The sequence below is a fragment of the Myotis myotis genome, unplaced genomic scaffold (genome assembly GCF_014108235.1).
Source record: "Myotis myotis isolate mMyoMyo1 unplaced genomic scaffold, mMyoMyo1.p scaffold_m19_p_2, whole genome shotgun sequence".
Taxonomy (NCBI): domain Eukaryota; kingdom Metazoa; phylum Chordata; class Mammalia; order Chiroptera; family Vespertilionidae; genus Myotis; species Myotis myotis.
Window position 1 is genome coordinate 199,848,341 of NW_023416324.1, and position 144,179 is coordinate 199,992,519.

General features: G+C 36.0%; 1 long non-coding RNA gene across 1 annotated transcript; it reads left to right on the forward strand.

Annotated features, from left to right (window-relative positions):
• Window positions 1-7,226: 7,226 nt before the first annotated feature.
• LOC118676054 lies at window positions 7,227-118,754 on the forward strand. Its single transcript, XR_004974023.1, has 3 exons — window positions 7,227-7,923; window positions 57,945-57,989; window positions 109,155-118,754. It is a non-coding gene; the product is annotated as an uncharacterized LOC118676054 (long non-coding RNA).
• Window positions 118,755-144,179: the final 25,425 nt, after the last annotated feature.

The window sequence follows — 144,179 nt, forward strand, 5'->3', positions numbered from 1 at the left end:
CTTGTATGAATGCATATAAGTATAAGTGATGGATGTGGACAACAGGGGGTGAGGGTGAGGGCAGGATTGGGGGGATGAGGGGACATTGGGGGTATAAGGACACATTTGTAATATCTTATTCAATAAAAGAAAAATAAAATAAAATAAATCTGTGTTTTAAAAATCTCAACAAGGTGCTAGTTAACTTCTTTCTCTTCTTTGTCTTCTGTGATACAGTTTCATAGCCAAAGTTTTGTTCTGTCATAGTTACAGAAAGGTGTCCACCATTTATACATGCCTCATTTATAAATGGACGACTAGATCAATTAAGGTCATGTGGTCCAAACTATTCTAAACCAATATCTGTGGTTTAAGCAATGAAGTGCATTGATTAGCTTATGCCCGATTTTCACCTAATTCTATTGGTTTAAGGCAATCATATTTCATCTGGGATCTCTATGATTGGACCTAAATCTTTTTATTTAAAAACTAATTTACCCCAGTGTTATATAGATATTTTTATTGTTTCATATTGTAAGAAATAATGTGACTGCTCATTTTTATTCCTATGTGGATAAACTCTCTCTCCTTTTAATAGTCCTATGAATTGATTTGTTCTTTAAAATTGTAATTATAACTTTTTCTTTGCTGGAGTGATCTAGGTCTGCATTTTCCCCCATCAATTTTTCCAAGCACATGGTAAATAATTTAATTTGGCATTAATCTTGAGAAATTTCTCTTCTGTTATATCTTTGTTATCCTTGATTTTTTGTTATGTCAGGAACTTTGTGAATTATCTTTTCACTTATATGTTTTTCTATTGATCAATTTCTCTTTCATGGTTTTTTCTTTGTCTTTTCTGTACCAATATAAATCTATTTTATCTGCCCACTAAAGTCTTACTTTTTTTTTTTTTTTGCTGTTGTTGACAACATTTTTCTTCAATTACGTCTTTGTATTTCATGTTTTTCTACTTGTACCAGTGTTTTACTTGGAAATCACTGGAATATCTTGAGATCTCTTCTGACTCCAGTGATCTGGCACGCAAGATTGGTTGGTCAGTGGCTAAACACAGTAGGGGCAGGTTAGAGGAAAAGTAATACATTTAAGTTTAGGAATGAAGATGGGGTGACTATGGGCATTTAAAAAGTGGGATCTTGAACACTCTAGAGGTATCTGTGCTGAAGATTTAGAAGTTATCAACTTTTTTACAAAACTCAATTACATTTCTGATTAGAGTGCAAAAGGAAAGGAAAGAAGCTAAGGAGGAAATCTTGAGTATCACCTACATTTAAAGATTGAAAAAAATATTAGATATAATTTTAGAATAAAAATTAAAAGAAAACAATCTAGGGGTATTAGTGTCATGGAAACCAAGGAGTAGTTTTATTACTTCAATACATATTTTTTCAGGAAGTGCTTTCAGAACATTACTTCTACACTTAAGAAAATATTGAGTAACATACCCATGAAATGTTTGATCCTTTTTTTATTTAAAATATTTTTGTAGTGCTTATTTTCATAAACTAATTTTATAACAAGTTTATATTTACAGAATTATTGCAAAAATGGTACAAAGATTTTTCTGTGTGCCTTATACCCAGTTCCTCATTAGTATGATATATAGGTTGGGTAAGAAGTGGGTTTACAGTTGTGGGTATGAGTTTTTGTAGTATTATTTATTTATTTCATTATTTTTCATACAAACAATTGTAAATCTACTTTTGCCCCACCCTGTATTTGTCACAATTAGTCAAACACATTCAATACATCATTACAAAATAAAATCCATACTTTACTCAGATTTTCTTAGTGTTTCCCTCTAATATCTTTTGTTGTTGTTCCATGAAACCACCCAGGATTCAACATTTTATTAATAGTCATGTCTCCTTAGGATATTCTTGATTGTGACAGTTTCTTGGACTTACTTTTTTTCTTCTAATGACCTTGACAATTTTGAGGTTTCCTGGTCAATCTTTTTGTTAGAATATTTCTCAATAGGAATTTGTCTGATGTTTTTACTATGCTTAGATTTGGAATAATGCATTTTTAGGAAGAAGGCCACACAAGTAAATTGCCATTTCTACCACATAGTATCAAAGTTGAACACCACCGAAACAACTTATCAATGCTGATGTTAACCTTGATCACCTGTCTTGTGAAAATGTTTGTGAGCTCTCTCCACTCTAAATTTATTCTGTTTTTAATGTCTTAAAATTGTGCTCTTTGGAAGGAAGTCACTATGCTCAGCCCACACCTAGGGAGTGAACAGACATGCTTTACTTCCTTCAGAATGGAATATATAGATTTGGAAAAATGTTGAATTGTTCTGCATGGAATATTTGTCTATTCTCACTACGTTGCTTAAATCATTAATTCATATCAGTATATACTATTAAATATTTGTTTTGTACTTTGAGTTATAGTCCAATATGACTTGGTTCATTTTGCTGTTCTAATTGTTCCAGCTTTGGCCATAAGTTATTTTGGTGGTTTTCAACTTTGATATTATTATTCTATATATTTTGTTAAATTTATACCTAAGTATTTGATCTCTGGATACTATTATGTGATATTTTCAAATTTCAAATTCTAATTTTATAATTTCTGGTAGACAGGAAAGCAATTGGATTTTTTAAAAAAATGCTTTAATATTAGTGCTACTGTGATATGTTGATATAACATTGTGTAAATTTGATGTGTCCAATAGGTTAGTTTGATATACTTATATATTGCAATATAATTACCACTGTAGTGTTAGCTAACACCTCCATCACATCACATCATTATCATTTTTGTGTGGGGAGAAGAGTTAAAATATACTCTGCTTGCAATTTTCATGTGTACAATACAGCAGCGTTTCCTATAATCACAATGCAGTTCACTAGGACCCCAGAACATATACATATCCTAACTGGGAATTGGCATTCATAAAACCTTGCTGTAGTTGCTTTAAAAAAAATTCTTTGGGATTTTTTTGTATAGATGATCCTATCATCTATGAAAAGAAATAGTTTTACATTTTCTTTTTCTAAAATTTATACTTTTATATTCATTTCTTGTCATGCGGTACTAGCTAGGACTCTCTGTCTGATGTTGAATAGGAGTGGTAATTAGAAACATCCTTGCCTTGTTTGGTTTCCTTGGGGGAAAGCATCTCATTATTCATCACTGAATATGATAACTGTAGGTTTGAATAGACATTCTTCATCAACTTGGAAAAGTTCTCCACCCTTCCTAGTTTCCTTACTTTAAGTACTGGGATAGGTGATGACTCTCAATATTGTCATAACATTCTATTACATTTACAAAACCACCAGAAGCACCACTCAGCTCTCCGAAGCGTTCAGCAAACACAGTGCCAATTCTCTAGAATTGGCTAGTTGGCTTTTAGTGTGCTTACTGGACTCTCAGAAACATGAAATCAGGGGCTCTATTTTCATTTCTGTTTGTTTTATCCCACACAACACATAATCCAGGCCCCTACATAAAATCCACATTGCATATAATTTTTGAGAGGATGGGTGAATAAAAGATGAATGAATTCTTACATCCGCATGTCAGTTGGTGGGAGTTGTTGCTAGGTAAAACAATATCTCATTGCAGTGGTAATTTCAATACCTTTTGCTTACCTCTTTTGTTCAGGTGTATCACCATACTTTACTATTGGCTTCTTCCTCTTCCCTCTAGTAAATTTATATGGAGAGCTCACCAACTCTTACATATAGATTGATAATTTAATCAACAGAACTACCTTTTCATATTCACAGCATCCTCCCAATTTCTTCTTGAAGTATGTATTCAAGTGTACACCAGAGTGGGAGTCTTGGGGCCCATCTTTGCTGCTGTGGTACCACCCCAACAGCAAAGGCATTCCGACTTTAATCTATTTCCTTCCATTATCTTGCTGCCTCCAACTTCATGTAACTGAAGTGTCCATCCCTTAATTATCTGGGTAAATATGGTTTATCTTAGGGATATTCTAATTAATACTTTGACTTGCTTTATCTTTGATTACCTTCAGTCTCATTTTACTTACATTAGACTTTCTTGAAAGATACATTTTTTCCTTCTTCTTTTAGAGTCCCTTCCTTTTGTAAATATTATTTGATCTCTCCCCTTATAACTATTTAACTTTTTGTTTCCAACTTTTGATATAAAATTTTATCTAGTGCCAGAACTTGATTGTAAATTGTCCATGCATCAAACTATCTTGCAAAATCAAGAATTTACATTCCATTTTTAAATGAATTTTATTTTTTATTGACTTTTGAAAGAGAGAGGAAGGGAGAGAGAAACATCAACTTGTTATTCTACTTATTTATGCGTTCATTTGGTTGTACCCTAACCAGGGATCAAACCACATCCTTAGTGCATCAGGATGACTCTCTAACCAACCAAGCAACCTGGCCAGGACCATACCATTTTTTTTTTGTCCTAAAGGAAAAGCTAGACACCTATTTATTTCATAATTTTTTTCAAATATATGCACATTAATTGTGCACATACAATTTTATTATATGTTATACGATGATGTAAATACAGTATTCCTGCTCACAGTATGAAAATAAGTAGTACCATGGCAGAGTGGCAACTGTGTTATATTTTCCCTCATTTTTAACACCTTGTATGATTTTTATGTAAAAATCTGTCATACATACAGTTTTTCTTTTTTCTGGAAAATGTGAATAACATATATTTCATCAATTACATGCTTTCTTAGAGAAAATAAAAACCTGAGTGTAGAAACAAATTGTATTCCAAAATAAGATAATTATTCACTCTTTTGTACTTAGACATTGTATTAATTTGCTTAGGCTGCCATGACATACCACAAACTGGATGGCTTAAAAATCAGAAATGTCTGGCAGTTAAATGTTCAAGAACAAGGTGGGGGCAGGGTTGGTTTCTTCTGAACGTCTCTCCCTGGCCATTTATGGTCTTCTTCTCCCCTGTGTCCTCTTATGATCTTCGGTCTGTGTGTATCTCTAGCCTGATCTCTTTGTAAGGGCACTAGCCAGACTGGATTAGGCCCTGCGCTCACCACCTCATTTAACAAACTTATCTCTTTAAGGTTTCTGTCTCCATTTACTGACGTAATCTGAGATACTTGGAGTTAGAGACTCAAAATATGGATTTGAGGGAAGAAAAACACAAGTCAGCACATAAACACTCATGATGTGAACTAACTGCTTTGCACATGCTGTCTAAGGAGAAGGGAGGGATGCAGAATGCAGTGGGAGAGATGGAATTACTGAGATGAAGCTATGGGACTATGGGACCGCCATTTTGTAGCTACTGCAGGTGTAGAAGTAGTAGTGTGACCATGGGTGATGCTTTGATTGTTAGATTGTAATAGGCCATTCAGAGAAATGTGCTGAATATTTTCTTGGGTTGAAAGTGAAGGGCTCAGCCCTGACTGGTTTGGCTCAGTGGATAGAGTGTCGGCCTGCGGACTGAAGGGTCCCGGGTTCGATTCCAGTCAGGGGCATGTACTTTGGTTGTGGGCACATCCCCAGTAGGGGGTGTGCAGGAGGCAGCTGATCGATGTTTCTCTCTCATCGATGTTTCTAACTTTCTATCCCTCTCCCTTCTTTTCTGTAAAAAAATCAATAAAATATATTTTAAAAAAAAAGAAAGTGAAGGTCTCAAAAGAAACCATTTCCCAGCATTTGGCTTCCTTAAAGTTTTGAACATGTAACCCTACTCTATCTACTAGGTAGGAAGCCAGATCCAATGAGAAGCCTTTGGGTTTATACAAGTATTACTTTCAGAATAAGGGTAATAACTCACCTGTCAAACAATATTATCTTGGCATGATTTTTTTTTTTTCATGAATTGTGTCTTTCAGTTTATGGGCACCCATTAAACCTAATGGTCAACCTCTCTATAACCATCTTTGTCACTACCTATTTAAGGAAATAAAATTTTATTATAAAATTACAACTTTTCTAATTTAGGTCCCTAGTTTCTGAGATAAGAAAACAGACATATTATTGTTGGAGGGTGGGGTGAACAGGAATAGAAAAAAGTAAACTCTCTCCTTAAAGCAGAAGAAACAACTTTTTGAAAAAAATTCTTGGATATACTTTTCTAGTATTTCAGAAACTTTTTTTCCTCATCTTCTAACTATAGGGTGAACCAAATTAGTTATGTTAAAAAAAAAAAAAAAGTCTTACTGGCCATTTGCACTAAATGAAGAAGCTTCTTTCTTTTTTTAAAAAAAAAAAATATTTTATTGATTTTTTTACAGAGAGGAAGGGAGAGGGATAGAGAGTTAGAAACATCAATGAGAGAGAAACATCGATCAGCTGCCACCTGCACCCCTCCCACTAGGGATGTGCCTGCAGCCAAGGTACATGCCCTTGACCAGACTTGAACCTGGGACCCTTCAGTCTGCAGGCCAATGCTCTATCCACTGAGCCAAACCGGTCAGGGCAAGAAGCATCTTTCTACCCGAGTGGAACAACAGGAACTAAAACCTGTAAATGAAAAGATGCCGTCTCCTCTCACCATCACCCTCGCTGTCCATAAGTAGGACTTCGGTCAGAAGTAAGAATAACTTGTTTGTAGTTATAGTTATTCCATGTTATCATAGTTCTCTGGAATTCTTTCTTTCATCCACATGTTGAATGACTGACTGATGTATTTTCTCCACATGTGCGGTATTTGGCTCTGATCTGGTGTGCAGTGGGTCTTAGTTACCGGATCCTTCTCTCTGCTACATCAGATAAATTTGATTATTATTTAAATTGTACTACTTCCCCTGACTAATTTCTCTTTGGTTTCCTTTCTACTTGAGACTATCAATGGGCAAAATTTAATGTTTTACAATTCAGAGTATGATTTTTATACTCAGCTTAGTGGCTTAATGAGCCAAACATTTAAGAAAGGTAAATTGGGCCACTTGGTATGTTTTCATATAAGCAAAACAAACTACTTGTGTGCTTAGGTGTGGCTTCTGGAGGAACTTTCTAGAGCATTAAGTAGCCGGTTCTACCTTTTACAATGACATGAGTCTCTCTAGTCCTGTGATGCCAACTTTCCATCTTGCTAGGGTTGAAGGAGCTTGGGTTGGGGTGAAGTTGAGGTACCAACTTTGTTCTTCCAAGTGTATGGTAGGGGCTTTGCAGTTGCTACATACAAGGGTTAATTTAGTGTTCATTTGAACACATCAGAAGAGTTCAGGTTAGAATTTCAAAGGATATATACATCCTTGTTACCTTCCAATCTCAATTCTCCTCCCATGACATAAAACATCACTCTTCTTTAAAAGGATCATAAATGTATCCCAAATTAGCAGAACTAAATGCAGAACAACAAACAGCCCATATTTACCACAAGGAATAGGGTTAAAATCTATTCTCCAGTGACAAATCCCAACCCCGAGCAGATTTCAGCCAGGCAGCTAGCAGAGCGCGCGGGGTGAACTGCGCAGGCCATGGTGGGTGCAGAGCTCAGAGCCGGAAAGCAAACAGCTGCTGTAGCCTGATTTGAGTTAAAATAGTGTGAGTGTTTAGTCTGGCGCAGGCTTCAGGGGAGATTGGCAGCTGGGTCAAACAAAGTCCTTCCATTGGCTCTCTTCCCAGGCAGCTTCTGCTAGTATTTAGGTACTAGTGCAGTGTAAGGGCCCTTTTCTCAGGCAAAAACCTAACATCTGACCACACCCTCTTTTGCTTGCTTTTTCCAAAAAAGAAAGAAAGAAAGAAACCTTTTCTTCTTCTTCTTTCCTTACGATATTCTCCAATAGACAACCTCTCCCACTGGTTGTGTGTCAGCAATGTATTTTATCTCGAGAGCTGACGCACCGGGCTCTCAACGTGGTGTGGAAAGCTGCCTGTTACAGTGTTGGATTCATAAAAGGGCCTTTATGGTTCGTGAAAGAATATCTGTGTGCTTAGGCAGGAAACTTTTTGATCTGCAGAAAAGCCAGAAGACTTCTAGGTAAGGCTACCTATCAAATCTACTTTTTGGGGGGAGAAAGTGGGGAGCGAGCATGATTCCTCACAACCTACATGAGTTTGGAGCGTGCGTCTTCACTTTTGTAGAAGTTTAAAAGGTACTGACTGTTGTTTGCGTATTTTGTGTTTGTTTGTTTGTTTAAATCTGAAGAGAATCCTGTAGTCTGCATTTTTGCAATTTTCTTTTCTGCTGTTGAATGCATTGCAGTAGATATAGAGTTTTATTATATAGCAAAATCTTTGTAAACTGCCACAGAAGGAAAGTGTATTTAGAAGGGAAATTGACAAGTTTTAAAGAGTAATTGTACAATCATTTGAGGAGAGAGGAACACTGCATTAGACTAACAAGGGTTTAATTACCAAAAAAAGTTTAATGTTGCTTTGGAAGGAATATTAAGTAAGTTGTCTTTGTCTCTTACTTTTTAATTTTAGTCACTGATTTAGCCTGTTGGGTCACATTTTTTGTTAGTGCTGAAGGCTGCCATGAATCCCTAATGAGGCCCCTTTGCACATGATTTTGGCACTTGGCCAAAATCAACTTCCCAGCGGCAAGCTTTCTTTAAAGAACCTGGAGCAATTTTTTTTTTTTTTTATTAGAAATCATGTCTGAAAACTGCCACAACCAGTTGTGTAGGCATGTCAAAATGACTTTATACAGTAAATATGAAACAAGAATTTTTTTAAAAATGTTCCTGGTACTGTAGCTTTTGTTATTATGAATTCCTGCTTGTGGTCACCTAAAGTACGTCAGAGCAAGAACAACCTTAAAGAAGAAGATTTACTGATTTTTTTGTTTTTCTCAGCAGAACAGAGTAGGGATGGTTATCTCATTGAGATATATACAGTACGAAAGGGTTATTTAAAAACACTTCAGGATAAATAACAGATGAATTCTTAAAACTGTTAATCTCTGTAAGTAATACCCTCTGAACAGTAAGTAATGAAGTTTTCTAGAACTTTTGTTGTGCGAACAATCAAACTTAACATTTTTCATTTGGGATTTTTGTATATTTCAAATATGGTGTTTGGGATTCTAAAAATGTTAATATTTACTATGTAATTATAAAAATGTATTAACACTTTGATGTTATTTCTAACAAATGTTTTAATAGACATGTTTGCTATATTGACGTTTAAATAGTTGTATGTAATTGCTGTTTTGCCAAGAAAAGATGATTTTTCATGAAAGAAATTCTGAAGCTCAAAGGCACTTACGTGTAATTTTAAAGCTCTTAATTTGACTCTAACTGAATTTTGTCATGCAAGCCGATATGTTATTTTATACTTCGGTTTTTTAAGAGTTAAATTCACATGTTGCCATGAAATGCTATAGTAATCAGATATTAACAACCTCAGATTTTATATACCATTTTCAGTAGTACCTTTAGACATTAAAAAATAGAGTGCGGTATATTTAAAAGCAGAAAAATAGGATCTCGGTTACTCTGTTGTTATTTTAAGAAATCTTATTACCACTATTCTAAACACTACCTTGCTTTATATTTTTGTCAATGTTAATCTAGATTGAAACTTTATTTTTTACTTTAAAATAATCATATTTCTCTTTAAAATATTGATGAACACCTGATTTATTCTCTTTTAAGGAAGGATGAATTAAAGCTGTCTTCGTAGGTATATTTACATATATTTCTCACTATGTTTATCTTCCCTCTACTATTATACAAAGTAAAATGTTGCTAACTTGGGTCATAAAGAAATGTGAAAATTAACTTTAAGCAAATTTTAGCATTAGAGAATACATCTTGATTTCCTTCAGATCAATTTAGGTATATATATAATTTATGTGTATACAAAATATTTTTGGTATTGCTGTGAACTGAATTGATACTGTCTATACCTTGCTTGAGTTTGAAATTATCTTATCAGTCAACATTAAAATACATAGATGTTATAAAATGGGAAAAAGCAAATAAATATATATCTGCTCCTTACCAAAATGCACCTGGATAAGTTTTATACATACATCTATGTGAGTGCACAGTTGAATTCTCTTTTAATATACTACTTGGTATTTTTTTAAAAATGAGTTAACGTATAAGGTAGATATTTCAAAATTTGGATAAAAATGGAAACATTTTATCATTTGTTGTTATCAAACAGGTGCAGGAAAAATAAGATAGAGTGTCTTATTCTTGCTTATGAAATTATTTTTGCATTCTATTTTTATTTTAATCTTAGTTTCCATGTGCATATTTTCATCTGTTTTCACTTTTTAAATTATTTTTATCAAATATTTTACTTATTTTAAGGCCGGCTATCTCCCTAAAATACACTAAGAGATGAAATTTTCAACTGAAATTTTTCTTTTTTGGTCAATTAGAGACTATAGCAAAGTAAATGTCAGGACATTTAGAACTTTCAGAGTAAACAGACATGTTAGTTTGTGAGTTCAGAAGAAGCTTAATTGTTCACAATTCCTGACAAATAGTTTTGAGTTGAGGTAGAAACAAGTAAGTATTGAGGATAATGTACATTATACTCTTTACTGAAAAAGGTAAGAAATTTACTTTCTTTTGTTACAGCTATGAATTATAATTGAGTATTTCAATAGTGTAGGCTTTTGGAAGAATTATTAGCTAATTTTCCCTGGGACCATAAATGTAAAGCACTGAAAACATTTTCTTCATTGAGTTGGCATTTTAAAAACAATATTCTGAATAAAATTACTTAAAAAAATCAATATGTTTGTTAAATGTATTCCATTTGTGAGGAATAGCTTGAAGAATTTACTTCATTCATCATATTCCCACCCTTCTGTAAATATTAAAACCTATTCCATTTTACAGTGTGGAAACTTTTTCACTCTTCAGAAAAAGTGGAATTCCTTTGTAGTTGTCAATTTAGATTATGGGCCTTTACCATTTTAAATGTGACAGGGTTTTTGTTTGTTTCAATTATGCAACAGGCACATAAAATGCTTTCTTTTCCCTAATTAAAAGAGACTTTAAATAATTAAGTATCTACTTTAATTTTGTATTGAAAAGAAAGCTTTATAACTGTAGTATTTTATTCACAATTTTAGAAATGTGAGAAATGTTTACAATGGGGCATTTTTGATGAGCGTTTAATCACTGAAATGAAATGCTTTGTTGGAAAGGGTTTAAATTCCAGCAATGAGATAAATGTATGGCCACATTAGATTGAACATAATTATTGAATTTTGGCACAACTTCAGTGACCTCTGCCATAAAAGATTAGCCTGTGTGGGATGATCGTGGATTTGAAGTAACAGAAGTAGATAAGACAAGCATGTGGGACACCAACCTTTGTTGTTGGGAGAAAGTATGTGCTAAAATAAAAGGAGATGCGTTTCATGTAAACTGCTGATAATAGTAATTTTTCATTTCATTAATACAACAAATCTTGAACATTAAAAATTAATTACAATTTGTAATGCATTTGTAAGATGTTTCCCATGGAATTAACTGCAGTGCTTTGTTCTTTTATGAGATAACTGTCATATTTCCAAGCAGCTAACATGTAGCTATAAATTAAATACCGAGTAATTTTTAAGTGTTGTGCTTTGATTTAAATACAATTATTATTGAATAAATGATTAATGTCCTCTGATTTTAAGTCTTTTTCATATTTGATTTGCACTTGTTGCATTCTTTTACTTAATATTGGTTTAATTTTCAAATTATCGTAAAGCAAATATTGCTATTTGATATAGTTTTTAAACATAGTAGGGTTTATTTTATAAGCAATCTGACCTATTGTATATTTAAACAATGGTGATTTATGTCTAGCTGTATATGCTCTCAAAATCAAGATCAGCAAAAGGTCTTCTTTTTCAGTGTCCAAAATTTTTCTAAAAAAAAATTGAGTTATCTCTTGTTTATGTATGTGTTCAGGTATCTGCCTACCTCCTGAGATATCTGGCTTGTGAGCTATAGGCTGGAAAGCATAGTAGCAGGATCTAAGTTTATTTTTATTCTGTATTATTCTAAATAAATAAAAATTTTGAGTTTCCCATTGAAAGCTAGTCTATGTATGAATCAATATAGATGATTATATCAAATTTGATGATTTGGATAATTTAAAGCACTAAATATTCAGCATAAGTTAGTGGTCATTTACATGCTTGTGTAGTTATTATAAATATTTAATTATTATTGGTTTTAAAGATATGCTAGTTTATAGAAAATCTGGAATGCCATTATTTTACTTTAAAAACTATTAATATTTACCAAGTTCATAATTGCCTCCACTTTGCTATCATTGAAATGTTACATAATAGCTCTCTTTAAAAATACCATGAGCCTTACTTTCCTTTTCTCCCATTAACATAAGAGATCAACATGTGTTGGGGAGGAAGTGCTTTAAAATATTTCAAAATTTTGTTCTCCCGTGATGAACAGCTACTTTACTATTTTCTAAGATTCCTGAAGGAGCAAATGCATTTCTTGAAAGTTTATATAAAAGTGAGGCATAGATGGGCTTGCTCTGGACTTCAGTGAAAAAACTAAAATAGAAAATAAGATTGAGATTAATGACATGGTGCATTTTTATAGCAATTAATTGCAACTGGCTATTCATACATAAACAACAGTCTGGAAAGATAGACAACAGCTCTGAGAGGAGCCTTCATTTATTCTTCACTTAAGAACTGCTGAGAAAGTGGTGGCAAAAGATGGTTTGGGACCAGTCTGTATGGTCTATGGTGTTTTAGGCCAATGCTCTCATTTCCATATTTAAACCTTCTAGGCATACTTCAGAGCGCCATACCTAACCTCAGAAAATTTTACAGCTTGCAGCAGAACATACCCATTCTTGTTGCTCACTGGAGGGTATGAGATTGGGGTTTCTTTGGTGAGGAAGTGTTCTCTGTTTAGTGATTTTTTTTAAATCACTCTTTGGGTAGGTCAGCTCAATCAGTTGGCCAAATCATTTTAGTAACCAAGCTTACTCAGCCTTAGCAAGGATAATGAGTTTTCACTCTTCCCTAAACCTGGGAAGAGTTTCCATGAAGAAAGCAGGCAGTTGGGCATGAAAGGTTGAGTTGTTAAAAACTGTAGAACATGAATATTCTACTTGGATTCAAAATAGTATATATCAATATACATGTGTATCCTAAATATTTAAACGATGATAGAATCAAATAGTCCTGGAATTAAACTTGTGGGATTAATTTTATCATCATTCTATTTGAGATGTTATCTGCAAATTACTTTTTAAAAGCATTTCTTTTACAATTTTTGTATTATATTCCTCATGAGGCATAGTGATTTAGATGTCAATTTTCTGCTAGTGGAGCAATTTTTGAAAAATATATGTATATTGCCATTGCTGTTCTGTAGGATTTTAACCTGATCACATGTTCTATACTCTCCATTCCCAGAGTCCATTCATAAATATTCTCTGAAGACTCTTTTTTTTTTTTTTTTTTTTTTTTTTTTTTTTTGTCTAAAGCCAATTTTAGGTACATTTACGTAGCTTGGCATTAGAGAAAATTGATGCACAGAACTTTCCTACTCAAGTGTGACTTAGCTATTTCTAAAACTTTTTCAATTCTCAGGAAATAAAACAATAAGGATATAGAAACAGAGAATGACTTGTAATTTTGGCAGCTGAAACAGAACAATAATTCATTCAGAATATTTGTAGGATGATAACATTTTTCTACTGACATATTTGATGGCAACAAATTTAATTTGGAAATTGCTTTTGTTACTAGATGGTAGTAATTGACTCTAGTAATCTGTACTTCAAAATGCCTGATGTAAGACAAAGACCTGATTTATTGAATGAATAAGTCTTAAATCAAATATAAGCTGTTAGACTTCCTCAAATTTGGAATTTGTTTTCATTTACAATACCCAAATTATTAAATATGATTGTAATAATATTTGCATATTTTTCAGAATTATCCATGTCTACCTATGAAATTTGTTCTATTTTCCAATTTAATAATAGAGGAATATGCAAATTTGCCTGTTACAGCATCACATCATGACCTTATCAGCAGGCTGCATCCCCACCCTCTGCTCAGGCAGTGGCAAGGCCCAGGGTAGGATAGGATACAATAGGAGGGGAAGGAAACTGCACATGGAAGGGGGTGGTGACGGTGGGGAGGGGGCAGAGCAGGTGTGCCCGGCGAGGGGCAGGGTGCAGGAGGTGCAGAGCGAGGAGCCCTGCCCAGAAGTGGGAGGAGGGCAGTGGTGCCATTGGCTGGAAGGACCCCCCGGTCCAGGAAGGAGTGGAGGACGGTCGGAGGCCTTCTGGGAGGAGGCGCTCCTGCTTTGAGGCAGCAGTGCCCAGGCCACATGGGCCTCGGCCACCCTTGATGGGCTGGGCATCCCAGGCAGGGAATGGGAGCAGGATAACAGTGGGGAGTCTGGGAAAGGGGGTGAGCGGCAAACACCGGGCCGAGGCTGAGCCCTGGGCTGGGGGTTAACATCTCCCCACCCCCAATGGAAGCTTTAAGAAGGGAAGGAGGGAAGAACTTTATACAGGAGTCAGTAGAAAGCAGAGTTAAAGAAGGAAAGAGGATGTGTGAGTGAACTGTAGGAGCTATCATGAAAATCAAGTATAATTGTGTACTGGGGACAGATTTTAAATGTAGGAGTCAGAATAGAAAAAAAGATAAATGATAGTGAATAATTAGGCAGGTAGATAGATAGGTATTAAAACAGTGGAAGTAGAGAAGAATGAGAGAGAAAGAGGGAGGGAAGAAAAGTTTTCAAGGGAGCCGGTAGGTAGAGCTTAAAAGGAGAATGGGAAGAAGGAAGAATAGGGGCAGGGAGCAAAGCAGGTCCGAGGGAGGAAGTGAAGAAAAGAATTAAGGTGGGAAGGAAGGAAAAGGGGAGGGAGGGAAGGGGTAAAGATAAAGGAAAGAAGAAATGTGGGGAGGGATGGAGGGTAGGAGAAAGATGGGAAGAAGGATGATGGAACAGAAGTAGGAAATAAGGAGGAAAGGAAAGTTTATAAATGATGAGTCAGTAGGAAAAAGTGTTACATAAAGGAGAGAGAAAATTGTGTGACAGGGAGAAGCCAATAAGGAAGTCAAATACAATTGTGTGTGAAGGGGATAAGATTTTTTAAAAAAAAGTTAATAGGGGCAACTAGGTCAGCACGGGAGGGCAGTTAGGGGTGACCAGAACAGCAGGGAAGGGCAGTTAGGGGGATCAGATTGGCAGGGTAGGGCAGTCAGGGGGATCAGGCAGTCAGGCAGAGTGGTTAGGGCAGGCAGGCAGGTGAGTGGTTAGGAGCCAGAGGTTCCAGATTGCGAGAGGGATGGAGGGATGTTCAACTGCCAGTTTAGGCCCGATCCCTGTTGGACATCCCCCGAGGGCTCCCAGATTGGAGAGGGTGCAGGTCAGGCTGAGGGACCCCCCCCCCGGGGTGCACAAATTTCATGCACAGCGCCTCTAGTTTATATATATAAAAGCCTAAGTGACCAGCCAACCGGCCGACTGTTCGACTGGCTGACCAATAGCTATGATGCACACTGACCACCAGGGGCAGATGCTTAACATAGGGATGGAAACCACAGGCATGGAAACGTGGAACAGACTGATGAATCTCAGAGGGAAACAGGGAGGGGAAAGGGCGGGAAGAGATTAACCAAAGATCTTATATGAATACTAGAGGCCCAGTGCACGGATTTGTGCACTGGTGGGGTCCCTTGTCCTGGCCTGCACCCTCTTGCAACACAGGACCCCTCAGGGGATGTCAGAGAGCCAGTTTCGGCCCATTCCCCACAGGCCAGGCCAAGGGACCCCACCAATGCACGAATCCATGCACCAGGCCTCTAGTCTTATATAAGTATATAACTTATTAGTAATCAAATGTCTTACGGTATCCGTTTCATCTTAAAGCCCACTCAAGATAAAAACTTACAGTAGTCAGTTGCTCAAAATTCTGGATTAATAGCAAGGTAAAATTATGTAACCCAAAATGAAATTATATCTTAAGCACAGGTGTTTATTAGCATTTGTGTGGTCAGATATACAAATTGCATTGCAGATAGAGTTTCTCCTTTCTCACTTGAGAAAAGTGCAATTAAATGTAATTTACAGATGTGCAAATGAACAGCTGCTTTCTTCCAACTAAATATAACAGAAATGAGCTAAATTATAATGTGTTTAAAAGCCACTACCTTTTAATGGTTTTAAAATTGGATTGGAAGCATCATCACTAGGTGTACTAGATAAAGGGAGTTAATAGTTATGCGTACCTGGGACAATTTCTGTTTAGGTGACAGCAGGACCATTAAGGTATTAGAAATTACAACCACACCAAAATTGATAGCAGGTTTGTAAAAGTGGATTTTTAATTGTATAGCTACTCTATGCACTTGTATATGTATATACACACTCACAAGATGGGGTGTGTATGTGTTGTTCCTGTGTTTGTGTGTAAGAGATTTTCATGTTGTCTTTTCCTAATGGTAAGGTAAATATTAAGTGTAAGATATAGATACATTATTATATTGGTAAAAAAATAGGGAATACTGGTACACTACTTCTGTGTATTTGATTATAAGAAATTACCATGAACCTATACTTCTAAAAAATCAGCTTTTTTAAAAAAAATCCATGCATTTTACTTAGAGATACTTATGTATTCAATAATGATAAGTTATAATCATTAATATTTTCCCATTACGTAAAGACCTGTTTTTGACCAAGTTTTCTTGAATATACTTTTCTTTGCAGCTAATAATAGCCAAGTTTTTTGTTGTTTTTTTTAAAAAACTCCTTCAGAAAGGTGTGTTGATGGTTAAAGGAAGAAGTTGAAGATGATGGATTGCATTGGCCAAGGAATTAAAGAGCTTTTACCCTGTGTAAGCTCAGAGATTTATTATAATCAATCCATTAGTATTTCAACAAGAATTTGCTTTTCCAAGAGTATTACTAAAAAATTCCAAAAATTTGACCCTGGAAGTAATTTAAAAAATGACTCATTGGTTATGAGTATGTTGCTAGAACCCTTCATTTATCCTACCTACAACATATTTTCAAGGGATTGACTCCTTCCCTTGAGTGTTATACATGACCAGTCATTGGCACAATGGTTCGGAGCCTGTGAAGAGTGCTTCATATATCTCATCTCAATCCTTTAAATTACCATCAAAGGTGGTGATAATTATCCCCATTGTACATATGGAAGGCTCAGTGTGCTTAAGTAATTTTCCCAGAGTTCTAGGGCTAAGCGTGTTGATGTCATTAGCCCATGTTGTTATCTGTTATGCTACATATTTAATAGTCTTGAACTTGAGAGTACAAAGAATGTTAAATACAACCCTCTGACTTAAATGCTCTTTTGTTTTACTAACAATTGAAGAAACAGAATGCTAAAAATATTAAAGTCAGCCACCAATGCATAGCAGTGGGAGATACAACTCTTTTTTATAATAGGTACTTTTAATATTTGAGATGCGTACTTTTAATAAGCTCTAAGTTGAGCAATAGCCAGTGACTAATAAAACAGTTTTGGTCGTAAGTAAGCAGTTTCCCCCAGAAAAAAAATGATAACATATGAACAATTGCATTTCTAACGTGAGAGCTGAGGAATAACATGTAGGGGAAAAAACATCTGTCAGTCAGGAAATTTCACAAGCTTTTTTGTGAATACATACATTATTATAACCAAAAAGGTGCAAGAATTAGAGAAGCACGGTGATTTTTCACTGTGGCCACTGATAACCATTCAGTGCTCCCAAACAGTCCTATGTTGTGGCATTCGACAGAAGCAAGTAACTCAGAATCCTCCTCAAAGTGCTTCCCTGTTCAGAAGTAGGTGCTTCACACTAGATGAGGGTGTCTCTTTACTTTAAAATTCACAATTTGGCCCTAACTGGTTTGGCTCAGTTAACAGAGCATTTGCCTGCGGACTGAAGCGTCCTAGGTTTGATTCCGGTCAAGGGCATGTACCGTGTTTGTAGACACATCCCCAGTAGGAAGTGTGCAGGAGACAGCTGAATTGATGTTTCTAACTCTCTATCCCTCTCCCTCTCTCTCCTCCCTGTAAAGAATAAATAAAATATATTTTTTTAAAAATTCAAAATTAGTTAATAGCATATGCTTATGTAAGAAAAAGTTAAAATATATTATAGACCAATTGTTGGTAACTATTTTAAAATTTAGATTTTGAACATCTGTTGGTAGCACTAAGACTTTAAATAAATGAGGATCTATGCATAAAAATATATTTTATAATTTTTTAAATTTCAATTAAGTTGTATGTAATGCTGAATATTATGATTCAAAATATCTTAAACACTGAAAAACCTTATTCAAAATCCTTTTCAACACTCAGATATTTGATTAATTGGCTTTTAGAGCTATGATCATTGAATGTTATTTCTTTAACTCTTATATTTATGCATAATAAAATGATGACGTGGGGAAATGACCTTTTTGCTCATGGTAGTAACACTAGTGCCTGGAGAGATGGCTTTGAATACAGATTTTCCTTCCAATCTTGTATCCCTTTATTTGCTTGATTCTTATGCATACAGCTGTGTGAACATTTGTCCATATGAGTGCATGTATGTAACCATATGCATACACACATGTAATAATATAACAGTATAGAATATAGAAATTCCCAGTACCCCAGAAGACTGTCTAATACCCTATTGATATCTATCACCAACAATTGTGTTACCAGATTTTTATTTCATAAAAGTAGAATCATACAACATGTTTGCACTTTTGTCTTGCTTATGATACTCAACATTTTCTGCACATGATTTCCCCAAGTTGCATATATCAGTAAGTTGTTCTTTTCTATTGCTATGTGATATATGTGGTATGTCTTTATATTAAGATAGCACAATTTATTTACCCATTCTATATTTTTAGGTTGTTTCCAGGTCTCTTTTTTATATATTTTAAAAATGTAAATCTGATGCCAAAAGGGATAGTAGAACAAAACAACATTAAATTATTTAAATATGACTAACCACCTCACCTATTGAGTTATTTGTGGAGTTGAGTGCATCCCCCAAGTGCTAATGAATGTATTTATTACATGGTGTATATTGATAGTCTTGGATTATCATCTGGGTATTACTTATACTTGCTAATAAGCAACTGCTTTATTTTTTTTTCATCACAAAACTTTTAAATTTTCATTAAACTCCTCCAGCAAGATAACATTATTTTTAATTTCTTTATTGATTAAGGTATTACATATGTGTCCTCATTCCCCCTTTACCACCGCCCCCCCGACCTCCCCACTCATGCCCTTACAACCCTGTTGCCTGTGTGCATTGGTTAGGCTTATATGCATGCATACAAGTCCTTTGGTTGATCTCTCCCCTTTACCCACACTCTCCCCTACCTTCCCTCTGAAGTTTGATGGTCTGATTGATGCTTCTCTTTCTCTGGATCTGTTTTTGTTCATCGGTTTATGTTGTTCATTATATTCCACAAATGAGTGAGATCATGTGATATTTATCTTTCTCTGACTGACTTATTTCACTTAGAATAATGATCTCCAGTTCCATCCATGCTGTTGCAAATGGTAAGAATTCCTTCTTTTTACCACAGCGAAGTATTCCATTGTGTAGATGTACCACAGGTTTTTAATCCACTCATCTGCCGATGGGCACTTAGGCTGTTTCCAAATCTTAACTATGGTGAATTGTGCTGATATGAACATAGGGGTGCATATATCCTTTCTAATTGGTGTTTCTAGATCCTTGGGATATATTCCTAGAAGTGGCAACTGCTTTAAATAAAATAAATACTGTTAATATGCTAAGTAGTTTAAGTGCTCTGTCACATATACACATATTAATTCTGGAAGGAAGAGTACAGCACACTCTTCCACCCCAAAAACTGAAATAATTAATACCCTATAGCTAGTAAAGACTGAGCTATGACCTGTACTGGGATTTATTTTCTGCTTTAAATCTGTCTTTTATTACAACAAACTACATCTCTAGAAAGGATGAAAGCCCATATAAGAGTTCTTGGGTGAAAAGTGACTTAGTACCATTTTCTAAAATATTTTTTAAAGAAAACAGATCATTTTATATTTATTGCACTAGGAAATTCCCTTATAATCTGGACATGTATCAATAATAAATAATAAGGAATTTGTTTTTAAAGGTTTCCTTGGGTTTATCATTTGAAACCATTGTAGACCCTAAACACAGTAATACCCCTTCCTATTATTATTTGTGTTTGAATAACTCGTTCAAATTTGGTCAAGGTCAATGATGCTTGTTATTATTTTTGACAGCTGTACAATGCCCGATAATGATTCCATTTCTGACACCAGCTGGCAATAAGGTTCCCTCTCAGATGAATTCATACATGGCCTGTTCACAATTCAAACATGTAATGGACACTACAAATTCCCACTGCTGTGCTTCTGCTTAATTAGATGTATTTGCATCTAACAGGAAGAGCAAGACAAGTTTCTACGATGCTTCACAACCCCCCCCCCCATAATTTAATCCTAGGTATTAAATACATTTTTAAAGATGTGCAATGCCTGAAGGCCTCCAGGCATAAGTGAACTCATATGGATGTTTGAAAAATACCAGTTTGTCATTCTGGCATGCTGTATGTCTTTGTGAAAAATATGGTTGACATCCAAGGGCTGTCCTCTTTAACTCAGGATGCCACCTTGCAGCAATTGGCCTTTACTTGACCCGTGAAAATGGATGGAGTTATTTTGATCTCACTATGGAGAAGGTCAGGTTCACACTTGGAGTTGAGAGCAGCAGAAGGAATCATCTTAGAGGAAGAAGCTGATTTTAAATAGCAAATGTTTATTTACATTGAGTTCATCAGAAATAGGTAGAGGCCAGGAAGGAAACAAAGGCAGAATTACTTCAGGATATTTTTAAAGTGCCTCCACTTAGGTATCTTTGTCTAAATATGTTAACTTTACAGTCATTTCCTCATGAAGGATGCACTGAAATTTTCACTAGAATCACTTTTTTTTTTTACTTCTCAGTTAACACCTATTTTCTTGCTGTAATATTTAAGCAGTTTTATCTTAAAGATCTCAAAGTACTTAGTTTCTATCGGTCCTTATTTCTCTTTTTTTTTTTTTTTTGCAATTCTGTTTGTTTTCTTTAATAAAGCTGCTATTAATTGTGAAGGGATAAAGTACAACATTTCTAACCAATGATAGCATGTACTAAATGCACACAATGTACTGTCAATAATAGCGGTTTCTCTGTAATCATAGTTATAAGTATAATTTATCAATAATTTTTCTTTTGAAGGCAGGGGATAGAGCTATTAGTTCCTTAATGTTTCCTTGTCTTGTTTAGAATATATGTTAGCTTATACAAAACTAAATGGCAATTCTGGCCAATATGAGCCACAGTGACTCCCAACCCCACTAAGAAAAGTGCCATGTGTGGAAGTTTGTTCTTCTGCCCTGTCAGAACTATTTATTCCTTACTCATTGTAGGTCCTAGTGCCCCCTGATAGAAAATTATAGTCTGTCCTGATGCATGACTAATTTGTCATTTGAGTTGTGTTAAAACATTAAATAAAATTCAAGCCATAAGAGATTAAAGGAATATAGCTTATACCATTCTCTATTCTTTTGATTACAAAATAATATTTTTAAAAATGTTTCAAAATTAGCTGATATACCTTTTTCTTTTAAAAAATATATTCTTATTGATTTCAGAGAGGAAAGGAGAGCCTAGATAGAAACATCGATGATGAGAGAGAATCACTGATCAGCTGCCTCCTGCACGCCCCACACTGAGGATGGAGCCTGCAACCCCAGTATGTGCCCCTGATGTGGAATGAAACCTTGACTTCCTGGTTCATAGGTTGATGCACAACCACTGAGCCATGCTGGCAGGGCCTAACAAATATACCTTTTATCCTATGTTGTTCTTCTAGTCTCTGATGGGAGTTAGCTATTAGATAAGTGATTCAAGAAAGGAAAAGATGCAGAAAGGTCATGGTATATCTATAAACCTACCTATAGTAATACCTACCTTCTTTCTGGAATAATAAAAATCAGTCTGCAATTAGTCAGCTAACTACCTTCCATTAATGAATTCACATTTTGTACCCTTATTAAGAGCACATTTGTGAGTATTTCTGTCCTAATGAAAAGTAGGTTAACCAGCTGGGAGTGTGTTTGTTTGTTTGTTTGTTTAGTGTGAGTTTATTTTGTGTCTTATTTAAATGGAAAAAAAAATCACATTCAAGCTAGCAAAAATATCTTTGAACAACTTTTTATGATAAAGACACTTCTTAAATCCCATATGAGCCTGTTGGAAAGGTAACTGAATTCAGTATACCACTAATTGATATTCTGTGTGAAAGCTACCCTCAGAATACATCTGGTACGTATTCCTATTTCTGTTGGAGAATAAGAACTGACATAATAATAGATGCTCAACAAATATATGTTGAATGAATAAATGAATTAATGATCCTAATAAGTTAAATATTTATATCACTAACTGGGTTTTTCCTTCTCAACATGGCTCATTTTCTTAAATACTGAAAGACACTTTGGCACTCTTATCTTTCAAAGATTTAGTTATTTTGCAAAGGAATAGATTTGGTTAAAACTAAAGTATTTGGAGAAATCACTTCGACTCTCATTTTGTAATATTATCTGCCAAAGAAATTGACAATTTCTGAGGATCGATGTGTGTGGGAACTTGTAATGACTATGTCTATATCTAGTCCAGGAAAGAGTGGGGTTTGTACCAAGGATTTAATAATTTAGTTTATACTGCAATTTAAAAACCAATTAGTAACTGAGATATAAAAAACACACCCAGTCTACTTTAGGCTCCTTGTATCAGATCATAGTTAATGCAAATTATTTTGTTTTTCAAAGGTAATTTTGTAGTATAAATGTAGTTATTTCTTGGGGCATTTTTGGACATTGTACATGCAAATTATATATTCCTAAAAAGGAGAACTTGTATTTTTGTCATTTATGAAGTTGAATGAATATACATGTGAATCTTTTACATTCAATTACTAGAGGCCCAGTGCATAAAATTCATGCACAGGTAGGGTCCCTAGCAGCTGCTGGCTGCTGGCTGCTGGCCTCCCTTCCCCCAGCTGCCATGTTCTGCACTGCCCCCTGGTGGTTAGAGCATGTCTAACTCCTGGTCGGTGGAACTCCCACCTGTGTGGACAATTTGCATTATCACTTTTTATTATATAGGATTAAGAAATGTTGTTTAAACGGGATGCATACAAAAATATGATAATTCATAATGAACTGGTATATCACCTATGTTGTAACACCTTTTAATTAGTGTAGTAAATTGAGCAAATTTCAATCCCTAGAAATATTTTTCCTCTTGATTTAATAACTTCTAAATCCTTCAGTTCATAAGTATCATGATTTCCATTCATGGATGCTGCCTGTGGCTCTCCATATGCCAACTTATCACCAGGAAATTTCTTAACTAATCACCAGGAAGATTTAATCAAAATCAATTAGTTCAGTTACCAGCAAATATACACTTATGGGTATGGGAGAAGCCGAGTGTATATTAATTGAATTATTTCACTTTATAGTACTAATACAGACTTAAAATTCATGACCTTTCCACTCTCCAAAAAAAGAAATAAATTGACAATAGTTGGAGCAAACAGATCTTAAAAACAAAAATCTTTTAAAAAGTAATATTAGCAGCTACTGCTCCTATACTTCTCTAAGGCTACTGGGCTTTTCCTCCATTATTAGAGTGTTGCTGAAAGAAAAGGGACTGAGTCAGATTGCCCTAATTCAATCCCACCTCTGCCACTTACTAGTTATCAAATTCTGGAATAATTACTTTGCTTGCCTTTCTTTTTTCATCAGTAAATCGGTGGTAATAACAGAACTGATTTAATAATAGTTGTTAAATTAAAAAGTTAGTAACACCTCTTCCAATTAAATGAAGATGCATTGAAGTTCATCTGGACGTGGGAGTGAATGTGAATAAAATGGCAAAGGAAGCATTTTTTGAGGATGTTACTCTTAATTTAAAGTCATTAGAACATGCTTCCAAGTTTCCAATGTCTTGCCACAATGGAGGTCAAAACAGAGAACAAAGTGGCAAGTTTCTGAGAATATTTGAAAATAGAGAATGTGTTCTGCTTCATTTTTTAATCAATATTAACTGGATGGTATGCGAGTCTTATCTTTCACTTATATTTTCTTTTGAAACATTTCTTCAAGGAACCATAAGCACATTAATTAAACCAGGGTAAAACTTCAAAGGGCACACTTCACTTTTCATGCTGTAAATTCGTATAAGAAAGAGCAATTAATTTAAAATCCAAGTTTCAAATATTCCCAGCTTTTCATTGGGAGATGATGAAATAAACAATCTCAACTCTCCCATTTCTTTCTGTCATCAATGGTGGCTTTCTCTTGGCTTTCTTCTCTGAAGTGGTTATTTTGATTACCATCAAAAGGCTGAATGGTGTTCATAATTATCTTATATCTCCTTGTGATGCTAATTCTATTGTCTAGTAAATTAAGGGAGAACACCAGATGAAACCTGGCACGATTGTTAAAGTTTGGAGAGGAAATCAGTGTTTAGCTTAATTATTGTCTTTTTGTACAGGTCTGAATATTTACATTTCAAACAACCGTTGAGCTTAATTCAGATGTTTAGACATGAGTTCCAAGAGAAGTTTACAGATTTTTTTATTAAGATATATTAGTGTCAGTGTATCTTGCCCTGCTTAAAATACCTTTTTATACTTATGTTTTGGTCTATTTAACTTTTTCAAATTTAATAAGTTTCCAGTGTGGAAAATCTTACTGCTTCTAACATAATTTCTTTTTACCAGGTCCAACAAGCCCGTTTAAAGAGCAGAAGAGATGTTCTTTAGATGAGGAGCTGTAATGAGGAGCACAGTAGTTTATCTATGCTCATTCTAAACCTCCGAATTTTTTCCATTGTGGGATCTCTTGCATTGCAGATATGCAAAGCATCAATTAGTCTATTCTCAGTTTTCACAAAAATATTAGCCCCGATGGTGTGATATTGTTTTTTTTTTTTTTTTTTTTTTTTTTCATTCAAGATCTAACTGGAGACATAAATCAGAAACAAATTAACTGAGAGGAAAGTTTAAAGGCAAAGAAAAATAATGATGCTTTGGGAAAGGAAATGATTTGGTGGTGGAGGGATAGATTAGATTAATGCAGCCAGGTTTCAGAGACTAGAGGTTCGAAGTACAACAAAGGATGCCCAGAATTCTTGAGGGCAGTAAAACTAACAAACATATAGCGGAGGGCCTTGCACCGAGTCTGGGTGTTGCTTGATTTTTAAAATAAATGGATGATGTAATATAGTCTTTTGATCCAGTGGTTTCTCAGGACATCTGTATGCTATCTTTCCATCGAATGTAATAAGGAATCAAAATAATCTGTCACAACCTACTGCCACTTCATTCTTATAACAGCTCTCTAACTATGTCTCATCAGGAAATTAACGTTCTATTCACACAGGTTTAAGGTTATTCCCCAAACAGACTTCCACTGTGCTAGTTCATCCTGCGTGCTGCAGCAGTTTTCCAACTGATCTTTAAATTTTTATCCCCTCAGTTGGGTTATATACTCTTTCCTTCTTGCCTGAACTTTCTTTCAAACATTAAGATCAGAGCCTGGCCGGCATGGCTCAGTGGTTGAACATCGACCTAGGAGGAACTCGGTATCCACTGAGCCAAACCGGCTAGGGCTGGCCTTTCGCTTCTGGTTCCCTGCAAGGTTAAGGCTTCTCTTATGGGATAAATCTGGGGTTTGTGGTTTGTGTTGTAGTTGTTTGTTTTGGGGTTTGGTTTTGTTTTCTTGGTATCACGGACAAAGAACAAGCAAGCAAGAAAGAGAGCAATGATAAGTTGAAGTCCTCAAACTTTTTAAACAGAAGGCCAGTTCACTGTCCCTCAGACCATTGGAGGGCCAGACTATAGTTTAAAAAAAAACTATGAACAAATTCCTATGCACACTGCACATATCTTATTTTGAAGTAAAAAAACAAAACGGGAACAGATACAATATTTGTATTTGCATGTGGCCCGCGGGCCGTAGTTTGAGGACCCCTGAGTTAGATAATCGACACATTCTTCAGCCCTTTCCATTGGAGCTTAGTGTTGAAGGCCTTTGTCACTGTTCTTTAGCATATGATTCAGTTGGCATGAAACTCTCACTGGATTTTCATAGTTCTATATATTTGCACATACTATTCTACATCATGAAAAATCATTCCCTCTGTGCTACTGAAAAATGTCTGCTGGGTCTCCATTACTCTGACATGTCCTTTGAAAAATCTTCCCTTACTCCCCAAGGCAAAGTTGATTGTTCCTCTCTGGAATGGTACATCTCTCTCTCACAATGCTTTTCACATTGACTTACAAATATTCATTTACATACATGTCTGCTCTCAGGCTAAAGTGTCAGCTCCTTACAGTGAGTGGAGACTATTTCTTATTCATTTCTGTATTCCCACCACCTTCTATTATGCCTTTCATAGTTGGCATTCTCTGAAAGGCCGATTGATATTTTGAAGCTTTAGTCCAGTCTTTTTGAACAATAATATATTTACAATAAAATGATATATGATCCCAAATAGTAGTTTAGACTCTTTGTTGTCTAGTTTTCCCCAAAAAGTAAATAGTAAAGAAAAAAGGACACCAAATTTAAGAATAATATAAGATTTCTTTGAAAATTTTTAATTTTAATATTGAATAAAATATCAAGAATAATATGAATATAATTTTAAAAATTATAAGATTATGCATAATTTTCCCACACTGTTTCTCAGTTTTTCCTAGACAATAGAATTTTAAAGTAAAAAAAAACATTAGTGTGGTTTTAGATTAATAACATAACTAGGTTTATTTGTTACTTTTATAAGTAACCTTATAGTTGGGTTATTTTGATTTTTAATTTTTATTTTTATTAATCTTAGGGGGATTGTGAAAATCTGTATCATTCTACTAAGGGAAACTATTTTTTAAAAAGTTGCCCTACCCGATTGGCTCAGTGGATAGAGCTTTAGCCTGCGGACCAAGGGGTCCTGGGTTCAATTCCAGTCAAGGGCACCAGGCCCTGGTCAGGGCTCATGCAGGAAGCAACAAATCAATGTGTTTCTCTCACATTGATGTTTCTCTCTGTCTTTCCCTCTATCTTCCAGTCTCCCTAAAAATCAATGGAAAAAATATCCTTGAGCAAGGATTAACAAAAAATAAACAAAAAAAGTTATTGCTCCCTCTACATCCTTAATACCGGATTCATATTTCCCCCTCATTCTCTCTTGTCTCTCCCAGCCCCTGTATGTAGCCACTTTCATTAGCTTCTGGTTTACCCTTTCTGTATTTTTTTTTTCCGCTAATGAGCAGATACATTTTTACTTCCTCATATCCCCTTGTTTTTGACAAGAAAGGTAACTACTATAGATATTCTTAACAGTTTGCCTTCTTCATTTAACAAAATTTCCTGGAATCCACACTAACTCAGTCTTCATAGTGAAATTCCTTATTCTTTTTTCACACCTATATGTAGTAGTAGTCTGTTTTGTTGCTATAAGACTAGGGTTACTGTTAAAGTGTAGGATTACGGTTAAATGTAGGCCTTTGAGCTAAGGCTAGAGCTAGGGACAGCTTAGACTTAGGGTTAACGTTTGTGTAGGGTGAGGGCTAGGACTAGTATTATGTTTAGGATTAGGGTACAGCTTAGTGTTATGATGTATCAATAGCTTTCCTATATGAACATTAGGTTACTTCCAATATTTTACCACTAAAATCACTACTGTGACGGATAACCATGTGCATATGTATTTTTTAATTGTTTAGGATATTTTTTGTTTTGTTTTGCTTTAAATTAATCATTATTGTTGAAAGTATTACAGATGCCCCCTTTGTTTTTGTTTTTTCCCATTGACCCCTCCCCGCCACCCCATATCCAGCCCTCCTAAGCCTTCACCACACCACTGTCTGTGTCCATGGGCTATGCATATATTCATATAAATTCTCTGGTTAATCTCTCCCCCTGACCCTCCCACCCCCGCCTTCCCTCTGAAATTCATCAGTGTGTTCCCTGGTTCTATGTCTCTGGATCTATTTTGTTCATCAGTTTATTTTGTTCATTAGATTCCACATATGAGTGAGATCATGTGATACAGATTCTCTGACTGGCTTATTGTGCTTAGCATAATACTCAAGGTACTATCAGGGTGGAGTTCTAGAAGTTGGATTGCTGCATTTAGAGGTAATTGAATATGTAGTTTTAGTAAGCATTGCCCAAGTTATTTCCAGAAGAGTTGAACCAATCTTTATTCCAACCAGTAGTAAATGGGAGGACCTATTTCCCTATAGCCCCATAAACAAAATATGATATTAATATTTGCCAGTGTGAAAGTTAAATGGTTTCTTGGTGTTTTATTTTGCATTTCACTGATTATGACGGGATTAGAATATTTTCATATATTTGGAGAGTTACTTTTATATTTTTTTGTGAAAATTGTCAGTGCAAGTATTTTTCAAATCTTTGTTTTAGGAAGTATATTTTTTCCCCCTCAATCTTTAAGAGTTATTGATGTATTGTGGCTATTAGTCCTTTTTTGGTATCTGTTGTGAATATTTTCTCCCAGTTTTTCAGTAGTCTCCTGCAGAGTTTTAGATGTTTTGAAACGTACTCAAGTATATCAATCTTCTCTTTTATTGCTTTTGGATTTGGATTCATATTTAGAAAGCCTTTTTCTAATACACAAAGTGGTATTCATGCGTTCTTCTAGGTACTTATGATGTGATTTCATTTTAACCTTTAGATTCTGAATTCATTTGGAGTTTATTTTGTTGAATATGATGAAATATGCACCTATTTTTTTTTTCAAATAGCTACTTAGTTTTTCCAGCACCATTTATTAAGAGGCGATCTTTACTGCAATTATTTGAGATGGTACTTTTAACATGTGCCAAATTTCAGACTATTTTGGACAAGTACTCCATTTTCTGGATTATTTGTATGCTTATGTGACAGTACTACACATTTTAACTGTAGAGGCTTTATGGTATATTTTAATGTCTGATAGAGCTAGCCTCAATTGTAGATTTTCTTTTTTCGTGTTTTTCTGGCTATTCTTTTATGTTTTGTTTTAAAATGAACTTTAGTATCAAAATGCCTAACCCCATAAAATAGCTTGCTGGTATTTCTATTGGGATCTCATTAGGTTGACAAATTAACTTAGGGAGAGCCCACATCTTTATAATGTTCAGTTGTCTTAGTCAAGAATATAATGTGTTTCTTTTTATTCAAGCCTACTTTTATGACTTGGAGAATTTTTAAATATTTTAAATGTACTATATTTCTCATTTAATTAATTCCTAAGTATTTAATCTTCCTTATTGTAATTGTTAATAGGTTTTCGGCATCATTGTCTTAATTTATTGGTATATTAAGACTCTTCGTTTTTTCATATTAATGTTACATAACGCTACTTGCCGAATTATTTATTTGTTTGAGTTAGCTTTATTATTGACTCTCTCAGGTTCTTTTCTGCTATACTATCATATCATCTGCAAAAGAGATAGTTTCACTTCTTTTACTGTTCTTATACCACTAATTAATTGTATTGGCTAATATCTCAAGTTCATTGTTAAATATGGTATAAATAGTGGGTATAATTAACTTTTCCCCAATTTTAGTGGAGATGCTTTTAATGTTTTCTCATTAAATAAGATATTTAATATTGGCTTCTGGAATATATATATATATATATATATATATATATATATGAAATCATAATTTTTCTCCTAAGATCTATGATAGTATGATAGTAATATATTTCTAAATATTGAAGTGATTTCCCAATCCTGGAATAAAGCCTATTTGGTTATGTCCCAGTGTTTTCTTATCATGATAATGGATTCTGTTTGTTACTATTTTGTTTAGTGATCTTGAATTAATTATGAGTGATATTCATCTTTTGTTCTTTTTCTTTGTATTATGTTAGATATCATTGTTATGCTTAGTTCATAAAAGGCATTATGAATGTTTGTATCCTTTACAATGTACTGGAATAATTTCTAGAATCTTTACACTATATTATCATTGAAAGTAGGTAAAGGTCCCCTATGAAATCATAAGGGCCTGTTGCTCTTTGTGGTCTGTTTTAAGATTTACAATTTAGCCCTAACCGGTTTGGCTCAGTGGATGGAGCGTCGGCCTGTGGACTGAAAGGTCCCAGGTTCGATTCCAGTCAAGGGCATGTACCTTGGTTGCAGGCACATCCCCAGTGGGAGGTGTGTAGGAGGAAGCTGATCGATGTTTCTCTGTCATTGATGTTTCTAACTCTCTATCCCTCTCCCTTCCTCTCTGTAAAAAAATCAATAAAATATATTTAAAAAAAGATTTACAATTCGCATGGAGTCAATTTCGTAATATGTACCTCCCCAGAAAAACTATCTAGTTCTTCAAAGTTATTTTAACAGAGCACTTCAAAACAGATCTATCTGTGTGTGTCTGTGTGTGCATGCATGACTATACATGCTTTTTCATGATCAGATAGCTAGTGCTTTTCCTTTCATTAATTTTCTCTAAAACAAGATTTTAAGTTATTAATTAGATCTATTATTTTTTATTATTTTATTATCTGAAAAATTTCTTCTTTTATTTCTATTATTTCCATTTTTGTTTTATAAATACATATAATTTCTTATTTTATTGCCTTATAATTATGAAGTATTGTATGTCATGTTCTTACTTATGAAACTTATTAATATTTTCTTTTAATTTAATATGGAATCAATTTTTGTGAGCATATCATGAGTACCTGAGAAGAATGTGTATTCTCTATTCTTAGGGGATAGAGTTCAATATATGTCCATAAGATCTACCCTGCTGGTTATGTTGGTTGCATCATCTATCTCCTTTCTTACTTTTTGTCTACTTGTTCTGACTTGTACTGAGAGTGGCATATTAAAGTGTGTAGTATTAGTGTTTTCTCTTCTTGCATCTCTTGTAGATATTGTTTCGTAGATGCAGGATGTCATTTCATTAGAACTTTTCTATCTCCATGGATGATTTATAAATGTTTCTCATTTAAAGAATAGCAGAATGCATTGGAATTAACTTCCTGCTGTACATAAAAATAAGGTTCTACGGATTCTTCAAAATAAAATTCCCTGGAGAGACTTCAAAACAGATCTATCCTACCTCAAAAAAAAAATTCTGTACAATTTTATACCAGGAAATACTATGATAATTGTGCATATTATTATGAAACATTTTGTTTTAAAACTAGATTATTATTTTAATATTGAACGTTGAATACTTTAGCCCAATAAAATACTGACTTTTCATAAAATTTAGCTCAGTGCATCATCTTAAAAGCTCATATTGAAAATGCATAGGCTCTACCATCTGAATGTGTCCTGAAACTCAGAAGCAGATAATGTGGAACTGCACTGAAAACCATTGCTGTAGTCCACTGATTTTGCAAGTATTCCTCTTAAACAAGTTTTTATTCCTCACACAATCTACAATTCAGATTCATTCAAACCTATTATGGTACTTTGCTGATAAATGTTCCCCTTCTGGACCTTTTGAATTTTGACTTGATTATGATATATATTCAACAATTTAAAACATACTTAGGTTGAAAATAGGCAATATTATGGCTTTATTCTGAATAAAATATGATTTCCCTAAGTACATCATGCTTATCATCCCAGACAAAATAAGTCAGATGAGCTGTACTAGCATCTTAACTAACACCTATAAATAAAACTGAATGATGTGATTACTCAACAAATTCATTCATCATTATCATCATCATCATAAAACTTTGTATACCATAAGTATCTTGGCACTGAGTAAAGACTGTGAGTGATAAATAAAGTACAAAGAACAACCATGAACGGAGATTATTTGAAAATCATGCAATAAAACTATAACCACTTAACTCATTCAAACAACAGAAATATTAGTTTGAAGCCCAGCCTTATTCGTTTGGGATTTCTGTAGACTCCAGAACTAAAATCACCTCATGTCAGGTAGGGCTATATTCCAAAAAGTCTTTGTTCTCAGTTTTCGTTGTTTTGCTAAACTTTAGCAGCTAAAGCCTCAGGCACAGTTTCAACCGAGCCTGGGTTACAAAATCGTTAGATTGAAGTCTCATTCCAAATGACAAATGAAAGCATCCCATCCCTGTAATTCTCCACAAAATACAAAGGAAAATAACAGGTAATATTACTGTCTGTATGGCATTTGTCTGGTAGTTTCTCTGGGAAGCTGGTAGGTGAATTACTCATCATTTCCTGTAGTTGCAAAATAGATGCAGCGGTATGGTTGATACCGTGTGTTTGCACATTGCACACTGACAGTAATTTTCACAGAATAATTCTGGTATAACTCTGGCAGATGCCTGAAAATGCTGGCCTTATTTTCTCAGTGGTGACATAGAGGCAAGGGAGTTGGGGAATGCTCTGCCTCGGGCTATCAGTGTGAATCCCTGAGATGACTAAAGGCTGGGGAAGAAGTTCAAATCTGTCTTCATTTACCAGGCAAAGATGTCTCTAAAAAACTAATTTTCAATTTAGATATAAATGTCACCTTTGATTTCCCTCCATAATGTGTATAAACATAGAGCCTCCTTTGTCCTTATTTCAGAGTTCCTCACCTCATGCTATTGGAGGTGAAGCAAAAGTCAGGAGAATTACACTCATTTGAAAAATGACCAAATTACTATTGCCCTGGAGCAGGGCACAGTGGGAGTTTATCAGTGAGTCATTTTATGGTCTTTGATAATGTTTCTATCTCCTGAATCCATCCTCTGCTAATATTCCTATAATTTCTAAAGCAACTCTATGGAAAAATTATCAGTAAAATTGTTCTTCTCCAACAGAAATAGCTTACTTCACAAAAGGTAAAGTAAATTTTGTTTGTTTTTATCTCAGTTCAGAAGATAAATGTATGAAAGTCATATATAACAGATGTCACTATTAGACAAAGGAAAAACTCAAGGTATTTCCGTTTTTGAAATAAAATGAAAAGTCCAACCACTATTTTATTCCAGTTCTTTCTTATAAATAAGACTAAAGGAGAATTAATAAAACCATTTCATTTACAGGGTAATCATGCATCTTCATAAATATTTAAATATTAATTTAAATACAGATGTTTTGCTATTCAACAGATGCCTTACAGTGACATATGCAAACCAAAAAGTTGCATTTATTTCAGTTTTGAATGTGTCAAAAATGCCCTGGTATATTACTCAAGAGCTACCACTAGTAAATAATTCATTGCACAAATACTGATTTGAGATAATGTCATTCATCAGATCCTGCTTCTAAGAAAGAAGATACAGTAGTTATAATAATATTACACATATTATTAACTGTATTTAGGGAGCAATTATTTAAAACAGTATACTTGGTGCAAAGACCCATGAGATAGTAACTTTTCTACCCCATCAGTTCTTTTTGAAACAAACAACGTGGGCAGGAAGATATTAAATATGCTTTTATGCAACTTGAAACTAAAATTTGTCATGCAGTAATTATTTTTGAAGCATGAGTTTGGTTAATAAATGTTTCACATTTATAATAAATAGTGACTATTAGAGGGATAGTTTCAGGGGTTTTTATTTTACCAGAAGGGGAAAGTAAAATTCTTGTGAGTCTACGATCTACTGTGATCACACTTAAGTTGTGTGATTGTAATAATAAAGCTAGGAATAGGAATGTAGCAGTTATGCATTTAGTACATATATACTTTGAACAAGACATGATATATACACTTCACATTAATCTGACAGTTAAAAATCATAGCTAGTATTTTGCATTTTACATGAACAGAAGCAGGTCTCAGAAAAATTAGATGACTTATCCAAGGTTAATCCTCTGCATAACTTACATTCTTTTCTACAAATGCCTTCTCCCCTTGGTTAAGCTAAATCTTTGAAAATCATGATATAATGAGAAAAGAGTAGTGCCAACTGTTTGGGGTTCTTTGGGTAATAGCAAGGAAATTATACTTTCTTACAGGATATCATTTGGCCCTGAGTATAATGGTCCAGTGTAATTGTCAGCCACTTTGTAATGGGCTTTCATTGTATCTGGTTTTCTACTTTACTGCAATAAATAGGACTGCGCATTTAATGAGAATCACAGCTATAAATGTGGTATTATGGATGATGTCATATGCAACACATGAGACAATTATCTAATGAACAGTGCCTATGAGCATTCTACATTGCTTTTTATTTACATGTTTACAAGAAAAACTCTTTTGTAACCCATGAGGTGATGATGGAGGAATTATACAGTATTTTTTAATGGAAAAATTATGAAATAGTCACACTATCTGAAACCTAAAACGATGACAATATACAAATCAGTAGAGATGACACCTACTCCACATTTCCATACATACAACTATTCTCTCCAATATTATCTTTTTTGTCTGATTAAACTACAGGTAAGTCTGAACATTTAGTGAGTTAAGTAAATGTTAATGTGGTTCCTTGTTTCTAATTTTTATTTTAACTCAAGCTATTCTGAACAAATTATGATTTTAAAGACCTTCTCTCAAAACTTTAATTTTAAAACAACTTTAAGAAACATTTATATGCCCCAAATTTATTGAGTACCAACTCTGGGCCAATACCTTATTTGAGACTTGAGGATAGAAATAAATGATTTAGACTATTGGTTGAAATATGCAGGTTAGCCCTGACCAGTTTGTCTCAGTTGATAGTCGGCCTGGGGACTGAAGGGTCCCAGGTTTGATTCTAGTCAAGGGCATGTACCTTGGTTGCAGGCACATCGCCAGTAAGGGGTGTGCAGGAGGCAGCTGATCGATGTTTCTCTCTCATCAATGTTTCTAACTCTCTGTCCCTCTCCATTCCTCTCTGTAAAAAATCAATAAAATATATTAAAAAAAAAGAAACATGCAGGTCAATAAATGATTATCCAGGGTTCTTTTATGAAGTTCATGGTTTCCATATTAGTCTATGCATTAGTCTCAGGGAGTCCTGAAATTCTAAAATTATATGTAAATCTCTGTGGATTTATAGATATGAACATTTTGCTATGGAAGCTATTCATGGATTTCATCAGATTCTCCAAAGATTGACAATTAGTAGTACAAAGTTAGTAATTAGTAGCCCTCTTCTTACTTAGCAATAGAAATAAACTAGTTTTAGTGGTACATTTTTTAATATTTAAATAATTTTGGGCAGAAACCGGTTTGGCTCAGTGGATAGAGTGTCAGCCTGCAGACTGAAAGGTCCCAGGTTCGATTCCGGTCAAGGGCATGTACCTGGGTTGCAGGCACATTCCCAGTGGAAAATGTGCAGGAGGCAGCTGATCGATGTTTCTCTCTCATCGATGTTTCTAACTCTCTATCTCTCTCCCTTCCTCTCTGTAAAAAATCAATAAAATATATTTAAAAAAAAAATTTTGGGTTAAAAGTACTGTGACTTGCCCTGGTAGCTCAATCAGATAGAACATTACTTTAATATGCCCAGGTTGCAAGTTTGATCCCTGGTCAGGGCACATACAAAAATCAACCAATAATTGCATAAATAAATGGAGCAACAAATCTCTCTCTCTCTAATTTATAAATAAAATTTAAAATAAAAGTATCATGACTTGCCTAATGTCAACTAACTTTATAATAATAATAAGTTGTCTTTTGACATTGGCCAGAGTTGTTTCCCACCATATATTTATCTCATTGATATTATTTCAGTTTTTGTTCATACTCTAAGATGTTGGCTAACTATTTAGCCTGAAGCATTTTTCCTACATTCTCTTCATCTGTTAAGTGGAAACAAGGGCTTTCATATGCCTCCATGTTTAATAGGGAAAAATTCCAACCCAGCATTAGACATCCAAACTCTAATTTGGTTTTTATTTCAGAGAGGAAGAGAAAGAGGGAGAGAGAGAGAAACATCAATGATGAGAGAGAATCTTTGATTGGCTGCCTCCTGAACATCCCCCACTGGGGATCATGCCTGTAACCCGGGCATGTACCCTGACTGGGAATTGAATCATGACTTCCTAGTTCGTAGGTCAATGCCCCACCATTGAGCCACACTGGCCAGGCTCTGCTAAGTTTTTTAAAGAAGCACGTGACAACCAGAATTTTAAAATTTCAGTTTCCTGTGGGAGACCTAATCTCAGAACATTCTTCATCTAAGTCACCATATCTTTGCGGTCTAATGATCTTCAATCATCATAAATATAAGTTACAAAATAGAGATTCCATTGTATTTCCTCTATTCTCTGCCAACTAGGACAAAGGCATAAACAAACATAAATTTAGGTATTTCGACAAGCTTGGGCAAGATGTTCTTGTTAGGCCCGTAAACCAGATAAGGTAGTCAATCTGAGGAGGCCCATCTCCATGCATTCTAGTACAAGTCATAAATGGTTTGGTTGCCTATTTTCTTGTTTGTTTCCTTAACATTGAGGTTTGGTTTCTCGGTCAGGAAAATGAAGTTTTTCATTTATCAGTTTAAATGATAGCAACTTAGTGCTTTCTCATATGACCTCAGAAATTGTCACGTATCAGTGCATGTATATACACCTCTAAGAAGAATGGTTAGCTTATTTATAATCCTTACCAGAGGCCCAGTGCACGATTAAATCGTGTGCATGTAGGGTCCCCTAGGCCTAGCCTGCCATGAGGACCACGTCCACCGCCCTGCAACACTTCGCGGACGCTGCTGGTGCCGGGTTGGAGGTGAGGGTTGGGGGGAGGGCTCGAGAGGTGCTTCATGCACCTCCTGGTGACTGGTCATTTGGTTGGTCAAGCCTTATGGTGTTACGACTACTGGCCTTTTATAATAAAGATATGAGAACTGTATTAAAGATTGTATTTATTTTTAATTGAAAATTGGAAGGCATGAACTTTCCCCAAAAGGTAATGTGCCTTTCCTATTTTATTATAAAGAGTAAAGTTCATGTTACATTTCACATATTTGTCTAACATTTTACTGCTGTAAGGCTAAAAAATAGGAGGAAATTAAGTCAGTGTTAGCCTTTATAAAAGGCATTTTTACTCTGGCACACCACTGGGTGGAGTACATTGCTAGCCCAGAATCTAATATTACTGTATTCGAAGGTGTTTCTGTACTAGAAGAGAGAAACTCCTAATCAATTTTGAGGTTGGGTGTATTGTTTTAAAAAGCTGGACATGTTTAATAGAGGCCAAATGACTAAAATAGAATACCAACATCGAATATGCTCTGGCATTATAACTTTCAAGAATGGATCCCTTTCCTAGACCCATGGGAGATAAGGGTTGACACCCTGCCTAGAAAACTCGGAGAGATTTATTTGGAAGAAAGCCATTTTTATGTTCTGGTCAAAAGAGCAGCTGCAATTTGGGCTGGATTAGTGTTTTAACTCTACGTGGAAAAGCATAAAGCTTATTTTTTTTTTTATAATGGAATCAAACTCTACCCAGATATTGAATTTGACTTTTCATTTGATGTTGCTTCAATACAGCTTATATTGGAGCTGAGTCTTAATATTACAATAAAATGAACCCTGTCAGATGCTCTCTGGGACTATTGTTGTTGCTAGCATGTATCTGAATTTGGCCTTCAGAATATTATGACTGAGGATAATTTTTTATATGCATTAGTGCTCTGTAGTTTTCAATTTTCCCCGTTCCTTTCTTGTCTCTTTGTTTCTCTTTAAATTCTGGGGAAATGAAATTTACCTATCAAGTCTAAAAATTTGCAATCTTACAAATTTATTAGACCTCAAAATGCTGCAGTTTAATAAAATTGTGGCATTTTATAAAACTATTTAGAATCTATGATTCTAAATGTATACTTTCTATATCTCAAGTAAAGATATTTGTGTTCTTTGAAAGACAGGATTCTCAGTTTGACAATACCCTTCTCTTTGTTTCCTCTCTTCCTTTAATTCACTTTCCTACTCACAGTATACCTCTTGGCTTCTCTAAGCTTGCAGCTCTCAAACCTCGCCCTATAGCTTTCATGTTTCTAAACCACCCCTCCTGCTCCATTTCTATTCCAAAATGAATTCTCTTTCATCTGTGTATTCTTAACAGCCTCATATTTTCACTTCAGTAATTTTTTTTTCTAATGCTATTACGGATTCTTTATTTCTCTCCCCTACCCCTGCCCCCCACCTACTCATCCTCTCTCCCCCACCCCCAGGTATAATATCTCATCTATTTCTCTATATTGAACCCGTGGTTTACCCATGGGAGGGACTTTCTCATACACACAGCTCAATGCTATGATGATTTCAATGGTGCCAGCATATTTTAACCACATCATTATCATGTAGTCCCAAAGCCTTGCTCACTGAAAACACCATCTTTAAAAGGATTTTGTTTCCATTAATCAATTTTAGAACTTGAGATTCAAGCACATAAGGCATTTATTAGAACGCTGCCTACTTGTTCCCACATTCATGTCATTCTCTTGACTATCTAAGGAAAAGGAATTGTGCAAGAGTCTTTTCTCCTTCCATGCTTACCTCTCCTTTCTATATCCCATGGAGCCCCCCCCCCCCCCCCTGCAACGTCTATTCTTCCATACAGTAGTTAAATCAGAGCATGCGGCAGGACGGCATTGTGTGAACTGGTGGCCACACAAGTACTTTGTATTCACTGGAGGTTTAGAAGTACAGCAGCTGCATATAAATATGCATAGTTGAGAGATTCATGATGGTGCCACCTCATTCGAGTGCTGGTTGGCTGCAGTGCAGGCACTACAAATCAATGAACATTTTCCCCATCCATCAGCTGCTCGCTTGCAAGCAGACAAAACACTTACAATGCCAGAAACCCACAGAGAGCTCCTTAGTGAACGAAACCTCACTGTCACAAGATTTAAAATAGCCTTCTTCCTCCCACTCTGAACCTCCACAGCTCTCGACCTCAAATGTCTTTTTCTTATCCAATGTGGATCGCAAGCACTTAACAAATAACACCGGGAGAGAAAGAGGAGGAAAAAGGAGCAGTAATAAATCAGGGTTTTGAGGGTCCTCACATTACACTTGTCAAAAACAAAAGATTCTTTGAGCATTAACCCTTTTGGAGAATAAAAACCCACCATAAAGATGAATTCGTTTATGTTGACTATACTGCTTTATTCTTGTAGGGTTAAAGTTTTGAGCCATTTAAGTATGCAAAGTATTGTGCCATGCTGTTGCAGATACTTGTAATTTATTGGTAGTTATTCAATGGGTTTGAGCTTAAAGAAGTTATGATATTCTGATCCAAGAAAAAGAAATTATAGACATATTGAATAGCAGAAATCATGTTGTCTTCCATTGATTAATTTTTGTAGAGTGCTCAGATAAATGTATATTGCAAATCATTCACTCCATGTAGAAATTTTAATAAAAGTTTAATTTTATTTAATGAAATTCTATATGCAATATATTAATGAATCCAATATATATTTCTTGGAAAAAATATAAATTAATTACTTCTAGAGAACAAGTCTTTTTTTGTTTTTAGATAGATTATCATTAAGAATAAAAATAGTTCATTCTTATATAGAATGAGTACTTAGTCATTTAACAGCTTTTAACCTTCTCTGACAACTTGCCAATCAAATTTCTAGTAAAGGTAATAATTAGTTCAATCTCATTTATTTATTTATTTATTCCTCTTTTTCATCTGTCAAATACCTACTGTAGCATCATGGGACATAAAATATGTGATAACATCTATAGCCCCTGTTTTAAAAATGTGAATATTCTGGTTGGGGAGTTAGAAAATATAGATAGAAATTATCATGTGACTTTCAAATGTTGAAAAAGTCTAGTTCAGGTTTTGGCATGTTGAAGATACTTAGTAAATATTTAACAAATGTATGTGACATATTGATTTAAAACTGATCTAACTGATTAATATGCTTGGTTACCATATTGCAGGAAGAGTAATACCAAATATAGTGAAAGTAGTTATAATGAGCCATAACTACAGCTCAGAGAAGCTGACTGACATGCATACTGTTTATTTGCTTATGAGCCACAAAACCATACTCTGAACCCTTATCTGCTGAACTGCAGAGTCTATCCATTCACTTTCACAAAGCCATGTTGAATTACAAGGCCGAATGTGATAATTACTCGAGTGGATCAGAGGACTTAAAGATCACTTCCAGCTGGGATGGCCACAGAAGACATCATTATGAAGGAGTGGCATTTGAGCAAGCCTTTGAAGAATGGGTGCAGGAACAAAGCAAACACTACAGACAGGGGTGAGCAATGGTGAAACCTTATGACTCTAGAAAACAAGTTGCCAGGAAGATGAAGCCCATTGCTTTCAGGGAAATGGATGCTGCAAATAACACCACTATTTAAAGAATTGCCAAACAGGCTCCTCGCTTATTAGAAATGGAATCCACAAATGGATTTATATTTCAGGTTTAAAATGAAAGTCAGTTAAGCTGTCTGGATCCCAGTTTCTTCATTTCCAAAGTAAGGGCTTGAGCCAAACAACCAATTGAAGACACCTCTAAGGAGGTCCCTTTTGCAATGCTTTCATTTTCTTCCCGCCCCCCCCCCCCAGAAAATGCTAGAAGTAACTGATTCAATGTATAACAGTTATGTAAACTATTTACATGTAATTGTTCTCAGAACATGAAGCATATCTAGATATTTATATATCTATATCCATATCTATCTATCTATCTGTATATTTATATCTATATATCTGTGTATAAACCACTTATTTGCATTTAACTGGCTAATCTAAGCTATAAATTTAATTTCAAGAGAGCTTTTGCCCCATATGTTTTACCACTTTGCTTTCCATTAGTGTTTTAATACTAATTCTTATACCAATTTATTCAACATATAAGGAGAAAGTAAATATATATTAAACATATGATAAATACAAGTCTTGAGGATTATGCACTCTTGTATCTGATTCCATATTTCAACTATTGAAGAAGATCTAGAGATTGGAATATTAGATATTAAGTCAACAATAAAATGGCATTTTGGGGTATTTGAATGCTTTTGATTAAATTTACATATTTTCCACCTTTCTAGCCTTACTATAACTCAGATAGTTTTAAAAGCAAGATTTTGGAAATACATATCAAATATAAATAGATTTATATATAAGTATAATATGTATAATGAATGTATAGTGTGTGTGTGTGTGCACATGCTTGTATGCGGGTAAACAAGTTAATGGAACATGAGAACCTAAAAGAATAGCACAATACTTATTTTTTCCTGATTTCAAAGCTTTTTTATTTCTGTTAACATTTCTCCCCTAATTTTCCTCCCAAACAAGAAAAGAGAACAAAGGGAGTGAAGTGTTTTGTTTGAATTTAGGGTGAGAAGAAAATCAAACATGATTTTTCTCATAATTTTTGCAAAGGCTACAGAAGGAATATGAGCGGGCACTCTTCCTTGAATAGAATTGCCCTGGATGGAATTCCATCCTGCCATTGTTGCTGCCAGGCACGTTCAGGGGGAAATGGATGTCGTGGGAGTTCCAGACTCTTTCATTTTCCATCTCACACTCTCTCTTATGTCCTAAAATAATATGTTTTGGTAAACACTTATTTAGAGTCCAGTCTATTTGGAACTGAGCTGAATTTATTTAGTTTTAATGATTTGAATGAAACTGAACCTCATTTCTAGCAAACAGTATAATGCTTTGATCATTTCAATTCTGATATTAGGTGGAGATATTTTAAAGCTTATTTTGGTTAATCAATTTATGATCAAATTAGCTAACCTTCTTACCAAATATGTATTGAGCACCAACTACATTCATTAGTGCTGAGTCTACTTAAGATGAAATATTAACAAGGTTTCTGATATTGATAGGGCTTATATTTTCTGTTGAAAAATAAGATTCAATCCTTAAAAAGTTAACCAATATAAGGTCTTAGATAGTAAATGCTAAATGAGTAAAAGGTGTACAAAGGCCTTTGGAAGTTCAGAGACCAGGAATTGACACAAATTCTGCCTTTGTAACTAGATAGTATCAGCACCACTTCGTAATGGGAGAAATGTCTCAAGATGAATTTGCTTTTGGGTACAATCTCAGCAGATGCAATTTGAAAACCACTACTCCAGGCAATGAAAAGAAATGAAAAATTTGAGCTGATAATTACTTAACAAAAAGAAGATGAACTGGAGCAATGGGTAGATTGCAGCAAATTTTACTATCATAACAGGAAAAAAATTCTTTCCTGTAGAATATCCACGTACTATTTTGTAAGTATGATCTTGAATTAAAAGAATTTTAGTTTTTTAAAGGCATTTCTGATGAGAGGTCTGAGTTACTTTTAAGGTCATTTATTTTTGTGAAAATTACCAAACATATACCATGTAAAAATTAAGAATAAATGTTCTTTAGTAATTTCAAAAAAGGAGGGATTCTTAATTTGCTGTTGCCTAACTCACTCCCTGATTCTCATAGACAAAGCCAGGAAATGTCCATCTCTTTAGTCAAACTTCAAAAGTTCAGATTCTAACTGCACCATGTCATGCCTGGGGCATGCTGCTTAATATCAAAATTTCAGGCTTCTGCTCCACAAATTTCTTGTAAAGATGACATGTGTTATGTATAACACTAATGAACTAGCCTGGTGCCTGCCCTGTGTTGAAAGCTTAGTAATTATTAGTGTTGCTATCCATTCATTTATTCATTAGGTATTTATCTGTCAGGTACTGTGCTGGGAAGTGAGAAGATGAGGATGGATCAGACACATTCTCTGCCCTTAAGGAATGTTCAGTATGGTAGATGACAGAGAGATGAGACAGACCAAAGAGCAGGCACTTATACTACAATATAATGAGTATGCCAAGGAAAAGTAGAAAGAATAAATGGAGGACATAAAAATATATAACTGGTTTGGGAACAGAAAGAAGTTTGCCCATTGGTTTAATCTTTTAGTCACTTAATAAGTATTTATTTAGTGCCTGTTATATACCAGTTATGGTCCTGGAGGCTGCAAATATTATGATGAGAATAAAAATAGATACTGTGGGGGTTTTTTCTAGGTGGATGGGTATTATCTTATGGGAGAAGATAGTATTCAAATAACTACTACAATCAATATAAAACTTACAACTATAGTAGTTGCTACTAAGTAACCCAGTGCCTCTCAACTGGGGATGATTTTGCTCCTCTCAGGGGACAATTGACAATGTCTAGAGATATTTTGTGTGGTTACATCTCGATGAGTGTTATTGGAATCTAATTGGTAGAGGCTAGGGTACGGCTTTACAACCTGCATGCACAGAATAGGTCCCCTGACAGAATTACATGGGCCCAAATGCCCACAGGGCCTGAGTTGAGAAATCTTGAAGTCATCTCATCACTCCTTCGTGAATATAAAACCATGATGGCAGGGGTACCCTTCTTTTCTCCATAACATATTCTCAATGTATAGAAATGTGCTTGTCACATAATAGATACTCTGTAAATATCTGTAGGGTGAATGAATTGGTTGTGATTACAAAAAAAAAAAATACGTAAAGGTCTGGTCTTAGAGGAAGTAAGTTGTTAAGGAACTGAAAGACGGCTAGTGAGTCTGGAATCAAAGCAAGCACAAGAGGATGTGTCTATTGAGAAAACCAATGAAAATGGGCTTGTAGATATTCTGAATCTATTTGCAAGTCTCAACCACTTTATAGGTAAAACCTAAATTGTTCCTCCTGAAATTTTGTGCAGCATCTTTTTTAAATTTAATCACATTGGAGAACCCATTATACATGTTTAAGTAAATTCAATTATTTTCCTTTTTTGGTCAAAGAAGTCTAAAATGAACTCAGCCTATATTTTTGCCTTGGCTGATTTCTTTTTTCCAAGTTCTCTGAATCATGGTCTAGATCAAGAGCACCCATGGAGAATCATTTTAATAACTTAAGCAAATTTATATGTACGAACAGACACTCCTGGGAGGGACTGGATTCCTTAGAGCAGCGGTTCTTGAGGGAGTGTTTGTCGAGTGGGTGGGGTGCTGGAGCAGAAACAGATGGCTATTCAAAAAAGCTGCATAGACATCTATTTCTGCCATTTGAATCCAACAGAAAAGTAGAACATTACTTTCCAAGACAACCTGCTCTGACTCTCTAGACTCAGCCATTTTTCCCTTTACCCTCTCAGCTCCCTGTCTATCATTTCTCAGTGATGCCTACATTATAAATATCTTCTATTCTCCTTTACCAATGGGGAAAGGATTCAACAGCATGATAAAAAATGGTAAAAACGATTATGATGATTACATTTGTGAAAATTTTAATATATATTATGGATGAGCAAATTCAGCAATACATTAGAAGTTCTATCTATCATCCATCTATCATCTATCTATCTATCTATCTATCATCTATCTATCTATCTATCATCTATCTGTTAAATAGTTATACTCTAAGCAGTTCACCTTATCTGTGATTACTGGAAATGCAATTCTCTTCATCAGGAAGGATTTATGCCCCATTGCATACATATATGCGTGGGCGCGCGCACGCACACACACACACATACACACACACACACACACACACACACACACACACACAGATATTTTGGCAATAGCTTCTCCCAGGAGTACTGTAGTAACTGGCAACATTTAACAGCAAAAAGTAGGAGGGTGAGGGCATGTGCTGTGGGGTGGGAGCAGCTGGGGAGAGGTCAATGGGGGGGAAAAGAGACATATGTAATACTTTAAACAATAAAGAATTTAAATTAAAAAATTAATCTTAGAAAAAATACAAGCAAAGAGAAGTCTGACATTACATGGGGAATGTGGAAGTGAGGAAGTAGGGGAGGGAAGAGAGGGCATGCAGCCCAATGTTTATATCTATTCATCTCAGGAGCCATTCTATTATTAGAAAAAGGAAGCGTTTGGCTAAGAAACAAGCATAACTAATACACCATTTAAGTATTTTGGCCATTTTAAATCAAGACATTTGTATGTTATTCAATATTCTTATTTTTGAAATGTTATAATATATTTGTATAGTATGCATAATTGTATTAAAAATTGGATATCATTTATCTAGATCTAATTTAAGTTCAGTTTCTAAAACTGTGTGATTTGTTTGTGCTTTTTGTCTTGTTTTTCTGAGTACTACCACCCTTCTTTCTAAACCTGGTTTAACTGGAAAACCTAAATGTTACAAACTGAAATTTTAGCAAAAGTAGCTGAAACCGCCCTGCTGGCATGGCTCAGTGGTTGTGCACCAACCTATGAACCAGGGGATCACAGTTCAATTCCCAGTCAGGGCACATGCCTGGGTTGCAGGCTTGATCCCAGGGTAGGGTGTGCAGGAGGCAGCTAATCAGTGATTCTCTTTTATCATTGATTCTCTCTCTCTCTCTCTCTCTCTCTCTCATCAATGAAAATATATATATTTTTTTGGAAAGCAACTGAAGCCTAGCAAAGGCACTCCTAGAATCATAATCCATTTTCTAATGCAGAAGTAGAAATCTATTTCAATCTCTTGTCTACCTTGTAACTTCTCTGGTTCAGGTGAAAAGTGTTATCCTGCTGGTTGGTGAAGGGACCTCATGAGTAATTCTGTCTGCATCACACCTTTTTATTAAAGTAGACTATGTCAAGAATGGGCTCCCTGATCTGTAGTTTGAATAATCCTCACTCCCATGTAGGACCATGATTCTTATCTCCATAAGAACATCAGAGTCACTTCAGGAGCCTTTTCATAATGCACATGCATTGGCCCATCCCTGGATATGCTGCTTTAATGGGTCCAGAGGGGGGCTTGTCATGTGTATTTTGAAAAGACCTCTGGGTAAACCCCGTGTGCTGTTGGCTTAGAAATTGCTGATCCAAGGTTTCCTTCTTATAGTCATGCTATAAAAACCCCTAACCTTTGGAGAGTTCACTATTTGACAGAATGTAGAGACTACATTCTTTAAAACAATGACCTGCCACCCTATGAATTTTGGATGGAGACAAACTTAACATGACCTGCTTTTTTTCCCCCCACTTTTTTTTTCAATCCTCACCTGAGGATATTTTGCCATTGGTTTTTTTTTTGTGTGTTTTGTTTGTTTGTTTGTTTTTCTGGTTTTTTTTTGTGGGGGGGGGGGTGTTAGAGAGAGTAGAAGTGAGAAGGAAAGACAGAGAGAAATATCGATGTGAGAGAATCACATCGGTTGGTTGCCTCCTGTTCACGCCCTGACCAGGGCCAGGACTGGAAGGAGCCTGTAACCTAAATACAAACCCTTGATCAGAATTGACCCAGAACCCTTCCATCCACAGGCCGATGTTCTATTTACTAAGCCAAACTGGCTAGGGCTCTTCCCACAGTTTTTACCTCTGATTCATACCTTATTCAAAATCAAAGTCCTAAATTTTATCCCATGTTTAAATAATATTTTAAAGATAGCTTTTATAGTATAAAATATGGCCAACTACTAACTGACCTTAAAGACTCTTTTTTTATGGAGGTATAATTGACATGTAACATTATATTAGTTGCAGGTGTACAACATAATGGTCAATATTTTTATACAGTATGAAACAATCACAGTAAGTCTAGTTGCCATCCATCACCAGACATAGTTACAAAAGTTATTTTCTTACTATGAGAATTTTAAAGATTTATTCTCTTAGCAATTTTCAAATATGCCACACAACATTATTAACAATAATCACTGTGCTGTAAATTACCTCCCCATGATTTAATTATTTTATAACTTGGAGTTTGAATCTATTGGTCATCTTCAACTATTTCTCCTTCCCCACAACCACCCTCCTTTGGAAACCACCAATCTGTAATCTATATTTATGAGCCTTTTTTTGTTTGTTTTATTTGTCCATTGATGAAGAATACTTTGTGTATATATATATTATACAAATACTATACAAATGGCCAATTTTAAAATTAATATTTTTGTGCTTTATATGTACAAGGAAGAAAGTTTAGCCTTGCTTTTATTTATTCAACAGATAGAAGAAAAACTTTATCAGTAATGTTGAAATATAATTTCTGCTCTTCTTATGCTAGTGAAAGTACCCTATTACCTTTTGACCACTTAATCAACTCTTCATTGCCAAGTTCAAGGGGTATGTGTGGTCCTTACTTTATTGGAGTTTCCTGATGCATTTGACTTGGTCAACCATCCTGTTTGAAATTTTGTTGACTTTTGTGATTGTCTCCACTGTTATCATTCTAAACTTTCATTATTCCTCTTCCTTGTTTACTTAGGGATTCCTTTTTTTCTGGGAAAAATACTATTTATCAGTTTGGGATTTCTTCTTCTTGTATTGCAAACACTGTTTCTGGGTGAACAGATTGATTCTCATAATTTCAACTTGCACTAGTATGCTGGTAGTTCCCTCAATTTTTATCTCCAACGAAATGACTTCTTACCTGAGCTACCAGTATGTGTTCACTGCCTCCTACGTGGCTCTGCCAGTGCCTTATATTTCAAAGCCATATCTCAGTATTTGCCTCTTCAAATTATTCATGTTCTTATACCTTCTGCCCTAAGTGGTGGTATTAGAATGAACCAGTTTTTCAACCTGAAGTTTGAGAGTCATCTGTGACTCCTCCTTCAACATCATCACCTGTATCTGACTCCTTCCCCTATACCTTCAAAATATTTCTTGAAACTTTCCTTCCTCATTCTGTGTATTCCCCTTGCCCTGGTTGAGGACTGTCATCAAATCTCTTCTGAACTACTGCAAAACCCTCTTCATTTATTTCTCCATTCCAAATCTTGCCTGGTTAGTCTGCAATTAAGGAAAAATCTTAAAATATTACCCCACACATATACTTGAAAGACATCAACTATATATAACAGGAATTGCGATTATAACATCAAAGCCATCCAGAGACAGAGAAGCATGAATCAGACCATCAAACCTCAGAGGGAAGGTAGTAGGGGTGGGTGGGTAAGGGGAGAGATCAGCCAAAGGACTTGTATGCATGCATATAAACCTAACCAGTGGACACAGACACCAGGGGGTGAGGGTATGAGTGGGGTGGGGGGCAATGGGAGGATAAGGACACATATATAATACCTTAATCAATAAAGAAAAAAGGCATAATTCCCTATTCTTGCATCTGTGTAAAATTTAGTAATCAAGTAAAATATGCTATTTAAATAAGTCCAAATATTCCCTCAGAATCCTTCTCAAAACAGAAACCTAATCACCAGTTACCATATAAGATTTGGCAAACAAGAGTAAATTCATTTGTTATAGTCATTATGATAAACCCCTTAGGAAAACATAGGATTGTCCATAATCTGACTTTTTGTCAATGTCTCCAGCTTCATTCCCAGCCATTCCCCTGCCTCCTGTTCTCTGTAACACTTCAGGGATCATTTCCTTCTCACATTATGCTATTTCTTGTCTCTGGGTGTTGATTACACTGTTTCCTTTGTCTGGAGGCTTTCGCTTCACACTCCCAAATTTTTTCCAGTTCTAATTCCAGTTCATTCTTATCTGACCTTGTAGAGTCAACTGAGTTCTCACCCTCTTCCCAATTCCAGTCAGATGATGACTCAAATCCATGTTCCTGTAACCCCCTGCACATTTCTCCATCAATGTCTATCACTACTCTTACTACAGTCAGCTATTTTTTTCCAATTATGTGTTTCTCTAACCCACTAGATGAGCTATTTTCAAGCGGTGTGCCACGGCAGGCACTCTGGTTGGCTCAAGAATGTTTAAAACATGCAATACCTCACTATTTAGTCATTGGCACTGACCTCTTTTCCCTTAGATTTTCCAATTAAAAAAAAAATGACAACAGTCAACACAATACCTATCCAGTGTGAATGAGTCAAAATTATACCTACGGTTTTTTATCAGATCGGCAGAAAATATGATATATATTTTAGGTATGCTGCAGAATTTTAGTAATTATTTTATGTGTGCCATCAGATGAAAATGATTGAAAATCACTGCACTAGCTGGATGATAGGCACCTTGAAACAGAAACATGGTTTTATTATTCTTGGCAATTTGAGGACAACTTAAACACATAACAAAGTAACCTGTATGTTAAATTTATTAATTTTAAAAGTATTTCTGCATGTAGGAAAACATAGGTACATGTAGGAGAGGTTTTTAATCTTTCTTTAAAGCAAAAGTCACAAACTCTTGATATGTACTCTCCAACCCAATGCAGTTTACCTTGGTCCATGTCCTTAATTGACAGTGTCGGTTTGCTATAGGAATTTGAATTTTAGACATCTGTGTAAAACACAAAGCACTAAATATGTTTGGTGAAAAACAATTTTTTTTAAATAATGAGTGCAGAGAAAAACTTATTTTTGGAAATTGCTCCTAAATATCTAAATTCTGTTTCTTTTGTCATGAATTATTATTATGCATCATACATAAAAGTTTTATATATATATTATATTTATTCGTCCTTGCTCATGTTTAAAAGAAGACACATTGACTTGATTATTTGTGCAATATAAATTCTATTTATTCACCCCAGAGACATGCTTTGCTTTTATGTGGTTATGGAATATCTAATAAAAGTGTTTCAAGATATTTTATTACCTAATTTATCCTGCTTTTCTGGTTTCTTAGTCATAAACTGAAGACATAACTTTGCAGATGGAAACGTAGATACATGAGCTCTCTATGGCCTTGAGAAACATTCTATTAAAGTCCATTCTTATATATCAATATATTTATTAGAGCTTTCAGTTAAAAAAATTTAAGTTTCCTTGAACTTTTACTTGTCTAGTTTTTTTAAAAAACTAAACAGAAATGATTATATGGTTATGCAGGTATTTTCACATTGTCTAAATCTCAATTCTTGATCAAGGTGTGTGTGCGTGCGTGATTGTGTTTGCGTGCATTGTTTGAGAAAAAAATGTGAGAGAGAGGACAGAGGAAAAAGGGCTCATTTTCAAAATACAGATGCTGTGTAACTTGATCCAATAATACATGAGCTTTTGAGAAGGAACTTAGGTGAACTGGATCTCATATTTTACATGGAATGTTTTTGAGAATCATGAGACAACAATTTGAAATATTTCTACTTGACTCACTGAAACAGTAAATAGCAAGGAATAGTTTTCTCTTTGGTGCCTGAATGCAATTTGGTGACTCCTAGGATTGGAATGTGTTGAAATAGAATTGTTTGTCTTAAAATGTGAAACAGTATGTGCACCAGATCCATAGAGATAGATGAAAGGCTCTCTGGGTATAATATAAAAAATTGTGGGGAGGGAATCTCTGTGTGAAAAATAGAAATAATACCCTGTTATCCTTGTTTCATGTTAGCTGGACAAGCTAACACCATTTAAAGGGAAAGCTGACCAAGGCAATGATTGATTCCTGGCCTTAGTAAGCCTGCACCTTCATGTGTGAGAGTACAGATTGGAATCCTTTCCTCTAAATTAAGGTGCAGCTCAACTCATTCATTCCCTAGTGTTTCCTGAGCACTGACAGCGTGTCAGGAATGATAAGCAAACAGAATTGACCCTGCCGTCATGGAGCTTACAGTCTGATGGACAAGAGAGACAGATTATTCAATACTCGCACACCAGAGTAAATATTGGCGGTCGCAACTGCCAAAGAGAAGGAGCGGAGAGGAATGAGCACGGTAGTTAGGGACGGTCTGTCTGAGAAAGTGAAACATTAGTTGAAGTTTAGAGAATGTGTAGACATTAACCAAGCACAAAGAAAGGGATGAGAGCTGTGCAGTGTCTTTGTTATGAAGACCCATTCTTAGGAAAGGTAAAAACCACACACAGAAAGCACACATGCAGACTTCAGACAGTTATTGGTGTCTGGGTGGGTGAAGGGGAAATGGATTGGGTTGGGTGGAACTTTGGATAATAAAGAATGAGAATGCAGCCCTAGCTGGTTTGGCTCAGTGGATAGAGCGTTGGCCTGCGGACCGAAGGGTCCCAGGTTCAATTCCAGTCAAGGGCACATACCTTTGTTGCAGGCTCCTTCCTAGCCTGGGCCCTGGTCAGGGCTCCTGCAGGAGGCAACCAATAGATGTGTTTGTCCCATATCAATGTTTCTCTCTGTCTTTCCCTCTCTCTTCCACTCTCCCTAAAAAAAATTAATGGAACTGATCGTTTAACCATACTGCCTTCACTTTCCTGAATAAAACCTTCTTCAGAACTTTTGTAAGTGTCAGTAAGTAGAGACAATTCTAAGAAGAATTTTAAGATATGGCAGGAACATATATTATTACAGTTACAGTCATGCACCTTATAATGATGGGGATGTATTCTGAGAAATGTGTCATTAGGCAAGTTTTTCGTGCAAACATCGTAGAGCGTATTTCCACAATCCTAGGAGATGTAATCTACAACTATAATTTTATGTTCTATATGTTAATGGGCATAGCAGCAGGCTTGTTTGTACCAGCAGCACATCAGACACATGAGTGTAGTGTTGTACTCTGACATACCTACAGCTACAATAGAAGTTTTTCAGCTCCAGTATAACCTTATGGAGCCACTATGGTAAACATGGTCGATCCTTGGCTGCAATGTTGTTGTGCAGCGCATGACTCTATTATACTAGATATTAAGCATTGAAAGAATGGACATGATGATGGACTAAACCTTCTATTTTAGTTTTCAGAGAGTCAGTAAGGCGGGGCTTCAGGAACTGGGCTTTGGAGTGACAGGGACCCAGACCAAATCTCTGCCTTTGTCCCTTATAGTCTATGTGATGTTAGAAAGTTACTCAATCTTCTTAAATGTCAGTTTCCTTATCTATAAAATGGAAATAATCATTATGAGTTTTAATTAATATATATAAGTGTCCTAGGACAGTGGTCGACAAACTGCGGCTCGCGAGCCACATGCGGCTCTTTGGCCCCTTGAGTGTGGCCTTAGGAGTACCCTAATTAAGTTAATAACAATGTACCTACCTATATAGTTTAAGTTTAAAAAATTTGGCTCTCAAAAGAAATTTCAGTCATTGTACTGTTGATATTTGGCTCTGTTGACTAATGAGTTTGCCGACCACTGTCCTAGGATGAGTCCAAAACTAACTGTTCTTCCTTTCAGATACTTGCTTGCAGTACTTTTGCAGTCGATTATGCGTTACAAAAATTTGCAAAGTGTGTGTTGTTATCCCATTTTACAGAAAGATCACATGGTGACATGAAGGGGAACCTCAGTCTCAAAGTTCTACATTAGCAGAACCAAGGTGATAGCTAATCGCCTCCAGATGCAGGGTGACTGTTTCTTTTCCCTCCTGATTCGTCTAACCTTCCCCCCTTAGCTGACAACGTAACACTGACTCATGTCCCTTTTGCCCTGCTTTATTTCTCTTGGTAAGACTTCCCACCATATGTCATATTACATATTCACTTATAAATTAGTTTCTTACTTTTGGAAGTATACTGGGCCTCTACTTCCAAAGTCATCCCAATGGGCATGCTCCAACTGTCACTTGGATAAAAAGGATCACTTGACATGAATTTCTACGCTAGATCTTTTGGCCGAAAACCAGTCATAGCATATTCAATAGAGGCTTTGTGAGCGAAAAGGCCTTATCAAATTCTTTGGATATGAAGCTACTGTTGGAACTATAGTAGTCCCCTGTTATCTACAGGGGATAAGTTCCAAGACCCCCAGTGGATGCCTGGAATGCAGATGTACTGCTAAAACTTAGTCAACTTCTTCAACTCTGCTGGAAATTGTGGCAGCAGCTTCATCAGCAGACTCAACTTCTCCATAATTTTATGTTTTTCAGTCTAAAATCTATTCTTAAATTTGTGTAACCATCTCCTACTGGCAGCGAATGTCTTGTTGTCACTCATTTCAGCATATCCCTTGCTGGTTTCTTCATAGAGACTCACTGCTCTCTGGTGCAACATGTTGAGGTCAATGGGAACTCATTTTCTGTTCAGGTCTGCCACCCCCACATTTAGTACCTTTTCCATCTTAAATAAGCACTTACCACACATTGTGGCGATAGCTTTTGCAGTTTGAGGTGCAACAGTGAAACTAACACAAATTTCATATCCCTTCTTTATAATTTCATGGATAGAAGATACATTCTTACTATAGATCTTAGCAACCTCAGCTTATTATTTTTCCTTTCTTTATTAAGTCAAGAACTTTTATATTTTTTTACTTAAAGAAGGTACGTTAGGTCTTCTCCTTGGCACATTCTAATTTCCAGCATCACTACTCTTGCACTTTGGGGCCATTGTTAATTAAAAGAAGAGTTACTTGAACACAAGCACTATATGCCATGATAGTCGATCTGATAACCAAGACAGCTACTGAGTGACTAATGGGTGGACAGTGTATGCAGTGTGGAAACGCTGGACAAAGGGGATGATTCACGTTCTGAGTGGGATGGAGAGGAAGGGTCTGAGATTTCATCACACAACTCAAAACGGCATGCAATTTAAATGTTATGAATTATCTATTTCTGTACTTTATCATTTAATATTTTTGGATCATAGTTGACTGCAGAAAGTGAAAGCAGGAATAAATGGGGTGGGGGGGGGTGGATTACTATATTCTCAAGTCATAATATTCTGAGTTCAGGAATATGAAGCTTTGGAAAGGTCAGGAGTGGCCTTATATTAACTCATACCATCCTATGGTTGTTAGTTAAGAAGTGAAGATGGTTATCCTATATAATAAAAGGCAAATATGCAAATTGACCAAACAGCGGAACAACCACAACAACCGAACAACCAAACAACCAGTCACTGTGACATGCACTGACCACCAGGGGGCATGTGCAAAACATGCTGGGCATTGGCCGTAGCAGGATGGTGGAGCAGGTGAGCAGGGGTGCCAGACCAAGGCAGGGCACTGATCACTGTCATCGGGGTGAGCCTCTGATGGTTAATGAAAATTCTTTGCTCCCATGTGCCGCGGTGCCGCCTCACACTCACACCTGCTGTCAGCGCCAGCCCCGCTCACACCCATTGCCGGTGCTGGAGCCGCTCGCACCCGCAGCTGCCGCTGGAGCCGCCGCTTGCACCTGCTGCCAGTACCCGGCACCAGTCCTGATTACCCGGCGCCAGTCCCGATCACTCGGCTGCAGGCCTGATTGCCCCTGAGGGCTTTTCCACCTCCCCCTGCTCCTGAGGAGTGATCAGGGCAGCAGCTGCTGCTCACACCCACTGACAGCCCTGTCCCTGCTCACACCTGCTGCTGGCGCCAGCCCCTATTGCTCTGCGCTGTCAGCAGGTGCGAGCGGGCCTGGCACTATTAGCACATGGGAGGGGCGGGAGCGGGGCTGCTGGCAGACAGGGGACTGGGGGCCGTGGCAGGAGGGGCTGGCGGGGGGGATGAGGAGGATGGGCCAAGACCCACTTCTGTGCCTATGGCAGCCTCGCAGCCCACAGTTCCTTTTAAGGTGCACAAATTTGTGCAGTGGGCCTCTAGAAAACTATAAAAACTTCGGGTCTTAAACACATTTTTTAAAAGAATCTGTGTGTCATTAACTAAACCACAACTTCCTGTCATACTTATTAAAGAAACCAAGACCAAGAGACTATCAATAACCCTTACTCTGCACTATGGTTCAAAGTATGGAATTGGGTTCTTCAAATTGCAGAATATAGAAGAGAAAATTGACTGTGGCTAAGCCTAGGGAGAAACAATACATTTATTTATTATGAACAAAAGTCTCTACTTTTCTAATAATGTCAGAAAATTTAATAATTTAAATTAAGCTTTATTTTTAATTTTGTGTTTATTCCTTGTGTGGATCAAGTAGAAGAATATAGGTTTTCAAGTACAAATATACTACTGGTAGACATTATTGACTTGAATCCTAAAGAGGAACTGGAAGTAAACCTCACAGCTAAAAATGCGAAGGTTTTAATGACCATTATTTCTAAATTGCAATACTAAGATTAGTGGAAAATCAAAAGAAAACGTATACTGTGATAATAAAATTAGGCTTTACTCATAAACATTGTTATACATCTTATTCACTCATATATCTGTAAAATAAGAGGACTTATCTAGACAATCAAAAAGTGTTTAACCCAGTTGGCTTACATATAATACTATACTTTTAAATTCTATTTTAGTAAATACATGAAGTGTAATGCTCTATTTGTACATTGTAAAAAGCATGCTTATTTTTGTGTTAGCGTTGTATCGTGTAGACATCATAAAGTTAGCTGTTCTTGTGTAGAAATGCTAAGGTCTAATTTTCCTTCTATTCAAATGTGTTGAGCAATTTGCTTTCTTTGTAGAATATACATTTGTTGTGACCTCTTATTTTGATCAAAGAATTAAAGCCTTTAGGAATGAAAGCTTGAAAACATGTGTACAATATTTTAAATTCCCTGGATTGCTCAACATCGTTTTTTGTGAAAGAGGAAACATTTTAAGTGTTTCGGTAGCATCCCAATGAGCAATAATAGTCACCTCCTTGAAGGAGAAGGAGAGCGTAGAACAAGGAGAGTTTCTAATTCATTTTGTATTAAATATAGTAACTTGACATTTGCTTCTTTGTCCTTCTCCACTGTCTACAAAGTCTTGCCTTCCACATTATGGTAATCTTCCCTTCCATTGGCAGTCAGCTGTACCATGTATCACTCTGACTTGTAGATGTGTCTATTTGCCATAACTCTGATTTTGGAGATGTATAAAATGCCAAAACTCTAATAAAGGATATTTGAGAATAAAATGCACAATGGATTAGAAGTTTGTATTTAAGCGTTTAACCATATTTGCTTGTTTACAACATAATTGTGTCCACCCAAAATGGTGTGGATGTGTGTGTGTTTATATTTCTATGTCTTCAAATAAGACTGCTGAACTATAATCATATGGCTTTTTTTTAGAAAAATGTAGATATACTTTACAGATAACTGAAATTTTAACAAGTATATTTCTTTGTAATTAATTCTGTAACTTCATTTCTCCTTTTTAATATATTTTTATTGATTTCAGAGAGGAAGGGAGAGGGAGAGAGAGATAGAAAGATCAATGATGAGAGAGAATCATTGATAGGTTGCCTCCTGCATGCCCCCCACTGGGGATCGAGCCTGCAACCCAGGTATGTGCCGTTAACTGGAATCGAACCCAGGACCCTTTAGTCCGCAGGCCGATGCTCTATCCACTGGGCCAAACCAGCTAGGGCATGTCTTCATTTCTCTTAAGTAGAATTGGGTTAAGTATGTTGCTTAAACTTTGGCACACAGAAAATTGTCTCAGCATTCTTTCTTCATGATTTAAGCAGAGTTGAAAACTTGGAGTAATAAAATCCAACAAATACATTTTATCACTAAATAATGCTTTATCTTCTTAAAGATACTAGCTACTTTAGCTAGACACACTCCAGACTCACATTATTTAAATTTCACTCTTTGAAAACCCTTTTTATCTTTTTTATATATGATATAAGTTAAATTTATAAAACTCGTTCTTTGATATTCTGCAAAGGAAACATGAATTATTCTTTGACTTTGTCCGGGGAGGGGAGAGGCACCTCATTAATACTGTTAGCTTCCAGTGTGACCACACAAGCTGTTTCTGAGATTACAGCAGAAGAAAATATTCCACAGCTATTGTATTGCTGCTTGCTCTGTTCCCAGTCTCTTAAAATTCTAGGCCTTGATAGTACAGAGTTAGGTTCCTTGCTTACATAATGTTGATTCTGTTATTTCACTTTCTGAAAACAAGAGGTTACTGTTCACTGCCAAACAAACTGGGCCAGGGGTTATTCCCTATCTTTTGAAAGCGTTTACAAGAAATCGCTTACTAAACCATTTTTGTTTGTACAAAAAATTACATTTTATTCGTTAAGGATCACAAATGACCATATTTTCTTGTTTTGTTTTTTTAAAGAAGTCTAAGCAGAGCGCAAAATAGTACAGATCCATTTAGAAAGTTGGGGGCAGAGGCATTTGTTAAGGAACAATGGTAGATTCTCTTTGAAGGCTGTCCAGGAAACAGATTTGATGTGAAGTACTATTGGACAGCTTCCCTCATATCCAGCTAGTAGTGTTACTGACTGGTTTGTCAGCTTTTTTCCTTTATTTTATTTTTCTGCTTTCTGTCATTGGTTTGTAAGCAGTTTAAGATTAGAATCCTGTCATCTAATTCGTTGGTATCTCCCTCCACCAAGAAAAGGAGTTTTGAATGAGGTAGATGCAATAAATGTTGATGACATAGGTTATTTATTCAGGCAGGAGTATGAACCTTCATTAAATAGATGCAACTAATCAAAAGAAGACAATACAATCCAGCCCCTTTCTTTCTTTTCAATCCTGGAAGTTACAAAGATTTAAGTAATTTAATGCTGTGGCATGACTATGAGGCTGGGAGATGGAAATTCTACCCTTAGTTCCAGGAGCTAGCTATGCGACCTTGCTTTGCTTTGAAAAGTCAAATCTCAGAGGAAAGGAAAGGAGGGTGGGGGGGAGGGGGTAAGAGATCAACCAAAGGACTTGCAGGCATCATATAAGCATGAGCTGGGGGGTGGAAGTGGCCAGGGAGAGGTCAAGGAGAGAAAAGGGAGACATATGTAATACTTTAAAAAACTTAAATTAAAAAAAAAGAAAAGTAAGGGTATTGGACCCATTGGTTTTTAATTTACCCTCTAGTTCTAAGACTAATTCTGTTCTAATGAAGGGCACTAGAATTTTCTTACAGTAATTGCCTAGGCCAGGTAATATTTCTCTTAAATCTCTATAACTTAGGACAAGATCCACTGGCAACATAGACTGAAATCTTAGTACCTATACATTTTAATTCCACACAAAGGTGTAATTAAATCTAGAAGTTTGGGCTCATAATAGTTGTTGCTTATTAAGGTTTTGCTTCATTTTTACAACATAATATGATTTTACTTTTTATTTCCACCGTTACCAGCTGTCAATAGTAAGATTACCAAATTGGCTAATAGTTATAAACAATAGTCTTAATTTCTATACCCATGCAGCAAAAAAGCTCAATCCATATATGATGCTCATGTGCCCTATGTCACCTTCAGTGTTGTCAGAATCATGCAGATTTCTGGGTGAAATAGCCAGTAAATTGCCACAATAAACAGACCCCTCCCTCCACCCCCGCAACAAACAGATTGCTAACACTCACTGTTGATTATAATGTGAAAACAATGTCATCTAGTTTCTATTTCTTTTGCAGGGTATCCTTGAAGATTAATTAGAAAATGTCCATGTGCCTATAAAGGTAGGAAAAAAATCTTTCCTGATTATAAACTATGTTGTGTTTGTTTTATCCAAGTTTCAATAATTTACTCCTCTTGTTAGATGTAGATAGAATTGATGTTGTTTATTTTGAACAACTGAAAAGTGTACTAGATCTACTCACTTGCTAAACTTGAAATCATCCAACACATAGTGTCGAATCTTCAGTTTGAATTTTTCTCCATACTATTACATATTATATATTACTAGAGGCCCAGTGCAAGAAATTTGTGCACATAAGAAGGGGGGGGGGGGCCTCAGCCTGGCCTGTGCCCCCTCGCAGTCTGGGAGCCCTCGGGGGATGTCTGACTGACTCCCTAAGCTCTGCTGCAGAGGCGGGAGAGGCTCCCGCCACCACTGCTGTGCTCACCAGCCGTGAGCCTGGCTTCTGGCTGAGCAGCACTCCCCCTGTGGGAGCACACTGACCACCAGGGGGCAGCTCTTGTGTTGAGTGGGATTGGGCTGAAACTAGCTCTCTGACATCCTCCCAGGAGTCCCGGATTGCAAGAGGGTGCAGACCAGGCCAAGGGACCCCATTGGTACACGGTCGGAGCCAGGGAGGGACTCGGGAGGTTAGCCAGCTGGGGAGGGATTGTGGGAGGGCTCCAGGGTGAGTCCGGCCTGTCTTGCTCAGTCCAGATTGGCTGGACCCCAGCAGCAAGCTAACCTGCCAGTCAGAAAGTCTGCCCCCTGGTGGTCAGTGCACATCATAGCAAGTGGTTGAGCGGCCTTAGCATATCATTAGCATATTACACTTTGATTGGTTTAATTGACCACTGGACGACCAGACACTAAGCATATTAGGCTTTTATTATATAGAAAGGTAGTTTATGTTTTACTGTCACAAAATTTATTCTTGCTTTAACATTTCTGTATTATCATTTCCATAATTTTAGGGTAGTTCGACATTAGTGTATGTGATTTCCATATATCAGAAAGGCAATTTTATAATACATACATTAACATATATTAATATATGTAATATATTGTTACAAACTGAGATTCTCTCGTCCACCATAATTTTACTTTTTTGTTTGCTATTGTAAACCCGTAATTTCTTAAGGGACAGGCAAAGTAACCATAAGTATAATTAGCCATCATTGATTTAATAATATAAATGCATTTACTTTTAATTTACTTTTAATAAAAGTGTCAGAAAAATGTGTCTCTTCTCTTGGCTACAACTTATGTGCAAATAAATTTAGAATTTCTAGTCTAGTAAATACTTTCTCTGATAATAGCTTAATTGTAGCTATTTCAGACCAAATTGTTTAATTATGGTGAATCACATGCAAATTGTTCAGATGTAGGTCAGCTTCCCACTCCTACATTCTAGCACCTCTTTGCTAATTCAGGACCAATTGCTTGATGCCTAAAAAAGGCAAAAGAGTCGATTAAAGACAAGACAAAAACCAGAACTACAATGCATAAAAACCAACAGTGGGCCGGGAGTCAGCATGTTCTCATAAAAATGTCAGGGCAGGTTGCATTTATTTAGGCCTTTGTTGATGATCTCTTATGTTTGCTGTGTGTTTGTACACAATGGTGTGCTCATTGCTCGTGAGTTTGTGGCTGGCAAAGCATGGTGCTTCTGAGATGAAAATTCCCTCATATGCAAAATAATATCATTCTTGTTCACTTACTGAACATCCAGTAAAACAAGAAATGTTAATGGAATAGTGACTCATCAAATCTGATATGGAAAGAGCATATTATTTTTCGTGATCTGGTTGAGTGACAAAAGAGTAGGTCTCACTAGTGAGAGAGAATACCTTGCATGTAGCTCTGGGTGAGGCCAGCTGAGCCATACTGCAGCAGTAGGAGCTAAGGAAATCCTTTGTTTTCCTGTTACATTATAGCTCTAATCTATAGTTGCCTTTGGTGATGGAACATTGTACCCCTTTTGGCTGTATGGCTGAGGTTTCATGATACTATTTCATCTTTATATGTTGTCTACTATAATTTCAAAGACAAAAATTTATTTCTGGTTATGAAAACATTGAAAAGCAGATTGATGAATTTGTTGCATTTTCTGCCTTTTATTTTTTGGTGATTATTTCTGCTGTTTTTGATATATTGACAGAAAAATGTGAGCCTTGCTGGTTAATTATTTGACACTAAACCTAATAAAATTAGAATTCTGCCTTAATATAGACATAGTTTGTTTTTTAAATTATAATTCTTCACTGGAATTTGATTGTTCAATAAAATTGAATTTATATTTTCATATAATTTGATTTTTAACATTTTCATAAAATTTATTTTGAATTAAGTTATTCATTCTTGAAGAAATATTGTAGAATTGTTGAATTAAGTTACTGAATTAAAAAGTGGCAGCAATTTTTCTAATTCTTAGAATGGGGGAAATAGATGGTGACTACTTTGTACTTCTTTCAATATAAATATTTTTGTTGTTTGAATTATTTAAAATATAAAATAGAGATTTATATTAAATAGAAAGTAACATCTTTCTCAAAGTTAGCTACTGTTAAAATTATGGTATTTATTCTTCCAAATTCTTTCTAAATATACACAAACATCAGTATCAATATGTGCACACAATGCTTCCATACCATATGCATGATTCTGTGTTTTTAACATTTTAATTATGAACATCCTTCTAAGTCAATGTGTATTATCTATTTCATCTTTTTTAATGGATGCATATTAGGCAACTTTTTTTGATGTCGCATGATTTATTTAATAGGCTCTCTAAACAGTTTTTTAAAATAGAACTCTGAAATAGAATGAAAGATGGCCTTCCTTAATTACACTTTTGGCAGGCATACAAAAGAATAATTTCCATTTGAACAATAAATCAGGAAATTAAGGAGTGAAGAAAAAGTGTTACAGTAAAGAGGCACAAAAATATTTTTAGGTAAGTGCCCATAAATGGTCAGGGGAAACAAAGGCTAATGATATAGATCATGCCACTGTGTTGGATCTATATAAAATTAAATTCTAATTTTCTCAAGGTTCACTCAAAATGACACCTCCTTCCATAAACATTCAGAGATTCTTCTCTTCCTTCTCATTCTCACCAATTGTCTCACATCTCCATAACACTAGGGGAAAAGTAGATATCATTTTATGTCACATACAAAAATTCATCTGGCATGTATCTTTTTGTCCCAAATGGACTGTGAAGCCCTAGAGGGTGATGAGTGTGTGTTATTCATCTTGGAGTCTAGCAGATGCTTAATAAATCGTCATTCAGTTCAATTGGGTTGAAGTGTGAGAAAGGGGAGAGATCAGGTGGAAATGTTTCGTCTTACCGAAATTTTATAAGGTGTCACTATCTGCCTCTGTATTTTAAATTACAGAGTGAATGCTAATAAATTCTTGTGGTGGATGAGATACATACAAAAAAACAGTTTTGATATAATCATGTTCAAAATCATACTTACAAGTCTAGTATCTCAGAAAAATATTTATAATTTATGAAAAAAAAATATTTGGATGGTGCTGAACTTATTTATATACTAGAGGCCCAGTGCACGAATTCGTGCACCAGTGTTGTCCCTCACCCTTGCCTGTGGGATCAGCCAAAACCAGCTCTCCGACATCCCCTGAGGGGTCCCAGATTGCGAGAGGGCGCAGGCCAGGACAAGGGACCCCACTGGTGCACGATCAGGGCCAGGGAGGGACAAGGGAGGTTGGTCAGCCAGGAATGGACCATGGGAGGGCTCCAAGGCATGTCCAGCCCATCTTGCTCAGTCCTGATCAGCCAGACCCCAGCAGCAAGCTATCCTACCAGTTGGAGTGTCTGCCCCCTAGTGGTCAGTGCACGTCATAGAGACTGGTCAACTGGTTGACTATCTGCCCCGTGGTGGTCAGTGCATGTCACATAGCGAGTGGTTGAGCGGCCTTAGCATATCATTAGCATATTACACTTTGGTTGAATGGACAACCGGATGACCAGGCACTAGCATATTAGGTTTTTATTATATAAGATTACCTCGCATGGATCTAAAAGCACTTAGTTTGAAAGCATTATATGCATGTAAGAATTATTATTATTATTATTATTATTATTATTATTTTAAATGCTATTTTTATTGATTTCAGAGAGGATGGGAGAGAGAGATGGAAACATCAATGATGAGAGAGAATCATTGCTTGGCTGCCTCCTGCTCACCCCCTACTGGGGACCAAGCCCACAGCCTGGGCATGTGCCCTTCACTGGAATCAAACCCGGGACTCTTCAGTCCATTCTATCCACTGAGCCAAACCAGCTAGGGCAAGACATTATTATTATTTATTATTATCATTATTATTATTATTTATTATTATTATATTTAAGACAGTAATAAAGTTGGCTCTGTGGATTAAAATATAGATGGTTATTTACAAAATAGAGATAATACATAAAAGAAACAATTCTTTAGATGAATTCTGTTACAAGAAAGAGAGCATTGTTTTCAGTACGTCATAAAATGCTAGTTGTTACTGATGCCATTAAATGAATCTTGGACATTGTCTCAACCAGCAAAAGTAGTTATAGTTTGAATTATGCTTGAGGGGCTCTATAATTCCATATGAGTCTGAATTCAATGGCAATGTAAATTTAAAATAGCTGAACAGATGTACCAAGTTCACTTTCCTTTACAGAATTAGGAATTAGTTGATATAAAAGTTTCTTTTGAAACTGAATGTAATACTTAGTGCATCATAGGTGTTTTTTTTTTCATTCCCCTCCCCCCCCTTCTGATTTGCAGAAGCCACTTTCCCCAGCTCTGGTTTTACATATTTTTTTCCTGGTCAAGTAGGTAAGGAGAAAAGGATCTTGGTCAGTCTATTCTAAGAAAAATACTAAGCTTGTTGATAACCTTTACTTGATGAGAATGTGAAACTTAGCATTTGAAATGCATACTTTGTCCTCAAAGAAGTCGGTGTCTTGTTCTCAAAGAAACCAATGTCTTCCCACTATTTGGCCAGGGTTGCAAATGTAAATACCTTCAGGACCCATGGATACAATAAAAGTGAGTGTAGGAGACCAATGTTATACAGTAGGGAGTGGTGTAGACTGATTAACATATAAGGGTTACTTCTACTCATTCCAGTCGAATTTTTTAGCAAATTGTATCTTCCAGTAACCATAACTTCTAAAGTTACAAGGAATTAAATATTGGGATTTTTATGTGAAATCTCATGGTTTCTAATATTGCCTCAAATATTTTAAATTGAAAAAAAAAGGAAAACCATGTAAAGCACTCAAGACAGGCCATAGGTATGCAATGTGCAACCCTTGCATAAATACTGTGTACATACTTGTTCAATTAATGAGTGAATCATGGACCTCTATGGAAAACAGGGAAATTATAGAGCACTCTAACCTTTGCTCCCTCAAAAAATCATATAAACCTTTAAGGAAGACCATAATCATAACAACAAGTATGGAGACCAACCAGATAAACCTTTTCAACTATCTCTGGAGGCCACAAAAGGGAAAGCAAGAGTAGACTAAGTATGGTAAGAAAGTGTTGTTAAAATGTATTATGATAGAGAAAAGAATGATGGCAAAGAAATATAATTTTAGGCACATTTTACCTGATCCCCAACTGACCTTATGCTACTAATTCATGATCTGCAAATCTTTTGTCTTTTATTAATCTTAAGAGAGAGTGGTGAATGAAGATAGTGGACGAAAGGAAAGTCAAGCACATGGGAAAAAATAAAACTCAAACATGCAAATTTTGTTACATAATCATTAATCAATAAACATGGATCCAATAACCCTTGATTTGTTTTCCATTCTGACCTGTTTAAGATGCTTCCTCTTTGAGTTCTTTCCTGCTTTCCTTGTGCACAGACTCACCCTTCCCTCCTATTTCAATTCGTTGTTATGCTACCACACACATCACTGCACTTAATCATATTCAATTACAGTTGCTCACATATCCCATTTCCCAAGAATTAAAATCTTAAGACCAGAAACAGCATCTTTACAACTTTTTTGAAAAAAATCATAAAAATTTGCAAGTATAGCACAGAGAATCATTTGAAAGCAAATTCAACCTCATACCTCATTACCCTCAACTACTTTTACATGTTTCCATAGAAACAAGGGCATTTTTCCACATAACCAAAAAATAAAACTATCAATGCTGTGTGCTAAGGTCTGGATTGTGTCCCACCCACCAAACTCATATGCCAAGGCCCTAACCTTCAATGTAATGGTATTTGAAGAAGGGGCCTTTGAGAGCTAAGCAGGTTTAGATGATGTCATAATGGGCCCTTATAAGAAGAGGCACCAGAGGGTTCTCTCTCTCTCTCTCTCTCTCTCTCTCTCTCTCTCTCTCTCTCTCTCCCTCCCTCCCTCCCTCTCTCCCTCTTCTTCTCCATCTCCCTCTCCCTCTCCCTCTCCTCCCTTTCCCTCTCCTCTCTCTCTCTCTCTCTCTCTCTCTCTCTCTCTCTCTCTCTCTCTCTCTCTCTGCCATATGAAGGCACAAACAAGAAATAGAGTTCTTACCAAGGCATGAAATTGACTAGCACCTTGATCTTGGACTTCGCAGCCTCCAAATCAGTGAGGAATAAATTTCCGTTGCTGACAGCACCCAGTCTATGATATTTTGTTATGGCAGCTGGAGCTGACTAATATCCCAGGAAATTAATATCAATATATTACTACCACCTAATCCTCAGATCCCATTTAAGTTTTATCAGTTGTCCAAATAAATTCCAATAACTGTCTTTTAAAGTGAAATAATTTGTTTCCAGATGATGTGCCTTGTTTGGTAGGCATATTTTATTAGTTTCCATGAATGTAGGAAAGTTCCACAGGCTTTCCTTGACTGTCATGACCCTGATATTTTTGAAGATTACATTCCAGTTGTTTTGCAGTGACCCTATTTTATGCAAATTTGGATCCTAACACCTAGGACAGTGTTCGGCATATAGTTTATGTTCAATAAATGCTAGTTGAGAAATAAATTCATGATTGCAAATCTCTGCTGGGAAACTCTGACTCTGAATTACTTGAGCAATTCTAATAGCAACTATTTCAAAATTTTAAAAGGAATATGTAAAATATGTACAAAATAGGAAATAAAATACTCTGGAGTCTTCCCATGCTGCTACTTATGTGTGTTTGCTAATTTGTTTGGTGAGTATGCATATACTGGCCCCAGTTAATGTTAATTTTTTTAGAGTTCTGTTTCTTTAAGCCTAGTCTGTGGACTGCTTCCAGTTCACACACTATTTCTGACTCATGATGACATAAATAACAAAATTGGGGAATAAGCATTTAGAAACTGTTTAGCATTTTGACAAATTGATTCTACTTTTGCTGAATCTAATAACTCTAAAGTTACATATTAAACATATTTTTATGCATTTTCTTCTTTATTCCACTTATGTAGTAATTAAGTTCATTGTATTTTCCATATTATTGATCCACAATGGATAAGGAATGGTACAGTTTATGGTCATTCACATGAGAGTAAAGTGGAATAAGTATGAGTCAGAACTTGGTGGAGCTTGATCTGGAACCTGAAGAATGGGTAGGATCTTTCTAGTTTAGAAATGGAGAAATGAACAATTCAGGCATAACAAAATATAAGTGTGTGTGTGTGTGTGTGTGTGTGTGTGTGTGTGTAAGCATTTTTGTGTGTCCATGTGCCTGTGTGTACTTGTATGAATGCTCATGTGTTTTGGTGGCATTAACAGACAGGAGTCTCAAAAGACAGTAAAAGCTCATCATTTCAATATGAGGTGATAGCAACTCCTCCCACATCTGTTTGCACTGCATCCCAAAATATTGGTTCTAATAGCATTGCCCTCTTTAGAACATTTTCTTGTTCTCCCTTTCCTTTCTGAACTCATTCATTCTTTCCCTCAATCCTCAGAAGCCCAGAATTACCATTGCTGGCAAAACACTAATAATCAATCTCCTTTGACCAAGAAAGTGGCCAGTGCTGCTATTACCACCTTTAGATGACAGATCCTATGCACAGCTTCTAAATATTTAAATGAAGAGGAGAGAAACATGGATAGAAAAGAGGAAACATGATGAAAGGATAGAGTATATGAAATAATGGCAAGGAAAGAAAACTTAAAGGAAAGAAATATATGATTGCATTAACTTTAATTTACATTGGCAACCTTTTTTCACATTGGCAACCTTGAAACTCAGTAACGTTAAGCTCACTTCCAAACGTATTTATTAACAGCTGGATTTGGGAAGTTAGAATAAGAATAATGCTCAAGAACTTGTCCTCTTAATGACTGCAGTGTCTTAGATAAGACAGATTAGCAAACATGATTTCAATATAGTGATTGGGCCATTCATTGGGATATTCACAGGTACAGAGGAAAGGTGATGGTCCAGCCTTTCAGGTTTCTTTGAAAAGATGGTGACCATGAAGGGTCTTGATGAAAAATAAACTAAATTGAAAAAAAAAAAAAAAACCAAGATGAGGAAGGCGCACAATTTGATAACAAGCTTTCAGTCCTGGGGCTGGTACATTAGAGATAGTACATATTTGTTCAATGAATGAGTAATTTAGTTAGTTAGAATTAGCTGACCAATGAGAGGTAAACATAACTCTAGGAAGAACTAGACAGAGTCATGGAAACATAAAACATTATGTTGAGTGGGCGGGGGAGGGCGGGGGTGAGGAAGATCTGCAGTCCTGGAAAGTGTAGTAAAAATAGTGTGACAGAGAGAGGTGAATTGAGAATGGTGACGAAGGAGAAAAGGTATTGGAGACATTTCCCTGTAATCACAAGTCCCAAGCTTTATCGGTGTGTAACAGGCACACAACATTGTGAGATTTGTATTGTTGTTAAATTGTGGATGATGAGGTGTGGAGGAGACAGGACAGACACTGAGACACTAATTGGGAGGCCATTTTACTAGTCTTGGCAAAAATGACAAAGATCTAATAGAGCAATAAAGGAAGGGACAGAATGTGGGAAGGGCGCTGGTGCTTAGATTTAGGAATCACTTGAGAAATTGAATCAGTAGAACTTCTCACTTATTTAAGTGAAAATGGAGATGAAGAGGTAAATCAAAATGTAAAGGAAAGGTTGAAAGCTTGGAGAATTCCCGTATTTATGACTCAGGTTCCTGGATGCATAATGATATCCTAAATTAAGCTAATGTATATGAAAGGGCAAGTATTTGCAAAGTAGGGAGAGATATAAAAAAGAATCCAGTTTTACGGAACAAATTTGAGGTGTCTATTGAGGAAGAGAGAATGTCAAAACTGGAGAAGTGTATGTGTATTTCTGTAAGTATAAGTGTTCATTTAATATACAGGTATACATATATATGTATGCATATGGCAATGGTATATAAATATGTGCTGATTCTGTCTGTACAGTCATGTAAATGCTCTAATTTCCATTAACTTATTGCTGTCAAATTAACTTATTGCTTGAATATATCATTTGAAACCCTAGTAATTCATTCCATATTTCAAAATATACCACAGACAGAGAAGAATGCTGCCTCTTGAAACTAGTTCCAGACTTGTGAGAATATCATGTGTCTTTATTGCCAAAGCAAAGAGGAAAATTTTGCCAGTTACATGCCTGAACCAGTTTTGGTTTCAATTACCTAGATTATTGAAGCAGAAACAACCTTTGTGACGAATTTATCCTTATAATTGCCTTAGCTCTCTGCTTTGCCTTGCATATGGACATATTCCATATTCTACTATTATTAGAAAGGAAATGTCACTTCCTTTTTTGGTGGTTTCAGAAAAAAAAATGTTTAAAATATACTTTCAATTCAAAGAACTATCCTTTCCTGAGCCTCTGTTTTTAGAGAATGACAAACTGAACAAAGTGAAACGTTAAACAGCACTTACCTCATTGCCATCATGTGATAGTTCTGTTATCTCTTACTCATTTTTACAGCCAACCTCAGTGACTCGGTCTGACCAGTACTGACCTTTCAGTATCTCCTGATTTAAGATGTTCTTAAATACCAAGTAGATTCTTGAACTTGCCACACATCTGAGTTATTGTGGTGAAGGTTAAGTCCCTAATCATCTTAAGAATCTGCATGAAACTCTAAAATGAATTAGTCAATGGGAAGAGATGACTTACCCCTTGGTCTCCCAACAACAAATTCAACTTTTTCATACAGCAGTCTAAAAACCTTAGGATTTCAACTAAATGGAAGCATTAACAACAACACAGCCATCATTATATCCCTAATATTTCAACTATCACCCCTACTCAGTAAATTCTTTTCAACCCAGTTAATGAAAAAGCAAGAATGGTAAGATAGTGAATGAGTAAATTATGATTTTCTCAAATTACCTTTTTGGAATATCTTTTATGAAAGAAGTAGACAGCATTTATGTGATACAACTCATTTTTTCTGCATGCTGTCAGTGAGAATGCATGTCAAGTTTTAATAGTCAATTTCACTTCTATCAAAAATATATATATAACCCTAAATGTATAAATTGTCAACCTCAAGTAAGATAATTAACAAATCATCAAAGCAGAGTTGAGTTTGAGAATAGTAGAAAATTGTATTTAGGGACAAGGAATCTATGGTGTTCATAGGCAAATCCAGAGAACAAAGGAGAGGGGTTTGCCTTTATTGGAAAAAGGAGGAAGTGGGAGGGGTGATTTTGACCAAAAGTCCTTTGGAAGAGAGCAAGTGTTCAAGTCAATGATGAGTTCTTATTGGCTGAGTTGTTGATGCGTAAGGATAAAAATAATCCTTGATCTCTGTAGGGAGTGTAAAAGACATTCCTTCCTGTTATGGTTTGCCAAGATAGGAGAGGTAAAGCATGAGAGTTTCCCTAACAGGGCTTCCGGATTCTATTTTAAATGAGGTCCTTGTCACGCAATCTAAATTGAGTGTTTTATAAGTCAATACTGAATAGCCCAAATTCATAAAGCATATAGGTAGCCTTCCATCATTTACTTTCTTCCAGTCAAGGGGTTTTCTTCATTTTGGGGTTTCATCAGTGAGTAAGAATCTATAATAATAAAAGTGTAATATGCAAATCGACTGAACGGCCAAATAGTAGAACGACCATCTGAATAGCGGCACAACCTTCCGGATGACCACACTATGACACCCATTGGCACCAGGCCAGCCAAGGTGGTGCAATGTGATTGGTTAGGGGGCTCCATCATTGCCCCATGATCACCCCGCAGAGGGCGGCCCAGGCCCCCAGCCGGTGGGGCAATCAACTGGGGGGCTCTGTGATCGCCCCAAAGAGGGAGGCCCAGGCCACTGACGGGCAGGCTGCAGCAGGTGGGCAGGGCCTACTTCTGCGGGGGTGATTCATCACAGAGCCCCAACTGGATGGGGAGGGCCTACCTCTTTGGGGTGATCGATTGTGGGGCTCCCGGACTGTGAGAGGGCGCAAGCCAGGCTGAGGGCCGCCCCCCCCCCCACATGAATTTCATGCACTGGGCCTCTAGTACATTATATAATAGGCACTATAGTAGGCTTTGGGGACTCATGGGTATAGTAAAATTTTCTGTCTACCAAGGAATGCACACAGATCTAAGAGCTTTCAACTCTAATCTGGCTCAAAATCCTCAGGTGTAGCTTCCTAGAAGAAGAAATATGAAAGTACAATTTGAAGATTCAGGTCAACTAACAAGATGGATAAGGGAGTTTCAGGCCATAGTAATATGTGGGATAACTTCTTTAATAGATGGCTTATATTGTGAAAGAGAATGATCTAAATTCTAGGAAAAATCATTACAAAATAAAAGGAAAAGCACCCAAATCTTGATATTTATTTCATTACTACAAATCTTATTTTTATTTATTTATTTATTTTTTTAATATATTTTATTGATTTTTTACAGAGAGGAAGGGAGAGAGTTAGACAGTTAGAAACATCGATGAGAGAGAAACATCGATCAGCTGCCTCCGGCACATCTCCTACTGGGGATGTGCCCGCAACCCAGGTACATGCCCTTGACCGGAATCGAACCTGGGACCTTTCAGTCCGCAGGCCGATGCTCTATCCACTGAGCCAAACCGGTTTTGGCCAAATCTTATTTTTAAACAATCCATTTTAATTTGTCTCACAAGTGTTCAAACCCATCCTGTTCAAATAATAGGACAAAAACATGATCGATGTTACTCAGGATCAGGATCCCACTTTTTCCGACCAGATTTTAAAAAATAATTTTATAGTACCCTACTTACTTAAAGAACAACCTTCTCAAAGTGTGAAGTTTTCAGTTACCTAACTCACTCAAACATAACAATATTTTCTTTTGCATTAGCTCATCAGAAAGAATGTCACTGACATAAAAATGAATGGGAGTAAAAATAAAAATGACCTTAAAAACATATTGTTCAACTCTTACTTTGTTTAATGTCACCTCCATGTGAATTAGCATAATCAGAAAGATTTCATTTTCTATGTTGTAAAACAAAGTTACAGAAAGGTTAAATGACCACAGAAACAAAGTCTGAGAAAGCATTTTTTTTTCTTTGAGAATTAAATAGGTTGTAGGCAGCTATTAAATCTTATAAAATACATCTTAGTCCAATATTTTAGTCAAGGTAATATTCAACTTTTAATTAGGCATACACATTAATGAGATCCCCTTAGGATCAATATTAGTAAGACAATATGCAGTAGAATGCCACAAGAATGAATCAATCCATAGCCTTGAAGACTTTTATGATTCATCATTACTTAGATTTTGCTATATTTCATCATCATTAAGATATTATTCAAACAAATCAATGAACTTTTATCACAGCTAAAGATAAAAATTAACTAGCTAATTTGATGATAACTTTTTCTAATTTATGTTGTCAGAAAATTTATAACATTACTTTATTATATTATCATGATCAATTTTAAAAATATATTTTGAACCATGTTCAAGTCATAAATAAACCAGTAAAGCATGTCTTTTATAGCAGTCATTTGAATTCATAGTAAAAAATGGGATTTTTTAGAAATTTGCATCACCAACAAAAATAATATGTTATCATTGAGATAATTTGATGATCCATCATTATTCATGAACACTTTGGATGGGTGATCCTTTATCAACCCAAATCCTCACATGAAGCTCTGCTCTGTGTGTTTATGGTCAATAAATATCATGAGAATTTGGAACACTTTTAAAATAAAACTATTTAAAACTTTCTAAAGGAAGATTTAACACACACACACAGGGGGAAAATCTCCTATGTTCCAGTCTTTCATATGTTGTTTGCAAGAGGACCGGGCAGGGGTGAGAGGAAGGTGGTATAGTGTGGCTATTTGAATGAATGTTAAAGGAATTTTATCAAGACTGGTATTTTCCTTAAGCTTCTTGATGTAATATATCAATAAATTAAGTGTTGCTTATTTTGATATTGTCCCAGTCTACTTTTAGCAAGAGGTTTGAATCCAATTTTATGGAATTTATTTTTAATTTAGTATTTTTTAAAAAATCGCTCAAGTTTAACTACTAACATATTTTTCAACCTTAGACTCTCATGAGCAAGGAAAGAGATGTATTTTTAGTATCAATAACCTATTAGAATATAAAATTTTTTGTCATTTTAGGTTTAAAATATAAAATGTGTGTATTCATGGTGATTATAAAAATAAGAACACCTCCACTATAGGTTTCATTAAGAAAATGAAGTGTTCTCTTTGTAAAAGTGTTTCCTTTGACACCCAAATTAATCAGACATTCACTTTTTAAAGAAGCATTTTTGTGATGTTTATTTTCTCATTTATCCACTTACATACCCATCTTTCTTCTTGGACACTTTGATTCCATTTAGTTTGAGCTAACTTACTCTCTTCCAGATCCCTGGCTATTAGCTTCTCCTCACTCCTTTGAGATTCCTATTGTTTTGATGAAAATATACTGTTTTTATCCCTGATATTCTTATTCCCTCTACACCTTTGAAAAGTTGGCCTCACCACCTACTACAGAGTAACTCTCTCTTCAGTCTTCTTCCTGCATTCTCCATGCTTTCCTCATCCCGCCTGCCCCTACCCTGCCTCTGTGTTGCCTGATCAGCGCTCTTCTGAGGCATTTCCACACTCTCCTATTCCATGAATAGGAATCAAGCAGAGAAGGTCATTGCACTTAGTTGGTAATTACTCTCCCTTATCCTATATAATAAATGGCTAATATGCAAATCGACCGAACGGTGGAACTACTGGTTGCTATGATGCACACTGACCACCAGGGGGCAGATGCTCAATGTAGGAGCTGCCCCTTGGTGGTCAGTACGCTCCTACAAGGGGAGTGCCACTCAGCCAGAAGCCCTGTGCCAGGATCACAGGTGGTGAGCACAACAGCAGTGGTGGGAGCCTCTCCCACCTCTGTGGCAGCACTAAGGATGTTTGACTTTTGGCTTAGGCCCACTCCCTGGCTGGTGTGGGGGTGGGGGGAAGAAACGGGCCTAAGCCATCAGTCAGACATCCCCAAGGGCTCCTGGACTGTGCAAGGGTGCAGGTTGGGCTGAGGGACCCCCCAAGTGCATGAGTTTCGTGCACTGGGCCTCCAATATTTTATAAGCTGAATTAATTTGGTATTCCCAGAACCATACTAAATGATGACAGAGTATGTTATAGAGGTGCAATAATGTTTATTGTGTGAAGGAATGAATAATCCCATCTACAATAAAGAAATAAAGACATTTTGCCTGTGTTACTATTAATTTAATTAGTATTTTGTCATGAAAATAAAATTTCTTTATAAAAATTTTGCAACAGCTCGATATTTTATTTTATGTCTGTATCTGACTATATCATTTTATAGAAATATTTATATGCATTTTAATTTTTCTTTTGGGTGTATTTCTAGAAATAAAATTAGTATAATCTTGAATTTTAGGGCTTTTGATACATTCTGAAAAACTTCCTTCTAGAAAGATAGTACCATGAGAAATTTGCAAGACTTTGAAAGCCACCTCTCCCTTACCCATATTGTTTTGTGTAATTATATCAACATTAAAAATTTATAATTTATCATTTTAAACTAGATTTTTATCTATGCTAGTTAGTGGATAACGTTTTTAGATGTTTAATATCATTTCTATAATAGTTTTTTAGCTTCCAGCCTTCCCACTTTGCTTCTAATCCACTATTTACAACAGTGTTATTTCTATAGAACCTTCCTGACTGCATTGAGCAGAGAATAGCAATGATTTCTAGTTATCTACAAAATAAAATACACATTTGTGGTTCAGATTACTATCATCTTTACAACCTATTGAAATGTCCTTTCTCTTAACTAAATTTCTCAACAATACCTCCACATACCCTATAATTGTGTCAAACTGGTACATTCTCTTTCCAATTTTTACCTATTGAAATCCTACCTATATTTTAATATTTGGTAAATATGCCCTAACATTTATGTGAGGTCTCTGTTATCTAATGTTGCATTTAGTTTTATATTTTCTTGTTCTTGGAATTTAATTTTACCTGAGAAGTCCCACTGCTAACACTTCAGAAGGCTCAGGGCATATCCTACTGTTGTAAGATTTAATGACAATCAGTAGAGCCTTTTTGAATCTTATGTTTAAAATAACCTGACGTCTGCATAACCAAAACTTCCCAGCAATGTTTGTCAAATTTGTTTGCTGAGTCTTTGAAAAATAGCTTACAGATATATAAATAATAAGTAATTGAACCAATTAAGATAATTTAAACTAATTTGCATACGATAGTTAAGTTCTGTATTAGAAATGTATCTTTCAATTAAAATTATGCAAAATAACACGCATAATCGTCACCAAATGGTAGTCGTTAAACCCTGTTTACTTCTGTACTATTCTTGGGATATATGGGCTTCATTTTTTATATTCTGCTTCAGCCAAATGCATTTCTTCCCAAAGAAAAAAAAATGAGAACATAGTAATCATGACATGCACTCAGTTTACTAATTAATTATTGATGGAAAAATAGATTGATTTGATAATCACTTCTATTGGCTTGTATTTAAAGTTACAACTTAGAAAACTAGAATATAAATCAAGTTATTTTCTTCCACCTGTTAATACACCTGCCTCATTGTGTATATACTTATATTTGTATGTATATTATATCTTATTTAGCATGGTATTTGCACCTAGTGATCAGTAAATTGTGGTAGTCTACTTAAAAACCAGTGGTAGGTCCAATTATAGGAAGTCAATCAGTAATTTTTAAATTATTTAGGTTTTTTTTCTTCTAGCCTAGGTAGAGTTTAAATTTTTTGAAGTAAAAGAAAAGGTAGTTATAGATGAATTTAGAGTGAAAAGTAGTAGTGGTAGAGACAAGAATCCCAGGTCATAACCTGAGTTATCAGGATCCACATTTATTAATGACTTTGACTTATCAGATGTAGTTCTCAATTACTCTGCTGAAGAGAATTGATATTTTATATTATTTGGCTTAATTCATGCAAAAAAAAATTACTCTGGTTTCGTGGAAAAGCACTTCATCTCCAGAATCTTCAAACACCTCAGTAACACCAAAGTAGTCTTCAGACCACACAAATAGTACAATGTTCAATACTTGATTTAACAAAATAGAGGCATTAGCACTCACAATTTTGATTCTTTACTTATTGGCCAGACTTGTTAAAGCAAAAGATCAAAGACTCTGTTTTTAAAAAGAAAACCTCCACACTAGAAAAATGGTGAAAAGCTGAGTTTAAAATTAAATCCTAAGCCTCATAGGTTTGGCTTTTCAACAGCTCAAACCTCAATTTTTGCTTTAGATCCCATTTGAAACAAAATGAAATTTGCCAAACCTAACTGCTCTGTGTTGTTAGCTTTTTTGGTTTCTTTGTTAACAGCATTTCCCCTTTTAATCAGCCTGTCTCCTGCTTTTATTATTTTCTTTGATCTCTGTTCTCTTTTAATTTTCCTCGTTTTTTCTTGTCTGCAGTCTCTTTTTTTCTCACATCCTTTTCCTTTATCCTCCTCTAAATCATCACACTTGAATCTAGTAATTAGACCTTATAGTAATCTACTGTTTTTGACTGCTTGGGATAAGCTTGTATAGAGGAAAAAACACACAAAAAAACAAAAACAACAAAACACACATGGAACTTTCTTAGTACCTTCATCCCAGTTCCACTATTTTCATAATTGATGAAACTCTAATAGATGACATTTGAGTGGATATTTTCAATAGATAAATTTGCATCTTGTTATTCTTAGTGCCAATTTGGAGACATTTTTTTTTTTATATATTTTATTGATTTTTTACAGAGAGGAAGGGAGAGAGATAGAGAGTTAGAAACATCGATGAGAGAGAAACATCGATTAGCTGCCTCCTGCACATCTCCTACTGGGGATGTGCCCACAACCCAGGTACATGCCCTTGACCGGAATCGAACCTAGGACCTCTCAGTCCCCAGGCCGACGCTCTATCCAGTGAGCCAAACCGGTTTCGGCTGGAGACATTTTTATCTCTATCCTTACCATTGACAAATCTTATTAGACTCCTTTCTTATTTCTCAGAAAGTGATAATTTTCATCTTTAAATTGTTTCTAGTGCTTTCAACTCACATCCCTCCGACTTCCTTTTACTTTATTAAGAAAATAAATGTTTTGTAGGAAATGTGCTCAGCAATCATGGAATATAGAAACATCTGAGAACCTAAGTACAATAGAAATTCATCTTGCTAGGTGGCACCAAACCACAATACTTCAGACCACACAATGTATTTCATCAACACTTATGTTAAACACATCTTAAAAAATAAAAGAAAGAAAGAAAAACACACAACAAAAAACAAAAACCTCTATAGCCAAAAACAAAAGAAAACATAACCCACCAAAAATATTTTAATTTTTCACTTTTCGGTTGGTAGTCTTTGCATCCAGCACATTTGCTTTAATCATAAAAATTTCTTTCTTGAACCATTGACTTGAATGAGCATATTTGCATGTGAAATAAAGCTGGAGGGACGGAGTGGGGTAAAAAAAAAAATCCCTTTCTTAGAGAGGGATGGAAAATGCAAGCTAACTAGAGTAAAGCATGTAAAAAAGTTCTCAAGGTGAACAAGGATTCATGCAGACACCATGGCGAGGAGGCTGGCGCTCACCTCTCTCCAGGGACAGTATCTTTTGGCCAGGGCTACCCTCCTGTCTGCTTTGGCACTTGGAAATGTTAACTGAGTTCATAAGGCTAAACTAAACATTGTCCTTTTCATGTGAGAAGAGTATGAAATATAGTTCACAAAATGGGATTCACGAATGTAATTGTGTGCAATATTGGTGGTGGGGAGGTAGACTCATTACTATACTAAGTCCATGATTTGAGTTTCAGGCACCAGTACATTATTAAAAGAATGATTTGGGTGTGCTCATCTCCCGGGAATGGATGCCTTCATGTTACTGAAGTTGGGTTATTATTAAAAGGCTGCTGAGCTGGACATTGGTTAAAAAAAGGGGACTGTTAGGTATTGCATTGTTAATCATTGAGATTTTTTTCTAGGCAAATGAGACAGAAGTATTGGTATAGCACCTCCTCTCTTTAATATTGACATAGAAATAACGGTTATTTTAGAAAATTAAGAGCAGAAAAGAGGAATAGAATTTTACGTTTAACACTGAAGCTCTAGAGAAGTAAAAAAAATATTTTAGAATGGTGACATTTTCTTTATTTATTTCTATGTTTGCTGAGCTTTTCCTGTGTAGTAAAGTTGTATAAAAAATTAACAGTAACCCTGCATTTTATAAAGAAAACAGACCACACCCCTTTGGGGTTGTTTTTTGAAAATGCTTATTTGAATTTGAAGTGAGAAAAAATATATTTCAGGGAACAATCCTACAATGCTCAAATGAACACAAATATAAAAATAAATTATCACAGCTCTCCCCGTCACTTGCACATTATATTACAAACAAGAGGAAAACCTGTTCCCCTAGCTTCCCAAGACCACCCCATGATTTTGACCTTTCTAGTCTGCTTTATTCAAGCTTTCATACTCCTCGGTTCCCATCCCTATGTGTTTCAAACAGTCTCCTAAGTTGCACTTTTTTTCAGATTATTTTATTAATATTAGAAATATTAGTTAATAAAATAGCTATTACCAATATTATCAAAATACTATTTATCAACATTAATATTGTCTATGTAATATCCACATTCATTATTCCCTATTCATCAGAGATAATATATATACAGGCAGATAGATAGTGAAACAAGAGTAAACGGGATAGAGCTGAGTGAATACAAGGAAATAATAAGACCCAAGAAATTAGAAATCTCAGTTAAGAGAGCTTCTGCTGGACCCCTCATTGCTGTTTCAGTTGTTTGGAATAATTTACTGGTAATCCCTGTGTTTTTAAAGTAATAATCACAAAATATAATGTACCTTTTGACTTTAGAATGTCTTCTTTTTTGTAAATCTATACATTTTTTTACCAGAATTCCAATGGCAGCTTATTTCTAGAATTATAATTGGCTTTTAAAGAACTATACAGGCAAAATAATAAATAATAAATTGAATTTTTAAAAAAGGATAAAAGGCCTTTTAAAATGGTTAAATCTGTCCAGTACTCACTAGTGCAGTTTAACGTGACTTGATCACCCCTGAGGCGTGTGTCATTGTTACTGATCATGGAGCTTGAAAAAATTTAATTGCTAGCTTATTTATTTTAAGAAAAAATGAAAAGAATTAGAAAAAAATCCCTCAGAGATCCCAAAATAATACCTTTCTAAAGAATCATTAAAGGTTTCCTTATTACCAAGCTCCATTATACTATTAATATAGTGCTGATTTTTGAGGGACTAGACAAAGCCTTAAATGGTGTGCAGTGTTGAGGGGTTAGTTTCTATATTTTTGAGTAGTTGTACATAGAAATTCTCATGTTTCTGAAATACTATCCTACATGTATTTATAAAAATTCAAAAATTATTATATACTCTAGTCTTACCTTTAAATACTATGTAACAAATTTTAACTTTCATGGCAAAAAAATGTTTTTTTACAGCTTGAAAACCACTTCCATTACCAGAAAAGCCAGAAGAGAATGCTTTGTGAATTCAGAAATGGGCAGAAATATAATGGCATAATTTTTCATTGCTTGTGGAAATGCACTGAAATTGATCACTCATTTTTAAGTGCTTTCTGTATTTTAGTACAGTTTTTGTTATAGGAAAAGGTACCAAAGTAATTAGCATAGTGCCTCTCCTCCACTATACAATGATATAATTATGGAAATGTGTCTAACAACCAGGAAAGAAACTTGAATAATACAAAGCCATTTTACCAGGAACAGTGTTATTAAGGATATCGGTATTGAGAGGAGATGGGACCTAATGATGGTGGGCATAATAAGAGAGCACTTCATGGAAGCCTCAGGATCATAACAATGAAGACTTTATAGAACTCCCTTAGTGAAGGAAGGGTAAAGTGGAAGGCTTCCCGTATGAGGTACAGCTCATGAATGAAACAGTGCAGTTTCCAATGGATGTGACCTTTCAAGAGACAAGGAGAAGGGGAGTCAGAAGTGTTTGTTGGTGAATCTCAGTAAATAAATTTAAATCCGAATGCTGAAACAGTTTATGTACAGTCTTGACATCTAGATAGAAGAAATTGTGTTTGGTGTGGTTTGAAAAGAGACTTCAGAGTAGATTTTTAATATAAGGAAAGCAGCATTTAAAATGGATTAGTCTGGAAGTGGTATGCAATATATGGGTGACAGTTGAAGGGTGGAAAGAAAGACAAGAGACAGCCTGGAGCCACGAAGGTCCACAGGAAGCAGTCGCGGTAAAGCAGGTGTGGAGTGAGTGATAAGCTTTTAGCTTCAGGTGGCAGCAATTAGGATGGCGTGAGAAGAGAGGATACCTGAGGCATTTAATTTACAATAACATCATATATCTATAGTTTAATCTTATAACTACCCTAATGTTTGGTCTGAAGGTTGTTGGTTTAGCTCTGTGAGCAAAATATGTTTTTGTTAATGCATTCCTTATCTCTCAGTTAAAGGCGTTATTAAATTCCACATTATCCTGCCTACACAAAGATAGCACTACATAGTATTATGGAGCTACTAAGAGCATGTACTTTGAATCATTTTCCAACAGTGGCAGTAGAATTTGCTGAACCAGACATATCCATCCATATTACGAACAACAGCTGGTACTTTTGAGGTTTGGGGCAATGGTTAGTGACCTGGTTGATGGATTGGGACTGAGACTCTGTACCTATAGAACAGAAGGTAGAAAATATATAATGGGTCCCATCCCCAGTAGTTTCATAAATTTCATCTATGGAGCAGGTGAACCAATCTACCATGTATGGTGTGAAGGGTAAGTTAGCTGCCAGAAAGATGTTTTAAAAAGTAACACAAATTCTTCATAAGCTCACAAGTTCTGTGCATTATCAGAATGCAGGTTCCAAATTAAACTAATAGCCTAATTGATGCTTATTTGAACCTTATAATTATAAAAGAGTACATTTTCCATTCTTAAAGTATTAACTCTATTGCGAGACACTTTGGTTATTTCCATGTCTTGGCCACTGTGAATAATGCTGCAATGAACGTAAGGGTTAATATATCTTTGTAAATACATGGTTTCAACTTTTTCAGGTATATACCTGGAAAGAGATTGCTGGATCGTATGGTAGCTCTATTCTTAATTTTTTGAGGAATCGCCAGACTGCTTCCCGCAGTGGTTGTACCAGTCTACAATCCCACCAGCAGAGAATGAGGGTCCTTATTTTTTTTCCGAAATTTCTCCAACACTTGTTATTGCTTGTCTATTGATAATGGCCACTCTAGCAAGTGTAAGGTGGTATCTCGTCAAATGGTACATATATACACAATGGAATGCTATTCAGCCATAAGGAAGGATGAAATAGCACCATTTGCAGCAACATGGATGGACCTTGAGAACATTATACTCAGTGAAATAAGTCAGAAAAAGCTAAGAACTATATGGTTTCCCTCAGATGTGGGATATAAAACTGAAAATTGTGAACACAAACAGCAGTGTGGTGATTGCCACAGCGAAGGGAGTGAGGGAAGAAGGAGGTCCTAATATAAGGTGACATAAGAAGATTTGACTTTGGGTGGTGGGCACACAGTGCAATTTACAGACCTTATAACATAGAAACCCACACCTAAACATATATGTTCATGCTGACCAATGTCATCCCAATCAATTTAATTAATAAATATTAAACAAATTAAAAAATAAAGTATTAATTCATATTGTGCTTGTCAATTAGAATGCCCTTTAGAGGTCATTTATGGCATGGAATTCAGCAATATGAGCATGAGGATTCTTTCCATGAAGTGGGAATTTTTCTTTCCTGGTCATTGGAAGGATATTGTCTATCCTGAATAAAAATGTGGATGTTAGCAATGGTGTTTTGCTGGGTCATTGCTGTTGTGTGTTTTTTGTTTGTTTGTTTGTTTGTTTGTTTGATTTCAGAATTGGATCAAAGAGCCTTAATTATAGTATACTAGCATTTGCCATATAGCCTCTAAGGGGTCAAATCATGATGGTTTTGATGTAACAAATGGTATGTATGTTGTATCAGCAAGGGCATGGCCAGTTCCATTTGTCCTGCTGTTTTAACAGTTGATTTCTCCTATCAATAAATTGACAATTAAGTGATCTAAATATGCTTTTTTTTTTAGCTCAAAGTATTACATTTAATATACTTTTCCTCCTTTGGGCATTTATACAACTTCATACCAAGTCCTTGTGTATCTAATAGTCTATTTTTTGCTATTTGTACCTCCCTAAAAAGAACGTTGTTTACATAATAGATATTTATGGGTTATGTTGCTATAACTCATAACTGGAGTCCCATGTATATTGCTGTATATTATTTCTATATCGTGAGTCATATAAAAATTCTAGAGATGCAAGTAAAATATTGTCTGACATTTATTTAATTAAGTCAGTATTTTTTAGGGCTCTTTGAACCTTGTGATTACAAATTCTATTTTAGAAAGACTTGAGTGACCCATATTTGAAAATATCCAGGAAATTGCTCTGGGCAATACAGGTCTTTCATTTTTAAAATGAGAGGATAAAACTTGACTTTATGAGTTGTACTTGCCTGAAGAAAAACTATATTGGAACCTTTGTATGATCCTGATAGGTAGTCTAATTGTCCTTGGCTATGAAATGCCCAAGAAACCTGGGGGGAAATAGATGTAAACTACATAGAGGTCACTATTTGGGGCCAATGTATCTATTCCTTTGTCTTGTAGATATAATGTAAATATAGTGATAATTAAAACCTACTCAATGTAGGGATTACCCACTTAAAGACAAGGAATTGTTTTCAATGAAGACTTTGTTATTCATGATGAAGGGAAGTTATAAATAATTTAGGCGGGAACATCAAGATGGTAGAAGTGAAATGGAGTCAGGATCATGGAGAGCAAAGGCATCGAAGCTTCTCCAAACACCCAAAATAGCCAGTAATGATAAAATGTACAGCAACACTTAATAAGTGTTTTGAGAGTTGTGGTGACGAATTCAGGTAATGGAGACATTGAATAGAATTATAAAGTATATTTAAGAGGTTAAATCAAAATGCAAAGATCAAGAATTGATTGCGACAGATCGCACCATACTAAAAGGGGGGAAATAAAGCAACTGTTTTAGTTAAAGCCTTAAATAGATCTGCTTTTAAAAACTCTCACTCTGCTGAATTAATACAAGTCATGTTGGGGTAAATTTAAACCAGGGACTTGAAATTATGACTCTGAAATATATGAGCCTGAAGTTTATCTGACAACAGCTCATGTAAATAATTTATTTCTATTAGAAAACTTCGCAAGTTGGAACTTTAGTATTATAATACAATTTTCATTCAGAAAATAAGTTAGAAAAGACTCATGTGTTTATTCTGCTCTAAAAAGCATAAATATCTCTCATTGTCTTACAGCAGAGAATACAATTTTAAAAAAGGAATTTCCGGAAACAAGTGGCAATTTTTTGCCCCTGATTACCCACTTATAATGTAGTACAGATTGTCCAAACACCTTAATCATCATGGAGCAACCAGTTAATTTATTTTGCTCTTTTTATTTATGCCAATATATTTTAACAATATAATTGATAAAACTTATTTGCTAATCACAAGATGTGTATTCTCAGGATACTCTATTAGTAATCACTTGATGTTGAAAACATTATTTTGCTAGACTTCTTTAGGGTTACTGCTATTTTTTCAAGAATTTTTTTTTCATCAGTCTATGTATAATAGGAGGAGAATGCAGAGCAAAGAAATAAAAGGTGGGTCATGGGTGACTGGAGAGTGTGAAGACCTTTAGGAAGAAATTAGGGCACTGATTCACAAATAGGAAAAATTGGTAATAAAAACAAATGGAACTGATCAACCATGTTAGTGATGTGTGTGTTAGATGCTGTTGAGTCAATTCTGACTCCTGGCAAAACTATGAACGAATGAGTGATGGCCTGTAACGTCCTGTTCACAATAGTTCTGCTCCACTCTCATAGTCATGCCTATAGCTTCTCTTATGAAGTCACTCCATCTCATATATGGTATTTCTCTTTTCCTCTTGCCTTTTTTCCCCCAGAATTACTATCTTTTACAAAGACAATTGTTCCAAAGACAATTGTTAATGTAGAATACTGGATATCCATGAGAGAGCTTATAAACACCACAGGACATGTGTACCAATGTGTGTGTGTGTGTGTGTGTGTGTGTGTGTGTCATGGGAGACATAGAGGAAGGACGCATTTGGTGTAGTTTTTATTCAGGATCATTTTTTATTTAGATGCAGTTACCAAAAAGGCATTAAGATTTCTGAAAAGAAAAGACAATAAAGTTTTCTACTTTTACAAATATATTAAATATATAGCACACTCAAATTTATTCTAGATAAGTTTCAATACAATTTATAAACCCATAAGTCTTTAAGAAGTGAAGTCAGTGATTGATAGTAAGTGTACATCTGTTATTAATTAGCTCAGTTGGTTGAGTCATAGAGCTAATGAGGCCGAAGCCCGAGTCGGATCCCTGTGTGGGCCGGTGAGGTTTGCTCTCTTCCTGGGTCACTCACGGACTACAGTTCAAACACAGGCCAACTATCTCATAACTGAGCGCCACTAACCATAAAAACCTGGGCAAGAGAAAGTGAATCTTTTTTTTTTTTTTTTTTTAAATTAAATCTTTATTGTTCAGATTATTACATTTGTTGCTCTTTTTTTCCCCCCATAACTCCCCTCCTCCCAGTTCCCGCCCCACCCTCCGCCCTCACTCCCCACCCACTGTCCTCATCCATAGGTGCACGATTTTTGTCCAGTCTCTTCCCGCATCTCCCACACCCCTTTCCCCCCCAGGAATAGTCAGTCCATTCCCTTTCTATGTCCCTGATTCTATTATAATCACCAGTTCATTCTGTTCATCAGATTATTTATTCACTTGATTCTTAGATTCACTTGTTGATAGACGCATATTTGTTGTTCATAATTTGTATCTTTACCTTTTTCTTCCTCTTCCTCTTCTTAAAGGATACCTTTCAGCATTTCATATAATCCTGGTTTGGTGGTGATGAACTCCTTTAGCTTTTCCTTATCTGTGAAGCTCTTTATCTGACCTTCAATTCTGAATGATAGCTTTGCTGGATAAAGTAATCTTGGTTGTAGGTTCTTGGTATTCATCACTTTGAATATTTCTTGCCACTCCCTTCTGGCCTGCAAAGTTTCTGTTGAGAAATCAGCTGACAGTCGTATGGGTATTCCCTTGTAGGTAACTGAGTTTCTTTCTCTTGCTGTTTTTAAGATTCTCTCTTTATCTTTTGCTCTTGGCATTTTAATGATGATGTGTCTTGGTGTGGTCCTCTTTGGATTCCTTTTGTTTGGGGTTCTCCGCGCTTCTTGGACCTGTAAGTCCATTTCTTTCACCAGGTGGGGGAAGTTTTCTGTCATTATTTCTTCAAATAGGTTTTCAATATCTTGGTCTCTCTCATCTTCTGGCACCCCTATAATTCTGATGTTGGTACGCTTGAAGCTGTCCCAGAGGCTCCTTACACTATCCTCACATTTTTGGATTCTTTTTTCATTTTGCTTTTCCGGTTGGGTGTTTTTTGCTTCCTCGCATTTCAAATCATTGACTTGATTCTTGCGCTCCTCTGGTCTGCTGTCGGGAGTCTGTATAATATTCGTTATTTCAGTCCGTGTATGCTTAATTTCTAGTTGGTTCCCCAATATAAGATCAAGGGTCTCATTAGATTTCTTGAGGATCTCACTACATTTATCGGCGGCTTCTAGACAGTTCTTAAGAGACCTTAAAAGTGTGGTTCTGAACTCTATATCTTCCATTGACAATTTTGTCCTGTTTCTTTGTCTCCGCATTTTGTTATGCTTCCTTGGTGCACCTCCTAGTGGTCTTTGTTTGCAGTCTTATAGTTAAATCTTGATTGTTGTAGCTAATTCCAGGGAGGGTTTGACCTCTAGGCCAAGTGGCTATGAGAATCAGCTGTGTCAGTAGTGAGAGAACTTCTGTCCTCTAGGGAGGTGCTAATCTAGCCTTTGCCTGAGGCTATCCGGCAAATGCCTGTGTGCAGGGCTTGGGCGGGGCGGGTAGAACAGGATCAACAGGGTGGGCCGGAGAGAGCAGTTATGGCGGCTCTCAGTCCTGTCCCCAGGGGCTCTGCCTCTCTGAGTCCCAGCACCCGCTGCAAAGCTCAGAGAGAAAGCTGCACTCGCTCTGACCGAAGCCAGACAGTCCCGCTTCTCCCGTTTGAGTGTGGGTCCCTAAAGACTCGCCCGGATCTGGAGCTCAGAGTCTGCGACTCCCTCCCGATTGAAAACGCCAACCGCGCCCTCCGCCGCCAGCCCGCTCCGCACACTCTGCACCTCAGAATTTGACTTCAGCACTGCGCCTCCTCTGAGTGTCCGTATGCGTTTCTCTTTCCTCCTAGTTGTAGGACTTCCACTCAGCCAGCATTCCTGTGGTTCTGGGTGATGTCCCTTCCGTTTTTTGGTTTCACTTTTGAAGTAGTTGTTCAAAGCAGCAAACTCCGGCGTTAACCTATGCCTCCATCTTGGTTCCAGAGAAAGTGAATCTAACAGTATTTCTGGAAAACAATCCCCAGCTGTACACAGTATCTTCTTGTTAAAGATTTATCAGTAATTATCATGTATGAAGAAAAGAATTAGTTATGCACTCAGTACTGCTTGCTACAAAAGGACACCCAGGAAACTCTCTCTGGCCTCATGCCGCATTGGAAAATAAATAATACTAAGAATTATCTAAAGAGAGCATGGCAAAGGATGAATTCATAACCACAAATTGAATCTATTTCAAATTGCAAGGGAAGCAAAATTCCACGTGTTGATTTTTCTTCAATAGGTTATATAGGTTATGAAGGGACCTGGTAAACACATACACTACAGGCTCCCTGGAGTGCTGAAGCAACTGTAAAATAAGACAAAGGAAGGGAAAAGAGGAGGCAGATGGAAAGCCAAAATATGACATTTGCTATGGACTAGATTGGAGACGTAGACCCACAGGTATATGGGCTTTTGGATAATAATCTCATAATTAGACAAATTTATCCACCTATTTGGACTAGAATAACTAGATCTGCCTTGTGGGACAGTCCCCATTTTATTTTGGGAAGGCCATCCGCCCAAAATATTATGGCAATAGGGAAGTTAATTTATGCATGGATAGTTTTTTTTTTTTAAAAACATATCAGTCAGATTAGGTCACTTGGAATTTGAGTAAAATGAGAGAGGCATGGATCTCTCTATGTGGAAGAAAACATCAGGAGTGGAAAAGATTCCTGGCATCCCCTACCTCACCTACACAATTTTTTTAATTGAATAAATGGCCAGTGTAAGATTAAAAAATGGTGAAAATGCCCGAAATGGCAACTAACATGCTTGCACGTTGTGGTAGATAAATGCATGTGAACTGTTTGAGAATCAATGTAGCTCTTCAGTACTGTGGTCCTTCCTGATGCTCTCCCAGATTTCTGAGGGAGGATGGGTCACTTGATATTTCCCACATCGTGATCATAAATCTTATTATTAAAAAATGCTGGACTGGTCATATCTACATACCATGATGGAAAACTAAAATTCAAAGCAAATATTTTGGTGAAATAATTTATTTTACTCATTCATCAACATTAATAATAAACTTCATAACCACAGTCTAATGAGATAGCCTATGCAAATACATCTTTTAAACACCACATTTAAAATGTGACATTTTCCCTCTTGGGGACTCACAATACCGCAGTGCATTTATTTCATGGTTTACTTTATCATACATTGATAAGAAAACCCATTGTAACTGGTGTTTGGAAAATTTAAAATTGAGAAACATTCATAAAAATCATGGTATAACCAAGTTCTTTGCAGTAATATTTTTTAGTGTCTAGTTTATTATTAATGAGGAAGAGAGAATTTATCCTCAAATTATGTTTGTTTAAAAAAGTAAATGCATGGCATACCATGTGGAGTGTTTTTAATGTTGTAGAAATAATAAAAGCTATGGGGTGTGTATACTTGCAATGTATAGAGAAAGACTCTAGGTGTATGTTTTCATTGCTGCAGTTGTGATTTTGAGCATTAATGGCTACCATTATACTAATGATTTTCATAAAGCAATCTCCACATTTGTCAATTTTTTAAGGATATTACTTTGGTCAGTGAAGTCTAAACTTTGATATAAAACTCTATCATTGTTATTGTTTCCCCAGGAGAAAAACCACCTTGCAAGATAGTTAAACAAATGAGAACAACTCAATGTTAATTAATTTGAGAAATTTTTATAGGGCACCTCTTTTGTGTCCAGCACTCTTCAAAGCACTGTGATACAGCAGTTGACAAAATAGATAAATGTTCCTGCTCTCATGGAATTGAAATTCTAATGAAAAAAACTAACCCTCCTTCTACTTATCAAATATTTTGAAGTAAATACCCCTTCAAATTTAAATAAATAAAAATATTTGTCATCGGATTAAAAACCCCTAACTGGTATTCTAAACCCAATCCTATATAATAAAAGCCTAATATGCTAAGTGTCCAGTCGTCCATTCAACCAATCAAAGCTTAATATGCTAATGATATGCTAAGGCTGCTTAACTGCTTCCTATGATATGCACTGACCACCAGGGGGCAGATGCTCAAATGGTAGGTTAGCTTGCTGCTGGGGTCTGGCCTATTGGGTCTGAGTGAGCCAGTCTGGACATGCCCTGGAGCCCTCCCACCGTCCCTCCCTGACTGGCCAATCTCCCACATCCCTCCCCAGCCTTGATTGTGCACCAGTAGGATCCCTCAGCCTGGCCTGGATTCTCTCACAATCTGGGACCCCTCAGGGGATGTCAGAGAGCCAGTTTTGGCCCTCCACTGGGGGAGCACTGCTCAGCCAGAAGCTGGGCTCACACCTGGTGAGCGCAGCAGCGTTGGTGGGAGCCTCCACAGCAGCGCTAAGGATGTCCGACTGACAGGCCTACTCCCCACGGGCTCCCGGACGGTGAGAGGGCACAGGGCAGGCTGAGGGATCTCCCACCCCAAGTGCATGAATCTCATGCACTGGGCTTCTAGTAAATAATAAAGAGGCAAGAGGATTTGGTTGATTGAACACGTATTTATTCTTTTACAGAAAGGCAAGGGATTATAAGATTATACCCAGTACAAAACCTTTTATGTAATGTAGAACCTGTAGAAAGCTCTCCTTATGAAAACAAGTGACTAACTATTACTCTTTTGATCCTTTTTGTAGCATTTTTCTCTTTTGTCGCCTTGTCAATCTTAAGAAAATTTCTAATAATCAAGGCATCATAATGGACTTTATAATCTAATTATCAGCACTATATAACTGAATCTAGCTGAATTTTCAGTCACTAAAACAATAGACTTAATTAACTATACTAATTTCATGATTCAAACACTTAAATGCTTATGTTTGCCATAATACTTTTATTTTTAATACATGTGGCATTTTGTTCAAATAGGAGGTTTTATGATAACTGTCTAGTGTGAAACTTTACTTTCTGTCTAACATCTATACCTTTGCAACTTTCCTGAATTAATATAGGTTAGTACAGAAAATATGTCCTTCCCCTAGTAAAGAAAAAAATCTGATAACCAGAGATTCATAATTTTCCATTAGAACATTAAATTGTAATTACACTTTAAATACATGCAATGCAATCTAATAGAATAATGTTATATGTTCTTATGGGTTTTCTGGATTATAAATTTACTTTAAAGGAACCTTTATTATAGATTAATTAAATATTTAAAAAAATCAGGTAACATTATATATTTTAAATAAATAATAGTTTATATAATCATAATAAAGTTGTTTTATTATGACTTTATATTTGTGGTTTATAAAAAAATTAACCTGAATTTATATTAAAATACTGATTAGATTTAGGTCTCAATCTCAAGTTTCCATTTAAGGTAGATATATAAGGACTTTTATGCAATCTAATATTCACAGACATTTAAGTTTGTACTGTTCTCTTAATAACACATTCAGTCTTACTATTCTTTATAGGATTAATTTGATTTTTGGATAAGTTGGTAACAAAAATGATTCCACTACATTTGAAAGGAATAAAATTTAATCATGAAGATTCATAATTACATAGAAAAAAATCTTTGAAGTGCTTTTCTAAACTAGGCCTTTTGTTGGTGAAAATGGTCACCAGAGGCACCTTTGGTATGTTTATTTATTATGCTGATAAAACTGTATGGCAGTCTAATGCAACTTGAATTCTCACTGAATGCTGTAAAACAGAGCTCCAGGCGTTCCGCACATTCCCTGGGTTCTTCTCTGCATAAAGCAAACAGTCCAGTTAATTCAGATTTCACCAAACTGAAAGCTATTTACTTGTGCTTATTTTTAGTGAATTTTATTTCCTGACCTCAAAAACCCCAACGTCTAGTGGTCTAACGGAGACTAGAGAATATTCAATATAATTATACAGGAAACATAATTTTATATTCTATGCCTCCTCCTATCCTCACTACTCCCACAGGTGGGGGAGGAGGACAGGGGAAGAAACGAAGACAGGAACAGAGAAAGAGAAACAGGGACAGAGACAGAACCAGAGAGAGATAGGCAGAGAGGGAAGGATAGAAACAAGAAGAAAAGACATAAGCTAAAAGATTTACTTTTTACCAAACTACATGCTCAGTGAAAAAAAAAAATCTAGACATTGGATAGGAATCAGATGAAATGTGTTCTTGGATTTTATATCCCAGATACATTACTTTAAGCAAGTATGTTAATCACTCTGACCTTCCATTCATTGATTAGTAGGGGACAACAGTAATGCCTGCCTTGTGCCCTAGCCAGTTTGGCTCAATGAATAGAGTCCTCCTGTAGACCAAAGAGTTCCAGGTTTGATTCCCTTCAAGGGCACATACCTATGTACCTCAGTTGCAGGCTCCTCCTCGTCCCAGGTTCATGCAGGAGGCAACCAACCAAAGTGTTTCTCTTTATCTTTCCCTCTCTCTTCCACTCTCTCTAAAAATCAATGGAAAAAATGTTCTTGGGTGAGGGTTAACAACAACAACAACAACAAAATGCCTGTTTTGTTTAACTTTTGAAGATGCTATAATTATCAAATGATATATGTAAAAATACAGCATTATTTCAATGCACCATAATGGTAGCATCATTGACATAAATAACGTTGCTGGAAAATATTGCTAGAGAGCTTTTTTGTGATTAAGTATTTCAATTGGACAGACAACTCTGAGGCTTAAGAAAACAACTAAAATAGCTAATGCTATTTTAATGCTTACCATGTACTAAACATGTTCTAACCCCTTTAGGTGAGTTTAATTATTTAATTCTTTCAACAGCCTAATGAGGTCATTACTATCTGTATTCCTATTGCAAAGGAGAAAAAAAGTGAGCACAGATTGACTGCATGACTTAGCATCACAGTGCAAAATGGGTCTCAGATGATCTGGTTTACCCGTCTCAACGGGCAGGCTCTTGCGTGGGATTCCTCCTCACAGCTTTCCAGCCTCTGTGGAAACATACCTGACTGAAGTCATGACGCGGGGCATATGGGTGTGCTCTCTTGGGGAGACTCCCACAGTAACTTCCTAGTCTTTAAAAAGCACTTCCCGGAATTAAGTTTTAAGTCATTCCCCTGTTACTAGCAAGCATACATGTCTGGAACTGTAGAAAAACTATTTCTACAATTCACTGTTTTGTTTTTTTTACAAAAATATTTATTTATTTTCATCAGGTCAATGTCATTTCTTGAATTCCAGCAAGCATCAAATAACAACCAGGAAAAGAAAAATATTTGACAAAATGTTATCCAATTGAAATGAACAGTGGGAAGAAAAACTCTTTTAAACTTTAAAAGAAGTATATTAAACAGGCAACAGAGAGATCTAAAAAAATGCAAGTGATGATTTCACACTACTTTTAATAAAAGTTAGGAAATTCGCCCTAGCTGGTTTGGCTCAGTGTTTAGAGCGTCAGCCTGTGGACTCAAGGGTCCCGGGTTCGATTCCGGTCAAGGGCACATGCCTGGGTTGCACATGTCAGTGACTCCCTCTCATCATTGATGTTTCTATCTCTCTCTTCCTCTACCTTCCCCTCTGAAGTCAATTAAAAAAAAAAGTTAGGAAATTCAATTATAATTTGGACAAATGATAATGAAGGGAGTAGGAGGGGATAAGTTCTAAAATAAGTTCTTAAATATTGATAGGACCTTACAAATGTGTTCTTAGATTCTTGTGATTATGTATATGATAAAAGGCATTTTGTAGTGTAATCTAAGCAATAAACCTTTTGAAATGAAACATATTGACTGTGCTTGCTCAACATATGTAAGAAATTCTGGTCTATGCACATGCACATGCTAACATTTCAGAAGCTCAGACTGAATAGTTAAATAGATCCATTCTTCACTACCTAGACATTTATCTTCCTAGAACCTCCATTATCAAACTCAAATACCTTCAGCTAAACACAGTGATCATTGATGCCGTGTTTGTGAAGTGAACAAAGCAAATGAAATTAAATAGTCAACTCTGACCTTAACTCTAACTGTACTCTGAGCTATTTTCTAAAACAGATTTGATTTCAAGTTGTTAGATTCTTTTTATTAAACCAAAGTATACTGGGCATCTAAATATTATTTTTAGCTTGCTGATCTAGATTCTTCTTTTGTATCATAAAATAACAAATAGTAAGATGTTCTCTTTTAACTGAAATTTTTAAAAAATTAGCTGTATTTAACTATAAGTAAATAACACTACAAACAACACACAACACACACACACATTCTTCTCTTTTCATATTATTCCTCATCTATAATAATAAAAGTGTAATATGCTAATTAGACCAGATGTCCTTCTGGACGACCTTTCCAATGAAGCCAGGGCTGCAAAGGAAGCCCAGGTCCTAAGTGCCAGAGGGAAGCTGGTGCCAGCAGCTGGGGAAGGAAGGCCTACTCTTGCATTAATTTTGTGCATCGGGCCTCTAGTTTTCAAATAATAAGAAAACACATTTGAATGAACAATTAGTGGAGTTTGTTCATTAGAAATAAATTTCACAATTATTTTGAAAGCATAGAATTGATACCTATAGCATACTTATACTATTTAATCAAGCAAACCATACAACTAATGATGATTTATTACTCACACCTGAACTTTATCTTTTTCCTTGCTATCTTCTGCCCAAAAATGGGTATGCTACTGCCTGTGAGCTAAAATAGATACTACACTAAAAGCTTACTTCTTTAGAGCCTTCTAGATGCCACCACACTGAATGTCAGACAAAGCTTTGCAGTACATCCTATCAAGAATATTATATTTTAATACTTAAAGCACAGAATGAATTTTGAACTGTGTCACAGAATTGTTCTTAATTTCCAGGGTTTTATTTAACCGTCAATGTCTAAGTGTGCATAAAGCTTTTCTATGTTTTGTTTTTACCCCTTGTCACCCAAATTTCTCTTTATACCTGTTTCAACCACATTCTACTTTTTTTTCAATGAACTTTTTATTTTAAATCTTTTATATTCATGAAATATTGCAAAGATAGTGGTCCCATTCATCCCACCCTGTTTCCCCATGGTTAACATCTTGCATTAGTATTATACAATTGTCACAATTAATGAACATATATTGACATATGATCAATTAACTACAGTCTATATACTTTATCCAAATTTCCTTAGATTTTGCCTCATATCCTTTTACTGTTCTAGGACCCATACCTGGATACCACATTACATTTTGTCACGATGTCTCCACATTCTACTTTTAAAGGTACATATGACAAATGTCGGGTGGGGAACATTTTTTCTGGCAAGGGCCGTTTGTATATTCATAACAACATTCGCCGGCTATACAAAATTGTCTACTTAAAAATTAGCCAGCTATCTTTGGTCAAACATTTAATTAACTCACCCCTAATGCCTTGGCAGAGCCAGACCAAATGATTTCACTGGCCTTATACAGCCCCCAGGCCAGATGTTCCCCACCCCTGTGAGTTAGAGTAAAAAACAGCCATATGTTAAAAACACTTTGACATGTTTTATCATTCCCACAAGATTGTAAGTATTTGGAAGGCATGGGAATATTTCTTGATATCAAATGGAGAAAAGTTTGCAACAACAATATGAGCAGTGAATTCCTTCTATAGTCCCTGAGATGATTCCACTTGTAAGCGTCTCATGGAATTTTCATTTGGTTTTCCTAGAGAGGTGAAGGAGACAAAAAATGAAAGAGGCAGTCAGATCAATGGCCATCAAGATGACAATAATCTGGAGAATTCCCATGATAGATCTGGGGTAAATTTAACACATTTGAATACAGATGGCAGCATATGAATAATCCATGTTTTGCTAATTCTGCCCACTCTTGGTTCAACCCAACCCCTTTAAAGAGAATCTGTTATCACACATACGGAGGATATGCAAACCTGGAAGATGGCATTACACCAGCACAGCCACAAGTTAGTAGGAAGGTTGAGGACAATTTTATCTAAAAGCAAAATTATTTTAAAGTGTCAGTAATGGCCCTAACCGGTTTGGCTCAGTGGATAGAGCATCTGCCTGCGGACTGAAGGGTCCCAGGTTCGATTCCAATCAAGGGCATGTACCTTGGTTGCGGGCATATCCCCAGTAGGGGGTGTGCAGGAGGCAGCTTATCAATGTTTCTCTCTCATCAATGTTTCTAACTCTCTATCCCTCTCCCTTCCTCTCTGTAAAAAAACAACAACAACAACAACAATAAAATATATATATTTTTAAAAAGTGTCAGTAATGGACAGTATATGAGTCAGGTCATATAGGACTTTTCAAAGGTAGAATGTGCTGTCCAAAGGCTTTACCACTTACTTCCAGGGATGCAACTGACAAAGTCATATGAACATTTGGGTATCAAGCCAAGAGTACCCTTGTGAAGCTTCCCATTAAGTGAAAAGAAATATCTTGGCTATTTCTGTCTTTGTTGCTTAACCCTTCTAATACAAATGTCCATTTTTCTAAACCGGTTCTTAAAGCCCTTCATTGCCATGAAATCTAAAATTAGTTACTATATAAAACAGAGCCACTAAGTGGGCAAGAAGGATGCCAGATTTCCAAAACTTCCGTACTTAATATATGAGCCTCACTTGCTATGTGAACCAGGAAATGAAATGCCATGCATATCTAAAATAAATGGTCTCTTTAAATAAAGTCTCATCAATAAGACCACTAACAGTTTTACCAGTCTACATCATTTCTAGCTACACAAGTTTATTCATTTTAAACGTGATATAATTTATCTTTCCAAACTCTTAATCCAATAGTAGTAAACCTATTATAAGTCCCCTGGAAGATGAGTGTTTATGATATGCTCTTTGAATTTAGGAGCTTGAATTTTGTTCTTAATCTTAAATCTGTTTATTTCTAACCCCTGTAATCTGGTTTGTGTGCTTTCAGGGGGATGATCTTAGTACCCCAAATTCTTAAATCAGTCAAAGCCCTAAAGAATCTGCTAATTACTTGTGGGCCAAATCTCTAGATCTGAGAAGATTCAGATATTCAAAAGCAGCAAATGAGGCATTTTTTAATTACTTAGAAAAGCCCCATATACTGAAAATTGCATGTTATTCAATTTCTGTGTTTTGGAAAAATAAAAATTGAAATGTGCAATTCCATAGTTACTGCAAAAGTAATGGTTAGAACCCTAAGCCACTTAAAACACCAGTGTTACCAAACACTTAAAAGCAGCACTCTTTCTGCCACATCATGGGTAGTGTTACACTAGCATAATTATCTAGTATAATCAAGCACACATAAATGAGCTGAATCAATTCACATAAATTGCTTAGAACAAGGCCTATAATTTGAGAGTGCTCTATAATAATTAATATTTCTCTATACATCTATTTATTAAAGGGTTTTCACATGACTTTTAAGTATACATATTAACTGATATCAGTAATGACAAAACCTCATTTTGCTTTATGGTCAGTATCATAAGAAATCATGTTTATTTAAAACTTTTCATCACTTCCCATTTGATACAAAGATAATGAATGGTCATGAGTTTTTAATGAGTCTTGGTGTGTAGTTGATCAGGAGGGTAAAAATAAAAAGCAATTTATTTTCTACATTAATTACTTGAAGTCAGTAAATTAAAACAAAGGGCTTTGTTCTCCATCTACTCATTCTAATTTTTGAAGGAAATTCTAGACAATATTGTCTGAGGACTTCAGAGAGTTTTCATTTATATGAAATTATTTAATTGCTTTTTATAGTGTCATTAATTAAGCATAATTTTGTGAGGGGGGAAAACCTTAGTTTTCAGAAAAATAATGATTCTAGTAGATGCCTACCCTTTTACCCACATGGCCTCCAAGGACTATTTTGACTTCAAGAAAATACAAGTGACTATTTACTATCCTTCCTCCCACCTTGGCTTTGCTTTTGAATTTTTCTTTGTGCTTCACGTGGTTTTATTTTTCCCTGATTTGTTTAACTTTTTTAAAAGATTAACTGAGGCACATTAAACATTTTGAGTTTATTTGAGCAAAAATTGATTCCAGTTGTGCAGCACGAAACCAGAAGTGGTGAGAGGAGCTAAGACACTTCTAGGGAAAATACTTTCATGGGGAAGACAAAGCAAGGGACCTGTTTGGCAGTTGCCTTATTTGGGAAGGTCTAGTTGGTTGGTTGTGATTAGTTGTCCTTAGTTTTCCATATCTTCCATATCTTAACCTTGAGGTTTTTGTTTGTTTAAAGACCATATGGCATCAAAGCCACCCCCGACTAATGGCCTCCTTGTTTAATTAATTTAATAATTTCAGCCTCATTTTTACTGTCATGAGATACTGTCTCCCCCTCTCCCCTGCTTTTTAATGCCACCTCTGCCCTCCCCCACTCCCCCCACTCCCTAACCATCACCATGCATGGCCTACCTGCAACCACAGCATACCACACTGTTTCTTACCGCCATGTTATGTATATACTAGAGGTCCAGCGCAGAACTCCTTCACGGGTAGGGTCTGGCCTGCCCAGCCCCAGTCAGCGGATTGAGCCAGGCCTGTCAGGAGGAGGAGACGGTGGGAGGTTGGCTGGCTGGGCCGGCCCTCTCTGGTCAGGGCTCAATCAGGGCCAGGCTGACTAGGGGGAGGGGCCCGGACGATTGACTGGCAGGCCCCACCCCTGATTGGGGTGGGGGGGCAAATTGGGGGTGGGGCCAGCTATGGGCAGTGGGCTGGATGGCCCTGCTCCTGAATGGAGTCAGAGGGGATGATCGAGGGTCAGCATCTGGAAAGGGGCCATGGGAGGTTGGCTGGCCAGCCCCACCCACGATTGGTGTGAGGGGGCCAGTCAGGGGTGGATCTGGCTGGGGGAAAGGGATGCAGACCAATCAGGATGGTAGGGGCTGATCAGGGGTGTGGCTGGCCATAAGGAGGGGCTGTGGGTGGTGAGCTGGCCTGCCCCTACCCGAATGGGGTTGGAGGGCCAATCAGGGGTCAGTGGCCAGGGAAAGGGCCATGGGATGTTGGCCGGCCAGCCCCATCCACTATTGGTGTGGGTGGCAGATCAAGGGCAGTGCTGGCTGGGAGGAGGGGCCTTGGGCTGACAGGGGTTGTGGGGGCTGATTAGGGGTGGTGCCAGCCACAGGGAGGGGCTGTGGGCAGTGAGCTGGTCGCCCCAAACCCGAATGGGGGGTGGGGTGGGCGATTGAGGGCCAGCAGCTTGGGGGAGGAGCCATGGATGGTTGGCCAGCCAGCCCAGCCCCTGATAGGACTGAGGGGGCCAATTGGGGGCAGAGCTGGCTTGGGGAAGGGGTGAGGGCTAATCAGGGTGCTGGGAGCCCATTGGGGGTGGGGCTGGCCAGGTGGAGGGGCTGCAGGAAGTTGGCCAACCAGCTCCCCCGCCCCCATTGGTGTGTAGGGGCAATTGGGGTGGGGCCGGCCAGGGGGAAGGGCCACCCTGCCCTCAATTGGGGTGGGAGAGGCCGATCAGGGGCAGGGCCGGCTGGGGGGGAGGGGCTACAGAAGGTTGGCCGGCTTGCCCCACCCCCTGATCAGGTGGGCTTGCTGGCCACAGTGGGTTTCATATCTACTGGTTGTTCGGTCGTTACAGCGTTCTGGTCGCTGGCTTTTTATATATATAGATTGTCAACTTCTGGTCTAGATAAATTTGAATATTTTAAGTACTTTGCCTCATGTAATTTCCTTTTTTAATGATTATCAAGACATAGGTTATCAAAGAAGCCCTATAATAGGCAGCACTATTTCTCAGTAAAATTATTAAAAAATTAAACTGTTTATATTGGGAAGATAACTTTATCCGATTTTTTACTTTGTCAAAGCTCCACATTTTAGCAGTAAAACTTCTGTTTGTATCCCTTGACAACATGAGAAAAGAAAACATAGACCGAAGGACAGTGAGGGGAACTCCTGAGTGGGAGGAGTTAGCAACTTCGCAATGTAGAAGATGTTGTAGAAGAAAATGAAAAGGAAACCAAATGGAATCATGACACAATAGAAGATTCCAAAAAAAAGTAATTTAGCTCAGGAGTCAGCAAACTGTATGCAGCAAGCCAAATCCAGAACCTGTTTTTGTAAAGTCTACTTGCTAAAAATGTTTTCTACATTAATGCATGTTGGGGGGAAAAAAGCACATATTTTGTATGAGAAAGTTGATGAATTAAATTTTGCCATCCATAAAAAAAGTTTGATCGGAACACTGCCACATTCTTTCATTTTTTGTGTGGTTTATGACTATTTTCATACTTCAGCAGTAGAGTCAAGCAGGTGCAACAAAGGCCATATGACATGCAGCGCCTAAAGCATTTATTATCTATCCTTTTACATAAATTCTGCTGACCCGTGATTTGAAAAATTTTATCAAGCCAATTTTCCTAGCTGATCAAATTATTGTTTACAGAATATTGTTCTGGGATTTCAAGTCCAAATAAAACAAGAGGACATTCAGATTTTTCCAGGAGAGTTTTCTTTACAATAACACAATGGCAGTGCAAACAATCAGCTAAAGCAGTTGCCTTGGTGTATTTATTACCTAAGAAAATTACAATAAAATATTTTAATAACTCCTATGCAGTTGCAAGGCATAAACAGGGAGGTACCCTGTATTATTTACCCAGTTCTCCCCAAACATCTTGAAAACTGTAGTACAATACCACAACCTAGATATTGACATCGATAGAGTCAAAAAATCGAACATTTCCATCCTCGTAAAGATTCCTCATATTGTCCTCTTATACCCACACCAACTTGTCTCCCCCTCCCATACCAGACTTAACTCTTTAACTATTAATCTGTTTCCATTCCTATACTTTCATCATTTCAAGGGTTTAAAAATGGAATCATAGAGAATGTGACCTTTGAAAAGTGGCTTTTTTCATTCAGCATAATTCTCTTGAAATCATTCAGAAGAGTGTATCAATATTTTGTTCCTTGGTGTAGCCCATGACATGGATGTACCAGTTTGTTGGACTACTCATCAGTTCAAGGACATCTGGGTTGTTTTCAGTTTTTGATTAATATGAAAAAAGCTGCTATAAACACTCATGTACATGTTTCTGCATGAACATAAACTTTCATTTCTTTGGGATAAATGCCCAAGAGTCAAATTGTGGGGTCTTATGGAAAACATATGTTTAGTTTTTTTAAAAATAAAATATGCCAAACTTTTCCAGAGTTGCTGTACCATTTTACGTTCTATTCAGCAATAGTTTAAGTGGTCCAGTACCTTCACCAATGTTTACTGTTGTCACTAGTTTTTCGTTTTTTGTTTTAGCTCTTCTAGGAGGTGTGTAGTGGTATTTTATTGTGATTCTAATTTGCATTTTCCTAATGGATAATGATTATTAACACCTTTTGTTGTGATTATTTGCCATCAGTATATCCTCATAGATAAAGTGTCTCTTCTTATCTTTTGCCCATTTCCCATTTGGATTGTCTTATTTTTTACTGTTGAGTTGTGAGAGTTCTTTATATTTTCTAGACACTATTCCTTTTCATACATGAGGTTTGAAAATATTTTCTTCCCACCTTTAGCTTCTCTTCCCATCCTCTTAATGGAGTCCTTTGTGGAGCAAATTTTTTTAATTGCAATAAAGACCAATTTATCTATTTTTCTTTATGGATTGTGATTTTGGGGTCAGTTCTAGGAACTCTTTGCACAGGCTCAGATTCCAAAGACTTTGTTCTATGTTATTTTATAGTTTTATGTTAACTTTTAGTCTGTGACCATTTTGAATTAATTTTTATATGATATGTGATAGATATCAAAAAGCTTGCTCTCTCTCTTGTGCCATTTGTTTGTTTTTTGTTGTTTTGTTTTTGGTTGGTTGGTTTTGCCAATGGATATCCATTACTCCAGCAGCACCATTTGTGGAAAAGACTTTTTCTTCTATTAAATAGGTTTTGCATCTTTGTCAAAAATAAAATCAGTTGAGCATATATGTGGGGGGTCTATTTCTAGATTTTTCTGTTCTGTTCCATTGATCAATGTACCTATTCTTCTACCAATACCATACAGTCTTGATAACAGTCAAATGGTAATCTATTACTATATTTCTGATTAATAATATATTATATAGACATTTACTATGCTTAATATTAATATATTAAGTAATATATTGTAAGTCTTGAAATTGGATAATTCCTTCTAAGATATTTTTCCTAATGTTTCAGCTATTCAACTTTCTTTGCATTTCTATTTAAAGTTTAGAACAATTTTATCTAGCTCTACAAAAAATCTTGGGATTTTGATAGAAATTCTATTAAACCTATAAATCAATTTGGGAAGAATTGACATCTTTATTATGCTGAGACCTACAATCCATAAAAAAAAAAGTCTCTCCAGAGTTCTTAGGTTTCTTTCATCAGCATTTTAGAGTTTTCATAGCATACAAATTCAGTACATTTTTTTAAATATCTATACCTAAATATTTCATTTATTGAGTTTTTTTAATTAGCATTGTATTTCTCCTTATTTATTTATTTATTTATTTATTTATTTATTTTTTCATTCATTCATGTGTTATTGCACTAGCTAGAATGAAACTTGTAGCACTATGTTGAATATGAGTGATGAGAAAGATCATCCTGCCTCACTGATGATCTTAGAGAGACAATATTTAGTCTTTTAACATTAAAAATAATGTGCCCTACTGGTTTGGGCCAGTGAATAGAGTGTCAGTCCATGGCCTGAAGGGTCTGATTCCAGTCAAGGACACATACCTGGGTTGTAGGCTCGATACCCGGTCTGGGTGTGTGCAAAAGACAACCAACAGATGTGTTTCTCCCACATTGATATTTCTCTCTTTCTGTCTTCAGCCCCTCCCTTCCACTCTTTCTAAAGCTCAATGGAAAAATATCCTTGGGTGAGGATTAAAAAAAATAAATAAATAAACTAATGTTAAGTGTCGGGTGTTTTTGTAGAATATCTTTACCAAATTGTGGGGATCCCCATTATTCCTACTTATCAGAGCGGTTTTAATCATGAATAGATGCTGAATTTTGTCAAATGCTTTTTCTGTATCCATTGATATCACTGAGTGATTTTTTTTTCTTTAGCTTGTTAATGAGACGAATTATATGGATTGATTTTGGAATATTGAACCAGACTTGCAACTCTCGAACATACCTCAAATGGCCATGCTATATAATTCTTTTTATATATTGCTAAATTCTATTTGCACATATACTATTAAGATTATTTGAGTTTATATTTATGGGGATATTGGTCTATACTTTTCTCTTTTTATACTGTATTTGTCAGGATAATATAATTATCATAAAATAAACTGGGAATTTTTCCTTCTGTTTTCTCTCCAAACTGTGTAGAATAGGTGTTAAAACTTAAAATATATATATATATATATTAGAATTATTCACCTAAACCATCTTGGAATTGAGATTTTCTTTAGAGGGAGTTTTTAAATTACAAATTTAATATTCTCAATAGTTATAGGGCTATTCAAATATTCCAATTCATATTGGGTAAGTTGTAATTTGTGGTTTGAACAATTGGTGCACTATTTCTAAGTTAAGTTCTGAGGGTTAGTATTCATAGTTTTCTCTTTCTTATTATCTTTGGATATCTACAGGGTCTGTAATGATATAGCCTGCTTCATTCCTAAAGTTGGTAATCTGTGTCTTCTGTTTTATTTGTTAGTCTTACTGGAGGTTTACCATGTCTATTGAGCTTTTCAAATAACTAACTCATGGCTCCATTGATTTTTCTCTATTGTTTTTCTGTTTTCAATTTCATTTATTTGTACTCTTATCCTTAATACTTCTTTCCTTCCTTATTTCAGACTAGAGGCCCGGTGCATGAAAATTTGTACACTTGGGGGGTCCTTCAGCATGGCCTGTGACCTCTCGCAGTCCGGGAGCCTTCAGGGGATATCTGACTGACGGCTTAGGCCCGCTTCCCATGGGTCTAAGCTGTCACTTCTTATACTTTCTCCTGCTACCATGGCTGCGCTCTCCAGCTGTCAGCCTGGCTTCTGGCTGGGTGGCGCTCACCCTGTAGGAGCGCACTGACCACCAGGGGGCAGCTCTAGCATTGCATGCCTGCCCCCTGGTGGTCAGTGTGTGTCATAGTGACCAGTAGTTCTGCTGTTCAGTCAATTTGCATATTAGCCTTTTATTATATAAGATTGATTTTGCTCTTTTTCTTGGTTCTTAAGGTTGGAGCTTTGATTATTGGTTTGAGACTTTTTCTCTTTTCTAGTGTTTGCAATTAGTACTATCAGTTTGCCCTGAGCACTGCTGTGGCTGCATCCCACATATTTAGTTATGTTGCATTTTCATTCACTCCAGTGTATTTTTTCCCTTGAGACTTCCTCTTTAACTTATGGATTGTTCAGAAGTAAGTTGATTACTTTCCAAGTATTTGGAGATTTTTCTGTTATCTTTCTATTACTGGTTTCTAGTTTGATTTCATTATGGTCCAAAAATACAAGGTACGGTTTTACTTACTTTTAATTTGTTGAGATTTTTTTTTTTATGGACCAGGATATGGCCTATCTTGGAATATGTTGGTGGGAGCTTTAAAACAAGGTGTGTTCTGCTATTTGGGGGTAGAAAATTCTAAAAAATGTTATTAGATCCTATTGGTTGATGATGTCCTTGAGCTCTGTATTCTTGCAAATTTTCTGTCTAGTTGTTGCAAGAGCTGTGTTGAAATTTACAATTATAATCTGCTGGGGTCCAGCCCCAGCAGGTCCAGGGGTCCCCAAAGGTGTGGACGGAGTCGGCGAAGAAGGAATGACACGAAGACAGTGTTCAGTTGATCAGCAGGCTAGCCAGGATCTCCAGCCAAGTTCTGGTCAGGATCTCCAGTGAAGTTCTGGTTAGGATCTCCAGCCAGGTTCTGTGTCCATGTTCTCTTGCTAGGTTCTCCAGGTTCTCCAGCCAGGTTCTGTAGCTATGTTCCCTCGCTAGGTTCTCCAGCCAGGTTCTGTCAGGGTTCTCCAGCCAGGTTCAGTCACCAGGTTCTACTCAGGTTCTCTTGCCAATTTCTGTAGTCAGGTTCAGTCCAGGATCTTTTGCCATGTTCTCTCCAGCGAAGTTCTTCTGTCTGTAGGTTCTGTGTAGGTTCTGTCTTCTTAGTTCTGTGTTCTAAGCTCTGTATTCTAAGTTCTGCCTCTTGCTGTCTTGTTACATCTGTATTTATACCAGTTGATTCAATCCTATCAATCTCTATTACAAAGGTTAGGGCATTTCTTATCTCCATTCCAGGGAGTAAAGATTATGTAGCTTAAGCATGATTGTTTGTAGTTAAAGTGATTAACTACCCACCTGGCACTTAGTTAAGGAGTTTTATCCCCTCCCTGACTTCAGGGAAAAAATCCCTACCTGGGGAAACAACCTTTCTCAGAGAGGAGACCTTGCTTAAAACACATAGTGCCAAGAAGGTGAGCAAACACTTTAAGAACAGTATGCCATATATGCCAGGTCCTTTGAAACAGCAAGGATGGACTGGCTCCCGGCAATAATCATGGGTTTGTCTTTTTCTTTTCTATTCACCAGTTTTTACTCTGCATTTTACAGGTTCTGTTTGTGTATAAACATTCAGGGTTTGTATGTCTTCCTGATGGATTGTCTTTTTTTATAATTTTATGATGTTTACCTCTGATTCTGATCATTTTCTTTGCATTACAGTCTCTTTTGTTTGATATTAATGTTATTACTCCTGCTTTAATGAATGTTTGTATAATATATTCATGTTTTATCTTTTCTTATATTAAAAATTTGCTTTAGTCTCTGTTTACTTTTTTTAAAGCATACTTTCTCTGTGTGGTTCATATTTGGGAATTGCTATCCTCCAGATCACTGATTTTTTTTCCCTCTTCACTTTTTTATTTCCATTATTATATTTTTCAGTTCTATAATTTCCATCTGGTTGTTCTTTATATCTTCTTTTATTTTGCTGATTGTTTTAATTATTTTAAAAGATGTTTCAACCATGTTCGTGATTGCTCATTAGATTGCTCATTAAAGCATTTTCATAATTGCTTTACAATCTTTGTGAGATAATTCTAATATCTCTATCATCTTGATTATTGTTTTACATTTACTTTGAGCTTTTCCTGTTTCTTGTATGAGAAGTGATTTTCAATTGAAATCTGGATGTTTTGGGTACATGTTATCAGACGCTGGATGCAGAGAAAGTTGAGTACACTTCGTCACTGCCAGGTGTAAGTAGAAGTCCACGTCTCCCTCTCTGGCCACCATTAACACCTAAGTAAAAGGGCTTCATGTCCCTGCTGGGTGGGGTGAGGGATTCTCTCCCCCAATAGGCCTCCAGTCATACCTCCCTGGCTAGAAGGGGGGGAGTGGTTTGTTGCTATTCCCATTGTGGCCTAACCTGCCTGGCACCTTACAGGTTGGAGGAGGAAGGGGAGGTAGCATTGTTGCTGCTGGGAAATTTCTAAGGTCCTGACTTTCCACTAGGCCTCTTCTGTTTGATACAGCCATAACAGGATTGATGAAGGGTGCCTCATTACTGTTGAGCCGTGATGGAAGTCCAGGCTCCCTATTGTAGTCTCTGCACTGGCACTATATTATGACGGGTGTGGGACCACCTGATAGGAATGAAGGTTTCAAATCCTACTCAGGCTCCCCTATACTACCTGGGGTTAGGGAGAGAAGGTTGGGATGCTTTGTTTGAGTCCAGCAAGGGTGGGTCACTAGGCTTCCTATTGGGACTTTGCAGGGGTGGGGTTTGTGTTTCTGTGGTGTTTGTGTGGAGCAAAGTGATGTCTTTCTAGATATTGCCCTTCCCTGGTCCTTCACCTAGAAAGGGCAGTCTTTAGCTGGGCTTTTCTAGGCTGGACCAGATGGTGTCTCTGGGTCCCAGACTTCCTCAGCTGTAAGCTTTGGGTATCTGAGGCAAAAATGAAATCCAGGGACCTCACCACCATATAGTTCAGTGATGGCAAACCTTTTGAGCTCAGCGTGTCAGCATTTTGAAAAACCCTAACTTAACTCTGGTGCCGTGTCACATGTAGCAATTTTTTGATATTTGCAACCATAATAAAACAAAGACTTATATTTTTGATATTTATTTTATATATTTAAATGCCATTTAACAAAGAAAAATCAACCCTAAAAATGAGTTCACGTGTCACCTCTGACACACGTGTCCTAGGTTCGCCATCACTGATGTAGTTCTTTGGGTCCTGAGGTCCCTGACTGGTCTGTCTTCTTCTCGCCATCTTTCCAAGTCTCCTTACATATGTTTTCTATATTATGTCCAGGATTGTTTTTAGTCGTATTTAGCAATAGTATTAGGAAAAACTAAGTCTATTCCATCTTCCTGAAAGAGAACGTTTCCTGTTTCTTTTTCTTTTCTCTTTAATTTCATTTTTTAAGTTGAGAGGATAATATACAATTTTCACATTAGGTTCTGTAAGGAAGTTAAGCAGAGTTATGAAAAACTGATGAGTAAATTTTGTGTTAAAAAGAGAAAACAAGACAGAGAATGCATCTCTATCCCTAATTTGTTTTTTAATCTCCATTTCACTTCCACTTTCCAATTTATACTAGTATGGTTCTTGGCTAGGTTGACGCCAATAAATGCTCCCTCTGGACTAGCAATACTTATTTAGAAGTGAATTTTTCTCACTTGAAAGTTCTTCCTGAATGACTGCCACTTGGGGCTTGCCCATGTGATTCATTACTGTTCCCCTGTGCTTATTATACTTACTTAATAAATATCTGCTGAAAAAGTGAATGAGACCTAACAATTAAAATTTTTCTTTCTATTAGAGATTATCTACTTTTTTCTTGCTATGCTGTGGCATGGGACCCATGTGTCTACAAACCATGCTTGATTCCCTACCAGGCACTCTAAGCACATGTTAGGACATGAGCAAAATTTGTGCAGAATTTCACCATCTAGAAAAAAGCAATTTTAATTTCCGCACATATGTTAGTTTTTGTTTTATGGTTTATAATTTTTTTTAATTACAAATAGGGAGGACACCAGAATACTAGTAGTTCTTGTGTGTATTGGTGTGTGTGTTTGTGTGTGTGTGTGTGTGTGTGTGTGTGCGCGCGTGAGCACATTTCATTCCTATTGCTTCTAAAGAAAATGACCTTAAAAATCATGATACAAAAAAAGACCACAGACTATTTTTAGGATATGTTCCTTAGATCCTTGAATACTTTGGATGATTTTCTTTTATTAGGCAAGTCATGGTTTGGTTATCTTTTTATATCTTTGTCATGCATTATGCAATGTGTATGTGTACATGAAAGAGGGGTAACATTAGTCCATCATTTTGTAAAGCCCTTAATATAACTTTATTTTTTGCAAACAAAATTATACTTTAGATAAAGACCCTCCCATCATCAAAACATTTTTTTTAATGCAGGTAGGAGAACATGATTGTTTTCGATACTACTGACTATGTTTGGTTTAAATACTAGTAAGACTTGCTTTTCCGCTTGGCTTTAGATTCTGCTTAAGAAAATGGTGAAAGATTTAATTCACTGTACTTTTGTTAAGAAAGTATGGAAATGTTTGTCCATGGGAACTTTGGTCTCCTGCTAGAATGGAAATTCATTGGGGAGGGGGAACCGTTTCATTTTATTGCCTCAGAGCTGTTGATACACTCCCTGCATCTTTCAAAGGCATCTTTCATGCAAGACAGGCAAACTGTAGCTTGTGAAGGAACAGAAAGAGCACTTCTTACATGAGTCAATCTCAGCAAACAAGCACAGCAGCTGTGCTAGGTGGCGATGAGATTACCACGGGACCCAGTCGCAGGGTTTTGTGTGGTCTCAGAGACAACTGGCTCTTCTCTCAGGGGGCCACTTGGAGGGCGATGGCAAGAATCACGCGTCCCCACTGCTGCCAGTGGATATTGTGGCCATGTAGGACAAAATCAGTACCAGATTAAATCAGAAAGTAATAAAACGCAAGAAGACTCTCCGAGCTTTTAAATCTTAATGTGAGAAATAAAAACAAATGTCCTGGGCGTGTTGCTTGTTGCGTTCAATCGTGAGGAAAAGGAAACAGAGAAAGGGTGCCTTCAACTTAGAAAACTTGCAGGGCGGTCAGTCTTTTCATTTGAGAGCCATTTGGGTGTGTTGTGAAATAAAGTTGCAGAGTAGGCATGTTCAGACCTTTTTTTTTTTTTTTGCTACATTTAGTAGGAAAGATTCTTCTCTCCCCGCCCCTGAACTACAAGAAGCCAGAGTTTTCTGTGCAAACAGGCATTGCAAGAATCAGATTCACTTTGGACGACTCTTCACATTCCAAGTCATCATTGCATTAGGCAGCACAATTCCATCTCTGGTTGATGGGCAGAAAAAGTGGGCAGCTTGCCAGGTAGACGTTTCCATGACTCCCAGCCCCCAAAGGTGATGCGTTTTTTTTCAGCTAATTCAATGAAGAGTGGGCTGAACTTTGGGTCTAAACGAGACAATAGCTGCCTTCGCAGTATCAGCAGAATGGTTGATGGGAACGCACTCTACATTTGGCAGAGAATCATGTGACCTTACGACTGAGATTTTGTGATGGTGCCAACGGAGACTTGGATAGCAGCAACCGTCCTGACTTTTTTCTTCTTTTCTAGCCCGGCTCAGAAAATGGTGGATCTTAATACTTGACTTTAGCCAGTCTCAGCAAGCGACTGAGCTTTGAAGCACAACTTCGCCTTTATTCTGGGTTTTTGGCAGGCCACCAGGAGGCTGTCCCTTTCACGCCTGATAAATTCTGCTGCTTATCTCTAAATAGGAAAAGGAAAAAAAGGGGGGAAAATATAAACAGAATATTGAGGCATAACAAGTGAATCCTAAAATTGTGTGTTGTGCATTTCGGTTTTTTGCCTTTTCTTACTGCTGATTTTTTTTTAATGTTCGTATCATTTCTGCTTGCTGAAGAATCCAAGGAGTTTTTGTTTTTTGTTTTTCTTTGTGGGTTTTTTTTTGTTTTGTTTTTTTTTTTTGGTTTATAATGAACAGGCATTTGAACTGGGCAAACAGGACGACAGCAGCAGTGATCATGAGATCATTGCAGCAATGTAGCAAACTGGCACCCTGCCTTCTCACCCTTTTGGTTCAGGAGACCAACGTGTGCAATCCTCATTTCTAAAGTCAGCACAGCCTGGAAGGATTCCTGGTCTCTCCCACCTTCGACCACTACGCTGCCAGGGCCGGCAAGGATTGGTGCGGCTTCTGCGCAGTGCTTTGTGCCTGGAATACCGAGAAGGAAGAAAAAGAAGACGAGCACCCTGGTCCTTTTTGCAAGAAATAACAGGAGCCCTGAAGAAAAAAAATGCAAAAAAAGAAACCTGAGTGTGTCCCACTCCATGCAACAGTGATGAAAAAAATGAGACTTTCCTGCTCAAAAACAAAAACAAACAAAAATCCAAACCAAAACAAACTAAAAAAAAAAAAAAAAAAAAGCAAACATTGGCTTGTATAACTACAGAGGCATCGAGCTTTGTAAAGCAGCTTTGTAAGGCTTCATGAGCAAATGAGCCTTCTTCTCTTTTATTATTTCAAAAATAAGGCCTAATTAGCAATGTATTGCACTTGGTGAAATCGCACCTTTCATATCAGGTATAACTTTTTTTGTTGTTCTTTTTAAGCCTACTGTTCTCTAAGAGGGAATCCTTGAACTTTCAGTTTACTCTTAACTCATCACCCACTTTACTCTTATTAACTTTTTCCTTTTGCTCTCTTGCTCTAATCCTGTTTAGAATAGCAATTAACTAAAATAGAAAAATCTCTATGAAAAAGTTGGTACATGTTTTTATTTCTGATATACATAGAAGTTTGGAAAGACATTCATATGTTATCTGTGCTTTTTGCGTACAGGATTAGTTTTTGCTATCTAAGAAAACTGAGCGTTTAGCCCTATTTGCTAAAGAAACTAAATCTTTCATGTGCTTGTGATGCATAATTTTAAATGTGAAAGGAGAAACTTTTTGGACTCCTAAAAAAAAGGGGGTCATATTAGAATATGCATTTAAATGCTGGTAAAGAAAATTAGCTAGGGGGGATTTCTATTTAAATATTTTACCAGGATTTCAGTATAACCAAAATAGGGCTGAAAAGATTATGTTCTCAGTTGCTAAGTAGAAAAGAAGCTTGTTTCACAATAATACTGTCTTTTAAAATATACTTTAAAAGAAGCATTTGTCTTAGAGCCGTTGCAGAGTGCATTGGAAATAGCCATTAAGTATTTTAGTGGAAAAAGTACATATAAACTTGTTTTAAGTTTCTAGTAATGTATTGGCTCAGCAGATAAATACATTGCATTCTAATAATTATGTCTGTTTGTATAACTAAGTAGCTAAGGAATTGAAGTATTTTATAGTAAAACCCAGTTTTGCTTCATTCAGTGGGTAAGGATTAACAGATGTATTCTACCTATTTTAATTTTGATTAAACTTTATAATTATGTTTAAAATTGTTTAAAATATAAAATGCTTTTGAAATTATAGAATGTGTAAATGAAGCCTATAATCTGTATATTACAAATTGATACTATCATATTTTCCATGAAAAGACTAAACATTAGCAAACTTGTGGTTTTAAAATAATATTTCATTATATTGAAGAAACATAGGGGAAACAATGAATAAATATAGAACTGGTGAATTCTACTTTCTTTTTGGTTATTCTACAAAGAATTATGGGGAATTAGAAATATCCTATACACTGATAACATTCAAATAAAATGTTTTATTAAGTTTATGGGTTATTGTTCCCTAATTATTTTTTTAAATAGCTTTTGTTCCTTTATGCTGCCTTAGCTAATGGAACATCAACTTTCACAGTCCTAATTAACATTTATAAACCTGTTTTCATGTTTCAAGATCCTTCCGTTGAAAAACATTATTTTAAATGTTATTTTTAGAAACCATTAATCTCCACACTCTTAATTATCTTATTAAGCTCATGCCAAATCCAAATCTCTTTTCAGCCTTCACTAGTTCATTGTACAAAACCTAGTCGCTTCTTTAACAGCCATGCCTCCTTTCACTTTCAAACCTGTTACTGTGGAAATAACACCAACCAAAATGAATGCATAAATGCAAACTATGAAGCCACATTATATGTCATATGAGTAGCCTTGGGTGGGGCTCTATGAGTCTTCCAAGCCTTAAAAAAAATAGTTTAAAAGGTTTTGCCCATTTTGATATTGTGTTTTCTTCTCGATCGTCTACCTTCACTCCCACCATCCACCCAGATGCTCCTTCTAGACAGCTGTTGTCTGATATTTCTCCTTTTGTGGTTGTTTTAGGGACAAACTTAAAATGGATATGAGAAGTGAAGAAAGTGATCATAGGAGAAAATCATCTCAGGTAAAAATAAAAAGTAAAAAAGCAATTAATATTTAATATTTTGATTAAAAATAATTTTGACTGTGTTAGTTATAAGAATTAGTTTCATATTCTTTATGAATCTAGCTGTTGGGATTTTAATTGATGGTTTGATAATTTATATTACCCGCCTCTGAAAAATTTTTGTCTGAGTTTGTGAGCAATATACTGTTTGAGTCACTTTGAATGTATATCTAGATATCCATACATATAACATAGCTGAAATATGGTTGAATAGGAAGTTGTTTAGGAAAAAGGAAAAAGTGTATTTTATAATTTGTTGTGCCATATAAAAGGAAGTGAAATCTGGGAGGAGGGAATAAAGTCATGCTTTTTTAAAAACATATGCTCTAATAAGACAATGAAACCAAAATATACATTTTTATAGTTATGATAAACCCAAAACAGATGCTACCATTTATTTCACATCTGAATTTGTGAACTTATGTTGAAATATTTTACTATAATTGAATGCATGAATCTTGAATGTTAATATTTTAAACTTATTAATTAGAATAATTTGAAAACAAATAATGGTAAAAATTATGGAGACCAAATTCTGTGTGTAAAGTTTATGAAACACATTTTATATTATTTATTTCAAAATATGTAAAGATACAGTAATTTTTATGTAGTGCTACTATTTTTCACAATGAAGGTATAATTGAAAAATGCTAAATATGTGGATATGCGTAAAACAACTAATGAGTGCACAAGTTATAATTTTGTTGCTGTTGAGTTTAGAGTCTTAAAAAACATATATGTGGCTGTCTTTATGTTTATTCTTGTATGTTTGATCATGGTCTGGTGATTTAAATATTTTTAATAAACCCAACCTGTTGACAAGATGAGAGATGTATGTAGTCATACGTTATGTTTTAAATAAATTATTTTTGAAAAATACATTTAAATATATGGTGTATAAGAGAGATGATATCCTGTTTTATGGAATAGATCTGGAGAATAAATGTTAGTGCACAGGAGTAGTAATAATGCTAGAAATGTGTGATTAATTTAGTTTTCTAATATTTACTTATCTAAGTATTGTTAATTTCAGTATTATTCTAAGTAAGGCCAGCTATATTTAGGACTTTAAATAACTTCCTTCAGTACTCTGCCTAGTCAACAAAATTTTACTTATTTATGAGAAAGTTATATGTTATCAATTCCTTGAAACCACTAACTGAAGTTTTGTAAGAATTAGAACAAACACAGGCTAACTCTTACACAATTAGCTTAATAGTTAATTTTGTCTTAATTAAAGGCTCATAACACTATATTCATGCCTCACAATTACATAATTCATACATGCATGTATGGATTATTTTTTCTTTTAAAGCTCATCATTTCTTAGAATAGTCTAATTCTAAAATACTATTAAAACATAAGTAATCTGTGAAAAATCTTTCAATATAGTATTTTTAAATTCTTATGTATATAAAATCTTCATTCAGTTTAGAATATTTATGAAAGGGATAGGCATACTTAGAGCATTTCAGCATTTAACATATTTATCCTAAAGGATCAGTATTATTATTTTCATCTACTAATTTCATCAGATATTTTCAACAAATCCTACTCTAATGAGATGTTGCCCATTGGCATAAACCCGTAGATCCGATCTTGTGGTGAAGTGGACCGCACAAGCTCGTTTCTATGGGTCTGTGTCAGTGTGGTGATGTGACAAAATCCTATACACAATGATGTTAACTAATATTTCAATCAAACTCCTGTAAAAATCTAGTTGATTACTTTTGAAGTAATTATATTTTGTTTTTTTTATGTATATATTAATCCTCATCTGTCTTACAAGGCAGGTTTAATTGTTGACCACTTGGAAGAGTTTGCAGCAAAGCCATTCAAATTTGATCGCATGTAGGGTAAATTGCTTAAGAAACTTGGATTTTTTTAATAGCAAGTTATGAACCAAGATCTGAATAGAGTCTGTCCAGAAATTCCGGTTCCCATTATAGTGGTTAGTGTACCTCATCAACTTCAAAAGGAAAATTAAAGATGTTTGGATTTATGTGTTACTAGTAAGCCTTTTTATCTTGAAAAAGGAAGCTGAATGCTATTGACTTTTAATATTATTAATTGCTAGTACAGCTATGCCGGGAGAGATGTCAGAGGACATTTTGTTTGACCTATGCTGGAAACCCAAGAGGTTAGGATAGTCCTAGTAGACACAGAGTAAGCTAATTGGTAAAATGTTAGACTATTATATCTACATCCTTGCCAAGCCCTTAGGTGTATGGCCGCCATATTTGGAGGAGCTGACTGAAGATATGATAAGGAGTTTGAAGCGACAGTGGAAGCTGTGTGCATCCGGGTTGAGGTAGTAGGTTGTATGGTTTAGAGTTATACCCTGGGAGTTAACTGTACAACCTTCTAGCTTTCCTTGGAGCACACTTGAGCCATCGAGGAATTCTTCATCACTTTAATCTAATTGAGCCAATTTCTGTGTGAGAAGGTAATGTGTCATGAGTATTTTTAATAAATTGAATCTTTATTACATTAAAATGATCTTTTTATTTCTAAATATTAGATTATTCTATTATATCTACTTATAAACACTGGAAAATTTGTATTTCTTATAGGTCGTTACTCAGTGATCCAACATTTTTAAGAACTAGTGAGTAGTGATTTAAACTGTATTAATATTGCAGCTTTTTCACCCTTAGATTCACAAAATTTGGCACCTAAGTTTGTAAGGTGATCATTGGTCTTTCTTTATATTTTTGATAGATACTTAGATAAACAGTAAAAAAAATGTCTGTCAGTGTCAATGACTTCCGTAGCACATTGCCTGAGTCTTTCTTATGACACATCACTTTCTCCCTTATGTTATGTTAAGTGCTTGCTTATTTTTTCCATATTAGACTGTAAGCCCCATGAGGGCAAAGTCCATGCATATTTCTCATTGTATCCCCTTGAATGCCTTACACAAAGTAAGAACCAAATATTTATTGGATGAATGAATAGAGTATAAGATTTCACTATGTGATTATTTCTATTGAATATTTGATTGAATTACAATGGTGGTCACAAATCTGAGTTTTGCTTATTGTTTCTAAAATTTCCCTAAATTTAATTCCCAGACTGCTCTGATTCAGTAACATACTTGACTTATTTTTTGACTGTGTCGAGTGTGTTCACTCATCCTAGACATAAAATTTAAAATTTAGGAGTACTTTATACCTAGAATAAAAATAATAGAATACATTTATTTTTATTAATAAGTTCATTATAGTTTATAATCCTAAATTTAGATTGTGCATATTTCTTATGAATTTTTAAATTTCTGAATTTCCAGATGAATGGTTTTTATTTTAGCATCAATTTTAAAATTAGCTTTCTGTATTCTGTATACTTCCCTTAATCTTCTACGCTTTATACTTGTACAGTATATCTGTTGTATAGACCAGAAACAATTAAACCAGAACCATGTCAAGAAATCTATAATAATAAAAGCGTAATATGCTAATTAGACTGGACATCTTCTGGACGTCCTTCCAGATGACCTTTTGGACAAAGCTGGGTGGTGAGGGCCAAGGCAGAGGCAGCTGCAGTGGCAGGCAGGGTCCAAGGCAGAGGCAACCGCAGTGGTGACGAGCGGGGGGGGGGACAGAGCCTCTTTTATGAATTTCGTGCATTGGGCCTCTAGTTAATAATAAGTAAGTATATGGGGCATAATTTGAGGTTTAGATCACATTTTTGTTTAAAGAAAAGACACCCACAGCATTCTGTCTGTACATAGCAAATGGATCTCTTTGAAATCCATTAGCTTGCTCTCAACTTTAATGGCAGTGAATGTTGCAATTTATATAGAGAGGCTAGTTTAGCTAGATCGTCTTTCCGTCACAGAATTAAATAGCTGTAGATATTAGAACTAATTTAAACTCTAAGCATGAAACATTGAATATATGAGAAAAGATTTGTAGATACAGGTATATGTTAAAAAACCATTAAGACCCTGATGGTGTGTTGATGAGCTTTCTAGAGAACACCCTGGCATTCAGAATATTTCAGAATTTAGAATTTACCAACAATGGTAGTGAAGAAGGAACTTTTGAGGCACCAACAGGAAGAACACATGAAACTTAGAAAGCCCAATACCAATGATTTCAAGCAAAAGTATTTGACTGGCATGCAGAAGTTAAAGACAAGTAGTCTCTAAGAAAGAAAAGTCTTTTGAAGGATTAATGAAGAGAAAATGAACAAGAGGCAGGAGATAAGAGAGCAAGAAAAAGAGCCTGAGAGAGAATGGACAGATGAAAAAGACAGTGACTCCTAGCAAAGAGAAACAAGATGTGTGTAATAGTAGCGGTTCAACACAAAGGTGGAAGAAATAGACAACTGAATGGTAAACAATTAAGTTTTTGTGAATAATTTAGCCCTTGAGAACTGGGATACCTTTCTTGTGTGTGAATGTATGCATTTGTGTGTATTCCAATACTTAGTTCATAAATTTGGAGACCAAGTCATATACACATTGGTGGCCCAAATATAATACTATTGCCAATAAATTCCTGTTTCTGTGCAGTGCAATGAAGTATATCACAGAAGTCAACTATGATGGGTGGTACAAGAATAATCTCATAAAAATACTATGATAAATGCATCAAATTGTGGGTCTCTTATCTACTCTATCTAAAGCAAACTGGTATTTCAGAAGAATGGCTGAAAAGTGGCAAAGATGTAGCTATGACCTAATGTGTTAGTCATGCAGAAATCATAATTCTGAAAGGCAGAGGATATCATTAGCATCAATGAAGAAAATAGGGTGAGAATACTACATGGGAGAGTTATGCTTTCACTGGTGATTAATAATATCTTTTTCTCTTCCAGCTGTTGGGGTTATTTAACTTACTATTTTTTATAAAATAATGTTTAATGACAAATGCACAAATTGATAGAATTATATTTAAAGAAACTAAGATTCAGGACCATTGCTGGTGTCACTACCTAGAAATAGTTAACTTAGCCTAAGAAACTATGGGGAAATATATATTTATAGAGTTAACATTTAATGGAGACACAACTATGCAGATTCAATAATTTCCAGTAATCATATTTTACTGTATACCAGGGTTTCCACATTTGGTAACAGAGGAAGTGTGAAAATTTAGGAAACAATTAAATATCAGCAAATCATAATCTACTTAACCAATGTCTCTTGTTATTTTGGGACACTAAATTGGATAGATAGATAGATAGATAGATAGATAATAGATAGATAGATATATCTTTATATCTGTAGTGGCTGATTTGCCTTAAATACTTTGTGGAATAAGGCAGGAAATAGTTGGAGTGGGAAGGAAGGGAGGAGAGGAAGAATGGAAGGAAAGACAAGGAAAATGAATTGCAAAGCAATTGATTGGGCATTACCAGAAAAGCCTAATTTAGTTCATAGTATTGAACTAAATTGTCCAAACTAACTATGGGAAAATCAGAAAGCTTATTTGGTAATTGGACTATGTCTCCTTGAAACAATCCAGCAGTACATGAACTGTTATTAGAATGAGTCACACTCTGTATAATCATTTTCTGTTATTCCTTGTTATCAAAGGCTGATTCATGAACATAGGTGATTCTCCAAGATCCCCTAAATGATGTGATACAGGATTCTGCCACCCTGAGCGTTATTTTACATCCACACCTAATTTCTCTTCAACAGAATACCACACCTAATTTCTCTTCAACAGAATATAGGGATAACTCTTGAGAACACTGATCTTGACTACACCCATGCCAGCCCCCTAAAAGGTCCCTAGGGAAAACCTGTGAATAGTCATTAGGTGAAGGTTCTGATGTAATAAGAGAGCATTTATCTCTCACTTGCTTACTAATTTCTACCATTCACTGCACTTTACAAACAAACCCATTACTTGATAGTTTTTCAAGATTCTTGTGTATCATCTCTCTATCCAGAAAGCCTTTACTCTTTCTGTAAGAGAGATTGTCTCAGTTTTGAATCCTCATAGCCCTTGCACCTTTTATTCCCACAAGGTTTTTCCAACTTTAATGAATACTAAATACAAATGCCCAAAGGGCTATGACTTACTTTTGTACCTCCTGTAATGTATATACTTTAACAGTTAGACTGAGTTAAACTTTAGATCATTTCTGAGCAATGAATAGAACCTATATGTACCTTTAAATAGACTATGCTTCATCACTAAAATCTTGTGTTAATCAAGATATTCTCCAGAACATGTCATTATGAGATATAAGATTTTTAAGACTATCTATAAGTTCTGTAGGCCAGATTTGATTAAGCATGTGCTATACCATTTGAATGTGATTTATGAAACTATCTTATTCTACTATTTGTAATAGATCTAAGCTCTTCATGTACAAAAATACCTTTTTCAAAACTCACAACTCCTACATAGCGCTCAGTTTATAGGATGAATTCAAGAACTCTTTGGTGAATGATCAAAAAAATCTTAAGTGAAATAAAAATATTATGTGATACAGTGGAACAATTCTACATTTAAACTTTAAAATTCTAATTCTTTAAACTTTAAAAATTTAGATATTAAGATAAAGTAGGAATATCACTTTTAACTTTTGGGAAGTCTGTTAGATGGGGGTTCTTGATTTTTAAGTTGGCATTGTTTTGTGCATGCCTGTATTTTTAACCTCACTCTATGCTGTGTGTAATGTGTAAGTTAAATAAGCTGCCCCTGTTTTCTTCCTACATCTTACTCCCCTGAACTCTCAATTCTGTTTCTCTTCATTCGATCTCTTAGAAACCTTACTTGACTACAATCATATTGAGCCTGTGTTTCCCGTTACTTTTGTTTAGATAATATGTAGTAAAGTTAGATTGTAAGCTGTATAATCCATGTGTACTTTTACTTAGTAGGCACTTAAATAGTATTTGATTGAAATTAAAACTAAAATATAGATTTATAAACTATAAGAACTTTAGAGACAATCTGGTCCCTTTTCCAGATGACCTGAGTGTTTCATGACCTTGCTAGGGTCAATCCACTAGTATAGACACTACCTAGATTTCTATTCAGCTAGGTAATCTATCTAGGATGAAATATTTTATGTTTGCTATCAATAGATTTTCAGCTAGTTTTCAATTGCTATCAAAAGATTATTGGGTAATGGCATTAAACAAGTTTTAATTAGTTGATTGATATAATAATAAGGTTTTGTTTTGGAAAGACTACAAAAAGGTAATTTATTATCAGATTCAAATGTGATAGATATATAATTAATATTATTTAAAATGAACTTCATATCCTTCTAGTTCTTTCTTTTCAAGTACAAGTACAATCTTATTCTTCTAGGCATAGAGAGAAAATTCTCTACCTTCTAGCTCCACTGTGTTATAACCCCTTCTTCCAGAACTCTTCTCCATGGGAGAGGAGTATGGCCTAGTATTTGTGATGTATGATAAGTAAAAAGGGAATAAGTAAGAATTGGTTAGTTAACCTATTAGTATTGTGTTGCTTAGGAGAACAAAAGTTAATCTGAAATGCTAACCATAACTTAGTCTGACTTAAGAACTCAATTGCTTATGCCCTCCCCATGAAATATGCAAGATATAATTATGTTATATAAGTTTCATGAACTTAAATAACTTCAGGATCTAAGAAGTATAATAAGATAGACTTGTGCTCACTTCGGCAGCACATATACTAAGATAGACTTTAAGACAAAAGGAAATAATGGAAACTGTGGTAGACCAAGGAAGGCATACTCACTTTCAAGTTATTCCAAAATGATTTCTGTCAATCTAAATTTGGCCCATGAGGGCAGCCAGTTTTCCATTTTGGTATGCAAGCATCACATTGTACATCAAAGCTTCAATAAATCTGTTCTTTTGATAAACCTAACAGCATTTTTACAATGGAACTATACAATTGAGAGTATCTATATGTTCAATAATTCTAAAGTGTATATATAGGATAAATTCTTACACACTTCTATGTGTTATTTCAAATATGTGTGTTGCTGTTATTTTAAATAGACATGTATGCTCCATGATAGTATGTATATTTTCTCAACTTTAATTAACTAATGAAAGAATATTCATTGTTCAAGCAATACCTACCAATTGCAATATTGTCTTGATCCTATTTTAATGAAAGAAATGTAGTAGAAGTAAGTGTAGAGGTCCTAGTAGTAGTATAGGTATGTAGTTTTAGGTTCCATCTGCATCTAATTCTCAATGTACAAAACAATAAAATACATATACTTCTTATTCCTCATTATTAATGCTAAAGACAGATGGATAGATAGCAATTTCAAGTCAGAAAAATCAAAAGATTAAATAAAGTGAACACAAAGTTCAAGTGTTCTCATCTCAATATAGTCTTACATTCAGACAAGTGGATATAATTGAAGAGTAAAGTAACTGGTTGTTACTTATTGTTGTTAATTATATTTTATTGTGCTATAATTAAAGAACCAGTTGTGCATAAATCTAGAACTAGAACTAGATCAGGTTCCTGTCTTACATTGTAATTTAATCTGATAAACTAAAATCTGGTAAGTAGAAATGATACAACCAATTATAACAACACTGAGTTTATAGTAATGAAAGAGACATGTGTTTGTAATTTTGCAATGTGTAGCACATTCTTATTTAATACAATTGGAGTCAGTAATTTAACAGTTAATCCACAAAGATTTTTGAAGAAACAGATATTAAAAATTAACATATACATAAAATACATATTTTGTTTAAATTTTAAAACTTGAAAAATAATTGAAAGCTTGATTATATATTTATTGGCTAGTGTTTTTATCAAAGCCAAGAAATATTTTGAGTTTTGGTTGCTGTTCACAGATTTTCATCATTTTTCTTTCTGTAAATCTCATAATGCATCGTCTATGAATTATAATTTTTGTTGTTTCATAAATGTATTTAAGTATAAATCCAATGCAAAGAAATCTGAAAGCAGAATCCCATATTCTCTATGATTTTTCTAATTTTTTTTAATTTGTTCTACCTACATCTAACTCAATAGCATTTTTATAAATATGTTTTTATTGGTTTTAGAGAAACAAGAAGAGAGAGGGAGAGAGAGAGGGAAACATCAGTTGCCTTCCATACACATCCAGGGTTAGAACCTACAAGCTGAGTATGTGCCCTGACTAGGAATTGAACCGATGACCATTTGGTACACAGGACGAAGCTCAACCAATTCAGCCCTACCGGCCAGGCTTGATAGCAGTTTTAAAGGGACTGAATTTCAAAAATTCTCCAGTATATATCATCTCTTATTATTTTTATGCTAATAAAAATAATATTATTTTTACTCATACTTAAATTTGTTTGTATAGTATTTAATTACATTATACAATTTCATATTTACCCAACAGGCATAGATTGGTTTGGGAATAGACATAATTGACTACCTACCAGAAAGCATACAAATCATTTGTTGGGAACAGAAATACTTGGGTGTTCTAGAACGTTCTAGGGCAGTGGTTCTCAACCTTGGCTGCACATCAGAATCACCTGGGAATCTTTTAAAAATCCTGATTTCTGGGCATCATCCTCCAGAAATTCTGTTTCTTTGTTATGGGGTGGGGCCACAACATTAGTAACAAAGAAACAGAATTTCTGGAGGATGAGGCCCAGAAATCAGGATTTTAAAAAGATTCCCAGGTGATTCTGATGTGCAGCCAAGGTTGAGAACCACTGATCTAAGGTAATAAAATGTTTTCTTCATTGCCCTAAACAGTAGCCACAAGCCATATGTGGGTATGGAACATTTGAAATGTGGCTAGTGTGATTGAAAAACTAAATTATACATTTAGCTAATTTCAATTTAAGTAGTTATGTGTGGCTAGTATCTAATGTATTGGACAGTGCAGTACTAGAAAGTGGTTCTCTTACAGTTGGCATGTCAGGTAATCTTTAAAGTGGCGCATGGTTAAGAGTACTTCTGTAGTTTAATTAATTTTGAGGAGAAAAATGGCTTTGGAAACTCACATTGAGTTAGAATTCAATTGGTTTTCTTTTATATTTTTATTTTGCTCCCGTTTGAGTATAGATTTAGCTTTCTGGGTCTTAAAACTTTATGCGCAAGAAGGAAGTCCAAACATTAGGAATTGCAGAGGTTTGCAACTCTTTCTGAAGCATTCCATCAACATAAACCTATTTATAAAGTAGTCATTGCTTCTCACATTGGCGAAGATATATTTCTTAATTAAGAGCATAGATCCATCAGAACCACAGGATGAACTTGTTGAGTCTCTGTGCCCTCTAAAAATACTTATAAGTACTTTAAATATATGTGGGTGTGTTTATTTTTCTGAGGAAAATGTCCCAGCTCTTGTTAGGTTATCTTAGGAGTTCATGATTTCTCAAAAACTGTAAGAATAGTGCATTCGGGTTGCTGTTTAATACCTTTTGATGTACCAGGAAGTTGATTAAGTAGTAAACTTGATAGTATTGAAAGCCTTCTCTTACAAATATTATAAATCTGTCTGTCTGCCCATTTGTCTACCAATCTATCTATGCATCAATCCACATATATTTCAAATTACAGTTTATATATGTAATTAAATATGTAAAAAATAATTAAATATTATGTAATATGTATGCAATTTAATTAATAATATGCATTCTTTAATTAATTGGCTAAATCTCTACAGTGATGGCGAACCTATGACACGTGTGTCAGAGGTGTCAAGCGAACTCATTTTTTTGGTTGATTTTTCTTTGTTAAATGGCATTTAAATATATAAAATAAATATCAAAAATATAAGTCTTTGTTTTACTATGGTTGCAAATATCAAATTATTTCTATATGTGACACGGCACCAGAGTTAAGTTAGGGTTTTTCAAAATGCTGACACGCCGAGCTCAAAAGGTTCGCCATCACTGCTCTAGAACATGGTTGAGAAAAGAAAGAATAGTTCAACTCCTTGGAAGGATTCAATAAAATTAGATTCAAATAAAATAGCTAAAATTACTGTCATATTAAATTTGAATTTAATGTTTCCAGTAACTTTGTTTGATCCATCAACTATTTATTCCAAACATATCAGGTAGGATGGCTTCATATGTGATACTATTAGTCCTCTTTTAAAGTGTGAGAACACCACAATCAGGGGCTTATAAAATTTCTTACAACCACATAAATGGAAGATCCAAGGACCAAAACAAATGTGTCATATCAAAAGGAGTTGATTTCAACTACTTTGTTATTATGCCTCCAGTGATGGAGGCTCACCACTTGAAAGCAGTAGGTACATGCAGTAACAGTTTGAAAGTAAGACTTACCCTACTTCATTCAGAATAAAAGTCCAGCTTCACTAGTCAAAGCTTCCTAGACCAGTATTTCTTTCCATTCAGAGATCCACACAACTAAAATTCAAAGAGCTCTTTTATGTTTCTGGTTTTTCAAAATATAGAATAGCAAAACGTTGCCAGACCTACCTGACAACAGCAAATGTAGTCATTTCTAACTGGGAATTTATCAGAATGTTTATTTGATAGTAAATATTGAGCTGCATCTATTATATAATGATCACTTCTGCTCTTAAAGTCTAAGTGTTTCAAAATACAGGAGTACAATAAACAGACTACTTGAGATTAACTGATTGGTATTTGAGAAACATCTAACATTGTTCCTTACATAATCTAGAGACTCAGAGAAGGCCTTTTTTTCTCTCCTCTAATAATGTTAGCTTGACACTGCTTATTATTCACTGGGTTGTAAGACCGCTTAGAACAGTGGTTCTCAACTTTATTGCTTGAGGACATGAAGAAAGAGGGGACTGTGTGGTGGGAGGTGCCAGTCCTTGGAAAAAGTCCTCAACGTTATTCAGATTTTATGTCTGCAGGGGCACACATTCCAACAGGCATTATTCTGTGATATGATTTCAGAGGCCTCAGAAAGGTCACTCCTGCTTCAAAATAGATGATCTTTCCTTGCACATTAAACTTAGCATATCATTCATTCCCTGGTCCCCAGAAATATAGAGATTGAACTTTAGCCCTAGAGTCAGGCACACCTGCATTTATAACAAACTAGAGGCTGGTGCATGAAATTCGTGCATGGGCGGGGGGTGTCTGTCAGCTTGGCCTGTGCCCTCTCCAATATGGGACATCCCTCTCACAATCCGGGAACCCTGGCTCCTAACTGCTCACCTGACTGCCAACCTGATTGCCCCCTAACCACTCCCCTGCCAGCCCGATCACCCCCAACTGTCCTCCCCTGCTGGCATGATCTCGCCCCCAACTGCCCTCCCCTGCTGGCCTGATCACCCACAATTGTCCTCCCCTCCCGGCCTGTTCGCTCCCAACTGCCCTCCCCTGCTGGCCTGATCACCCACAATTGTCCTCCCCTCCTGGCCTGTTCACTCCCAACTGCCCTCCCCTGCCGGCCATCTTGTGGCGATGTTGCGCGAGTGCGTGATGACACTTAGGCTTTTATTATATAGGATATGCGTCAACCACTACTACAAAAGCTGGGTGATCTTCTTCTGAAACTTGAAAATGATGACACTAGCATTATGAGATTTTTGTGAGAATTAAAATATTTATACGGCACTTAGCAAGCATGGTGCCAGTAGATAGAGTTGAAAATATATTACTAACAGGAGCATCATTACACATTTTAAACGGTGCAGTGTGTTGTTTATCTAGAAGTGCCCCTCAGGCGCAGTGTGTGGAATTTACAGAGGCAGAGCCAGTCACCGGAAACAGTGGGAAGCGGCTTTCTTTGAGACCTCCCCCGTTGATTCCTGAACATCATGGCTTCGCTGCCTGGATTTGCTCTTGTGAATAAACCGCATTTCACATATTCTTCTCATTGTCAGATCATGGTAAACAGGAGTTCTCACCTTTTCCTCTGGAAATGATAGTCCTTCTTCATATATCTGAAGTTAAGTCTTTTCCTTTTTGCATCATCATTATTCTGAAAACATATGCAATCTGTCACCACTGTTTCTATATGAAGTGATCAACTGCTTAAGTGTCCTAGTTTTCCCATCTGTAAAAAGGGTTAGCTCCTTCCCTGTTGATCTTCTCCAGAGTCTTGAGAAAATAAAAAATCTATAATGTAAAAAAAAGGAAAAATACACATCAGCATTCCCATGAATAGAAAATTAACCCATTTTAACTTATCTATAGGAAATTTTATAAGCAGATTTCCAGGGAAGGAGAAGTAACAGTATTTTTAAATTGTTCATTCCCAGGGAGAAGATGTCTCTCAGTATCTCTGCTTATCTTTGTCTGTCTCTCTCTCTCTATCTTTCTTGTCTGTGTGTCTCTCCCCCTCTCTTCCCGTTTTTCTTTCGTGTTCTTAGATCCTACTATTTCCATTGCTTAATTGTTTGCATTTCTGCATCTATTACTATACATGAGTTCCTTTGTTTAAATCTAGCCATGTGCCAAAAGTAAAATAATATATATTACTAAATAAACAAATGAATTATTGAATTAATTAAATCAATTAATGAGAGCAGCTACAAAAATCTAGACTTTAGTTCATATGTAAAAGGAAGGTATTAGCTACAGTGTAATTAATATATTAATTGTTGGCCTTCTTGGTCATGGCATGTCATAGGAAGCAACGTCAGTTCTCCAAATTCTTCTTCACAGGTTCTTTTTCTAAAGCCAATCTTTTCATTCTGAGCAAGGGCACGCACACCATGCCCGTGTGATAACATTGACTTACATTACACATTTCTCCCAGAAAATTGGGTGTGTCTCTATGTTTCATAACTGAATTTTTTTTTTTTTTTTAGTTTGTAGAAACTAAATTTATTTTGTCATCCAGTGAAAGCATTTTTAGTAATTTTATTGTAACCAATTTTCATTTTAGGGAATAAACAGGAGGCTTTTGAACTGGGTTCAAAAGTTTGTGAGGTCTGGAACATGATTATTTTTCTGTCTTTCCTCTGCTGAATAGAGTGCTTTGTCAGGGTGTTGGGTGGTTTCCCAAAGCAAGATAACTTCCAGAGAGGAAGCAACACAGGCTTCTCAAGTTCAATGGCCTGATGCACCTGGAGCCTGCTGTCCACTAACCACAGCTTTGATCCTGTCCCACAAACCTACAGAAAGCCCACACCTCCTTCCTAGGTCCTGGATGTGGACGTAAATACTCTCCAGGAAATAGTACCTGTACCTACTTGGCCCTAAGCACCTACTATTTCCTTGATGGTGGTGTCAGAGATTTTAGAAGCTAAAAGAGTGACCATGCCCTGCCCATTTTCAACTGCTGGTTATTTTACTTATGACTATGAAAGTGCTATGGCCTTCAGAGTAGGTCTTTGCAAATTTGGTGTCCGGTTGTTAGGTGCAGGGATGGCAGACCGTCTTTCTTTGCTTAGATATTTTCATCACAAACCATGGGCTTTAGATAGAGATTGCAAGATTTAGTAAATAAAAATATGGGATGCCCAGTTAAATTTAAATAAACAATGAATAATTTTTTTAGTATTACTATATCTGATATTTCCTGTTATTTTTGTTGTTTATCTGAAATTAAAATTTGACTTCATGATTTTTATTTGGCAATTCCATTTTAGATAGTATTTTCCATAATGAAGTGTCTTATCCCATTTCTCCATATGTGTTCCATTTGCATTAAATAAGGAAGTAGATGCTAATAAAGAAAACAGAATAAGATTTACCCATGAAATATCTGGGAAGAGCACACAAAATCAATATAATATTTTATATTAAAATAATAGAAAATTAGAGATAAACTTGTTTCTTAAATGTTAGGATTATGAAAAATAACGATTAGGCTATATTACTTTACATGATTAAACAAAGTAGTTTAGCAAATGATGTCTAATAAATGGAAGGCAGTTGATAACATCAGCATAAAATTCAGGGGATTAAAAAGTTTTTATAATGTTAAAGACACATTAACTGGTGCATGGTATGATATTTCAAGCTGTCTTTGCATTAGCTACAACAGGTTTTTTGAGAGTGATGGAGGGAAGATTTTTCAGAAAATGAGCATTCTGGCTAGTGTAATTTCACTTCTGAGTTAATATAAACAAAGCATTGCTTGTTTTTCACATGATCTGTTGCTATCAGTTACTTTAGAATCTTCCTTAGCTTTTGAAACATAGGTTTCCATCACAACATAGTTTTTATACACATAACCTACGCCGTGTCTGTTTTTGCCCTTGACTGGGCTGAATATTCTACATGGTGCCTAGAAGTCGGTGGTCTTCTCTCACTGTCTGGCTCATGCTTTAATTTCTCCCCAGCTCACAGCCCGATCTTTTCCCTCCTGACCATCCCAACTGCTCAATGGCAACCTTTCCAGTTTTGCTCACATCCCACCAGAGCCAAGTTTCCCAGCTGCGTCTTCTCCCCTCACTCATCAGCCCAAGATTCTTTCCATCCTTGCAGCCTTGGACCGCAAATAACAGACCTGGAGACTTTCAAAGTGTCACCCATCAACTCCCACCAGGCGCATACATGCTTGTCCACGTGTTCACACGCAATGAATCTTTTCATTTTATGAGGCAATCCGTCCTATCAACTTGGCCCTGTTCCCTTTATTTTATACAGAAGGACAGAAGCACATAAAGATCAGAGGATTATTTTCAAGTCACATAGTCACTAACACGTCAAGGCTGGGACCTTGATCCCTTCATTAAATCAATCTTTTTCAGAGAGTTAAGATCTTTCTCTGCAGATGGGATTTTATGCCACAGAATGGGGGAGGGGGTTGTTTTGTTTTTTGAGAATTAATTGAGGATGTAAAATATCTAGCTGAACGGCTTAGAGTAGACTTTCAGAAAATGTTTCCTCCCCCCATTTTCACGAACAGACAGTTTTTTGGAATTTATTAGTAGAATCATTTTGTTGTTAATCCTCACCCGAGGATATTTTTCCATTGATTTTTTTTAAATGTTGTTTTATTGCTTAAAATATTACAAAGAGTAGTACATATGTCTCCTTTTTTTCCCCCTTGACCTTCCCTCGGCCCACCTACCCCCCAGATAAACCAAAGGACTTATATGCATGCATATAAGCATAACCAATGGACACAAGACACTGGGGGGTAGGGGAGGCCATTGATTTTTTTAGAGAGAGCGGAAGGGAGGGGGAGAGACACAGAGAGAGAAACATTGATGTGAGAGAAACACATTGATTGGTTGCCTCCTACAGGCACCTTCACCGGGGCCAGGGATGGAGCCTGCAACAACGTACATGCCATAATCGAACCCAGGACCCTTCAGTCCATGGGCCGACACTCTATCCACAGAGCCAAATGGGCTAGGGCTATTCATAGAATTTATTAGAAGACCTGACTTTGGTGAGGGATAAGAAACTGTTCATTCCTTGATTTCTGCCTACATTGCTTTCTGACACTGACAATTTTATTTAACCTTTTTCATAAGTTCCTACTCAAAGAACAGTGTGTATTTTTCAAAAGTTATATTATCTTTCATACACAATAACATTTAAATTACTTGCAGGACATGTTTCCAGTATACCAACATGAACATAAATCAGTGCTCCCTCCATCTCCTGGACCCATCTCTTTCCAGCCCAGCCCATACACCACTAAATCCAGTCACACTGGGGCTCCATGCCCAAAAGTAACTCACAAAAGTGTTGCGTAATGGAAGGCAGCAAAGCACACAAGCACAGGCTTGTGAATGAGGCAGCTAGAACACACAGAAGGCCGTACCATTTAGTAGCTATTTCTGTAAGCTTCACTTGTTTTATCTAAAAATAATAATAATAATAAATAATAAAAATAAAACTAGGACAATGATACAGTCTAGACCTTAGATAGGATTAAATGAGATAGTATAATTTAAATTATGTTATCAGTTGCTTGGGATAGGGAAGGCAATTGGTGGAAGCTATTTTGATACAACAAAGACGAACACAAAGACTTTGATTAATTCGTTCCTTTTTTCTAAAAAGTTTTTCATTTACTTTTGGCAATATTGTATTTATTCCTGAAGATCTGCTTATCCCAATATTCACATTAAAATGTAATTAATAACATTTAAGTTGCATGTTCTGGCAATTCCACTCCCATTTCTTACTTGATATTTTATCATTTTCTATTGTTTAGATGGTCATTTAAAAAAAATCAGCCCTAGGTAATGAGTAAAGGGGACTTTTGCAATCATTTACTCCAATATTCTTATTTAATAACTAAGAAAATGGAAGTTCAAGCTCATTAATAACATTTATTGAAAATGTCTGTCTCCCTATTTGCCTGTGAATTGATAAAAAGTAGAAAAATATAAATTTATATGATTAGATTAGCATTATAATGATTGGCATGGGGTGGAACCACAGTGATGAATATTCCCAGAACAAGTGAATGTCATGAAACCACTTCTGAATTCTAAATTAGTGCAATACTATATTTCCTTTCCTTCAAACTTCATCTTATTCTCCAGATTCACTTACTGAATATTTCTCTTCAAACGTTTGATCATCCTGGAATAGCCCACTTAAGCTGATCTTTTTTTTTAAATTTAAATTCTTTATTGTTTGAAGTATTACATATGTCTCCTTTTTCCCCCATTGAGCTCACCTCGCCTGCTCCCAGCACAGGCCCTCACCCCGCTACTGTCTGTGTCCATTGGTTATGCTCATATGCATGCATACAAGTCCTTTGAGTGATCTTCAGAAGATCCAAGAACCCTCCTGGTTCTGTAATGCCATCTCTTAACTCATGTTGCAGTTGCAATGATGCAGACTCCAAGAGGCAGGCGCAGGGGACATGGAAGCTATGGCAGTATTATTTTCTCTTGGCAACATTGATCTGGACATGTGGATGGATCTATTACCCCCGATATCAAACGGTCCTTTCTTTTGTCTAACAATGTATTGTTTCATCGGTTACTTTATAATAATACCTACTTTGTGATGATCTTGGCTGTCTGCAGGCTACTTTCACGCTTGTTTCCTGGTTTCTGAGAGCTCCATATTAACCCAAGGAGAAGCAGTGGTTATTAGGATCCACGAGTTACAGATGTGAAAAATAAGGTTTGGTTTGAATTCAGATTTCCCTTTTCCCCATCTTGGTGTTCTTACATTGTACAATTCTGCCTCATTTAGGGCTGCCTTAGACTTGTGGCGCAGCTATTCTGCACCAGTAGAATCTTGAACACTTTTTTATGTGTTTTCTTTAATCTTTATTGTTGAAAGTATTACTACATCTCCCCCCTTTTCCCGGTTCACCCCTTCTACCTTGCCCCAGGCCCCCACCTCAGGCTTCCACCACACTAGCGTCTGTGTCCATGGGTTATGCGTACATGCATACAAGTTCTTTGGTTGATCTCTTCCTGCCTCCCACCTTCCCCACCACCTCACCCCACCTTCCCCCTGAGATTTGACAGTCTGTCCCATACTTCTGTGTCTCTGGATCTATTTTGTTCATCAGATTATTTTGTTCTTTAGATTCCACATATGAGTGGGATCATGTGATACTTGTCTTTCTCTGACTAGCTTAGTTCGCTTAGCATAATATTCTTTTTATCCACCAGTGAGAGAAACTTAATGTTCTTCCATGTAAGTTCTAGCAGAATTCCAAGAACAGCCAAGGGCTGGAGACCCATTGAGTGTCCAGGCTAAAGGCCTCTTTAGTTCCTGAAAATAAACAGCTGGCTAGTTCAGATTGTGGCTTAAGGATGCACACTCTGCGTTTCGTAATTAGCACTTGAACTGAGCAATACCCTTCAATGGGTCTTTCATTTTCTGCTTAGGGACAGAGAAATCAACAAACAGCGATGGAGTGTGCTCCATTATCAGTTTGTCAGAGTGGGAGTCACTTGTTAGATGTATGGCCTTAAACAGGTTATTTATCTTCTCTGTGCTTTATGCTTCATCTGTAAAGCAGTGTCCGCCTCAAAGGTTGTGGAAAAGGGCGAATGAAATAACAAATGTAGCAGAGCAGTGCTTGGCTCATGGTGAGTGCTTAATATTAACGCATCATCATTATTATTTTTTAACTGTGAAAATTGAAAAGTTTCATCCAACGTGAGTTGACCATTAAAAATATGATCATACTTTTATTCATATAATTAAAACAAATTCCTTTTAAACAAGAAATAAAGGTACTCAGAATTCTCGGTGTGTGTGTGTGTGTGTGTGTGTGTGTGTGTGTGTGTCTAAGTTATTTTAGTTTATTCTATTTTCACAAGAAGCGTCTTTGTCAGTTTTGACCATGGTGGATGCTGAACATATTTCCTCTAGCATTGTTGGCATTGCACTGGGAATATATATATAACCTTATGTTGAAAGTATAATTACAAGTACCAGATTCTCTCTTGATACTTGCTTGAAATTCACCCCTCTGGGGTTAAGTGCTAATAATGAAGGGTGGAAATTTGCTGTAAGCATTCACGTTTAATTTAGACATCAGTTAACATTGTTTGAACGTAATATATTTAATATTCCAAAGGTTCTTTCTGATTTATTTTATCATATCTATTGTAAAACTAACAATTACTAATCACTCCCATTTTTTTTTCTATTAAAGCAGCCAGGACACAATAAAGCAGAGTACTGATGTAGCTTAATATAGACGAGTGCTGGAATTGCAAAGCCCTTTCTCGAGATAGTGGAAAATATTATGTGTAGGGAATTGTCAGTAAAAAGGAAATCTGGCCCTAAGAGGTTATCTCATATAAATATTAATATCCCTTATATGGCCAGTCCTTCTAGCATTTCATTTTTCAAATGTACTTTTTACAAACATGCGATATTATGGTCCATTACCAACCACTAATGGAGGATTTTATGACTAACTTTTGCACCAAAAATGACTATTTGTATGAGGCTAGATTTGCAAAACAAGATATGGCAGCATTTAAGTGGTCACTTATTTTTAGCAGAAGACTCCCCTAAAACGTAGATTGCCATCTCATGGCTTCATTATCCATAGCCCCAGATGACATCTCTTGTACTTAAGGAGCAGAAGGGAGGCCAATTTGATTAAAATAGGCTGTTTCTTGTCATTAGGAAATTTGGAGATGGAAAATAATAGATTCTGTAATTAATATTTGGTTTGAAATCATGTTCATACATTAAAGTTAATTAGCAGTTTATTTCTTACAGGAACCAGGAAGGCACCACATTTTTCTTCTGTTTTTTGGGGGTGTTTTTTTGTTGTTGTTTGTTTTGTTTTTGTTTTGTTGTTCGTCTTTGTTTTTTTAAGAGAGAGAATAGTAGTGTGTAATTCCTGAGATGTCAAACTGAGCAAAATGTAGTCTTGCATTTATTGTGTGAATACTATGAGAAGCATTCTGTAGATCATTTCTTCCTTTCAACCCACAAAATTGTTCTTTTAGCACATTTTACAATCAAAATTTCTAGAAAAATACCCTAAAATCTCATCTTGTAGTAACATCATCATTCTTTTTATCTTATTTTTCTTTGATTTGTTGACTGTCTGGATCCATTAGAGTTATTTAAAATTGTTTTCCTCTATTGATGTTGCTACAGTCCATTTCAAACATTGATATCTGAGGATAATGATAATGTGAACAATGATTCAGTAAAACACAGAATTTACATTTATATTTTAAATAGTGCATAGGAAATTTGATTCTTAGTCTAGAATTCATGCACTGAAATAGAAGGTGATAATGGATAATTTTTTTTAACTTTTCACATTTACCCATACTTAAATAAACTTTAAGTATTCATTTTGTAACTAATCTCCACTGAAAACACTTTCAAACACTGTTTCCATTCTGTTTAAAGTGTAAATGAGGAGGATAAAGAAATCATTCATTAAATGAAATAGAAGTGGCCTGCCTGAAACCACATTGCTAGTTTATGTCTAAGCCAAGAATCAAACCTAGATTTTCTAATTTGCACATGTTCTTGTTACTACTCCTTTAAAGAAGTTAATGTTTTAAGACAACTGACCTTAGTACTTGGTTTATTATCTTTACTTGTCAACACAAAGTACAGTTCACACTCTTACAGTGTTTACATAAAACATACAAAATATAAATGCTAATATGACGCGGAATGTGTGATGCTTAATCACAAATAGCAATATAATGTGGCAAACATTCATTACATCACTAATTCTGTCCATGTAAATATTTCCGTGATTAGTATCTCTGTACCTTAAGGAAGCCGCGTAATACCAGTAATTAATGAAAGGTGAAACCAGTTGGTGGTAAGATGCTTGCAGATTTTTGAAGCAAATTCAGCAATATGCAGTATATTCAGCAGCATTATTTAACAAGTGTCATTTGTGTCACCAAAATGAGATTCTGCTAATTCTCTGACAGATCATTTGCTAAATCTCAAAAGTGATAAAGTTGTATGAGTTAGGAGAATTTTAGAAATGTCGTTCCAAAGAGAAATCTTCCTACACAGTAGGAGAAAAAAATAATCTAACTTAGATATTTTTTTTGAAACAGATGAGAAGATTACAAAAGCATTGTCATACGATCTTTAGAATAAGGCTAGGCCTTGTGGAATTTAAGAAGCCCCCTTTACACATAGAGCATCCTACCCGTGCTCTTCCCTCCTGGTCTTTTCATCTCCTCCTCCATTGGCTGAAATATTTACCTGACATTTATCAGTCTTAGAGATCACATTCTCCAAGAATCCTCCTCAGCCTCCGCAAGGCTGTGGTAAACACTCACTGATGTATTCCTTAGCACCCTGTACTTTGCCCAAACTTTGTCACAATATAATTAGCAGATGTTACGGTGATTGCCCATTTACCTGGCATTTTTTCTCCCACTAGACTCTGAACTCCACGAGGAAAGGGGCTGGGTGTCCCATTACTTAGCCAGTGTTTCACACATTGTATGTGATCAGCTCTGGCTGAGGGAAAGGAAAGTCAAGTCAACTAAGCCCTGTGCAATTCTTCGCGGCTTATACACACAAGAGGTCTTTTAAGGCTCATTACAACTACTTATTTCACCCATATTGCAGATGTGAAAGCTGAGACAGAGGCTAAGAGGTAAGAGGCCATCTATAATAATAATAAAAGGGTAATATGCTAATTAGACCGGACGTCATTCCGGGTGTCCTTCCTGGCAAAGCCTGGCCGGAGGGAAGCCAGTCCGGTCCCGGATGCCTGCAGGCAGCCTGGGGGAAGCCAGCCCAGGTCTTGGGTGCCGGAGGGAAGCCAGGTGAAGGAAGGCCTACTCTTGCACAAATTTTTGTGCATCGGGCCTCTAGTATACCATAAATGGCAGAGTGAGGAAATTAAACCTATTATCTCTCCTCACTTATTCTTCATTCGACAGTTTTACACTGAACATCCTCCACATGCCAGACATTATGTCAGAGCTGGGGCCCCAAAGATAAATAGGTTTAGATCTCCTAAAGCTCTTTGCCTAGTCTATAGTCAGAGAAATAGACTATAAACAGTAATTATAATACAATGTGATAAGGGCTTTGCCAGAACAATGTACTCTTGTGCGGTGAGATTTCACAGAAGGAATAAAGACTGTGCATATTTACTTGCTCTATTTTATTTTTAATATTTTAGTACCCTGTTATGTCTGCATGGTGCATATATATCATTCTAATTTTTTTAAAGGTTGGCAAAAGCCTATGAAAGTGAATGAAAGTTTAAATGCTATCACAATACTATTTCTCAACTTATTAGTCTTCATGATTGTTCATGTTATACATTAATTAGGTTATCAAACAAAAGTCTGTATAAAACCTAATCCGTGATAGTTTTAAAAAACTTTCTAAGGAAAATCATTATCATTGTCACTTATATCATTTAGAATCCTGAGATAATTCTCAAGAGAGAATGATAATAAGCCCATTCACAGGATTAGATGAATGGAGGAACTAGGACAGGAGTGCTGTATGGCATGAAGATGGCTTAGGGTGAGCCAGGAGGAACTCATAAGACTGTTCTAGAAAGTAGCCGAAACCGGTTTGGCTCAGTGGATAGAGCGTCGGCTTGCGGACTGAAAGGTCCCAGGTTCGATTCCGGTCAAGGGCATGTACCTGGGCTGCGGGCACATCCCCAGTAGGGGATGTGCAGGAGGCAGCTGATCGATGTTTCTCTCTCATCAATGTTTCTAACTCTCTATCTCTCTCCCTTCCTCTCTGTAAAAAATCAATAAAATATATTTAAAAAAAAAAAAAAAAAAAAGAAAGCAACTTGTGCCTGAGTTTGGATCAGAAGTGCTCCTGCTATTTTTTTAATCTAAAAAAAAAAAAAAAAAAAACAAAAAAAAAAAAAACCTAGTTGACTGGATTAAAAGATATATTTCATTTTTCTTAGTTTTTAAATTATGCTTCAGAGAAAAGAAAATAGCCATAGAAAATAGTGATATTTCATAATGGCAGTAAAAATATTTTACTGATTGAACGAAAAATAGGTAAAATGTCAATAAATAGCATATCTATGAGCATTACTCACTAATAACCACGCCAAAAGCTGATAAAGGCCACAAACATACCAGTTTCTTGAAGGAAGTTCCTTGAGGAAAGGGGCTTTGTCATATTTGTCTGTGTAATTCCAGTCCTAAGCAAGAGCTAGTGGTTTAAAGGCTTCAATGAAGAAGAGATTATTCTCTCAACTGAGAAATTTATTAATTTAAAAATAGAATACATAAAACAAAAATTGAAGAGACCTCAAATTATGGATAAAATGAAGCTTTGCTTTAAAAGCTAGTTTCAGAAACCTAAGCACAGTCAGGAATCCATGAGTAAGGGATAGGAAACCTATACCCACCAGAGGTGGCTCAGTGGTTGAGCATCGACCTATGAACAAGAGGTCATGGATTCAATTCCAGGTTGCGGGCTGGATCCCAGTTTGGGGTGTGCAGGAGGCAGCAGATCAATGATTCTCTCTCATCATTGATGTTTCTATCTCTTTCCCTTCCTCCCATATTAAAAAAAAAAAAATGAGCTAGGAAATCTATTGACTGTTTAAAAGTAATACCTGTACATAGAAGCATCAAACAGATGGTCAAATCTCAGAGGGAAGGCAGGGGAGGGTGGGTGGGTGGGAAAAGATCAACCAACGAACCTGTATGCATATATGCATAACCCATGGACACAGACAATAATATAGTGAAGGCCTGCGGCAGGGGGCAGGGACAGGCAGGAAGAGGTCAATGGGGGTAAGGGGGACATATGTAATACTTTTGATAATAAAGATTAGAAGAAAATAAAAGTAATACCTGTAGAAATTGCCAATTATATAAGTAGTCACAAGGACGTCAAGTACAGCAAGGGAATATGGTCACTAACATTGTAATAATTATAGATGTCAGGTGGATATTAGACTTACCAGGGTAATCACTTCATAAATTATATAAATGTCTAATCATTCTCTCCACCTGAAACTAATATGATAACTGTATGTCTAAACTGGTTGAAAAACATTTTTAAAAGAAAAAACAAAATAAGGAAACACCCAGAACGGTTCCACAATTTGTCTTAGATGCACTGAGCAAGTTTCAAAACTCCTAATCTAGGACCCCTTTCAGGACCCCATGCTCAAATGTCATATAAGTAATTTGTTGGCAATGCATCATGGAAGTATTACTCGCACATTCAATAAAAAAATCAAATACCTGCTTCCTACTGAAGCAGCCTAACCAGTGAAAATGGGTAGAAGCCAATAAGGGGGCAGTCACCCCCTCCGAGCATCTAAAGAATGCACATTCAGTGCATTCCAGGAGCACCTCCCCCGCTGGCCACTTTCCGCAGCCCAGTGGTTATCCACCTCAAGCCACACTGGGCAGAATTTAATAGGGGAAAAGGAGATGATTTTCTGGAATTGGCAAGTTGCTCCATCCACACTGGCAACCCCTTCCCTTGTAATCTGGAGAAAGTCAGTCATAAACCCATGGTGAAAAGGGGAAGAGTGTGCATGTACCCAAAAGTTTTTGGTAAAGGAATAGAAAGCTATGCACAGCCCCCATAGAATTTGCTAGGTACTTTTTCCTTAGGCACTCTTTATAATTCTTTGGTTAAATCCCTACCTGACCACCCTCATTTGGATGCTCTTATTTTCCAAGTACAAGAAGTGGGGAGGAGTTGTTAACCTGTAGATTAAGGCTACACTACCTGTTGTTTAGTAGTGTGAATGGCATCAGTAGACAAAATACTCTGCCCTTCTGAGTGTTCACACGCCATCTGATTGCTACATACAAATAAAGCATGTCAAGAAACTCTTCTCACCCTTGATAGCTAGAAGCAGTAAATGAGTAAATTGTGATCACTGTACTATGTCAGTAGTTTTTACTGCTAAGTAGATACTTGGGGATACCCACCAATGGACACAAGACTTCCATATGTACGTAGATGACTTACTCCCAATTCCTTTACTTTCTATCAATATTATCCATGTTTTTCTTAGTTAAGTCATAAAACTCTAGCAAGATTTTAAAAGCTAAAAATGAGCCCCCTATAATTAAAATTTCTTCTGTAACAAGGCCAGATAATTATAGTGAGGTCGAGTAATTATGTGTTGAATATGATTTCACTGTACATCATGCTTTTTTATGTACCAAAAACTATCTTAAAACATATTTGATTAGTTTTCCAGCAGAGAGGCATCATGCTTTAATTTTAAAAAATAAAAAACAATTTTCATCTCCTAACTTCATATTCCAATGGGATCCTAATTTAGTGTTTATTTTTTATTATGGTCATATGTTAACTTGAGGTCATAATCCTGCTTTTAATAGTCCTTCTCTTTTCTAAATTATAGATGTGGGAGGATGGAAGGGTGTGTTTGCCTCAGAACAAATCCTAGGAATATTTTAGTCTTGCTTTTAAGATCAATCATTTATGTAAATATTTTATAAAATATTCTAAAATAAATGGCTTCAACCATTGCTTGTCATGTTGTTTGCTATTGAAAGTGACTTTTCTTTACTAAAGCTACTTGACTCAGGTTTTTTAAGGCAATCCATTCGAGTCCACACTTCCCATGAAAAATGGTTAATTTGACAGGTTATTTTTATCTGACCAAAAGCTAGACATAAACTTTTCTCAAAATAGCTGTATTTCTTTGTCATTCTACCAGGTTGAAAAGGTTTTACCTGCAATGTGTTTTTCTCATACTAAAGCTATGTAATTGTGGTTTGTGTGTGTGTGTTTATATTTACATTTGTATACTTCAAGCTTTTGGCATTTGTGATTTTTGTCATTAATAGGTAGGATAAATTAACTCTTAAATGTCTTACCTCCCCTAATTATCTACAAAAGATATAATAAGTTATACTCCAAGCTTTCCATTGAGAATTCACTTCTTTTTGTCAGTTGAAAGGCACCAAGACATAGGGGCGAATGTACCAGCATAATTCTGTGTAATATTTTGGTGTTGAAACCGTGTGGCCTGTGGTCTATTATGTCCCTAGTTTGCCACTCCAGGTGACACTTACTCCTTACCGCTCAAATCTATAGTTATGTTTTGCTGTTTTTGATTTTCTACCCATAAATACTGTGTATATGTGTGTGTCTGTGTGTCTGTTGTGGGGGCCATGATGACTGTTTGAAAAATAATGTAGAAAGAATACATATTTGGAAGGAATTAAAATGATAGTCATATTTTAAGTGTTTAAATACCATAGTTTAAACTTCAAAAGAGTTATTGTAAAATTGAAAATTAAAATATGAATATATATTTATATTTAAATAACTACTTTATCCTAAAGCTATGCCTATTAAAAATGCATGAAATATGAAATATAATTAGTCAGGAAAGAGTTACATTGAGTGGTGAACTGCTCCCTGTTCTGTGAGACTGTGATGTCTCTGGCTGAACATTATCTAACCCAAATTTATAAGATACAGAGTTTTAAAATCTCAGTAACTATAATGCAATAGAATTGTTTGCCCCTAGTTTGAGTATGGATTCCAATTAGTCATTGTTTTTTATTTTTAATAGTGAAAATAATTTAAATTCTTATATAGAACATATATGAATAAGTTTATAGGGGTTTTCAGATGATTCTGAACTTTTTGCCCATGGTAAATACTCTGATATCATTTGTCATATTCTAATATCATTTGTCAGAAAAGCAGTTTGTTATTTTTCTTTTTCTCAATGAAATATTTAAGGAAAGAATTCAGATTTAAAAATTTTTAAATACATCCACCATAATCTGTTCTCTACCATAGAAACTACTTTTGTAAAAGCTAACTATACTATTTAAGGAATGGAAAAAATAAGGGAGAATTGGGGAGGGAATTGCAAAAAGAAATGGAAAATTATGGGTCCCTATTTTTAAAAAAATTAAGAGAAACACTTTTTTACATTAAGTGTCACGTATACTAAAAAATAAAGCTTTACTTTGAATTATTAAAATTGACATAAGACCCACATATTGTTGAGGTTTCCCTGATTTTCAAGACTCTAGGGCAGTGGTTCTCAGCCTTCCTAATGCCACGACCCCTTAATACAGTTCCTCATGTTGTGGTGACCCCCAATTTAATTGTTACAAATTGAACATAATTAAAGCATAGTGATTAATCACAAAAACAATATGTAATTATATATGTGTTTTCCAATGGTCTTAGGCAACCCCTGTGAAAGGGTCGTTCGACCCCCAAAGGGGTCACGACCCACAGGTTGAGAACCGCTGCTCTAGCAGTTTATTGTGAGATCCCTTTATCAAATCTTACCATTTTTGGTGTTCTTATTTTCTCACTGGCTATTAACACCACAACACCATGAAAATCAGGCCTTCCTTAAACTGAATCAAGATTGTTCACTAATATTTTTCTTAGAAAAAAATTCTCCCCTATTTATTGATATGTGTCTCAATTCCATATTTGTCCTAGATTTATCTCTCTGCTAATTTCCTTGTTCAGTAGGCTGAAAGGACTCCAAGAGTTATATTTCTTGCAAACTAAAAAAAAAAGTGAGTACCACACATAAGAAATATCAAATTTACATACTTTTTTCTTTCAGGCAGTAGACTCACCCATGTGCAGGCATCGCAACCTTCTGCAGTGAACTCAGTTTATATAGGAGACCTTCTGACCTTGTAAAAGACGTTGGATCTAGTTGATACTATATCTTTTTCATCTTGGGTTTCAACACATAAATTGAATTAAGTTTATGAATTCAGCATTGGAAAAGGTAATTTAGAAGGTATTTCGCATCTGTTTTGAAGAATGCATTGCTGCAAGGTGGCATAGCCATGTAACCATGATGCCACCATCTTATGGAATGTACAAAAAAAAAGGGTACCTCTTGTGCCAAATAAACATCCTTCAATTAACGCTTCACAATATGTAGTGCGAACGTTCGTAGTCTGTGTTTATCCATCCTGAGGCTGCTACTTTTAATGCCTCAAAAACTGTTGCCTGTGTGTATTCTCCTTCTGGTGAATCTGTGGGGAAGAGCTGATGCAGGCACACTTTCCCCTGGACTCTGTGGAATAAACTAAATGAAAACCGAATGAATACAAGATAAAAGGCCACTTATGATGAATTAAGTTGTATCCTATAAATAGAGGTTAGAAAGGCCTACAGGGAAACTAGTGACATAATAAACTCTTTGTATTTGAACATATAAGGCTTGTTTTGAATTCCAAAATTAGGATACTCATATATGAAACATTTCCTACTCAAGGATGTTGATGGGGAAAAAGTTATTTCATTTTATTGTAAGGTTCTGAATAGGCATGTTGACACCCATATCTATTTGTAGGGAAATGATGGGTTTTCAAAATGAAATAGACTGTTCTACCTGCTCTGTCCCTTTTGCTACTGAAATATTTACTCACAGTGTTTTGTCTGTGCTATGCTTACCTTTAAAAAAACACACACGTTCTTTTTTATTCATTTCCATTCGTTTAAATAAAATAAAACACCTTAATGTTGAATACCTTAATTCATAACTATGAAGAGCTTTATGTGTAATTCTTCTAAAAAGTAAATGTTCAAATAACTACACTTGGCCCTGGAACAACAAGATGGATTGCAAGGGGGCTGCTTATATGTGGATTTTTTTCAGTAAATATAGTCAGCCCTCCATAGTCATTGTTGTTGTTTTTCCATCTGCGGATTCAACCAGTTGCTGATCAAAAATAATATTTATGTCATATCATCAGTGCAGAGACTCATTAGGTGATTATGTTGTAGTAGAAGTGCATATTTCCTTCCTGTTTGCTGTTTGATTAATCTTTTTCAGGACTCTTTCTTTTCTGTTGTTTATCTCTTGAATTTTTTTTTTTTTTTTTGCTTATGTTAAATTCAGTTTTATGGGCCTATTTAGAATGCCAATGTTCAAACAGTTGAATAGTTCTCTGATGCTCAGAGTTTAGGCCTAGTTTGGTCCTACCTACATGAGTTATGCCAGTTAAACATTATCCCATTCCCTCTGAGCTGCCTGTTAGGTGGTAATAGCCAAAGTAGAGGTAGGTCCATTTGGTTGCAGGAAAAAGAAGGATGGGTTTGGCAGATAATCTGGTCAGTGAGTCTACAGCAAGTGAAGGCTTTTAGATACTGTTGAAGCCACAGGTTGTTCCAACATAGCTAGTGTGATGTTTTTTGAAATGTGGGCATCTGGACTTCCTCTGGAAGCCTGTGTTACCTCTTTCATTATTGCACTTTTCCATACATTGTTTTCACTGGAGGGGAGAGGCCTTGTAATATTAGCCTTGTTAAATTCTCTTCTATGTAATATGTATGTACACATTACTTAAATCATATGTGAATTAGATACATTCTTCAATACAAAATTTAAAACTGGTATATTCTTTCCTAATAATTTTTCTAGAAGTAAACTATTTTTTATACCAGGTAAGGCGAATAGATAATGGTCTCCTTGGTGTAGACTCTTAACCTAGAACTAAGTGATGCTCTCTGATAGCCAAACCTGAAGGTATAAGATTTTTTTTTTTAATATCAGAAACATAGCATGACCTAAACCTCTTAGTTGTTATTACATTCATGAACTTCAATTCTCTGGCCATTTCTTTCTTCCTGAGGGCTGTGTTGTTGCTGCACTTTGGGAGAACTTAAAGGTTTCTTTTGCTCCAGTAAAAACAGGATAATATAATAAAAATTCATATAATGAATTTGCATGTATGAGTAGAAAGAATTTGGGTTATATTATTATTTGAAAACAAAGTCAAACGTATTTTTAAAAATTGCTATAAAAATAAAATCAACAGTTATTAACAACACTCACGCTAAACTATGACCATCTAAATTTCAAATGAAGACAACTGGGTAAAATTAATCAAGTATTTTATGAAGTCATTTCTAAAGTCTCTAAGGAAAAAGAAGCAGTCACAAAATTGCCATTTAAAAGTTCATTTAAAAGCCAATGGAAATTATAGGAATGGTAGCAAAAACATCCTGAATGTAGGTAAAAATAGAGGTACACTCAACTGGGCAAGGGTAGTAGGATTTCTGTTATCCCCCAGCTCCATTAGTGGTTGTGAGGCAGACTAGAAGGCATGCTTTTCAAATCATCGAAGTTCATCTGCTCAGTGGATGAGTAGCTTGGGCTATCGGGCTTGTCTAATAAAATGCCAAGTGGAAGAGGATGCACGCCAGTGTAACAGGAAGGCAAGGGATGTGAGAGTAACACGTTTGAACCTCCTATGTTCTGAAATTCTGCAGTCCTCAGTAATTTCATCTTTTTTATTATGTACCATTGTTATTTCTCAAGAACAGACTGTTCCATGATTTTCTTTCCTGTCTTCATATTTTTAAAAATACTATCTAACACATTTTGTACTTAATCTCAAGGAAAATTTACAAGGGTTTCTTTAAATTCTAACTCGGTGCTTTGCAGGATAGGGCAAACCATTCTGAAGAAAGGAACACGACATTCCAGACATGTTTAAGATATTCAGAAACTCTAAAGTACTTCTATCCTAAGGAATTGTAGGTACAGCCCTAGCCGTTTTGGCTCAATGAATAGAGTGTTGGCCCATGGACTGAAGGGTCCCGGGTTCAATTCTGGTCAAGGGCATGTACCTTGGTTGCAGGTTCCCCATACCTGGTTGGGGTGCATTCAGGAGGCAACCAATTGATGTGTCTCTCTCACATCGATGTTTCTCTCTATCCCTCTCCCTTCAACTCTCTCTCTAAAAATCAATGGAAAAATATCCTCAGGTGAGGATTAACAACAACAAAATTGTAGATACAGCCTAGGTAGCTGCCTGAAAATTGGGCAGATCAAATAGTCTTTATTTAGAAGTTCTATCTCTATGATTTGTTCAGGGCAGTTTTTTTCATGAGGCATTTTGACTGGAAGGAGTGAATGAATGAATAAGCATTTTTCATTAAACAAGCTCGACTTTGTTCTGTTGCTACTGTTCCTTTGTTGTTATAATGTATGCTTCTAACTCGCAGTGCACAACATGTTTTCCTTCTCTTTAAGAAATAACCCTTAGTGAAATACTTTCACTTCTAAACACCAACATTTTATTTAATTATCAGAGATCTATCTTTCCAAATACTCTGATGACCACCTGAGCAGGTGATGAAGAGTAGTCAGAAGAGAAATATGCCTTCTATATCCCCATACTATTTACTGATTTAAAAAATTAATAAAAAAGAAAAGTAGCTATACAATCACCTAAGATATATGGGCATGTCGTACTACTCTACAGGGATAAAAATTGGGTATCTGATGTTTGCAATCACCAGTCAGCTTCCTTTGAATTTAGTTAGGCTCATTCAAGAATCTGATAGATGCCCTCCCAGCCTCGTGAGAAAGTCCCCCAATGCTACTGCTTTTAGGACAGAAAGACCAGGTTGCGCGAAGGAAAACAGTAAATACTTCATTTCCCTGACTTGGTCTCTCACCTCCTCCTCTTGCCCATAAGTAGTAGTAGATGTGTTTTTTAGCATCTGGGTATAAGTAGTTACTTTAAAAATTAATAGAAGGTCATCTCTTTGAAAGTGCCTAAAATGTCTTTCATATTCTTCATTGGTTTGTAAATCTAAAAACTTTTGGTAGGGACGTTTGCATTGAGATGGCATTATTCCAGTTTGGAGATTTTATTTATCTGATTCTTCAAGTCAATAATAGTGGCCCCAGATCAAAGGAAGAAGTTTGGCTTTTCCCTGTACTTTCTGCTCTGCTTCATGTCCTCAAAACCCAACAACTCTGTCACTTCATTCCAGATGCATAAAGCCAAGTTTTAAAAATGGAAATCAATTGGATTTTGTTTCCATTTAACAAAATTTGCTTTAAAAATAGCAGGTAAAATAACCACAAATGAATCTGGTACATGGAATTTTTTTTTTACATTTATATAACAGTTTTTGTTTCCATTGCTCTTAAAGCTGCAAACTTGACATTCCAGTCCAATGCGGTAATTTCCTTGAAGTGTTAAGTAGCCTCTCTGTAGTTACACAGTCAACATGACTTGGGCAATGTTAGCACTCAGAGCTTCTAAGTTTCAGAGTATTTTTTCATTTGCTTTTCTTATATATATTAAATTCCCCAATTAAAAGCACTGTTCGCCTTTAGCATTAATTTAGACCTCTCAAAAACTCTTATTCTGTGACGTACTTGTGCTTACTTCTTTGTGACTTAAGGGCTTATTTTTCAAAGGTTAAAAATGTTAGAAATGTGAATGAAATAGAAATGCAAACAAGAGCCTTCAAACTGGTATATTTCTTGTTTTGATAAACTCCTCATGGGAGATCTGGTACAAACTTTGATGTTCCACTAACTGACCCTATTTCTTGGAATAGACATAATGGTGCTCCGCCCAGATGTTCTTTTATCATGTAACTTGAGACTACCACGTGGGAGAGAAGAGAATATTTTGTTGATATTTCCTTTGAACATTAAAGTACGCCGTGACTACTCTCAAAATCTACCAGATAAAGACAAACCTTATCTTTAGCTGATTTTTCAGTTATATAATGTGCCGTCAGATCACAAATAGATGAGAAACAAAATGTCTGAGGAATGCACCAATGGGAAAATGAATGAGTGAATGCAACTTACCAGCAAAGGCTTTAAATAAATCATATTATAAATTATAGTCCTAAGGTTGGTGTATTGTAAAATTCATATAAAAGTGGAAGACATCTCTAGGCCATCAGTGATTAGTAAGCCAAAGTTACTCAGTTGTTTTAAATCATAATATTCCCACTTCTGTAATGTTATACAAAAGGGAATTCAAATAGGAACAAAACACATGGGGAAAAGTATTGGTTTCAACACCATTCACAAAATCCCCAAATTGGAACCCCTAGAAAGTCTCAGCAGTTGGGAAACATTTAAGCAAATTGTGGTATATTCCCAAGATGAAATTTTATCCTGGTACTTAAATTATTAACTAGACAAATTGTTGCATGTGATAAAGGGAAAGAACATGAGCTTTGGGATTGGACAGATTGGATTATGTTTCTTGACTTCTGTCACTTCAGAATTCAAAAGGATCCCTAGAAAGAATCTTTGTGCCCTATCAGAATCTTTGTGGGGTCTTCCTGATGTGATGTAGACTGCTATACGGTTGGGTAGTGAGATGCAAATTCAAAAGTGTACTCTCAGAGAAGCCAATTTAATTTTAGGAGGTGGTCTGACAAAACAGTTAAGAGCTAATTTTGGAATCAGATAGGTCAGGGTCAAATTCTAGTCACTTATTGCCTGTTATGGCATTTGGGTACAGTCTAGAACTATCTTTAATGCTCAGATTCCCTGTCAGTAAAAGCCAAATAATGATAAACACTTAACCTGGTGGAGTCATTGTGATGATAAAATGATAGGAAATATACCAGCACAGGACTAGAAAGGGACTGGGTGTTGAACATGGTAATTATGGTTTTATTGTTGTTTGCTCATTTTACTAATCAAAAACCCTTCTCAAATAGATTTTAGTTATTTATTTTTGCCTAAATAATTAGTTCCAGGTATAACATTAAAGACCCTCTAAAACTGTGTTTCAATCCAACTGCCTGGTCACTTTGCCTAATAACTGCCTTTGCGTAAGCCAGCTGCATCCTACCACTCTCTCCTGGTCATTTCCCAAACATTATACAAAAGTTTGAGCCTTTCCTCCTTCTCTGCCCTCAAATTAGATGTCTCTTTCTCTCTACCTTTGCTTCTTCTAAGGAGCTCTTTCTCTCTACCTTTCCTTCATCAAGGAACCTTCTGTTCCCTGAAGTCTCAACTCAAATGGAGCTTCTTGCGATAAACCTTCTCTATAGCATTTAATATTTGTCTCTCTCCCCTGTATTTTCATAGCACTTTGCATTTAACAGTTTGCTTCAGGCCTACAGGTCATTTTTGCTCAGTGGTTAGAGCATTGGCCCTCATACCCAAGGGTTAAGGATTTGATTCATGGTCAAGAGCATGAACTTTAGTTGCAGGTTCAATCCCTGGCCCTGAGTGAGAGGCAACCAATCAATGTGTCTCTCTCACATTGATGTTTCTCTCTCTCCTCTTTCTCTCTCCCCTTGACCCCTCCCTTCCACTCTCTCTAAAAATCAATGGAAAAAATATCCTCACTCCTTGGATGAGGATTAAAAAAATCTTTTTAAACAGTTGGCTTCGTATGTTTTAGGTATTATAATTTTGTTTATGTCTGACTCTTCTACACATATTAAGCTGTTTGAGGAAAGAGGCAGTTTCTCTTATTTTTTTAATCCTTTTTGCAACTTGATCACTTGTACACAGTAGAAACTCATAAATGTCAAAGTAAATTCAATACTGAATGAAAGCTCTGGGAATAAGATCATGTCACTCTTCTTGACAGACCTGAGTCTTTTGAAGTGCCCATTTGAGTATCATTTTTCTAATTTTTACATATCAAAAATTTTATTTGTATGAGGTTGGTTCTAAATAGGCAGTAAGTATTGGGATTCTTGATTTAAAATCACCTTTCCCCCCCCTCACTTCACTTTAATTATCTGCACAGATATAAGGTTATGGGTATAATTATATGGGTATAATATTCTTTCTGTTTAGACTAGTTCATAGATATTGTCTTTATGTAATTCACAAGCTCTATCCCTAGCTTGTTTACAATAGGGCCTATAATATTTTGGGAGATTTCTACTGCTCAAAGTTATGGGAAGA